General features: G+C 40.6%; 3 protein-coding genes and 1 long non-coding RNA gene across 21 annotated transcripts; 3 read left to right on the top strand and 1 right to left on the bottom strand.

The window, feature by feature from the left end:
* The first annotated feature begins 1,753 nt into the window (after positions 1-1,753).
* EIF1AX (eukaryotic translation initiation factor 1A X-linked) lies at positions 1,754-16,071 on the top strand. The gene is made up of 7 exons (XM_083502146.1): positions 1,754-2,178; positions 4,137-4,220; positions 5,610-5,713; positions 7,171-7,221; positions 9,051-9,132; positions 9,243-9,334; positions 11,025-16,071. The coding sequence occupies exons 1-7, from the start codon at positions 2,163-2,165 to the stop codon at positions 11,028-11,030; spliced, it is 435 nt and encodes a 144-aa protein (XP_083358272.1). The 5' UTR covers positions 1,754-2,162; the 3' UTR covers positions 11,031-16,071.
* Positions 13,248-19,721, bottom strand: LOC310706423. Its single transcript, XR_014525866.1, has 2 exons — positions 19,643-19,721; positions 13,248-17,470 (listed from the first exon to the last, which is right to left on the bottom strand). It is a non-coding gene; the product is annotated as an uncharacterized lncRNA (long non-coding RNA).
* On the top strand, positions 19,651-66,915 carry MAP7D2 (MAP7 domain containing 2). 11 transcript variants are annotated; one of them, XR_014525795.1, is made up of 18 exons: positions 19,664-20,187; positions 42,323-42,400; positions 43,265-43,428; positions 46,134-46,248; positions 47,045-47,140; positions 48,918-49,028; positions 51,387-51,509; positions 52,296-52,444; positions 54,329-54,456; positions 57,221-57,465; positions 58,486-58,612; positions 58,918-59,122; positions 60,093-60,197; positions 61,003-61,056; positions 62,292-62,370; positions 63,413-63,599; positions 63,930-64,012; positions 64,182-64,320. XR_014525795.1 is itself a non-coding variant. In XM_083501885.1 (18 exons), the coding sequence occupies exons 1-17, from the start codon at positions 20,136-20,138 to the stop codon at positions 64,429-64,431; spliced, it is 2,244 nt and encodes a 747-aa protein (XP_083358011.1). In that variant the 5' UTR covers positions 19,664-20,135; the 3' UTR covers positions 64,432-64,457; positions 65,328-66,915. The 11 variants fall into 11 exon arrangements, 10 of the variants coding, with proteins under 10 accessions (XP_083358016.1, XP_083358011.1, XP_083358008.1 ...); XM_083501885.1 differs by lacking the exon at positions 63,930-64,012 and adding an exon at positions 65,328-66,915 and having other exon boundaries at positions 52,320-52,444; positions 64,182-64,457; XM_083501882.1 differs by lacking the exon at positions 63,930-64,012 and adding an exon at positions 65,328-66,915 and having other exon boundaries at positions 64,182-64,457.
* A 2,544-nt stretch (positions 66,916-69,459) lies between these two features.
* On the top strand, positions 69,460-104,182 carry BCLAF3 (BCLAF1 and THRAP3 family member 3). 8 transcript variants are annotated; one of them, XM_083501911.1, is made up of 12 exons: positions 69,460-69,746; positions 82,611-82,678; positions 83,279-83,854; positions 84,202-84,855; positions 88,059-88,237; positions 89,966-90,071; positions 91,056-91,119; positions 91,755-91,873; positions 95,252-95,366; positions 100,600-100,695; positions 101,761-101,910; positions 103,765-104,182. In XM_083501911.1, the coding sequence occupies exons 2-12, from the start codon at positions 82,638-82,640 to the stop codon at positions 103,777-103,779; spliced, it is 2,115 nt and encodes a 704-aa protein (XP_083358037.1). In that variant the 5' UTR covers positions 69,460-69,746; positions 82,611-82,637; the 3' UTR covers positions 103,780-104,182. The 8 variants fall into 8 exon arrangements, with proteins under 8 accessions (XP_083358037.1, XP_083358033.1, XP_083358031.1 ...); XM_083501907.1 differs by having other exon boundaries at positions 89,963-90,071; XM_083501905.1 differs by having other exon boundaries at positions 69,646-69,987; positions 89,963-90,071.
* The last annotated feature ends 818 nt before the right edge of the window (positions 104,183-105,000 follow it).

The raw sequence follows: 105,000 nt of genomic DNA, 5'->3' as shown, positions 1-105,000 counted from the left end.
GGTTGAAGAAATATAATTGCATTTAATAGAGCACAGAAGATAGAGTTAGGACCAGATTTTACTGTATTTACTTGCATTTAATGTTCACCTTTTTTGGCCAAATTACGTTGCGAAAATTAAGGTACACATAAGATATGATGGTGCATTAGACTTGAGTGAATACGGTATATTTGCTCTGTATCTGTGTCCTTCAGGGCACAGTGGAGTACAGTGGTACCTCGCAAGACGAATGCCTCGCAAGACAAAAAACTCGCTAGACGAAAGGGTTTTTTGAGCTGCTTCGCAAGACGATTTTCCCTATGGGCTTGCTTCGCAAGACGGAAACGTCTTGCAAGTTTGTTTCCTTTTTCTTAACACCGTTAATACAGTTGCGACTTGACTTTGAGGAGCAACTCATAGAACGCAGTGTGGTAGCCTTTTTTGAGGTTTTTAAAGACTTTGGTGATTTTTGAAGATTTTCCAAAACTTTCCCGACACCGTGCTTTGCAAGACGACAAAACTCGCGGAACGAATTAATTTCGTCTTGCGAGGCACCACTGTATCATTTGCCACTGCTGGATCCCTATCTGCAATGGCACACTAGCAGGCAGGTGGAAGCTCCCATTGAAGTGAATGGGATATTTCCCCCTTTATACTAATTTCTTGTAGGTGCTGTGGTCTAACCACTGAGCCTCTTGAGCTTGCCGATCAGGTCGGAGGTTTGAATCCCCACGATGGGGTGAGCTCCCGTTGCTCGGTCCCAGCTCTTGCCAAACTAGCAGTTTGAAAGCACGCTAAAAAGTGCAAGTAGATAAATAGGTAGGAAGGTAAACGGCGTTTCTGTGCGCTGCTCTGGTTTGTGTTCTGTTGCGCCAGAAGCAGCTTAGTCATGCTGGCCACATGACCCAGAAAAACTGTCTGCGGACAAATGCCAGCTCCCTCAGCCTGTAAAGTGAGATGAGCACCGCAACCCCAGAGTCATCTGAGCCTGGACTTAACTGTCAGGGTTTTTTTTACCTTTTTTACTAATTTCTAGCATAGGGCCCTGATCCTTATTGGGAGCATAGTGGAAGACAAGATTAAAGTACCCCTACTCAGTATGCAAGATTAATTAAGATTAAACCCCTTTGGCAAATTGATCTTAGAAACACCTGTGGGCACAGATGTGGAGCTAATAAACCAAAACCAATTGGTGCTTAATTGGATTAGCTTTGACTCAAGGCAGTAAAGTCCTATATTCAGATGGTAAAAATGATTTACCATCTGATTATAGGACTTAACAAGTTTCTTCCAGCCATTATGTATTTGGCTTTTTGGCTTTTTCTCTCATCCTATTGTTTCATAGAATCCTAGAACTGTAGAGTTGGAAGGGACCCTGAGGGTCATCTAGTCCAACCCCCTGCAATGCAGAAATCTCAAATAAATCATAACAGAATCATAGAATTGTACATCACTTAAAATTAAACCCCTTCTTCACTGATTTAAGCCCCACTACATTTCTCTTTAATCTTAAAAAGTCATGGCTGGTGAGTGACGCGGGGCCGGATCAATATGGCACAGGAGCCTCAGAAAAACTGAAAAGAAGTACAGCCATTAATTAAAGAGAGAAAGATGTTCCTTAAGCGACTAGGCCGGGGCGCCCTCCCCTGAGGAGGCAGAGGCTGCCTCTGAATGCTTGCCAGCTGCTGCGGAAAGAGAGGGCTGCGTTGGCGGCCAGGGTGGCCTTTGGCCAATGAGCAGGCACCGTTCCTCACGCGCCAATGACGCACGGGACTTCCCTGTCCGTAATCACGCAGCGAGGGAATGAACCGCCCCCGCCGTGCAGCAAAACAACATTAGTCCGTCAGCTTGTTCCTCCCACCAAAAGGGAGCGCTAGAGAGACGGCCGCGAGCGGTTGGCGGAACTTGCGCGAGCGAAGTGCATTCTGGGGCCGACGGAGAAGAGACGACGCTTGCTTCTCCCTCGTCTTCCTTCTCTCGCAGGGATTCGGCGGAGCCCGCGCGGCACTCTCGCCTCCCTTCTCCCGCTGTCGCGAGACGCGCGTCACCGCCTCGCACGGTCTTCTGCTTACCTCAGCCAGGAGCTCAAAGAAGGCGGAGGGCGACCCCGCTCGCGCTTCCTTCCTTCCCGCCTCTGCCGACGCTGCGCCCGCTAAGCAGCACCTGACGCCGCCGCCGCCGCCATGCCGAAGAATAAAGGTGAGGCCTGGCCAGACCTCCGCCTCCACGCGGCGCCTCTGGCCGCCCCTCTCCCCTTCGAGGCTCAGTCCCGCCCCGGGATAAGGCGCTGCCTTCGGCGCCCCTGGGCCTGGCCCTCGCCTTCCTCTTTCGGAAGAGAGGCGAGGGTCTAGTGGCCACCCTTCCTTCTCGCGTCTTTTTTCCTCTTCCCTTCTTTCTCCCCTCGCAACCTTACAGTCTCCCCCACCAGAGTACTTATATTCGGATTTAAGGCCCGCCTAGTTCAGTGGGCTCACTCCCAAGTGTGTGTCTTGGAAGAGAACCGTCCTGTATTTATTGCGTATATTCAATACTACACGTGTGTGTAGGATCACACAGCCTTTTTAGGCCATCTGGGTGGGTGGGACCTGTGCGGGAATTGGTGATTTAAGACTGTGACACCTCTCACACACACACTTTAGGCCTGTTTCCTCACCTTTGCTTACCTTTCATTTGCTGTGTCTTATGATTATTGGGTTGGTTTTGATTATTTGGTTTATGTTTGTTTTCCTGGGGCATCAGAGCCCCTGAAAGACATTGGTCACTTGATTCTTCTTAGGTCCTGTTGGCCTTTTTTTGTTTTTCTGTACTCAGATGGACAAAAATATACTCTTCAAAAAGACAGAATGGAAAATAAAGAGTGCTTGGTGTTTCTCTTAGACCCAGCTTCCTTGCTGAACAACTGCTTATTTGAAATGGTTAAGTGTTTAGTGGCTGTCACATCCTGTTTGGTTGTTGCCTGGTCAAGCCTTCTGGATGGAAATTGTTAAACAGCTAACTATACACATCCAGTTAAAAGTATTTTTACCTCAATTTCCAGCTAAATATGATTCCCAGAATCATTAACAGAGATCAAGGTAACATCGGCCTTCAGATTTGCAGTCTAAACAGCTGATGAATTTGAGTTTTGATCTTGAACTTCAACGTATACATTCTCCTACAGTTCAGGATAAACTGTCAGCATGAATGTTTTCCAAAGTGTTATACAAGTCTTTTCAGTGCAAGAAGTTCTACGTCAGGCATAGGCAAACTCTGGCCTTCCAGATTTTGGGACTACAATTCCTATCATCCCTAGCTAACAGGACTAGTGGTCAGGGATGATGGGAATTGTAGTCCCAAACATCTGGAGGGCCGGAGTTTGCCTATGCCTGTTCTACATCACTGTTTACTTACATACACATAGATATATGTGCAAAATAGTTACATCCATTGCCTTTGGAAGAGGACAAATTATTTTTGCACTATAAATTCCATTAAATTACTAATTTGATATTCATTAGTAGCTACTACACACACTGAAAATGTGGGGAGATTATGTGTTTGTTCTGTGATTTATTATTAATGGCTTTATAATTAGGTGTTAATCCATATTTTCTACATGGTGTTAGTGTTGTAGATGATGTGTATTCTGCCTGGTATAAACCTGCCTTTGGTTTCCACGGTTATTTAAGTTTCTGGTGTAATATACTTGAATATGCACTAAATTTGGATGATTAACGTACTACTTTTCCTCTTAGAACTTACTAAACTAGAAAATTGTATTAGTATAGCTAATTCTGTTAGCTAACTACAATATATGCGTTTGAGGAAGGGAAACTGTAGATGTTTACTGGAAACAAAACACAAGTAGTTGTGTATATTTTGTACCTTTATTGGAGAATTTGTATACTTTGTATCTGAATTTTACTGAATTAGCTCATAGGAGCCATTACTATTAGTTGTAGCACTGAGAGCGCCTTCCAAGTCTTAAAAATTAACTGCCTTAGAGCAAGGAACATAGAGTGGGTTAGATGAAAATCTGCTATTTCAGAAAAAAATCAAATTCTCTTATTAAAAAAAAAAGAAGCTTTTGGGGAGGCCTGATATGCCACTAATTTATTCAACACAATTTTTCATGCAGGATTTCAAATTGTGGTTCTCCATTGTTTCTTGCAATTTAGGTAAGGGAGGTAAAAACAGAAGACGAGGTAAGAATGAGAATGAATCAGAAAAAAGAGAACTGGTGTTCAAAGAAGATGGACAAGGTGAGGCACACAGTTTTGTTATCCCCTATGAATGCAGTAACATTTTATGGTTAATGTCATTGGATTGCCGTGGTTTTCTGGACATGAAACTTTTGGAGGAGGCATATTTGTAGCTCTCTTTAATTGGGAAAGGGAGAAAACACAGAACTTGCATGTTTAATTCAAACAAGAAGTACAAAGATACATGTTCTTACCTTTGCATGTTCTCCTCCCCAAAAGAAAACAGCTTATATGCAAAATTAAAAGAAACAATGAGCAAAGCTGAAAGAACAGATTGAAACGTGTGATACAGGATATAAGGAGAGGTGGAAGGGGGTGGAGAAGGGTTTAGAAAAATATAATATTTTTGTACAAATCTGGGTGTCTCCAGAGATATTTGCTTTAGTTTTAAATGCCAGATGGTGCTTAAATTAGCCTTGTGGAAAATTTAAGAAGATTGAAATGAGTGAAAATCTGATAAACAAGATTTCTCTTTTAACGTTTTGTGAAAGAATTCAGGAAATGTAACCAAATAATTAGCACACAAGCATGGTGAACTAGGGGAATAGTTTGTGGAAAGGATTTCTAGTTCCATTAGCCATATTTACTTTTTGAAAAACACCTTAATTTTTTTAACTGATTGATCAAAATTTTTAATGTATATTTTATTTTATGTTGACCACTTAGGAGTTTTATGATACAAGGGTACTGGTAGTACTGAATGTAGTCATATATTTTTGGAGGCTGGATTCATTTTTTTGTTGAGACATTTTAAACTCAAGCTGCTGGGAAAAATCTGACATTTTGCTTCTGGTTTATTAAATAGCACATAAGTTTTCATAGAGTCATAGACTCTTAGAGTTGGAAGGGACCCAAGGGTCATCTAGTCCAATGCCCTGCAATGCAGGAATCTCAGCTAAAGCTTCCATGACAGATGACCTCTGCTTAAAAACCTCCAAGGGTGCATGACCTCTCATGGGAGTCTGTTCCACTGCTGAACAGCTGTTAGAAAGTTTTTTCGAATGTTCAGTCAGAATCTCCTTTCCTGTACAGTGGTACCTCTGGTTAAGAACTTAATTCGTTCTGGAGGTCTGTTCTTAACCTGAAACTGTTCTTAACCTGAGGTACCACTTTAGCTAATGGGGCCTCCTGCTGCTGCTGCACTGCCAGAGCATGATTTCTGTTCTCATCCTGAAGCAAAGTTCTTAACCCGAGGTACTATTTCTGGGTTAGCAGAGTCTGTAACCTGAAGCGTCTGTAACCTGAAGTGTTTGTAACCCAAGGTACCACTGTAACTTGAAGCCACTGGTGTTCGAGTCCTACCCTCCAGAGCAGGAGAAAACAAGCTTGCTCCCTCTTTTGGTTATGCATACAACTGTCAAGGTTCAGCTGCCGTTTCATGTCTTTCAGAGTATGCCCAGGTTATCAAAATGTTGGGAAATGGCAGACTGGAGGCATTATGTTTTGATGGTGTAAAGAGGTTATGTCACATCAGAGGAAAGTTAAGAAAAAAGGTACGTATTTTCAACCAATGTTTCCAAAGACTTGCTAGAATGGACTCTGTGATTGAAGTTAACTAATGAATTTCAGAGTAAACAACAAATATTTGTAGTGATTCCTCTATAACATGTTACACTAGTTTGCTGACAGAATATGGGTCTTGACATCATTAGTTTGGATACTATTGCTCTACTCTCCTTGCCTTCTGTCAGGTCTGTCAGAACATGATTGATACCACCACTATTTGTCCTCTTAATCCTGGTCTGTTGAGTGTGTACAGAAAAATATTAAAGCCGCACTTAATTTTAACAGATCTGCCCTACTTTTTTCTTTACTAAACAATTTCACTGCAGCTTCCTCCATTTGACTGTCACTCAGAATGTCTTGTTGCTCTTCAATTTTTTCCCCCTTTCCTGCTCTTTACAGCTAAAGTTTTTGCCATCTTCAAGAAGGTTTTGGAGATCTGGTGTGAATTTTCACAGATTGCTCCCTTGCTTTCCCTCATAATGTTCCCAGTTTGTGACTCCAAACTTGTTCTCCTACTTTAAGTCCAGGATGGAGTTTCTAAATACCATTACATTCCCTCCATATTATTCCCTCCCCACCTCCCGGCCATGCTATCCTATGGATCTGTTTTCCAGCATACTAAACTCTTACTTCCACCCACTCCTTAATTCATCAGCTTCTGTACAGGTAACTCGCAACTTACGCACATTTAACTTCTGCGATTCGGCTTTATATGCTTGGGGGGGGATCGTTTTTAATGGAAAGGGGCAGGTGTCTGGGGGAAAAGACTTTGGGAATCCCACCTGCTATTGAACCCAATGTGTTTTGACTATATGTGGTTTTGGCTATACGCGCTATCCCCAGAACATAATTTCAGTGTAAGTTGAGAGTCACCTGTACTGCAGTTGCTCTCATCAATGTTTAAATTGGCTTTCTTGAGACAAAACCTAGAAGTTCTTTCTTAATCCATCATTGTTCTTGATGTGAAAGGTTCATTTTTCTATTAGCATATTTGTTGGATTCTTCTCATTCCTTGCCTTCCTAAATAATTTCCGTTTTTGATTCTCCTATTTACCGTACTGGCCCAAATATAAGTCGCACCTGCAAATAAGCCGCACGTTTAAAATTCAAGACTTATTTATGGGTGCTGCCCGCCTCCTGGCACTACCGCCCTGAACTAGGTGGGCCTTAAATTCTCCCGGCACTCCCTCCCCAAGCTGGCTCCAGAAGAGGCTTGGGAGCAGTGGGTGGGCTGTGCATCCTGGGCTGCTCTTCGGGGGGGGGAGCCGTGTCACTTTGCTAGCGGCCTTCCCCCTTCTTTCTGGCAGCTGGTGGAGGCTTGGGAGCAGTGGGCAACTTTTTTAAAAAATTATTTTGAAGTTGAAAAAATCCAATGATACTGTTGTTAGATTGTTAATGAGGAAGACTCTTGTAGGTTTTCCTTAATTATTTGTTTGAATTTTAGGTTTGGATAAATACATCAGATATCATACTGGTGGGTTTAAGAGATTACCAGGTAAATATTTTTGTTTTTCTTTCTTTTCTTGTTTTTTGTAACTGTAAATGAGGAGTCCCAAAAACCTGAGTTGCTGATGTAAACATTAAAAGCCCAAACACCTTGATCCCCTGTATGGGCCATATTTTATAAACCTACTCACACCCGCTGGCATTTTATTCTTATTATTTATTAAATTTGTATACAGCCCTTCATCTATAGATCTCAGGGCGGTTCACAAGGTAAAAACACAAAATACATGATGAAAACAAAAACAAACCAATAACTTCCCCTTAGCAAGAAGGGAAAGGGATAACTAAAATGTATGGAATATGTGCTAAAGCATGCTTTGTACAAAGCCCAAGTTCCCCAGCTTTGATAACTTTGTATTTCAAAAAAACTAATAAATGCTGAATCTCGGACATAGCTGGTAAGAGAAGACATCTCTTCTCTCATTTCTGTGGAATTAATCCATTCAGCTTCTGTCTAGGCTAAGTGTTTTGGGCAAGGATCGTCTCAATAGGTTATAGCCCCACTGCCCACATATTGGAAAATGTGACTACAGTAAAGGTGTGGGGAGAACCCCACATTGTAGCACTGCTTATGCAGTAGTGAACCATTGCCCCTTCATTCATCATTCCTGTCCTTTGTTCATTTGGTAAAGCTTCAAGTCATGCACTGGTCTGTGTGTGTGTTTTTGAGCTGCGCCTGTAGTTCCAGTAAGACTAATGTGTAGTGTAGTATGGCCTAGCTGTGTCATATACCTACCTGTCTCTGCAGAGGTGAGGTGAGAAGGAGAGATTTCTAGCACAACTAGAAAGGCAGGAGCGCTACCACAGACCATCAATCTACTGTATATACTTGGATATAAGCTGACTTTTTCAGCATATTTTTTATGCTGAAAAGGCCTCCCTCAGCTTATACTCGAGTGAGGCTGGCAGTGGCGAAGGGATGAGCCCTTTCTCACTGCTCGTCCCGCCGCCCGCCTCTCGCAAGGGCAGGCACAGGAGCCGCGGCTGGGAGAGGCGCTGCGCTGTGCCTCTCCCAACCGGGCTCCTATGCCTGCTCTTGCGAGCGGCAGAGGTGGCGGTGGAGGAACGAGCAGCCCAAAAGGAGCCCTTTCAGGCTGCTCCTTCCTCCTCCTCTGCCTTTGTCCCTGTCGGCAGCGGCAGAGGAGGAATGAGCAACCCAAAAGCAGCCCTTTTGGGCTGCTTACTCTTCCTCCTCCGCTGCCGCCACCACCAGGTTTGTGGTGTGGTGAACCGGCTTATACTCAAATCAATAGGTTTTCCCAGTTTTCCCCCCTAAAATAAGGTGCCTCGGCTTATATTCGGGTCACCTTATACTCGAGTATATACGGTATCCAGTTCCTATAGTAGGCTCAATATAAATGAGAAAGGCAGTGGGGTAGAATAAAGCAATAACAAAGTTAGTAAATTACCAATTTCAGACACACTTTAGATCATAAATACAATTAATTTTGAGCTTCTTAAGAGTCAAAAGTAGCAGAGATGATGTGGCTGAAAAAGTGTAGCTTGACTTGTAGCACCTAAAAGTGAGTTGAGCTTTATAGTACATAGCTCATTTTCTTCTCCTCTCACTTCCAGGTCTTCTAATAATAATTTTTAGTACTGAAACTTTTTTTAGTATATAAACTTGAAAAGTACATGCCTCTGCTGAAATAAGCTCTGCCAGCAAAAATTGGTCTATAACGGGGCTAGGAAGTTGTCTTCTTCAATATATAGGGCTTGCTAAGAAATAACAATTTAAATGTCCAGTTAAAGTAAGTTTTGAGCTAAATTACCCCCCCCCCCTGAAATACTACTTACTAGTAACTTTATATTATTTAGGATAACAAGGCTGACGTCATTCTAAAGTACAATGCAGATGAAGCCAGAAGTCTGAAGGCATATGGAGAACTTCCAGAGCATGGTAAGAATTTCCTTGGTCATTTCAGAAGCTGTTACCAATAATGGGGGTGGGGGGACTCACAGTAAAACAGCTGCTAAAATGTGTTTCTATTTTGTTTTAATTTCTACTAGCCAAAATTAATGAAACTGATACCTTTGGGCCTGGTGATGATGATGAAATCCAATTTGATGATATTGGAGATGATGATGAAGATATTGATGATGTAAGTACATGGAAAGTATTAAGATGGTTGTTCAAGGGTAGAGTATGCGAACACTTTGTATTGTTCAACTCAAGTTATATTGCTTGGCCAGGGGTCTGCAAATTGTAACTGAGCCTGGTAAGCAGAAATGTAGAATAATGGTTTGGCGTAAATGTAGAGAGCCTTTCCTTTTCCACTGAGCAAGAATGCCTTGCCCTCCACAGAATTAAGGAGAAAGAATGACTTATAGTGCAGATGGCATTGCTCCCCCACAAATTTGAGTTCCCTTCGTGTCTCTTTTTAAGTTAAAACACTACCTTCACTTCTCTAACAGGTAAATTGTACATAAGTAGACGATGTAGATTCTCAAAAATAGTCCTGGTTTGTTGTTTTCCAGCTTCCATTCAGCAGCATATACATAAACCATTTTATTTGCATGCTGCCTTTCCATAGTTAAAACCATGCTCAAGGCTGAAATTTAACATACAAGTGGCAACCATTTTAGGTGCATTGAATTGACATGCAATCACCAAGGCAGAATGGGTGCAAACAGGGCAGGAAGTGCTTTCATGCGCTCCAGCAACACGTGGGATCCGGGATCCGAACCTCCGCGTGAAATGGTTACCACCTATAATCACAAATATAACAAAAGTTGTCATAAGCAATACATAAAACACATCCAAAAATACACAATCAAATTAATCAATTTCCACATTAATCATAATAAGATATAAAAGATTAATATCAATAATAGCCTCAACCCTCCCTTCCCCCTCAAAAAAACCAGTGTCCCAACCTGAAAGTCTGTTCAGCAGCCTCAGCTTTTGTAACTCGGGTCAGTTTGGTCTGCACCCTCCCAGGCCAGGGGAGAAAAGGACCGCAAGGAGCAGGTCTTCCAGAATTCACAGCCATGATGGTCCCCACTAATCCCCACTATGCTAAGAGGTAATCATGAGAATAATTAGGGGCGCCCAAGCCCACTGATTTCTTTTGTGTCAGGGCAGTTTAGTCAAAATACGTTTTGAGCATATCCACTCCCAAGTTTTTCTGCCGGCCTTTATTATAAACTGCAAAAACAAAACAATTTGGCACGGGTTTGGATAGAAGTTTTCACAACAATGCTGGGGCCTGCTTCACTTCTAAAGGAAGAGAATTCCAGAGAACTCACTTCCCAGAACTTGGTTAACCTCTTAATGTAGCAAAAGGGACAAGCAAGATTGTAGAGTGCTGGTCATCAAGCCTCTGGGCATTATTACCTGCCAGAATAAACACCCTTTCCTCAAGCATGTCAGTAAGTGGTTTCATGAAAGACGAAGCTTAACTATGTGTTTCAAAGCTTATCTAGTGGTGTTTTAGTACTCAACCAATTGATCAGTGATCCATTTCTGTTCATGAACATATGCGCCTTTATACTTCAGATCTAAGCGTTTTGGATATGAATAACTGGAAATTAACATTGTTACATTAGCTAGCCATACAGAGATGGAAAGTTATCCAAAGGTCTTTGGCTATAGTCAATTTGAAGCCAAAAGCTTTTTGATCCATGATGTCAGTGGAATAAAATTATGCCTGTCATGCCTAGTCATGATAAAAGGGCAACCAAGAACAGCAACTCAAGCGACACAAGATACTAAGCTTATCATAGATTATATTTTACATGCTATAGTGAAATTGTAATTTGTGACTTTTCATACTTTTCTTTCACTTGCAGATCTAAATGGAACTGAGGAATACATTCCAACTCCACCTCAATAATTATTTTGTTTTCAAGTCCATACCTTAAAGAAGACAGAAACTGCATAACATTTGTAGTTACACCAAACCAATATGTTGCTCAATGTTGAAGTATTTATATTTCTTTTAAAAACAGATGATGTTGGACTCTGAAAAGTTAAATGAAATATTACAACTATTTTTGCCTCTTTACCAATTAGACCTTTACATCTGTGTGTAAATACACTTCCTTAAACTCCCTCATTTGCTTCATCTTTTTTCACCACTAAACTTCACTCAATCTGTTTTGAAATAATAATAAAAAATATTGCCCTATAATTATCATGGAATTTTGATTGAATGTGCAGGCTAGTGCCCAGTCTGCCAGTGCAGTGTTTTTTTCCTAATACCCCTTGAAGTCAAATTGTAACATTTTGAAAATAGAAAAGGCAGAGATTGTCTATAAAATTCATAATGCCTAAATCTGCTTTTTAAGTTTTAGCTGCATGTTATTTTTATACTGGTTTTGATATTGAATTTCCTCTTTCACAGATAAATTTGCCATAGTGAGGGGAGAGAATTTTTTATTTTGAAAAATTAAGTATGTTTGAATAGCTGTTCCCTATGTGGAAGTGGTAATGCAGAAGTTAAAATAGTAGCCACACCAAATTTAAGTTGTTAATTAAACTGAATGGCTTGCAATGTTATATTGTAACTTAACATTTTAACAGGTGCTTTTGCCCTTACCTTAAAAGTTCAACATTTATTATATTATACATATTTAGGTTAGATCCTGAGTTCCCAAGAGCAGAACTCTAGTCACAGTATGGCTTATGCTGATTCCTCCATCTTTGACTCCTGCTGCCTCCTGAAAAGGTGTTCTGGACAGTTGGAGAAACTTTTGAAACAGCATATGAGGTGGTGCTGAGGTCTATTGGGGAGGGATTCCCTCTGAAGTCCAGTCCCTTCGGAAAATGGATTTCAATTCATTTAGAACATTTGTTCCCAAGAATGGTCCATGGACCCCAGGGGGTCTGTGTAATCCACCCAGGAGATCTCTGGCACCATTCACATAACAAAAACTACTATAGAGATATCAGTATTTTCAAAAGTACGGGGTCCATGGTTTGGCTTTTGAAAAATGGGGTCTGCGGTACTTAGCTAATTGGGAACTACTGATTTAGAACATTCTTACACTACAGTAATAAAGAGGAAAAATGCTCAGTTGTATCCAACACTGCACAAGCGGATTTCTGTGTGTAAAGCAGAACTTTCTCTCCCCCCCCCTTTGCACCCCCGCTCGCAACTGCTCTGGAGAGTCTGCCTATCTCTGGAGCAGATTTTGATAGTGCACTGGGGGGGGGTAGGCAACTGGGGAGAAAGTTCCATTGTGCATGCTGAAGTCTGTTGTGTGAATGGAACTGCAGTGTTTGATCAAACCCATTATGTTTAAAGAAGGTTTTCACTTTCAATTCCATCAATTATGAGGTACAACTGAATAAAGGTTTTTGAATTTGAGATTATAAATGAGATGAATGTTAAGTTCTGAAAATTTCTATCTGAAATTAACCAGTTGAGAAACAAATTGAATGATCATTTTCAGTTTGAGTGGGAGTAGCACACCTAAAAAGTTCAATAAAGACTAACATAGTCCTAATAATATTTAAAAGTGCTAGATTGGTTTGTGTTTCCTTAGTGCTGTATCTCGATTTTAATCAAGGATAATTAATTCCTGTTAACTAACTGATTTGTCTACAACAGTTTTCATAGAACACTCAAGTTCTTAAATTTTGTTATGCAGCTAAAGTTTCTTAACTGAGAAAACAAGAATTTCAGAAGTGGAACTGCATTCAACCACACTTGTGTCTAACCACACATATACAGTACTGTTGAATTGGCCTCTGCTCACTGAGTTTTGAAGTTGGTGGGGTGGAGGTTCTGCTCAAAGTTACTGAAGTTCATATATTGCTTGCCTTGTGAGTATTTGATATCAGATGAAGTAAATGTTTTGGTGTTAGTGTGTATTTTATTCTTTGTAAACGAGGGATGAAAGAGGTGTGGGGGTTAAAATTCACAAAACCTATATACCTGTGTGTACAATGTGTTGCACACATTGTATATTTTATGTGTGGGATAGATTGGCTACTTGGTCTTAGACTGATTTAAGACAACAGTTTAAGCATGCTTTTTAATAGCATTACAATGTACATGCTTGGTTAGAAGAAGCATTTAATGGACATGAGATCGTGGAAGTCTTGCCACTGACAATGTTTCTGATAATGCTAGAATAAGAATATATGCTAGATCAGGACTTGTCTCGTGCAGCATCCTGCTTCCCACAGCAACCAATCAGGTGCCTATGGGAAGCCTACAAGCAGGATGTAAGAAAAGAAACCCTCTCCCTGCTGTTGCTTCTCTACATCTACTTTCTTCACACAATGCATAATATACACCTCTGTTGTGTGTTTGTTGCCTGCTTGCCCATTTTCCAAACTAAAAAACCCCATATGTAATCTTTCTTCATAGTGCAGTTGATCCATCCCCATGGATGATTTTGGCTGCCCTCCCCTTTTTTGTACCATATCAAGTTGTAAAATATTATTGAGATGCACTGACCAGAACTGTGCAAGGTATTCCAAATGTGGTTGCACCATAGATTTGTATAAATACATTATTTTTTATCCCTTTCCTAATGATCCTTAACACAGAATTCACCATTTTCACAGCTATTTCACATTGGGTTGACATTTTCATTGAACTATCCACTATGTCGCAAGATTTCTTTCCTGGTCAGGCTATGCCAGTTCAGACGCCATTCATGTATGTGAAGTGAGGAGATATATTTACATATATTTGCCATAGTATGCATAATCTTACAGTTCTTTTCATTGAACTACATTTGCCATTTTAGTGCCTATTTCCCCAGTCTGAAGAGTTTCTTTTGGAGTCTCAATATCTGACTTGGTTTGCAGCGCTAAATATTTTGGTGTCTCGGTAAATTTGGCTACCTTGCTGCTCACCCCTAACTCTAGATCAGTAATGCACAAGCTAAAAAGCACAGGTCCCAATACAAATTTCTTCAGGAAATCCCCACTACTTATGTTTCTCCATTATGAGACACAGGGATCTACAACTTGGCAGTGAAAACAGATGCAAAGGATTGGTTTAGGTTCCCTGCAATCTCCCTCTCCTCTTTTAGCACACCTTGGACTCGTTTGTTGTGCGAAGGTCCAACTGTCTCCCTAGAATGTCTCTTAATGTATTTATAAAATGTTTTATTGTTGGTCTTAAAGTTTCTAGCAATACAGTCCTCATAATCCTTTTAATTCCTTTTTGTCAGCTTGTATTTTTTTTGCCAAAGTTTGTGTTCCTTTTTGTTATCCTCATTTAGGCAACTTCTGTTTTCTGACGAGTGTCTTTTTGCCTCTTGTCTCTGCTTGTTAACCCTTTGGCATCCTCATAGCTTTGGTCATAATTTTGCAGATCTGTGTTATGTATTTTAGCTGAGCTTCTGTGTATTGTGTTTTAATAGCTCCCAAGCCACTTATAGAGATTTGACCCTCTTGGCCAGGCTTCCTCAAACTCAGCCCTCCAGATGTTTTGAGACTACAATTCCCATCATCCCTGACCACTGGTCCTGCTTCCTAGGGATCATGGGAGTTGTAGGCTAAAAACACCTGGAGGGCCAAGTTTGAGGAAGCCCGCTCTTAACTATCCTTTTCAAACTTTTTTTTTCACCAATCCCTCAACAAAATTCTACAGTGTTCCTTTTAGAAGTCAAATAATGCTTTTGTTGGACTTTCTTGGCAATTGTCTGCTTCAATATGTAATGAATTTGATAGAGCTGTAGTACTGTAGTTTCCAAATGGTTTAACACTTGCATCTCACAACAGGTTCTGGGTGCCACTTAAGATTAAGTTCTGTGTCACTTCCCATGTGGTCAGTTTTAGGACCAAGTAGCTAGGGCCCAGATCACCCTGGGCCTTTTGCTCAGGGGAATGTTAGTGCATTTTCAGTACTAAATAACTTTGGAGGCTTGCTATTATCACTCACACACAATGGTTCTGGGAAGTTGTATCCCCTTTTTAATTTTCTGACCATATTCCATAGCAACACCTTTCCCTTCCTATTGGATTTAAATAAAGATGGAACTCTATTCCACTCATTCTTTCAATACGTAGGGTCCCTCTCCAAATGTCTGTCATGTGGATTTTTCCTTTATGGCTATGGACTTCTGGCTGGCTATCATCCCACTGCACTGCCATTGACGATTTCTACCCTGTTCCAATTTGGACATTTACACATTCTTATCCTCATTTCATCATAAACCAGATGCTCTCCAGTTCCTGTCAGATTTCTCCCAGGGAAAGATATAAGGGTTTTTAACAAATAAATATTTTCTTAACAATAAAAATTTAAATCCTAAAAAAATAATATGTTAGATAACGGGTATTTCTCTGTCCTAATTCTGACTCAAATTCTTTTTTTAAAACTGGAGATATCAGGGGTTGGACCTTGGGTTTTATATGTTAAAATTAGGGAACCAGTGGTCCTCAACATGTTGTTGGACTACAACTGGAAGACCACAGGCTTCCCACTCCTGCTTTACATATTTGCCACTGAGTTCTACCACATCTTCTAACTTAAGCTCCCACTTCTGGTTATGATCCAATCACTAGCTATGATCCAGCAAGTAATTTCTAGCATCAGGGCAGCTGTGTGATGTTGATGACTCATTTATCCCACTTTTCCTTCAAGGAACTTAATTCAGGGCAGTATGTGAATTAACCCATTTGATCATCACAGCAACATAAGATTGGTTGGTTTGATGTAAATTGACTTTTCCTCCTCTTTACAAGTTTGTGCATGTATTCAGTTCTAACAGTAGTTTGATTTTTAAGGGCATGAATATAACCTGTTTCCTTGTTGAGAAGGAAAAAGCTTAATGCCAAGGAATAATGCAGTATGCTGGTAATGTATAGTTGAGACTATGTACCTAAGTTCATTATGGTGGTTTAATTAAAAAGACATGAAACCCTGTTAAATAGCAGTGTTGTCTGAAATGACGTAACCACTTAGTAGTGCATCCAAATTGTCTAACCCAGGAGTAGTTCTTACAGCAATGCTATTTCTCAACATGTAGCTCTTATAACGGGTTTTCAGATGTGAGTTGTGTCTTCTCATGAACAATCTAAAGTGTATAATATTAGCTCATACATATAGTTCCTACAATCTCCAGTGTTGTGAAATATATATGGATCATATAAGTTGTTACTGCGGCTTAGGTTTGAGGATTACTGGAACACAAAATGATTTCTATGAATGAAAAAACAGACCTAATTTCAATTGCTAACAGGTCTAACACTAGTCAGTCTATAGTTCTAAAAAAACCAAACAGACCTAGAACTGTATTAGTATGAATTATTAACTTTTGGGTATAGCAGAAGTTTAGCTGTCCCTTTTGGTGGCTTCCCCTACTCAATAATCACAATTACTCTCTTTTCCAGTTGCTTATCTGCTCTCAGATCCCCTTCCCCTTCAAACATACTGCATTCACAGTGAGAGTGGATTAAGGATGATTTTTTTATTTTTTATTGGCAATTATGTGGAATGGTGCTGACTTGAACCGAAACCTCCCAGCTGTCACTTGTAGCCATTACATAATACCTACTCTAATTGGTTCTTTCTGTCCATTGTGATACAAATAAATATATTCTATTGGGAGGCTGAATTAATGAACTCCAGTATTTATTAATTGAAAATATTAGGAAATGGTAGATGAATTTATAGAATGACTACAACTGTAGGTGGGAGTGGTTGTGGAGAGTTTATGAATTTGTAGTATAAAACTAGAAAGGGACGGTCCAGGTAATTTGATCTTCCTTCCTCTGCAGTAGGCTCATTTATCAAAGAACAAACACTTAGGGTGTATCCAACAGTTGTCTCATTGGTTCAAGGTCTTCCACCTGTGCAACAGAACTTTCTTCCCATCTTCGACCCCTAATCTGCTCCAGAGGTTTGGAGGAGCTCTCAGAACAGATTTGGGGATGGGCATGGAGGGAGAAGGAAGTCTTTTTGTACAGGCAGAAATCTTTGTGCTAATGTGGTGACTTTACTACAGCCCTTAATCTTGTTTGGGGTAAGCAATTTTACTCCTTGACATACTGTAGAGAGTTGCTATGCAATGCTGGTAATCCATATGCTGAACAGCTATACACGTTATAACCACTGCATGGAGAAGCTGCATGGAACTTGTTCAAGATTGTAGAACTACTGCCAATAAGCGCAGGACTATACTGTGAAAACATTTTGGGTTGTATCCAGCATGATCTGTACATGAGCAGAACACATCTGTTCACACAGAACTTCATATTTTCCCACTTCAGCGCTCTCAAAATCTGTTCCAAAAGGTTGTGGGACTCTCTAGAACAATTTTTGGGGGCTCTAAGGAGTCTGCAGGATAGAGAAGAGGATTGTAAAGTTCCATTGTGCCAGCAAACTTAAACTTGTACAACACTGGATTACGTTCCTTGGTTAAAATTGGTAAACTCTCATAAGAAAACACAACTATGAAACTAATCCAGCAAAGACACACAGTGGTCTAATTTCTTTTGTAGGAAGTGAATCTATCTTGGTAATAATTTAGGTTACTGACCTTTTAAGCCTAGGCATTTGTACAGACCTGTGTTACTTAGATTTTTTCAGGCTTAGGGTTTTTATTATAAAAAAATTAAAATTATGTCTATACTTCTGAGCTTGCAAAGGTCCGCTATAAATTAGGAACATACTTTTGCAATGATGGGGAGAAGGTGATATTTTCCTGTGTGAACTTCCCGTCATTTCCCAATAAACACTCCCATTTTAAGATCAGCATGAGTGCAAGATAAATCTACCGTTTTTGCCACACTTTTGCATCGTTTTGTTGACAAGCAAAAGGTTTACAGTACTTACAGTACTTAATTCTAGCAAGGAATGTTTCAATTAATCCTAACTACTTGGTGGAAAGCAATAGTTTTCTCTCAGCTACGCACAAAAATCTATGGAAAAGCTTGATCATGTAAATCAATTAACAAATGGATTGTTACATGTAGTAGAATGGCCTAAGGCTGAAAAATTAATAGGAAAAAATATGGTAACGCTCATCCCATGGGGCTCATTTAGGAGACCTTGAGCCACATTAGAAGATTAATGTATAGCGAGTTCCCAATATCTGCACAAAGAATCTTCAATAATTCATTATATTTTGGCTAGGATTCAAATTGCTCCATCTACAAATAGAAGCCAGTTCTGCTCACAAGGAAAAGGGTTACTTGTCTTCCTTTCCAATTTCAGCTCTGTATCCAATCCAACTCAGTTGAGGGGATCCCTTATGAAGTTGAAAGTGGCTCCCCATTCCTTCTTCAAAGTAGGTGCATAAGCAACCTGAATTAGGAATTGAAGTTTTCACATCACACTTGAAATAAGCTTTGAACGTTTGTAAATCCCTGCCCAGGAGAGGCTGTCCCTTATAAAATGCTTCAGAATTGTTAATGCCCCAAAGCTGTGCAATGTGTTTTAGTATTAAGTCAAGTGCCATCCATGTACAGTAGATGGCATTTAATAAAGAATGAGAGGTCACTCCCTAGTACAAGAGGGTTACAATTTAAAACACAAGTGAAACCAGAAGAGGAAAATGAGGCAGAAAGGTAAGGTAGGATTGTCATCATTCCAGTTATACATAGGGTTAGTTAACATTAAGGAATGGGCTTTTGCTCCAAAATCTTACGGTATGTACACATTACTGGCTTAAAATGCAGTGAGGTAATTTCTTGTGCTGCCTTTCAAGTAAATCCAGCAATTAGTTTTTCTGGCACGAGGTGACTGCCTTTTGTGGGGTGGGGAGCGTTTTTTGGCAAGAGGCATTGCGGGAAGGAGCTACTTGTGCTTTCTGGGCTCCGATTCCTTCACTTTGTTTGGCTCCTGCATGGAGATAGTTCATAGCTATGTTTCCCCTGGTGTTGGCACTTTAAATAACCAAAGTGGATGAGATCCTCTCCTCCTTGTTCGCAGAGACTCAGTCCTCACCCACTTACTAGGGAGTAAGGCCTATTGAATCAGATGGGACTTCTGAGTAGACATGGTTAAAATTTGCAGCCTCAGTTCTGAGTCAACAGGAAAAGGCAGCAGGCAATGGGATGCTTCTCCGAGGTCAGACATGTAAGACTATCCTCAGGAAATGTTCCCATTGTGTACACCTGGGATTCACCATACATTGTACAGTTCGTGGCTTGAGGGAAATCCTACCAAAACTCAGTTATTCAGAAGTAAATCTTGTGGGCAGTGCCATAATAACTAACCATAACCGTGTGCGAAGCACAATAAACCTTGTTTTTTTGGAAGACTCCAAACCCGAGAGGGAAGCGCTCCTGCCCCAACACGTCTCCTGGCTTAGGACGCGCCGCTTCCCATCTCTCCTCGCCTGCCTGTTTTGTTTTAAACTTCCCATTGAGCGGAAAGAAGGCACGTGCTTCTTCCAGACCAGGTTGCGCGGCGGCCCTTCAAGGAAACAGCCCACTAGCCCGCAGGGAAGAAGCTGCGCCTCCCTCCCTCCCTCCGCGGCCACCCTGGGCGTTAAACGCACTCGCCTTGTCCCAGGAGGAGCAGCTCCATCTCCCAGGGTTGGAGAGGGGCGCGCGCGCGCGGCTTTCCTTGGGCGCGACCTCGACGAGCCCGTGGAACAGGCGCGGCTGCCTGCTCGCCTCGGGCAGGGAAAGGAGGGATAGGAGCACGAGAGCAGGTTGCCACACGTTCGCCAGAGCGCGAGCGAGAAAGAGGCAACGAGCACCTGGGAGGCGCCGGGAGCGGCGTGGTCGCCCCGCTTTATTTTTTTCCACACAAGCCGTCGTAGCAAGCGGCAAACGGCCCTTCCCGCCTCTCTCCTCAGCCCCGGCACTCCTTCGCCTTTTCCCGCCTCCCCAGCGCCACAAGGCAGCGTCAGGTGTCGTGCCGAAGCGGGCAGTGCGCCTGTGCGGCAAAGCATTATTCTCTCCAGCTCCCGTGCCCAGCCGCGGAGGAAAGTAAACCGCAGCTAGCGCGCCGGAGGAGGAGGAGGAGGAGGAGGAGGAGGAAGATGGCGGAGCCGGGGCCAACGCGGACGTCTCCCTCGTACACACGGGCGTCAGGTAGGGCATAAGTGTGTGTGTGTGTGTGTGTGTGTGTGTGTGACCCGGGAGGTGTGGTTTGTGGGAAGGTGCTGTGCTTGCTTTTTTATTTTTGTATTTTTTACTTTGCAGGGAAGACACTTTGCTGCGTCCCCCCCCCCAGCCACCCACCTCAGTGGAGGGCGGGTGAAAGCTGCGAGGGGGCCGGGCAGGTGCCCTTCCGTGCTCCTTGCCCTCCATGCTGCAACGTGGTGTTGCCGCGGCCGCCGCCAGTCTCCGTGTGGCAGCGTGATTTATTTGCAAGGGGTGGGTGTGTGCGGTGACATTTGGCAAGCGGGCGCGCTGGGAATCGTAGCATAGCCGGAGCCGGGAAGGCGCCACAACCAAGCCTTTTTTTGGGGGGGGTCGTTGTACTGGAGAGGCTATTGTAATGATGATGGGAGGCCTCACCCCAGGCGAGGAAGAGGATGGCCTGGAAGATGTAGGGTGTTGGTTTTTTTGCAGGAGAGCTTTGTTGCTGGGAATTGGGGAAGGTGAAGGATAGCACATCAAATCGGAGGGAGAAACTAGACGAAAATCATCGTTTGGGCGGTGGGTCTTCTTTACCCAGGCATCAATAACGCTCCTTTGCTGACTCGCTGTCATAGGAAACACGAGGCGGGCAGTAAAACGACAGGAAAGGATCGCTGTGCTGTTAGGGCTTTTGTATTCTCTTTTACCAGCAGACGAAACCTTTTAGTGCTTTAATGGTGTATGGTCTCCTTGGTTGTAAAACGAGGCTGTCTTTGGTGTTCACTGGAAAGGGGAGTGTAAAATGGTAATGTCTCCTGCGAGGCTAATGTTACTTGGTTAAATATGCAGAAGTGCATATTTTGATTCCAAAATAATGCTTTTTTTGTGTGTGGCGTCTTTACATGTCTCTTTATGTCGTTTAAACCTGTTGGATTGGTGCTGCGAGGCGGATCCAAGCACAAGAGACAAATTACACAATCATGGAGCGTGTTGCCGGATACTTGAGGTTCTGCTTTTAACCAGGGGACTTGGGACTCAGGCCAGTTCCACCAATGCTTTGGACTGTCCTGTGTGGGCAGAGAAACAAAACAAACAAACAAACAAACAAATAACAGGCTCCTTTCTAAAACTTGGCTACCTCTTCAAAGATCTAGCATGCTTTGAATTTAGCAGATAGTCCTGTAAAAGCTGGTGATAAGAAGTCTAATCTTTTCAATCAGTTAAGTTTTCATCAGTCAGTCGCTGCAGCTCAGAAGGCTGCCCAGCAAAATGGTGCTCCACTTTGGTTTCTTAAATTCTGACATGGATCTTGTATTATTACATTTATATCTCACATTTCTTCTATTGTGGAATTCAAGGTGGCCTGGTGTCCATGTGGCTTCTATGCAGGAACCCATCCAGGCACTGACCAGACTTAACTGCTTACCTAGGTTTTGAACGTGACTCTATGGGAGACCCACAAGTCCAAATTTCCTTAGTATGGCAATCCGTCAATTTATTATCACAATAATTTTGGACTTTGTGTCTTTGGTGACAGTTACTTTGGGGCATTTTAATTATAAGATTACCTATTTTATCACCATTGCTTGAGGCAAAATTTACACAACGCACCCCTATTAATTGAAATTTGTTGAAATGTTTAGAGAACCTAAATTCCCACAACAAAACCGAATAACTTTTTAAGAACACTAACCATCTGCTTTGAAGATATTCCTGTGCATCAAAGGAGAGCTGTAATAGCCACTCAAACAAACTCCCTTTATTGAGTACCTTCTCGTGAACTATCACAGCATCTGCCCCCAGCCAGCAGTTCCCAAATGTTAGAATGTAAGACTCGCACACTTGCAGTATTTGGGTGCAAGTTGTCAGAGACACAGTTGTAAGTAGTATTCATCATGCTTGTTAAGGATTAAAAGCAATTATTTTGGGTTTACCTGTGTCCGTGACCCACTTGCACCGGCTTTGTGACCCATTTGTGGGTCATGACCCACAGGTTGGGAAACACTGCCCTAAAGGATGACTAGCTTCATGCAAATTTTAGGAAAGTTTCAGTGCTACAGTAGTGTGATAGCATTTTCGTGACTTCTTGTGACACAAGCTTTCGTAGGTAGTGACCTACATTGATTCATTATGGGTATCGAATACAAATTCCAGAATAGTCACTACATTAATTGTTTTACTTTAAATTCATTTTCTTCACTTCAAGCCCATTGCACAGTAAACCAGTTAGTTAAAGATGGCAGCAAAAGCCCTATCACTTTCAAATGTATATGTGTGTTCAAGTTCTTGACTTTAAAAACCCTACCCTATACAATAAGCCAATCTTGATGGCAGAAAGTGAGGAGGAATTAAAGAACCTTTTAATGAGGGTGAAAGAGGAGAGCACAAAATATGGTCTGAAGCTCAACATCAAAAAAACTAAGATCATGGCCACTGGGCCCATCACCTCCTGGCAAATAGAAGGGGAAGAAATGGAGGCAGTGAGAGATTTTACTTTCTTGGGCTCCATGATCACCGCAGATGGTGACAGCAGTCACGAAATTAAAAGACGCCTGCTTCTTGGGAGAAAAGCAATGACAAACCTAGACAGCATCTTAAAAAGTAGAGACATCACCTTGCCAACAAAGGTCCGTATAGTAAAAGCTATGGTTTTCCCAGTGGTGATGTATGGAAGTGAGAGCTGGACCATAAAGAAGGCTGATTGCAGAAGAATAGATGCTTTTGAATTATGGGGCTGGAGGAGACTCTTGAGAGTCCAGTGGGCTGCAAGAAGATCAGATCTATCCATTCTTAATGAAATCAGCCCTGAGTGCTCACTGGAAGGACAGATCCTGAAGCTGAGACTCCAATACTTTGGCCACCTCATGAGAAGAGAAGACTCTCTGGAAAAGACCCTGATGTTGGGAAAGATGGAGGGCACAAGGAAAAGGGGACGACAGAGGACGAGATGGTTGGACAGTATTCTCGAAGCTACCAGCATGAGTTTGACCAAACTGCAGGAGGCAGTGGAAGACAGGAGTGCCTGGCGTGCTCTGGTCCATGGGGTCATGAAGAGTCGGACACGACTAAATGACTAAAAAACTACAATAAGCAATAACTAACTACTGTACTATCAATTGACCAAAATATTGTTTAAAGAAAAGTAGTTCAGCATCTCTCTGAAGAGGAAGTCACAGAGATATTTTGTGTCATACATATTTTATTTTCTATAAACAGATTCCAACAAATCTATTGGTTCCTATGTTCCTTCATCCTCTGAGCACTGATTAGCCTATGAGCTGAGGAAAAACCAAAATATGTATATATGCCTGTAGCATTGGATAAATTGAAAAAGTATGTGAGACGTTTGGGTTTAAAAGCTGACCTTTGAATCCAGCCTTAGTTGAGTTAGTTAGGCACACCATTTCACTGTAAACTATTATTTTCACAAGTAGCCATTAAATACAACAGCCTGAAGCGAATGGTGTGCGTCTCTCCTGGTCCACCCTGTAAATCCAGGCTTACGATGAACTTTTAGACAGGTACATTTGTGTTGTATGAGCTATTTTAGGAACACAAACCACAATTTTTTATTTAAACTGTTACTCTGGGATTCCTATTTCACATGTTCTATGGAAAGTACAAGCAGTAGTTGTATACAAAACCATGCCTTCTTGGTTGCATTATTTGCTTTACTATGAATTCTGGCTTTGTCAGAAGCAAATGTAAAGTCAGAAATCTTACTGAAAATTAAGAGTGCAATCTTATGCATGATTACTCAGATGAAAGTTTCACGGTGTTCAGCAGGGTCTTTGTGCATAGGATTTCAGCCTTAGTTTTCTCGATTTCATTTAGTTCAGTGTGATTTGCGGATCAGCTTGTGGGAATTCCCTACTGAATACAACATTCAGCTGGTAATGCAGGATCATCAGTATGAAAGATGTTCAGGAAGTTGCTCAGCTCATCTGTATTTGAAATAAAGAATTACAGTACATTATTAAAATGCTAACCTGTGTAGTTGATCAGCACTAATGTGTTGCCTGAAAGAAAGCGTGCTTCCATTTTTATATCATTGCGAGAGACCCCAAGCCCCTGTAATATATTAGGAAGAATGACCAGATTTCTTTGTTTTAGCTGAAAATGTGTGTGCACCTTCCTCAGCTACTCACTGACTTCTTCACTGGGTAGCTCAGCTGAATTCACTAACACCATACAGGTTTAAGGAGTTAGAGCTTCCCTTGAAGGTGGTTTTATAGGTTACTGAGCAGTTTACCAAACTTAACATTTTTATATAATGTAAGCCTGTTTATGTAGGGAATACACATCACACATTTTTTTCATCCATTCAGTGTGTATTAAAGGGTTGCGCTGTAAAAAAACCATTTCTTTAATATTTAGTGTGGAACAAATTGAAAAAGCAAAACCTTTGTCTTCACTGGAATATTTACGTTACAGAAATATTTGGGAATGTTAATGAAATAGTACAGTCCTTTTACTATGTGAGAATTACTTGTAAATGGCACTTTAGGGTATGCTTCACTCCTACAATTTTAAAAATTATTAAAATTATAAAGTAGGTCAGGAGCTGTATAGAACATTGTGATATGACTCTTAGAGGAATTGCAGTCCATTAAGACTATGTTTTTATCACGGCTGTATTGGCTGCCGTGATTTGGTAATTGTTCCAGTTTTAGTATGTTATACTATTGTTCAATTGGTTTGTGTGTATAGTTAGGTTTTTGGTCTATTGTAAGATGGATGAAGGATGGTATATAAATGGAATAAATAACAGTGATACAGGATGGGGCAAATGTAGAGAATGGACAAATAGGGATGGGGCTAGAGTCAAATTGCAAGAGGTGGCAGCCAGGTTCTCTGATGTTAGGATGGTTAGCAAAAGCTTTGCTGAAAAAGCAGGCAAGCCTCATTCAGTCAGGTATGAATTCAGGTATCATTGATATATGTGTGTGCGCACGCACACTTAAAAAAATAAATAACTTGGCTGGGATTCAGAATACTACTTTTGGTGCAGCTCAAGGACTTGAGCATGGCCAGTGGAATTGTGGCTTTTTCTCTTTGAACAGTAGACATTCATTCCATATTGCTCTCATTAATGAGAAAATCTTTTTCTAACTTTGATGGGGTGTTGTATTTCATCTCAGGCTTTGCCATATTTTCAATTAATGTAATGACATTTGCAAACTTTAGAGCCTTGCTATAGCTATAAGTGGTTGCTAGGCTTCTCCCCACCTTTTTCTGCCCCTTGTATTTTGCCAGGAGTATGCAATTTTGTTAGTTTGAGATGGTAATTGAAGCTTTTCATTATGCAGGGCAGCTGTCACTAACATGCATGGTTTTAGATGCCCATGTGTAATAATATTTACATCTCATTTTCAAAACTAGCTGATCATTATGTTTCACCGTACTGTGAAAGGATTGCTCTCAAATGCAGAAAACTTGAGTCTTTTTTGAAAAACAACTACAATTGTGTTTAGGACGTATTCTATGCATTGCTTCTGAAATGTTAGAATATATACTGTCTTTGAAAGAGAGAGGACATGCAATCCTTAATACTAATTAACTCTAAATGCTAATATTGGTATGAGTCAAGATTATAATACAGAAATATTGTCTGTGCCATATCAGAGCTGGAAAGCCACCAAGGATATAGTTTCAACCTGCCAGAACTAACTGACTCTTGCTTCCCTTTGTATGTATTATATTGATTTCAAACGTATACAGTTCTTCTGAGGAGCCCAACTGTTCCTGATGAGTGGTAATCAATTCCGGCTCGGCAACTGCCTTCTTCTATTCATCATAACAAAATCAATTTGGTTTGGAGCTGAAACAATCCATTTGATCATGGCTGCAGTTTGTAACGTGGAGCAGCATCTTCCTCCTTTAAAAAGAAGGGTGTTTGCTGGTGAAACACAGAAAATTCAAGGAATGCCCATTGGGATTACCTTCCCATAGACTGTGTAGCAGGTTTGGTTTTACCCTTTAGACCTTGAAAATTTGTCAGTAACCTTAACTGTTTCCTGTAAAGGTTTTCCACCTTCCTTATTAAAAAACATCTCTCCAAGTAAGAATGCAGTTGGGTTTATCAAGGAGACCTGCTCCTGCATCATAAAGAGCTTTTTCACAATAGTGCTGGACATTAACAGGAGCACGTAGCACTAATATGGATGGATAGATAGATAGATAGATAGATAGATAGATAGATAGATATGTTGTGAACGCTTTTTTCCAGGAGAAAATTTTAAAAGCCCTGAATGTTTTTAAATTAAAAAAAGGAAAAAAGATTGCACATTAGAATTCCAGGCAAACTCCCACATGCTCCAGTGAATTTATTTGACAGCTGTGCCCATGCATGATTAGTTCTAAGGAAAATGCACTTGCAGCATTTTAAGGCAAGAAGATACGGGTTAAAAGCTGGCCTGCACCGTCTACTATGTTGCACTGATAAAAACTGTTCCTATGGGCAACTCGGTCACATTACAGTATTTTGTTTGAAGTTGACCTTGCTTGAGCTGAATAGCTACAAAGGGAACATCAGGATCTTTACACTGTCTGGCCACCAATACCTTTGGCTTCTTTTCTTTTGCCTAGTGAGCAGTTAAGTTCTGTTAAACACCTTACACAAATCCAGAGTGGAGCCCCTAAGACAGTTGGATGGCGCCTTATACGCCTCCTTCCGGCAACTCCTGCTGCCAAGTTGTTGCCAAACGTATTGCTCTGTTTTCCTTTGGACCAGACCGGCGAGGCCAGGAGGGAAGTCTTGTCGTCTAGGAAGACCAGGATTTCCGTACTCGCTACCCAGGCTTGTGCCCAAAGGAAATCACTTTGGTGCTGCTAACACAGCCACTTCAGCCCATAGGCACACTCCATTGTCTCTCAAGACAAACAGATGCCAACAACTCTGGGACCTTATGATGAATGGCAGTTAATAACTCAAATTGATGATGATCATATAAATATTCTGAAGAAGGTAGAATCTACAGTTCTGTGTACAGTCATACCTCGTGTTGCGTTTGCTTCATGATGCGTTTTTTCAGGTTGCGTCCCACGGCAACCCGGAAGTACCGGAAAGCATTACTTCTGGATTTCTCCGCATGCGCAGATGCGCAAAATGACGTAATGCGCAGATGCGGCGCGTGCAGGTGCAGGTTGCATTCTGCTCATGTTGCGAACGGGACTCCGGAACGGATCCCGTTTGCAACCAGAAGTACCACTGTAGAAGCATAAGGATCTATGGACGATGTATGCAACCTAGATTATCTAGGTTATAAGAGGTTTTTCTAATGGGGTTTTATAAACAAGGATCATAGGACTCATACATAATACAAATAAATAGACCAAGTCTTCTTATCTCATTTGTATGTCACAAAAATAGCATAATAAATTTGCAGTAATATCTGCACCATATGGTTCATAGTCCGTGTATAAGTTATTGGTAAGGTTATTAGAGTTTTAAGTCTGTGTCTCTGTTTCAGCTTTTTATTAACGTTTTGTTAGCTCCTGTTTCTAAAGCCACTCTCAATGTTTGCCATTTGGGACTGGCTGAAACTTAATACTTGATAATTTAATTGCTGTTTGAACTGGTAGCTTGCACGTGACATCACAATTTTTCCTGAAGTAGCATAGGCTTGAAAACATTCTGTTGGTGCTCTTGGCAGAAGACATGCATGTTAATGTTGGTAGATCATGTCTCTCTCATTCCCATTGCTCCTTAGTATTAAAATATTCAGTTGTTTACATAGCTTGTGATTCTGGACGTAGAAAGATCCATGGATAAGAACGGATTATCTAGTTTCTCTTATCTGAAAATACAACAAATGAACACACATTCTTGGTGAGGTGACATGTGTTATCTTCATTTTCCATGGTATCATTTATTAATCTGCTTTTTATCCCAACATTAATACATATTTTTACAGAAGAAATGTGCAATTAAAGTACAGTCATACCTCAGGTTGCTTCAGGTTGAGCGCTTTCAGGTTGCACTCCGCAGCAACCCAGAAGTAACGGAACGCGTTACTTCCGGGTTTCGCCGCTTGCGCATGCACAGATGGTCAAAATGGTGGCATGCACGAAAGCGGCAAATCACGACTCACGCACACGCAGTTGCAGGTTGCATTCACTTCAGGATGCGAACGGGGTTCCGGAACGGATCTCATTCGCATCCTGAGGTACCACTGTACAGCGCATACAATAAATTAACACCATGTAAAATAGCATTGAAATTCATCCATGGCAATGCATGCCCAAAGCAGCTGATAATGTTAGAAAATAATAATATAATAAATACATACAATAAAATTTAACTACTTACATATGCATACTTACACCTCCTCCCTTCCATCACTTGAAATTTTAAACCTTGCTTTGTTTAAACAAGTTTTACAGTAGTACCTCGAGCGACAAACACCTCAGGTTACAAATGCTTCAGGTTGCAAACTCTGCTAACCTGGAAGAGTTACCTTGAGTGGAGAACTTTGCCCCAGGATGAGAATGGAAATTGTGTGCTGGCGGTGCAGCAGCAGCAGGAGGCCCCATTAGCTAAAGTGGTGCTTCAGGTTAAGAACAGTTTCAGGTTAAGAACGGACCTCTGGAATGAATTAAGTTCATAACTAGAGGTACCACTGTATTCTCTTTTTACTCAAGGGGCATATAACACCAAGCTGACCACAGTTTTCAGCTGGTGAGGAGGGTTCTGGTTCATGAAAACTTAAGCCACAATAAATTTACTAGTATTTAAGGTGCCACAAGAGTTTTTGTGTGTGCCGCAGTAGAACATCTACCACAGCATGTGATGGTCAAGGCTACTCCTTTAGATCATCTGCCTCCTTTTTCACAGGGTGAATTTGTTCAGTTGTTATAAAAGCAAGTGTGTAAAACTGCCAGAAATTTAACTGACAAACTGTGAAGGAAGGTTCAGGCTCGTGCAGTCATTCTGCCACAAGGCTTCTCATCAAAGGGAAAGTAGGGAGTTACATGAGGTGAAATCATTGCTTTTAATGAAGGCTTAATTGAAGCTTGATGTGGAAGGAGTGCCTGTAGCAAAGTACCTACTATGCAGACACTGAATTTGAATAACTCTGATGGAAGCTTAGTTCTTCGACAGAAATACCCAAGGGGAATTGACCTCTATAAAAAGTCAACTTTTTGTTTCAATTTTTTTTTTTTTTAAAGTTCTATAGGGCAAAACTGCTAATCCTACCACAGCCACTGCAATACAAGTAAATGGCAACTCTTGGATGTTTTTAATTTAGTACACAGGCAATCCCCGTTTACGGGCACTGTGCGCATCAGTGGGATGTGCATAAACCTATCTGGTTCTGACTCCATCCATCCCCCGCCCCTTTGGGGTGCTGAAAAGGACTATCGCATATCCGTGGTCGGACACATGCCAATCATGCACAAATGGGGAGTTCGCTGTAGTGTACTTGTCCTTTTCTCATGATAAGTATATTATAAAAACCATAGTGATCTGAGTGTAACAAAGATGCAAAACAAAACAAAATTACATCAGCAAGAAAATAAGTTCTTGATTCTGAAATAAGATGCTGCCTGCTAAAAGTGCTTTCAACAGATTTTTAAAGGGGGAAGTTGTCCAACATGCATGGATAGCTATCTGATTCAGTGAGCTTGAACAATTTGTCAAATAGAAGCAAGGGTTTTATATAACGTTATACCTTATGTATACCTTATGTGATTGCATACTTCAAAGGTGACATTATATGCCATGTAACACATCAGAAATATTTGTCAGTGTTTTTACATGTTGGATTATCCAGGTTGTTTTGTTTTTTATTCTGTTTTTTTGTCTTGGTTTGAAATCTAGTCACTTTTGCAGTTATGCTGTTGATTGTTTAATGAGTGGTTCTAATCTCTGTTTGAGACTTGAGGCAGAGAAGGAGGCTGGCACGTGGAGCATTGAGTATACCGCTCTACCTGCATTTCATAATAAAAACAGCTAGCTTAAAATGCCTAAGGACTGCTGGCTTGCCACTAGAAATTGAATCACTATATTCACCCTGCTCCAGTAGCAAGGGCTGCCCCAAAGGAAGACCTCACAAGTTTGCAGTTCTTGCCTCTGTGAATTAGGGTTTTGGTGGAAGAATATATGATTTAAAGAAGCATTCCCAAGTCACATTGGTCTTATCTGCATAGTGTACCATAATAAACCATATTTAATGGTTTCCTGTGAACATGCTGATCTCATCTTCCTTGCTCATCCACATTAATGCACCAGAGAAACAAACCACCATCCCTGACTTAGCATTGTGTCAGAGCTGGGGATCATGGCTGTTTCATGCCAAGTAAACCATAGGAAGTCAAGGTTTTGTTCCATTAACTATGGTTTGCTAAGCCATATAGATTGTTCCATTAAACAGTGGTTGGGTCCTGCAAGGTACATGAACCTCAAATAAATCAAAAGTGGTCATTCTTTAATGTACTGAATACCTTGGAGGAAGACAGGTGCAAGACAGAATGGCTTGCAGAATAAATGGCTCTAGATCAGGGTGGTCCTACATGCTGGCTGCAGGTGGCCTGTAAGGCCTTTTTGGGTGGCCCTTGGTGGACAAGGGAAGGGGTGGCTGCAGGCCATGCTGTTCTGTAGTGTCCTTGCAGGGTACCTGCACAGCTGGCTCCAAGAGATGGAGTCCGCGCCATGCTGCTTTGGTCACCCACTGGTGACATTGGCAGTATGGCTTCTCTGGAGCCACCTCCATTGCACCCTTTGCCGCAGCAGCCTATTGCTCACTCACTGTCCCGCTAACCTGGCAGAGAAGCTGAGCAGCACCTGTTTTGGCAGCATTGTTAACGAAAGCACATACATCTGTTTGTGTATTCAATTTTCTTTACTAAGTGAATATATTAAATATATTCATTTTATTATAGATATTCAATTAAACATACTAATTGTGCATATTAAATAATACTAAATAAATAATACTATATTGCGGAAACTTTAATTTCTGATATGGAAATTTAATTCAGCGGCTGGTTCTGTGTCAAAGTACTCTTTCGGACCACTTGGTCTGAGAGGGTGGACTGCCCTGCTGTAGATATGGAAGAATGAGAATGCCACACTCAGAGCACCTCTGAAGCTCACCTTGCACATGTTTTATGATGGCTAACGAACATTTTGGGAAATCCTGCTAAGAAAATAATTAGTCAGCCAATTAAGAAAACAAATTAGAACCAAAAGTGTTCAAGCAAGGTTGTATTTTAACTGCTACCTGTTCATACACTTTGGGGTTTTTTGTGAATTTGTGTTTAATAGTCATAATTTCTTAGATTGTTGTAACAGAGTTAGCACTTCATAAACTTTCAGTTTGTTTCAGTTCACATGTTTAAAATAACAAAGCAACAACATCAAAGAAATGGGTGACTTGTTTCACACTAATTATATAGCAAGAAGTGAGGGAGAAAGCGTATTGCTTTATTTAGTAATGTATGATGACGCCTGAACTAATAAATGTGGGTGTTGGTTAGTACTTGGTTATATAAAAGAGGGAAATGATATTGAGTAAGAACCTAACACATTGTTCTAGTCCAAACTCAGCTGTCTCCCTTTACATATTAGTAGTGCATCCGTATACATGCCAAGATGAATAATTATTTTAGTAGAGGATACAATAAAGAAGTAAATAAAACCCTATGTTGAATATGCCCTTAACTGTTTGTGTCAGCCTGGTTGTTGTTTTTTGTCATTGATGGTATATTAAATTGCCAAGGTGGGTGTTTGGGTAACACTCACTTCAGAGACACTTTTTCATGGTGATTGAAATAGAAGTCTTAAATTTCAAAACACACTGCCCATGTTGTGATATGTTTCATTTATTTATATTTATTTAAGAACATCAGTTAAGTACATTTGGCCTTCCATTAGTCTCTGAAGTCTTCTCAAGGTTAGTCCTTATCTTGCACCCTGTAAGAGATGTCAATTCAGCATTGCTGAGTAAATGCTGTGCCAGCAGATTATGAGCTTGAAAGTGTGTTTTTGAAAGCAATACAGTGGTTTGTTCTGTAGCACAGCATTATTGAGGGTAACTAAACAGTCATGGTTTTAATTAGAGCTTTGTTTGCTTTTTGTAAGGAAAAAAACACCTCTATCTGTGAAGAGATCTTCATTGTAGGATGCATCTGGTTTTCCAAGTACAGAACCATGAATCAAGCATTTTACCGGGTTTTAGCCATTTAGCCACCCCTGTTCAGAGTAATATGGATATAATGGATATTGGGGGGGGGGAACCCTCTCTCATTTTAATCACCAATAATTGTTGTAATGTCAGCAAGTATTGATATTGATTCTTCATTCTGCTGAATGTGCAATTTATTAAATAAATACTTTTGTATCCCACATTTCGGAAAATTTCTCACAAGGCAACACTTTTCTAGTGTCTTCATCATGGAAGTTATATATCATGACTTATGAAAATTGTCAAGAACCTTGCTGGTGTCATTCATGACCTGGTGACCTCCAAATTGGGCTACTGCAATGTACTCTTATGTGGGTCGTCCTTTTGAGAATAGCCTGGAAGCTTCAGCTGGTACAGAAATCTACTGCTTTTTATGATCAGACTTGAACATGTTGCAGAATTCCGAAACATCTCCATTGCTCATCTTGTAAGTTTTTCTGAAAGTGCGGTTTATAGCCTTTAAAGTTCAAATCATCATGATTGTGTTGAAGAATGCCTCTTGTCTCTTCCTCACACCCCCATTCTAAGATCTACTGACAATTCTCAGCTCTTTCTGGGAGCTGAGATGACATGCTAGAACAAGGATGGAGAACCTGCAGTCCAGGAACATCTGCTAGGCCATAGGTTCTCTGTCCCTGTGCTACAAGGATCAAAGCCTTTTCGGTGGTGGCTCTGCAACTATGGATTACAGTCCTTCAGCATATCTGTGTTCTTCCTTGGTCTTGTTTTAGAGAAAAGCAAAAACATGTTTTTCCAGACATCTGGGATTTAACTGGAAATGTGTGCTTTTCTGTGTGTGTTGTTCAAAATATTTTATAACTTTGTATACGTAATGTTTTCCTGAATTGTATATAAACTGCTTTGGGAACATTTGTGTTAAAAGGTAATATAGAACTGCAATAAAAATATACTTAAACCTGTGCAGATTAATATAATCAGCAGAATTCAAAGAGATGTGTTTAGCTAATCATCCAAAACAGATAATTTAATTACTCAAATATCAAGTTTTGTAAATCTGTTTTCACCATCCATTAAGGATGTGGGCTTTGATAAATGGAAGCTTCCTGGTTTTGCCTTGTAAATAAGGCAAAAGACTGGTCTGGTAGCTAGAAATTTTGTGAAAATGGTTATGTGGTGAGGACAAAGGGTCCTGTGAGGGCCACCAAGTGGCCATGTGGTGAAGCAAAATTGTAATAGTTAATGTTCTAAAGTTTTTGAATTTATTAAATACACTTGATAAAATGAACATTAATGGTAAAGGATTTAAAATAGCTTGATCTACCATACTTCCAAGTAAATAAAAGGGACAATTAAACTACCTGAGGATTATTTATGTTATGTTATGTTATGTTATGTTATGTTATGTTATGTTATATTATATTATATTATATTATATTATATTATATTATATTATATTATATTATATTATATTATATTATATTATATTATAAAATTGTAAGACTGTTATCATGCTGCAGTATACGTGGCTGGCAACAAGCAGCCATGACAACTCCTTAGCGACTCATACTTAGGCCGCTTCTTCACCAGGAAGCTAGCCAGGTTATTCCAGGAATTGTCTATCTTTGTTTAGATTTTAACACTTGCTGAATCTAGGAATTGGAATGGTCTCAGCATGCAGCCAGAACCCCTTATCCCAAACTCATAACATTATTTTAATTGGTGTAGGGAAAACTGTTTTTTTTCTAACTTCATTGCAGTTTTGAGATGGAATGATTTCCTTGTAGAGAAATTTTCACTGAAAACCTCGTTGGGGTAGTGGTGATTTGGCCATATCAGACCAGCCTGTTATAGGCTGCTTTTGGATGATTTTAGGCACATGAGTGAGATACAAGTTTAGAAAAAGAATAGTACAGGTATGTATGAAAGAATATATATTGCATTAACAACTCTGATTTTCCTATAGTTAACAGATGGGAATGATAGAAGAGGGAATTCAGATGTTAAAGTTAGCATCACTGGTCCACAGAAAACAGTTGTAGGTACCTCCTGTGCTGTGAAAAACAACTTTTCCTATGATAGAAATGAATGATGAAGTTATCTTCTATTTCTAGCACTCAGATCTTATACAGCCCTCATTCTGTAGTTGCTTTGCTTAGCTCTAGTTTACTCTCACTAGTGTGATCCAGCCTACAGCAAATTGCTTTTGATTCTTACCACAGTTTCATTAGGAGTTATAAGAGGTCTGACTTCGTATAACTCTTTGGGTGCAGATCTTGGACTAGTAACTATTTTGCAGTGTATAAAAATGAAGATTTAAATAATACAAATGGAATGTTCCATTCCATTAACAGCTTCAAGAAAATATACATGACTTGGTCAAAATGTACATTTATTGATTTTTCAATTGGATATTTTAATTCTTAAACCTGTATGATCCTCTGATGTAGCAAGACTATTGTATTGGCTTTTTGTGTTCATATATTATGGAAATTCAAGAATGAGAAAGTTTGATAGTAACACATAATTTGCTTAAACAAAAATATATATACAGGGGGATTTATTTATTTTTAAACTGAGTAGCTTGTCACAACAGATGCAACAGAGCATTGTGAACTCTGCATTTGAAAGCTCTTGTAGTTAAATTTAATAACTACTTTAGGGGTGTGTTTTTTTAGTTTCTGTGAACACATATTACTTATCTTGAATTTCCAGAAAAATAAGTACACTCAAATTGCCATCTCTACCATGACAACCATTGTGCCTGTTATTATGTTCATTAACAGGGTTAACATAGTGTGAGTTGCCCACAGTGTAATTTTATTTTGCTGCTATCGCAAGTGGCCAAAAATAATACCATTGCATATGATAGTAATAGTACCCAAATGGACCAGAATCTACAAATATGGGCAAGAGCATTTTTAAAATCTAATCTGATGAAAAACCCCATTCTGTAAAAATATGAGGCTCTCAAAAATCCAGCACAGCCAGTCCTAACACCCTCCACTGCTTCTGAGCTGAGAGCTGAGGAGGAAGCCAGAGGTTTCCCTCCACAGTTTTACTGGATCTTGAAAACACCTGAAGCACTTTCAAAGCTGTGCAACTTCACAATGCCTTCAGGCAGTCAAGATGTGCAGACCTCTGAATATGGCGCTTTGGCATATTTGTGGTAGTTGGATAAGTGGCTTGGCACAATATATACCAAAGGAGTTTCAGAAATTCAGTATTGTAGAAACCCCAAACATAAGTAATTGCCACATAGTCCTATGAATACAATTCTATGATTCTATGTTTTCTTAGAAAAACCCAAGTGTGTTCAGTGGACCTAGTAAGTGGGACTTAGAATTATAATCTTAAACTGACAGAAGGTATGTTTGTTTGTATGTAAGTACAGTGGTACCTTGGGTTACAGACGCTTCAGGTTACAGACTCCACTAACCCAGAAATAGTGCTTCAGGTTAAGAACTTTACTTCAGGATGAGAACAGAAATCGTGCTCCGGCGGCGCGGCAGCAGCAGGAGGCCCCATTAGCTAAAGTGGTGCTTCAGGTTAAGAACAGTTTCAGGTTAAGAACACCCCTCCGGAACGAATTAAGTACTTAACCTGAGGTACCACTGTATTTTTAGTCACTGTTTATGTATTTATTTGCTCAGCATTCAAAATTAGCCAGGCACCAGTCACATTTTGCAGCAGGCAGCCGGCCTTTTGCAACTGGATGGAGATGTCCAGATGCCACCCTTGATATCTAGAATCTCCATTTGCCTGGCTGCAGTCGCCTTGTCTGCTGGGCACTGCAGCAGCAAAAGACACACATCTGTTGCTGCCACACTACCCTGCAAACCACCAGATTTGCCTGGCAGCAATCAATCAATCAATCAATCAATCAATCAATAGCTGCTGATGAATCAGGTTTCTGCAGGGTAGCACGATAGGAAAAGACGTGTCTTTTGCTGCAGCGCTACCCTGCCAACCACCTGATAAGCCTGGCAGCATGTGTGTATGTGTATATATTATTGCTGCTGGGCTGCTAGCGTGGCAGCAATAATAATAATAATAATGGCGCCTAGGCATTTTGTTTTGGCACCCACAACCTAGGTCCCAGGAGCCACAGGGCTCCTAGCTTTCCTATCCCAGTTTCGAAAAATATTTGCTTGGTATTATTTGCTGATGTTCTCTCTCTCTCTATATATATATAATATATAATATATATGTATGTGTGTATTTTGTACATTTTTTGGGGGGGGTACATGTTTTGTGTTAACTAACCGGAGAGCTTTGTGTACTGAAAGTACAATAACAAATTAAATAATTGTCACGTTAAATTTCACTACTCTACTGCATGGTAACCCTTGAGAAGGAGGTAAGATATGAGGACCTATTGTATAGAATACTACCAGCTTGCCTGCATTCATTTTTAGCTCCCCTTATTGTCTTCATGGATCTATTTTGTTAAAGTCTTTGCTTGTTTTTGTTCTCAGTTGGACAATAATTTCCTTTTCTAAAGGGAGCTTTCTTGCATCCCACTAATAGCGTCTTACTCCTGGGCTGTAGCACACACACACATAAACCATAGTGGTAACCTTAAAGCCATTTTTAGTGGACTCTTCCTTGACAATATTTGCCAGGAAGAAGCAGGAGAGAGATGGATAACAAATTTACATTCATTTCTGCCTAATGTAAACCTTTACTGTAATTATTCCACTAATTTTACAAAAGGGTGTTCAATACTAAATTTTCTGTTAGTGCTAATGATACCAAGGTCAGAATGATTATGTTATATCGTGTCCTTCTTAGCTCACTTAGTGTAATAAGACTTCCTCATTAGTTCTGTTCAGCCAACCTTTAGTATTGATAGTATGACACTTATTTCCTAAGGCTTTGCCTCCAAGTATTTGATTTCTCATGTGACCATTCTCACTAGTATTCAAAGTACTTCTACCTAAGTTTCCATATATTTATTATGCTTCACCCTGCCCCATAATTGAATGTTTCTCCCCGTCACCCCAAAACTTAGATGTCACCCTATCAGGGTTAGGAGTAACCTGGTGGAAGAAAATGCCAGTTTTTCACTTATTCTAGTTCACTGACATTTAATTCCTCCTTCTAGTATTGACAGTGAGCTTAAATGCAGCCTGTGGGGAAGAGCAGGGAGAAAAGGGGAAAATATATATGGTGCAAAAGGAACTATTGGAGTGTAATAAGCTAAGTGCTGAAGACACATCGGGCAAGGCATGGCCAACAGGTTTTAACGTATTTGGAGCAACTGTACTGTATATTAAATCTACAACTTTGTGTTCCCCATAGGCCTAGAGCAGGCTTCCTCAACTTGGCCCTCCGGACGTTTTTGGCCTACAACTCCCATGACCCCTAGCTAGCAGGACCAGTGGTCAGGGATGATGGGAATTGTAGTTTCAAAACATCTGGAGGGCTGAGGCTGAGGAAGCCTGGCCTAGAGGAAGGTGGAGCATAAAGTTTTAGATTTAATACTGTTGCTCTAGTCTAAATGCTTATGAGAGGAAGAGAGTGAAAGCTTCCACTTTATTTCTCCAAGAATAACTTAAGTTTGAAGATGTATTATCTCTAGTTAGCTAATGCTGATGCTTCGTCATCCCAAATGTTCCCAATGGTCCTGCAGAAGAGAGCTGGGGGACCTTGGTCCCTTCAGATGTTATTGGGACTCCAGTTCTCATTAGTCCCAGCCAACACAGCCAATGGTTAGTTATGACGGGAGCTGTGGTCCAGAAACTTCTGAAGGACCAAAGGTCCCCCAGCATTGGTTTAGAATGTTAAAGGATAAAAGCAGCATCCTAAATTGAGCCCAGAAATGAATAGGCAGCTAGCATAAATGGCACAGAATAAGTGTTACATGATCCAAACACCTAGTGTTCTGGCTGCTGCATTCAGCACCAGTTGTAATATCCAAACTGTCTTCAAGGGCAGCCCCATATAAGGTGTATTACAGTTATCAAACCTGGACATAACAAGCCCATGTGTTAACCGAGGCAAAGTTGAGCAAGCTGGTAACAGGCACACAGTATGGATGAATAAAATAGTATGGATGTTGCATAGTATTTTAAAGTGGATGATCCATCTGTATGGAATTAGTGTACTAAAAGAGTAGTGCTGGTTAAGCAAGCAAAAAAATTGCATCTATTCATTTATTTGATATACTCTTGACTTGTGCGGTTTGTAAATTAGTGACTGAAAGAAAATGGTTCTCCTCAGTCTTTTCACTTGTAGTAGTCTCCTATGTCTTGTTGCAGTTATTCAGCAGCTGAAAGTGTTTTATATATATCTTGACAATCTAGAGCAGACTGTCATAGCTCTGTATTTAACACAACTTCTAAAATTTGAAAGCTTAGTGACCCACAGTGATTTAATTGGTTCTTAATATAGTATGACATCGAATAAGCCAAAATCTGACAGTGGGTTTCGTATGTAGTCTTAGATACATGAAGCCTAACCTCCTAGCAGGGACTCCTGAAATGAATTGAAGTTTCAGAATATCATCTTGCTTGATTTCACCATTTGTTCGTTCATTAAGCAGACCATTCTCAGATTCTGCTAATCTGCAGTTTATATTTTCATTCATTACATTTATCCTTCATCTTTCTCCTAGTAGCCCAAGGTAGCATGTCTGTTTCTTCCCCTCCCCATCCTACCCCATTTTATCCTCACAACATCTCTAAGAACACAAAGTTTGACCGCTCCAAAATTGCAAGCAGACAATAAGGAATGCTACTAAAGAATTTGAGGAGCACATTGCTGACAACATTAAGACCAGCAGCAATAAGTTCTTTAAATATATAGCCGTTGCCCGTCTAGGGATGCAGTTGGACTGTTTGAGTGAGTTTTGTGAGTGTTATTCGGCATTCCCCTCCCAAAAAAGGTCAACAACTCTGGGCAATCCTCCCCAAAAGCTGAACAACTCTGGGCCATCTCACTCTTTTCTTAAATTGGAGTCCCTAAAAGTAGGGATCATCTTATACACGGGAGCCTGTTATACACAGAAAGCTACAGTATTAATTAACTACAGTATTTAGTGTTAATTCTGGAAATGTATACTCAATTCTGACCGAACTAAGCCTAATGTATATTATGCTATAGGAGGCTTAGTTCGGTCAGAATCGAGGATACACTTTCAGAGTTAACACTGAATACAGTGGTACCTTGGTTTACAACCATAATCTGTTCCGGAGGTCCGTTTGTAAACCAAAACAGGTTGTAACTCAAGGCACACTGTCACCAATGGGGCCTCCAAAATAATAATAATAAAATTGTCTGTAATCCAAAAAAATTGGGTTGTAATCCAAAAAAAGGTTGCAAACCGGGACACAAACTTCTGGGTTTGACGTGTTTGTAATCCAAAACGTATGCAAACCAAGGTACCACTGTACATGACTTCTGGTAAATGAGCCACCTTAGACATTAGGGGGCCATGAAAATTTATGCCCTAGACTTTCTAGTACTCATGTACTATCTGAAAGCCAAGGGGCACATCAGTTGCCGGATGTGAATTCACCCCCCCCAGCTCTCCCTCCTCCCACTAAGAGTGCTCTTGTGCACAGGTCCTGCTTATGAGCTTCACCCAGGCACCTGGCTGGACTCTGTGAGAAGAGGAGTCTTGACTAGATGGGCCATTGGCCTGATCCAGCAGATTCTTCTTATGTTGATAATATTCTTTTAAAAGTGCAGGTTTAAACTTTATGTAATTCTTTAGACTAGTATTACAGTAGCTAAATTATGATTATGTTAAAAAAAAAATCACCCGATGCCAATATTAAGCACCAATTTTTTTCCTGGAGTAGATTAGTATGCTGATTGTTGTAATACTTCTGGATGACACACTCACAGTGGTACCTCGGGTTACATACGCTTCAGGTTACATACGCTTCAGGTTACAGACTCCGCTAACCCAGAAATATTGCTTCAGGTTAAGAACTTTGCTTCAGGATGAGAACAGAAATCGTGCTCCGGTGGCGCGGCAGCAGCAGGAGGCCCCATTAGCTAAAGTGGTGCTTCAGTTAAGAACAGTTTCAGGTTAAGTACGGACCTCCAGAACGAATTAAATACTTAACCCGAGGTACCACTGTATAAGCATTTCCATGTGATTTGTCCCTGTAAAAATAAAGCAGATTCCTAAGTTACTGCATTGACTGAATTTCTGGTCCCAGCCCCAAAGGAAATGATGAGGTGCAAGTCTCTGCTATGGCCACATGGGGTCATCCTGAGACTACTAAATGCAAGGAACGTAGGGTTTCTACCAAGTTCCTTCATTGTTTATAATATTCAGTAACCCAAGGATTATGGAAGAACAATTTGCAATCAACAGTATGTTTATATAAATGATATTATGGATACAATTTTCTGTCTGTTTGCTTACAAGAAATTAAATTTACATCATAACAATTAAAAACAAAACACATAGTAAGTTAATAGTATCTTAGTGGGCTTTGGAATTTTGGAGGAAGAAATGTCCAAGCTTTTAATCTTTTCCTATTTGATCCATTGTATCATGTAACTAGACTCCAGAATTTTTAAGTTGACTGTGTTTATTATGTTGAGTAAACTAGGCACACCGAAATTGAACCCTTATCTTGGTGACTTGGCTGCAGTCCTGTATGCTGTTATGTAACAGTAACCCCCATTAAATTAAGTGGGATTTACATCTGAGCAGACAAATGTAAGATATGGGCTGTTGGTAAAGCAATAACACATTCCTGTTTGCTCGTGTAAAGTAATGTTCAGTTATAGAAAAATTACAATTAATTGCCAAGATGCAATTCATGTTGATTTTTAAAAAATGAGGTGGCTGAAAAAGAATGTGCATAAGGGAGGGAGATGTATTTCCTTTCATTGGATGTTGTATGTTAAGAAATCTTTTATGCCTTGTCCTTAAAGAATGAGAGGAATGGGAAGGACACGTACAAATATTTTTAGTATTGTATATTGAGGCAATCCTTGTTTAATTCAAACACTCTCTGATCGGAGGGGAAAGTGTAAGACCACAAATAGTAAAGTCAGCATTAAAATCAGAAAGCAGTGCAGATAACAGACACAAACATACAAGTGTTGAACAAAATGCATTAAATGAAATGTCTGCACATAAGACTCTTGGTCTTTTCAAAGAAGACTGCTAGGCTGTTAAGAAAATCGAATGCACTTTACAGTCTGGAAAACGTGTGGAGGATCTCACCACAGTTGGAAAGATATTTTCAGGTGTGTAGGTATCATTGCTAAGCAATATGTACTTGAACTTTATTATAAGGATTAGCAAACCAGTGTTGATCTCATCCTGTTTGGTATTGCTACACACACAGACATATTGCCCTCAGGCAAGAGGTTGGAAGCTTTACTAATAGTTGCTTTCAGAGTCTTCCGACTGAAAGGTGGGGTTTTTAATGTGTTCTGCATCTTTATACACGTAATATCTAGGTTGGATGACTGTAACATGCTTTATATCATGGGTGGGCAAACTAAGACCCAGGGGCCAGATCCGGCCCAATCACCTTCCAAATCCGGCCCCGCGGACGGTCCGGGAATCAGTGTGCTTTTATATGAGTAGAATGTGTGCTTTTATTTAAAATGCATCTCTGGTTTATTTGTGGGGCATAGGAATTCGTTCATCCCCCCCCCCCCAAATAGTCTGGCCCCCCACAAGGTCTGAGAGACAGTGGACCGGCCCCCTGCTGAAAATGTTTGCTGACCCCTGCTTTATATGATGCTATTCTAAAACCGACCTTACAGGAGATAAGTGAAACTAGACAAAAATTGTAACACTAAGTGTGTTTGATTTTTTTGCTGACTGGTTTGTCCTGTAAATACTGATTAGGCTACTCTTGTGTTGTTAAATTTTAGCAAAAATATTTTGCAAAAATGTGACAGTTGGAATCCCTATAAAAACAAGATAATAAAAAATTAAGTATTTAACTACCGTAGTTTTTAGGTACTTGCTGTGATTTTCTAAAATGGGTTTTTCCTCCTTTGATGTTTATTAGCTGTAGATGGATTTCTGAAAACTGACGAAAGACAAAGACTAGCCAGGGAAAGGAGAGAAGAAAGGGAAAAGTATCTTGGTAAGTTGACACTTTTCTTCCTTGGATGTAGCTGGACAGCCCACTCTGGGAAGGCATCCTTGAGGATCGAGGTGGCAGGCCTTAAGCCTAATTTTCCAGAGGTTGGGGGGGGGGCATGTTCCCTAGTCTTTCCTGCACTGACAATGGCTCTGGCCTGTTTTCTCAGTTTAGAACCAGAGGCATTTATTCTTTGAAAAAATAAAACAGAGACTTCTAAGCATCAACTGCATAGACCTCCTCCTCTGGCTGTGCCCTGCTAGGCCAGGCTATTTAGGATAGTTTGGCTTGGGAAGGTTCTTGGCAAGAACAAAAGTTCTTAGGTACTTTTCCATACAACATCCCCCCCCCCCAACCTCAGCCTCTCACCTTCCAGTCTGTTGGTGGTATCAGCTCTAATATTTCTGAAGCATGAGGGCTCATGCCAATGGCTGTAGTGGCAATTCGGGTACCAGCACATGGGAAGTAAGCAGCAGCAATCCATGAGCAGAAGGGGAAGTATAGATCTGGTTTTATTATTTCTGCCTCTTTGGACTTGGTGCTACATGTTTCAGCCCTTGTAGGGTGGTGGACTTCTTCAGTTAGCTGCTTACGTGTTTGAGGGAAGCTTTACTTTCATTTATGTCCAAGGTTATCAATTGTTACTGAATTTTCCACTTAACGATTTAGAAAAGTTGAACCATTTGACTGCTTCAGTGTGTGTGAGAGACATAGAATGTACATTTGCACTTTAAAAAAACCCAAGCCATGCTAGTGGACGAAGACTTCCTTTTTTTTTGTATGCTTCGTCATTCTCTTTCAATATGTATGGCACTTCATAGATTTGTATTCTACATCAGAATAGGAGAATTTCTCTCTTTATTGAAGCTGCTAGGGAACAGCAAATCTTGGAAAAAGAAAGGAGAGCAAAGCTTCAGTATGAAAAGCAAATAGAAGAACGATGGAGGAAGCTGGAGGAGCAGAGGCAGAGGGAGGAGCAGAAAAGGGCGGCTGTTGAAGAAAAGAGAAGACAGAAGCTCAGAGAAGAAGAGGTACGCAGTGCTTTAGCATCCTGTACTGGAGGTGGGGACCTGTTTCAGCTGGTTTGGAGCATGCCCAACCTTCTGGGAGCCACATTACTATAGGAGGTGGGGCAAAACAAAATACCTCATCAAACTGAAAAAAAAATCACCTCTGCCACCCCTTGTCACAAATGCACATGCCCCATCCCTCTTTCCCTCTCTTGCTCTTTTTGTACACATACGTGCTTACAAGTATTCACACACTCATACACACACCTCTCTCAGTAGTGGGCAGCTTGGTGGGGTAGGGTGCTGACCTGACCTTCAATAAGCTGCTTCACAGCTACTTACCGACAGGTAGAGGAGGAGGTGGAAGTGAGGTTAGTGCAGTGCAAGCATACCAAAAAAGTCAATCCATTGCTTCCTGGATTGCAGATAGATGCATGTCCATAGGACTCACATAGAGGCAAGTGTGTATGGGTTAACCTAAGGAAGATGCTGAGCAACAGAAGGCCAAGCTGTAGATGTAGAGATCAGTAGTAAGAACCAGCTAGCAATTCAGCTGCACGTATGAGGTGTGTTTTTTTAAAACAGCTGTGGCTCTTTTTGCTGAAGTGGGAGGGAGTGGTGTGCAGAGAGATGCCACCTGGTGACATTAAACTGTCTGGTGCCATTAAGATGCTAGACAGGCCTCTGTGACACAGGGTACCAAATGCGGCAGGCAGGAACGAGGTGTAGGTAGACAAGCTGCTGCAGCATGTCTGGATCTGGAAGTTGAGTGTCACTGAGAGATGGACATAGGAGTTGTTGCTCTGGATAATAATGGATCAATGACTTCATGGGCACAGTAGGGGCTTGAAGAGACTTGAGTTCATGGTGGATGGCTGCTCTAACTTGGGAGCAGTGGGAAGATGAACCTCTGTCATCTTTCCTTTGACTCCCAAAATTGTAGGTTAAGGTTGGTTGTCTAGAGCTGTTTCTGTGAACATTGATACATTGAGGAAGGTGGGGGGACAAGTCATTTTTGAATTTTTTAGAAAAGCATGCTGTGGCTCTTCCTCGTTGTATAAGTTTTTTGGTAATAGTGAGAGTTGACTGGGTTACCTTCTGAACCAATAAGTGCTTGGCCTTTGAGGTGCAGTTTAGTCTTTGGGTTTGGCTTATGAACGTCCTAAATGACTACCAGTTTCTCTAAGTTACAAAAGGCTTAACCTGGACAGCATATTGATAAGTGACCCTTTTGTCCTTTATCATGAGGATTTATTATTCAGGCCCATGACTAATATGTGCTAGGTTTTGTACAAAAGTAACAAAGTACAAGTCATTGTTTACCAGCTTTGCAGTTGATGTGTAAGTTATTGGTGAGAACCCACAGATCACTAGTTTGGTTCCCAGAAGTGGGTCTACGTTATTCCTTGAAAGCCTTTCTAAGCAAACTGACAACTTCACTTTGCCAGTAGGAGTATCGTTTGTTATAAAGCCACCTGATGTTAGTGTTCCCCCTGTATGTAGAAAGCTAACCAGTTAGTGATCAAACACTTCTCTGTGATGAATAGGTTTGCCATGTGCAGTGCTCTTAAAACGAGCTGTCCATCTCATTGCATTCTTGGGTTTTATGGGTCCATGAAGGGGACTACACCATATACCCTGGCTGGATGCTTGAATCACTTACTCTCCATCCCATATCGGTGAAACGTAGAATTCATTTACCATGTGAGAAGTTACTGTATTTTTATTTTGCCCTTCCTCCTGTCAAGTCACTCTATTTTATCCTCAAAACAACCCTGTAAGGTATATTATCCAGAGAGATTGTGACTGTGAGCTTTGTGACTCAGCAAAGATTTGAATGATTGTTTCCCTGTTCCAAATGCAACACTTCCGTTGGACAAGGATAAACAAATATTACCCATGGAATATAAAAGCCTGGTCTGAGAGTTCAGTATCATATTCCAGGGTTGCCATCTGCTGTGTGACAAAGGAATGTTACTTGGGAAACAGGTCAGGGGGTGGAGTGGGGGTGGGGGTGGGAAGACAATTTATAGGGATCACCCTTGGAAGGAGAAATTATGAGGGGAGAAAAATTGAGCTTCTTTTCTTTCCCCCACCCATAAAAAAACTTGACACGATTTTAGCTAATGGAAAAAATAATGAAAACACCTAGCTATAGTAAATAAAAAAACATTAATTCTTAAGTTGCTTAGCAGGTTTTCAGGTTGTTGTTGCCTTTTTTTGAAAAAAATAAAAATAAAACGCCACCACACTGGTGATTGCATACATTAAAGGAAGGTTTCTGTGTGATTGGAAGGAATCATTGCAGCAACTGAGCTTCACCACTGAGGCAGAAGACATAGCTCTGCTGAGATGACAGAGTTAATGCTTTCTCATGCATTATTCTTAAACAAATTAAGCCCAGACAGAGCCACAGCAGCAATCTTGCCAGCAGGAGCAGATGCTTGGAGGTGATGTAACTTGTGTTGCTAACTTCAGCCTCTGTACTGACCTCAGTAGTGACTGCAGACAAAGGATACATATATTTTGAGGTGAGTGGACATGGCAGTGCCTTCTTTGCTCACTTCTCTTTACAGTATTGGTAAAAGGACCATTTTGAGCACTGCTTGTATGTATAGCTGGGATAAAGATTGAGTCTTTTTCTCCCCCCTCTCCCTGTGACAAGGGCTCTTTAAGAAAGTCAGACCTGGGTTTAGTTGTTGTTGCTTTCTGCAATAATTGCTTAGGAACGATTAGAGGCTATGATGCGGCGATCCATGGAAAGAAGTCAGCAGCTGGAGCAGAAACAGAAGAGATGGTCGTGGGGAGGAGCACTGGCTGCAGGCTCAGGCGACAGAGATGGTGAGTGAAGCAGGCTGGCTGCATTGCAGATTCCAAACTGCAAAGGCTCGGGATTAAAAAAAGAAAGCTGCAAAATCTGTTGTGACAGTAGACTGGGATGTGTGCGGGAGAGGTTGTCGAGGTGCATCATTTAAAAAAGGATTTTGAGACTGCTTACTGTATTTCATGCCCTGGTATCTTCTTGGAAATGGGCCAACGCTGAAGTTTCTCTACGCAGATTATATACCGGGCGTGGGGTAGGGGGAATTAAGACACCATGGAAAATAAACCACTGCATTGTCAATGGCTATAGGCTCTGTGTGACATTGCAGAACGCAATTTATTTTTAGCTCAGGCACTCCTAAAATCTCAGGGGAGACTTCTCCATGATTGTGCAGTATTTACTGCTGGAAATGAATTGTTATCTTTACCCTTTTTCCTCTAGCTGCTCTCTTTTCGGTTCCGTTTCAAAGCAAGCTTCCTTTTTTTTAACCACCAACCATGTATTAGCTTTTATGTTGATCAGAAATCATTTAAATTTGTTGTGAATTCACCAGCTTTTCCCAATAGGTTTTGTTCATGTGAAATATCTCCCAAGTGATAATACAGCTGCCCAGAAAGTATAAGCATCCCTATTTAAGCTGAAGTCTTTAGTATGATTCCCCCCCCCCCAAGACAGTACAGAAAAAGGAGAAGGATAATCTCTTAACATTTCCAGAAACAGGCTTATTAAAATACCTCCTGTATTGTTTGGGATTTTAATGTTATTGATGTGATCTATCACCTCTTTGCTCTGATTTTTTCTGTTGTTGTGTAGGTGAATCAGAAAATACCCCACCCCCTCTAGGTTTAGCTGCCAACACCCTCCTTCCAGACTCTGTGGCCTCAACTGCTGCTGCTGATTCCGCCAATGGTATTTGAGAGTCTCACAGTGCCATAGTGTCGTTTATCACTTTTAACGCATCCACCAATTTTGTCCTCCCCCTAACTTCCTGTGTGTTCTTTGTTGTTTCAGTTCAATCCTTGACAGCATTGTTACCAGAAATTCTGGATTCAGTTCCCCCAAGCATCACTGCCGCCCCTTCTTTGGGGAGAGGAACCTGTGGCCATGTAGATGCCGCTGGACTACAAGTTCCATCATCCCTTACCATTGGCTGGGCTGGCTAGGGCTGGTGGGAGTTGGAGTCCTGCAACATTTGGAGGGCTACAGGTTCCCCTCCCCTGGCTTAGAGTTTGTGCAACACAAATCCTGTTGCAATGGAGGCTTTGTGGCAAGAGGGCTTGGTGGATTGCACCCATGAACTTCACTGTCTGGTTGTTGTTGTTTTGTTATAAACGAAGCAATGCATGCTTGGCATTCCAACGTCATAATGGTGATTTGAATCCTGTTCCTACTAGATGTTGTCAAGTTCATTTCCTTTTTTCCTAGTGTGGGACATACACGTGTCATGTGTACTGTGTGCCTTTTGAATAGCTTCTCTAGGTGGGGACAGGACCAGTTTAAAACATTTCAGTTACAATGAAGAAGTTACAATATGAACAAGTATAATTAATTCCCAGTTACCTTTAGGAGCCATGCACCTATCACCTAATAATAGAATGGATCATTATTTGAACCCTTATTTTGAATTAGGTCCAATAAGACTGTTCTGGGGGTTCTCCTGGCCCTCCCATAGTGAAGTGCAGGGGGGCATTGACATGGAATGGAAGGAGAACCAACCAACTGAGCAGAAGGGGGTAGCTTCATCCCTATCATTGGTCTGTTTCCACTAGGCAGAAGGGATAGGGCAGTGCAATGTGACTGTGAAACAACACGACCCTCTCCTGCACAGTACATCTGACCAAGCAGAAGTAAGCAAGGGGAGTGCAATCCACTGCCTTCTCCCAAGTTCTACAGGTGTGCACCTAGAACCTAGAGATGGGGATTGCATGTCTTCTGAGTTGCACATAACACAATTGCAGACCACCCCCCATGAAGCTCTTAATCTCAGGGTCGTGGGTTCAAGCCCCACATTGGGCAAAATATTCCGCTTGTGGGTCCTTTCCAACACTACAAACTCTATGATTCTGTGACTTCCTTAGTCAGGTGGCCCTATGGGTCATTGTGTCTGGCTGTTAACCAGAAGTTGGTGGTTTGAGCCCACTCTCTGACTTCTGTGTCCTGATGTTCTTAACATCTAGAGTTTCACACCTTCCTTTAGTCCCATCCAGGGTGACCAGTGGTCAAGGATGATGGGAGTTTTAGTGCAGCATAACTGGAGGGCCACAGGTTCCCCAACACTGTTCTAGAGCCCTGAATTGTTTGGAAACTGTGGGAAGTCTTCCAGCGTCAACACGGTGTAGGCAAAAAGCAGGATATGTTTGTCGCATCACTGTTGCTTAAAGAAAAGTAGAGTTAATTTTTATTCATTTTTGCTGTTCTTTAGTACTATCCCCCAGCCCCTCAGTCACTATAAGATAATCTTACACCATACTGTAACACTGAAATGTTTGTAAGCCAAAAGTCTGCCTTGAATTATAGCTCACAGACAGACAGGGCGAGCACCACCAGCCTGTGGATTTTATCAGATGTGCTTTATTCTTTGTGCTGATTCATTCACAAGGTCCACAGTAACAAAATTAAAGGTTAGCTGTGGGAGCATTTGGCACTGTGGAATGAATATAAATGTCTTCAATGCATCTCTCTGCAGCATGTGACAAACTTTCAGCTTCTACAATGAATCTGCCAAAGCAAATGGAGTCGCCTATCAATAAGCGCCTCTCCCACTCCACAGCAACAATAACATGTTCCCCTGACAGAGGCAAGTGAATGTGCTGCTCATTGTCGCACCAGAAATGATCTCTCTCCTTTTGTGTTTAAAGTGCACCTCTCTTTTTCTCTCCTCTCCATCCCCAGCCCCCCAGCCCCTTCCTTTCTCAATTGGTTAATCCTCTGAAGGCAGTAATGTTTACCAGAAATCAGTGCAGAAATCACTTCAGTTTTCTTTTTTTGGTTAAGTATATTAAGGAAACTTTTCCTTTGAAAACTAAGAGTCCTGTTTTCAGACATTTCAGTATTGCTTAGGTAGGAACTTGAAATTTTAAAACAGGCATCAAAGCCGCTTTTTTCTCTCTCTTCAGCATCAACCTCGTCCATTTCAGTAGTTTTAAGGAGTATAGCCTAAGGTTACCAGATTTTTTTCAATGAATCCGGGGACACTTTTCAACTTCAGTAGGAATGAATGGATTTTGTCAGGGAACTGATTTGTAAATCCGGGGACTGTCCCCAGGAAACAAAGACGTCTGGTAGCCTTAGTATAGCCTACAACCTTAGTGGTTTGATTTTTAATTTTGACATCTTTCATTACCAGATATGCCAAGGAACAAGTATTTCCCTTAGGGGAAAACTTGGATGACTAATAGATGGGCTCCATTGTACACCTGTGGCACTCAAGCTGTAGGACAGGTCACTCCCAGAGGATGTGGAGTACCTCGTCGCAGTGGATGCGCAGGTGGATTTCTAGGCAATTGTAGAACTTGTAGGAAAGGGTTGTCCCGTGCCTATTGAATCTCACTGATCCACACAGTATTTGTGGAGCTAGCTGCATGTAGGAGAAGAGCAGCTGCTTTGTTCTCATGACAGTTGCCTGTGTGTTATTTTAAGACTAGAAATCAGGGCAATCCAGCTCTGTTTGTCTTCTAATGCCAGCGTTGGGATTCATATACTAGGGCACAGCAGCCTGTCTGCAAAACTCTGTGCATGCTCATTGTGCTAGGTTGGGGCATGGCAGAACAAAACGGGACATGTTTTGAAGAGAGGGTCCATATTGAAGAAGCCTGAGAGAGACTGCTGTAGACAGAAGAAAGCAAGAGCAAGCTCCTTGGGCATGTTTTGTGTGGGGAGAAATAGGCCTCTATAGTGGAGTGGATCGATATAACCTATGTCTGAGGGTAGATTTACTGGGCTTCGGCAATCCATGTCATGTCAGCAATAATACCCAGCAGGAAAATATTTAATTACAGTACAGTGGTACCTCTGGTTACGTACATAATTCGTTCTGGAGGTCCATTCTTAACCTGAAACTGTTCTTAACCTGAAGCACCACTTTAGCTAATGCGGCCTCCTGCTGCTGTCGCGCTACAATTTCTGTTCTCATCCTGAAGCAAAGTTCTTAACCCGAGGTACTATTTCTGGGTTAGCAGAGTCTGTAACCTGAAGCGTTTGTAACCTGAAGCATATGTAACCCGAGGTACCATTGTAAAATAGTTATTCCCCCTCATCCTCATTTTTCACTGCTTACAGGAAGTTTTTGCTTTTTTCTGTTGTAAACTTAATTTGAGCCCGGAGTTGTGAACATTTCTTTGGTGCTTTTTTTGGTGCAACAATGGTATTCTATTAATTTTCTGTGGAACTTAATTCCGTTCATGTGTGTTTTGGATCACAGCCTACCTACCACCTGATCCTGTTAAGCAGTTTTCACTATAATGATAGAAGTGATGGATCTAAATAGGGTATAACATCCAGTCCTGTGCCTCACGTTCAATGCAGAGCTAGCTGATTCTGCTCCCATTTGCTAGGAAATCTTTCTCTTAACTGCTAACTATGGCCAGTGTACATTTGTCCTGGACTCCACAGCTCTTATGACCCGGAAGCTTATTAGCTAGCAGGCAAAAAGGGGCTGGAAGATTAGTTTAACCCTCTGTATAGCATGGAGTAGGGCAAACTGCCAGGGTGCTAATATTGCCGACTTCAACACTGGAAGGAATGGCTTAGAATTAATAGTCTAGCACTTGTTGCTCTGAAACTGCTGCCTCGGTGCAGCACTTCATAAATCAAGGCATTCATTAATAGTTCTAGCATTATCTAACCTACAACATCGTTGCATATAATATACCATACCCTTCGACACAAATGTGTCTCGTATATTAATGAAGAAGTGTGGTAAATCATAAGGGAGGCTAATACGTTAATGTCCATTCTGCTTGTTACTCTGCTTAAAACACTGAAAATCGAAGCCCTCCTAAGAAGAATTAAATCCAAGGATGTGTAGTTCTCAAAGATGCCCAGTTATTTGTTCTTCTCCCCTTCGTTCATTTTTGTTTGGCCATTCATTATGTTTGTTTGCAATTTTTTGAAGTGGCTTTTTTCTTAATGTTTTTCGTTTGTTTCCATTCTTCAGCTCATCGCATGCACCTTAGTCCTATGGAAAACTTTATTATTTCTCGACTATTGACTCCCACACAAGCTTCTTTAGCCAGAAGCAGAAGTACATTAATGCTTTCTGAGCAGTACAGTGATTCAGGTAAACCTAATGTTTTAAGGAATGTATTAGGCTCATAGAAAAAAAATAATTCAAGATTCCCACCCCCACCCCCGGTAATTTATTAATCTTATTCCACATGTAATAATAATCCTTCAAAAACAAGGAAAGCTGCAGAGTTCTATCCAGGAACTTTATTGCTTGGTTGCCTTAGCAATTATGTTGAAGAATGTAACATTTTGGTTGGCTGGAAAATAAACAAATAACAAAACAAATTTAAAAATTGTCTAAATAGCGATTTATAGTTAAGCTTAACTCAAATTTCTAGGAGTCTAAGTAGTAGGACTTTAAAAGCAGTTTTACTAACACTAAACAAGACAGTATGATTTCCTAGCCAGTGAACTACTCTGATTCAAAGTTAGTTATCAAACTAGTAATATGTTTACCATGTATCACTTTTAGAGCTGATTTCTCCAGTCCTTAGGATACTACTTTAGACATGTTTCTGAATCTAAAGTGGTCATGAAAAATTGACACAAATAATTCTCAACAAGATATTTTAATCTGTTAGGAGTGGCCAGATCTTAAAAACCTGTCAATAGAAGAACTATTTATTCCTATGGCCTAAAGTTTTTAAGCTTAGTGAAGACACTTCAGTAAATGTGTGGTGGTTGTATAAAGAGAGAAAATATGGTTTATTAATGTGTTTGAACAGTTTGTGTTTTTCTGTTTCTAATAAAGATTGCTGTTCCTCCCCCCTTTTTTTCCACCCTCGCTTTCTTTGTCTATGTTCCCTATTGCTCTGGCTATTGTACTATAACTCTTTAGTATTCCATATCTGTCCTCGTGTAGCGCCAGCTAGCCCTCTTAAATCTCCTTACAAGCCTTCGCCCACTCGAAGTATGGAGAGAAAGAAGGCAGCATCTGCGTCAACATCCGATGCAATGAAAGGAGCAACTGCAGTAGAAGTGCCACAGGTGGGCTTGAAACTTGGCTGGACCCAAGATAGATGCTCTTTTTATTTTTTAAGTATATTTATAAGATGGTTGGGTATTCTGTGGGTCAATGTTTAAAGAGTAAATGGCCTCTCTGTTTCTCCTGCTTCCAGCCGCTCTGTTGCAACCATTCCTCTGCTCTCTAGACATTCATAAGCAGTGATGCTTGCACTAAGTTCTGTTATGTTCAGCTGAAGAGTCAAGTATTTAGGGAGTCTGTGTGTCTGGTGTGATATTATATTTCCCAGATGGGAAGAGTTTTTTGAAACTTGAAATTAGATTATAAGAATCTGCGACTTAAAAGGATATAATCGTCAGTGCATTGTACCTTTTAAAGTGCTGACTTCAGTGCTTTTAAAGGTTTTTTTTTAAAAAAAATCTGAGTGCATCACTACAAATAATTTGTTTTGAAATTTGAACTTTCTTTCTTGCGTCCTAACTCAGCAGAAAAATAGTTTAGCTTGTAAGAGCTAAAGTATGCTAATGCTTAATTGGGGTAGGTTTTGACAGTTTCCCTTGCTGCTAGAGGATTTGTTTTGTGTTTGTTTCAGCTCCGTGTGGCGCTGCAAATAAGAAGGGAAATGTTTCAATGCATTCATGTAGAGTTCTAATTTTATAATATTTGTGGACACTAGGGTGCGCTCTTAGAATTCTATCTGATAACTAACCAAATACCACAAGGGTAAAACAATAAGAGTAACACTCTGTGGTATTGTTCTTCTTCAATAATACTCAAGTATGTGTATTGAGAAGAATAAAATAATAATTAGAGCAGGTGGCTAGGGGTTAGTGCTAGACATAGTCAAATGCCAGAGATATGTTTCTGTATAGTGCAAACTGCTTGATCATGGTTGTGCCGACCTACATTTTGCACTAGTTATAACTTGATTCTTGCTTGATTCTTCTTCATCAAGAGTAATTCATGCAATAGTAAGGTACCATGTTTTAAAAATGGTTGCATGTATAGGACTCAGGTTGGTTTGAATTCACCTAATTTTATTGTACTGTTATTTTTAGTTGAAGTTTGGAAATAAAAGTCACATTGAAAGTTTAAAATGGAAATATAGGATACAAGTAATTTAAATAAACATTGCTTTCTTCTGTAGAATTTTGGGCATCAGTGGATATCACTTGACCATTCGAAAGTTCTTACGTAATGGAATAAGTTGCTTTCACTTGTAAAACACTAAAATAATAATATGAGGTGCTAAGTCTCTGACCCACCCTTCAGATCCCCCAGAACTTAAGCTTCCCTCAAAAATTCTGCAGAAGTATTACTAATAGTCACAAGTTGATACTTCCTCCCAAACCTTGTTATAACTCCAGTTTGTTTTGTTGACCAAGAAACACAGCAGCAGTTGGGAGGGTGGGATTTATATATTTTATTAAGGTCCCTCTGCATCTTCTCTTGTATTTCAGAGCACTGCGGCTACACCAGTAGCATGTTTTAACTTCTGCACCCTCAACATTTCACAAATAGCAAACAGCTTTTAAAAATTCTGCTCAATTTCAAAAGCAGGTTGCCCTGCTTGGGTTTCTATATGATACTTTGGAACTTGACCACTGCTTGTAAAATACCCTGAGAGAACTCTATGCAAGGGCACTTAACTGAACTACTTTGCCACTGCAGTATTTTGATTATCTAATATATATATTGTATATTATATTTGTGTGTATATATAAAGATTTAGTGGAGCTTTGATGGCCATGGGGGGGGGGGGAATGTTGCAAGCTTTCACAATACTTGTTTAAAAAAATTAAAATACAATTTTGGTTTGTACATACAAGTCTGTTTGTGGGTATCTGTGCTAAATCTGTTTCATCAGATGCCAAAAGTACCTGTCTTTCGTCGTCTTCTTTTTTAAGAATGAGAAGAAAAAGAAAGAGAAGCGGCCCACAACCCCTGGCACATCATCTGGTTTGGGATCTCCTCTTAGAAGATCTGATTCACCAGCAGCCATGTCCAAGCGATCAGGTTCACCTGCAACTCCTAAGTAAGACAATTCAGCAAAATCTGATTGGCCCCCCTTTTCCCCATCCTCCCTCACAGTCGCTTCAAGGATCAACCCGTCTCCTTCAGCTTTCCCCTTGTCCCTAAAGCAGCCAGTGGGAGAATTAGGGTTGGAATTCATCAGAATGCAGTTTCCCCTCTGCCTCAATGAGCAGTCTGATGCAGGGGAAAGAAAGGAGGGCATAGGCAGTTTTCAAGAGAAAAATGCCAGTCTTAAAGTCATCAGTTTCATTATCATAATATATCTGAAGAGGAAACCAGCAATTTCCTGAACACAGGATTCTAATCGTGCTGAATCACTTTTTTTCTTTTTCTTTTGTTCTGCAGCATGTTGAACATCTGTTGCTACGGAATATTTCCCAAGTCAATCCTGGCCCAAATTCTTTAGAGATGCCTAGGTTGCCAATAAAGTGTCTTATTATATTTTGAGGGCATAGATGAGTAAGCAAGATTCGTCACTTAGCTTGATTACATTTGTCTGTTAGCAATAGAACTGACACTTTTCTGGGAACAGCCACTCACTTCCAATGGCTCAGAACACTTTGGACAGTTACTCATGGCGCCACTCCTTCATCAGTATGCCTGGTGGCAGTCCATCACAGGCCACTGCCACCACTGGGTAAACCTGCTTATGCATGAGATGAGGAGGCTGTCAGCCGCCCCATCCTGCTCACATGGGCTTGGTTGCAGGTGTACCTGGCAAAGTTGTGTCATGGCCTGGCGCCTGTGAGCAGAAAATGAGTGCTGCTCCATCCTCTCCTTGCATTCATGTGACTTGTAATGAACCAGCCACTGCTATGTAAACTTGTGAGCAAATGCACTGCCAGGCAAGAGAGGACAAGTAGTGGTGGGTTGGTTGACACTGGGTGAGGGGGTGGGTGAGTTGCTGAGCGTGGCCTGTCTAGGACCTACAAACTTTTGGAGTCTGGCCTGGGTTAAAAAAATGTTCGCTGAGGAGGACTGTTAAAATCTACAACAAATTTATTTTTCTGATTGTACCCTTAATTGGTTGTAAAACCACTGATTTAATGCACCCAGTCCAACTATATCACAGAAAATAATGGTAGCTGAAGTTATTACAGTGGTACCTCAGGTTAAGAATTTAATTCGTTCTGGAGGTCTGTTCTTAACCTGAAACTGTTCTTAGCCTGAAGCACCACTTTAGCTAATGGGGCCTCCTGCCGCCGCCGGAGCACGATTCCTGTTCTCATCCTGAAGCAAAGTTCTTAACCCGAGGTAATATTTCTGGGTTAGTGGAGTCTGTAACCTGAAGCGTCTGTAACCTGAAGCGTATGTAACCCAAGGTACCACTGTACTAGCTTAGGATCATCACCTACATCAGATGGAGGGGAAGAGCATAAAAGCAGCAGAAGTAAGGAATAGCCAATTCTATGGATGTGGAACCAGTTAGAGGGTGGTCATGTAAGGGTTTAAAGTGGCCAACCACTGGAATGTTGCCCCTGAGGGCATATAGGCAGAGCTTGCTTCGATGTCCTCTCAAAAGTGCCTATCAAAACTAACTGGCAAGAGAGCATTGGATACGTTGAACTGGCAGTGCAGTACTTTAGATCCTCACAAAATTTGTAAAGGTTATTTTAAAAGGCAATTTTTTTTGGAAAAGAAAGAGAGAGAGAGAAATAACTCATACATAAGCAAGGTGAACAAGCTATTATGTTACTTCCTGCAAGAAGCGCTTTGATAAAGCGAATAGCATAGTAAAGAAAAAAGTAAAATGGAGGGGAAAATGTATATGGCCAAAAGGTTCATAAACAGAAAATAAAGGGTTAATCGGAAACCAAGAAATGCTGACTAGAGGACAAAAGGGACAAAGAAGTTTATCTGCCTGAAATTAGAGCTGAGTCAGAAAGTGGTATAAATATTTAGTAATAGGGTGGTGTCTACAAAAATCTATAGAAACAGCTGACTGAGCCAAAAAAAAAAAAGTAGATACTGGTTACTTTAAAATAGTAAATATCCCAAACTGTGTTCCCAGTCAAAAACAGATAATATAAATTCAGAAGTTCTTTAAATATATTCTGCAGTGTCTCCCTCTTTAAATTATTTTTACTGAAGTTTTCAACAGAAAGATAACAACAGCAAAACAAGCACAAAATGTAATACTGCAGTACAACAGTTCATTGATCAGTCTGCATCACTGGACAGAATTGACCTGCAAAATACTAAACTCAATATAGACTACAGAAAATGTGCAGTAGTGTCTTTGCTTAATTGTTAGGGCATATTCTCACACAAAAAAGATGAGATAAACTTGTGTATTGATGCAAGCCCAGGGTATGTTTGTCATAGACTCAGTTTTCCCCCTGGAGTAATGCTTCAAGTATTTTCATGTTTTGTGAACCTACCACATTGCCTCATGACAGTGTAATTTGTGTGAACAAGTATGAAATGGATTTGCTGTTAATCCCAGTTGGCACAATTTCTCTCTCCCTGTTTTTTTAACAGACTAATTTGCTGCCTGGCGCATGAGTTGTTTCTTCCGAATGTTTTTGGTCACAGTCCTGTTTTGCCTAAGAACAGACAGTTTGCAAACTTAATCCTCATATTCTATTATGTTTGCAGCTTTAAAATAAAATAAAAATAAAATAATGTTTTATTTGATGTAAAAGGGCAAAGAGTGGGGAAGTGGGAGAAATCAACCAAGGTTAAGATCGGTTAACAATTGACCTGTCCTTCCTGGGATCTGTTGGTAATACAGTATTGAATTATTTATTTGAATTTATTTTTAGAACACTTACAAAGACTTACCCACAGTCTCCCAAAACTACTAAACAGTATCCGGCTTCTCCTGTGAAACACCGTGCCACTTCAAATCTCAACCAAGAAACGCCTAAGAAAAGGGCAGAAAAGCATAAAGACCAGCAAAGGGAGACTGCTGGTCAGAAAAACCAAGGGTCCCCTGGTGAAGAGGCTGTAAGCCAACATCTAGCTGAAAAATCTCTGCCTTCTGCAGGAAAGGCCGAAAGCAGTGAAGGTGTGCCTTTTTTGCTTTTGTTTTGTTTTTGCTTCTGCTATAATACCTCTTAACTCCTTATATATCAAATAACTAGTTCTATCATTTCCATCTTTGTGGCAAAGGAAATTTGGCACTGATCCAGAGGATGCCATAAATGCCTTTATCTTAGGAAGTCTTCATAGAATATTCAGTTAGGTCTAGTAGTAGGTATAATGTCAAGAATAAACTACTGGGCCATTGGTAAGCAAAACATATTGAGAAGCCAGAAGTCGATTCCTGGATATTTATTGTGCTTTTTCTTGCTGTGGTGTCAACCTCTCACAGTACAATAACATGCCCTGCTTTACTGAAGATAACATGAATTGTAGGTGCAATTAGAAATACTATATGAACGTTTTCTTTTAAACAGTGAAACAAAGGATTAATTTATACAACTAATTGAGGTAGTTTCCTGGGGGAAAGAGCTGTTGTTCATTTCACTTTGATACAACTACCTTGATATACTTTCTAGATATTCTTCTCGGCTTACTAATTTTGAGCCACTTATTAGTACAACCTTAACTATGTCCATCAAATCCTGTGCTTTACACACATTAAATTAACACATGTAATGACATTATATTAGTTGGCATCCATCTGTCTTGGGAGACAGTGGACGAGTGTGTGTGCCTTCAAGTGTGAAGTCAAACCATTTGAAAGTCACAGTGCCTGCTGTGGCTGTAGAGACCAATATAGGAGAGACATGTTTTGTTACAGCTGGGACAGATGAAGGCATCTGGTTCTGCTGATCCAGCTGCACCATGGCGTTTCTTCTTTCAACACTCCTCCCAGCACTCGTTCCTCTTCTGGTCACTGCTGTGGATACAAGACCTGATTGTCTCCTGATTGTTTTGAGTGTTTTTCCCCCCCTGAATACGAAGCGGTTTATAAATGCTTTAAAGAAATGAAGTGATGTGAAATGCCACTGAATGTTTAGGTTGCCCAGTGTTTCCTGGGCTGCAGTCTATAATGTTTTAACCGGAACAACAAATTGTTTAGGGAAACTTGCAGCAGGAACTACTGATGCCGAAGAAGCTACAAGGATTTTAGCAGAGAAGAGGCGCCAAGCTCGTCTCCAGAAAGAACAAGAGGAAAAAGAAAAGCAGGAGAGAGAAGAACGTGAAAGGTATTTTCCCTACCCCATCCCTACTTCTTCATTAATAACAGCACACACTTGGACAGCTTCTCATTGCTGCTGTTAAGAGACCTTTTAATTAGTTTCAATTTCAGAGAGAAGTTAACAGGGAATGAATTAGTTAACTTATCTAAACTATAGTGAGTCCATATCCATGATTTCCCAAAATTTAGGGCACATCTCCCATTTTCCAAGGAAACATGACAAAAGTACAGAATTCTGTGCAATATGTAAGTGTTATGCAAGGTATAGCTCCCTCTGCCAGGCCTAAAATAAGTATTTCTGTGGCTTTGCAGGCTAGAGAGAGAAGAGCTGAAAAGAAAGGAAGAGGAAGAGAGGGTTCGCCGGGAGGAAGAGGCTCGCAAGAGAGAGGAGGAAAGAAGGCGTGAAGAGGAAGAAGCTAGGAGAGCAGCGGAGGAGGAAGCTAGGAGGAGAGCGGAAGAAGAAATCCTGCTAAGGGAAAAACAAGAAAAGGAATTGCAAGCTATGATTGAGATGCAGGTATGGCCTTTTGGAGGTAGAAGACCATACGTATTATTTAAGAAGTGTTTTGACTATGCAGCCTTTTCAAGATAGAGCCTAATATTTCAGAATAATTATGTTTTGTAAAAAGCAGAAATGCAGTACATAATGCTTCTGTAGGTTTATAATAGATGAACATACATTGTTACTTTTTATTCAGAGTCAGACCACTGGCATATCTCTAAACCGCTCTTGGTTTCCTGGAAGTCTCATGTACAGATCTTTCCATTATCCATCTCCCGTGATCCATTATCATTTCAATACTTTGGGGTTTAAAATGCAGACATCTGTATGCAAGACATGTCCTCTGCCATTGATCTAAGTCCAGCATTATTAAGCATGTCGTACATTATGTAGAACGTATTAAACCTCAGGTGCCTATAGTTACTGCCCTTTAAAATGACATACATGCTAAATGCTAACTATATGTCCTGACTTAGATCTGTTAGCTCTTTGACTTTTAACTACAATTCCATCAGTATGGATGGGCTTTGTACTGCTTAGAGCATGTTTAAATCCCTTTTCCAGGTGGGTTTGCAGGGCCACCTGGGAATTGTCATAGCTCAGTAGTTGAGCATGTGCTTTGCATGTCAAATTTCTCAGATTCAATCACAGCCACCTCTAGGTCAGTATAGACAATACTGAAGTAATTCGACTAGCGCTCTAAATTGCTAGAAGGCAGCTCCCTGTGTTCTTATACCTTTCTGGGAACTGGTGGCACTAGCTAGTCTACGTCCACTACAGTCCAGCAGATCCACATGGGAAGATGAGTGGAACCACAACCATTCAGGAAAAAATATCTCTCACAGACACAAAACCCTAGCAGAAAGCTTTGGTGCTACATTTTAGGGAAATACTGTCCACTCACATTTTCTGGAGTCTGGAAAGTTGTCTGTGAAGGAATGAATAAGGTGGTTTATTTTTTGGTGGCTTATGTGTGTTTAATTAGAAAGAAGCAGCAGAAGCGAAGGCCCGGGAGGCGGCTGAGCATCTGCGTCTGGAAAGGGAACAAATCATGCAGCAGATAGAGCAAGAAAGACTGGAGCGAAAGAAGGTAGAGAATTTGTCCATATCACGGGTGACAGCATTGTTACTTTTGTCCTCATAAGGTTTATCCAATGCATCTCTAAATTAAAGGTGTCCTAGACAAGAGAAAAGCTTGGTGATGTAGTTGAGCTCCTAATGTCAAATGTAATTGTTCATTATAAATTCTGTTCAAAATTATTATCCTCTTCATATTTAACCCTTAAGATTTGGGAGCAGCCAGTTGGTATGCATGGGATCCGCCTACCAGTTGCAACCTTTCTGTATAGAATCATGGTTAGTAAGGCTGTAATAATCCTACACAGTCTCTAACACATCCTTTTCCAACTTGGGTCCCCATATGTTGCTGGACTACAACTCCCCTCATCTCTGACTACTGGCTTGCTAGCTAGGGATGATGGGAATTGTAGTCCAACACCATCTGGGGACCCAAAATTGGTTGGGAAAGGCTACTCTAACAAAAGCAGAGTTAAAAGATATTTACTCTGTTACATGTATGGCAATTGTGTTTAATCAGATGGTATGAAATTGCTGGCACTGGTGACTTGCCATTGCATTTTCATTGCATAGATGAACCATATTAAAGAGATCCATATTGGAAGATTCTAACAGCAGTGATTCATAAATATGACTTGGTGACATTGCCTTATGTGGCCAGCCCAAGATTTATTACCTTATTTGAGCCTCACATGTCTGTAGAATGGGGAGATATTTCTTCTGTGCTATATATTGATGCAATCTCAGTTAGCTTAGCACTTTCAGTTTTGGAAGGCAAAGGATAATAAACAACATGATCATTTCCTTTTTCTTTTCAGAGAATAGATGAAATAATGAAAAGGACAAGAAAAAGTGAAACACCAGAAATCAAGGTGTGGAACAGAATTTCCTTCCTTTCCTTGGAAGTGTAGAATTATGTAGTTCAACACACAATAAATGCCATTGCCCCAGAAATCTGAAGATTAATCTTAATTTGTAATATAATTGGCCACTTTGGGCCCTCTTAGAAGGGTCACAATTGTTTCTCTCTCATATAAACAGCAGAAGAAACTAAATATGTGCAAACATGGGGCAACATAATGGCAAATACTACCTTTCTTAATGCCTCTAAGGGGGAGAGATGAAAACAAGTGTATTGTGCCTTCTATCTTAGTTCCAAAGTACACAGTTCATGCAGCATTTACCTCCGCTGCTACATGGAGGAAAGCAACTTAGAGAGGGCATTTTGGGAAGGTAAACAGAAGGAACAGAAGTATTTGAGCTGTCCCCTCCTCCCTCCCATTCTGCTTTTTCTCAGCTGCAGCCACTTGTGGCTACTTTTCAGTAACACAGACAGAACAGGGTAGGAAGAAACACATAACTGGACGTAGCATGTAGTTTGACTCTTAATCGCTTAATGCTCCTACTTTATTCTACATACTTGGTTAAATGATAGGCTCTTCAAGAGTAATGGTCAAAGACCAAAGCAATTAGTACTACTGTACAAATAACTGAAGAGCTGGCTGGGGTACATTTTGCTTGTTATCCTCGCAAGCCTGATTAGTGAAGGGAGGAACTACCTGGATCAAATGGCTGCTGCTTCTGCAGTTATTAGTCCAAGTGACATAAGAGAGAGAAAACAGGGCCTGTAGCTATTTTAAACCCTTGTCACCTCCTCCTTTCCCACAGAGCACCTTGATTGAGCTTTGCTTAAAAAAATTTTTAAAAAATTGTCAGAGAATCTGGCCCGTGGGCAGGGCATCTCTGATCTGCATAGATACCAACCTGCAGTGCCCATAGTAAAGATCTAAGGTTCCCAGGGAACTAGTGTTGGTACAAGGGCTTAGAGACTGCTTACCTTTCCCACCCTGGAGCAGATAATACAGACATGATATAAGGATCTTGCTGGAAGTTCTCACCCATCTCCTTCTGCAGCCATTGTTTTCCCTATGTCTGCTTCCTTTATGTTTATAGAGAATGCTACAATAAGAGATTAAGACTGTTTTGTTACAAGCTTTGTGGGGGTATATATAAAACATTTTGAGCAAAGTATAGCTGGTAAGATATAAATGTTCAGCTGCGCCTTTGGAAAGGTCTGCAGTTAGTGAATTTTACATGTTTGATACAGAAGGAAGATATTCAGCTGGATCTGCCATCATCTTTAAATCTGGACAAACAGCCAAAGCCACCTGCTATCAATCAAGCAGGTAAAAAACAACACTGTATTGGTATTAAATTATGTATTGATTGCCTTCCAAAATCTATGCTTCAGTGAAACGTGCTAGATTGTTCCTATTTTTGGCAATACTTCCTGAAAGTGCAAGCGTTTGGCCTGCCCATAGTATTATTCTGGCAGACACATAGTCATTTTGGCCTGCTTCTCATGTGTGTTTGCTAGTTTTGCTATTTACATTGTTTTACTTCTTCTTAATATTAAACCTCATAAGTTAGCTTGAGTGGGCATGCCACTCACACTGTAAAGAGCTCATAACCCACCCACTCTCAGTAGCCAGAAACATCATACCCAGACACTGGAGGGACTTGTCAGGAATAAACATGGAACACTGGTATCAAGTGGTATGGGAGACAGCCTTACTAGAAAAGCTAACCAATAGACTGAAACTGACGTGGGGTGGAATAGAAGAGAATGCCTTCACTCTGGTATGGCTCCGCTTTATCACATGCACACCCCAAAAAAACAATACAGCGGATAAAAATAACACACAACTGCTCTCTATCCTTTTCCAACCATTGATTGTTTCCCCCACTTTTATTCTTAGTGACTATTTTTCTACAAGTTCCCCCGTTGAAAAGGGGGGGGGGGATGGGAAAATAAGCTACTAGACATGGCAGATAGCCAGCAAAGTTGTACCTGGAGTAGACCCATTGGAATTATTGGACTTAATTCCATTGATTTCAGTGGGTTTACTCTGAGTATCTTAGTTGTCTATAACCCAATAATGAGGAGAGCAGCTGGCTGCCACCTTTACTAAATGTGATTTCCTCTTTTCCCCTGCCTATTGGTGGAGAACCTTCAGAGCTCTCACATACTGAATGTAACATCTCAGGCTTCCCATGTGAAACTTCAAGCTTGCATATTTTCATCTTTCAGGCAGTAATATTTAATTACATTCGCTAGAGAACAAATCCTGCATTAAGGGTAGGAATAAATATGTGGCTCGCTTTCACCAATGACTTCTTATCTTGTTGCTTTTACAATCACATTTCCTCATGACATCCTTTTCATAGAAATGAATGGACTAACAAGCTGCAAAGATGATAAAGGCCTGGGATGTGCTGTGTCTGACTCTTTCCCTCATGATGTATTTTCTAATGGACTTAAGCCACTTATGGGCCTTATTCAGCTGAACCCAATGGATGGGAAATCAAATAGCATTGATGATTCAACAGATGAAGTTCAGTCTATGGATGTGAGGTACATAACCATTTAAAAATAATCTTAGTCAGGATCCAAAGAACCACACAATTTGTTACATGTGCCTGATGCTGCTTTAGATTTGTGTTTTTGTATGATATGGTTCAGGGATATGCTTCTCAAAAAAATACTATTATTTTAAATCTTGCTGAATTTGCACAAATAAATCCCTAAAGTAATTTGTATCCTGGCCCTAATAATTTGAACGTTTCATTTATCCTTTAATGAAACATGCTGTGTTCTATGTTTCTTCCAATTTTTTTGTCATTCCTTCCCTTCCACGGGCATCTGTGAACCAATATTTGATGCTCTTAACTATGGTGTACAAAGGAGCAAAATGCATTCTGCAGCCTGATCCTATGCATGTTTACTCAGAAGCAATTCCTACTGTGTCAAATAGTGCTTTCTTCAAGGTAAGTTGTCTAGGGTTGCAACCTTGAGTTATTTGCCATTCATTATCTACCTTCTGTAAAATAGATGAGCTGAAATCACTCTTTTATCATCTGAGGTGATTTGCATTGTCATGAATTTCATGCAACATACATGTTAGTAACCTGGTTTTCACTCTCTTTTTTTCAACAGTCCTGCTTCAAAAGAAGAGCTTATATCTATTCCTGAGTTTTCACCATTGAATGAAATTATGCCTGGTGTTTCTTTGGACCAAAATGGCTCAAATAATGGGAAGGCTCTTCAAGATCTACTAGATTTTACTGGCCAGGCCACTTACCCAAAATTATCAAGTGAAAGTGTCAGCATAGATGATTGTAATAAAAACTTGATTGACGGATTTAATAGTCCAGGACAGGAAACAACTCTCAACACCTTGTGTTGACAAACACACTACTACTTAGCAATAAGGTACTATATTCTTGTAATAAGTATAATTGTTTAGCTACCTGTTGCAGGCAGTGTTTGTGTTGCCTTCTGACTGCCACACAACTGAAAAGAAAACCAGGACTCATGAGCCCTCTTCAGAAGTATTGTTTGTGCTTTTAGTGAGCATGTAAGTGGGGAGCAGGGCTGAATTGGATAATATTGGCCTGTCCCTCTATATCAGGGTTTCCCAAACTTGGCTGTCCAGCTGTTTTTGGACTACAACTCCCACCATCCCTAGCTATCAGGACCAGTAATCAGGGATGATGGGAACTGTAGTCCAAAAACAGCTGGAGACCAAAGTTTGGGAAACCCTTCTCTATATGCACAGTGTCCCTTTTACCGGTATTTGTTCGGCCGAACACATTGGTATCATGGGCTGTGGCCAGAGGGAGATGTCAGGAGTGTTGCTAGATAGGACAGCCTCATTCATGGCTTCACTGAACATGTGAACAGTACTTTGGAAGAGGGCAGTGGGCGTGTGTGTGTGTGTGTGTGTGTGTGTGTGTGTGTGTGTGTGTGTTTAAAACCATCTAATGTGCTCAGAGCTGTTGGGCATTGGATGATGGATTGTTTACTGTCCCATTCCTGAATTTTGTTTAGTAGATAGCCTTCTGGATGTGGCCTCCAAATTATACTCATGCTAACGGGTCTATAATTATGAGGGTCTGAGGGGTCTCCTTTCTTGAAGATTGGCACAATGTTATGCATTTAAGCCTTGAGAGGTTGAAAGTGAAGATCAGAACAATTAAATGCGGTATAATAATTTGGAAATCTGAACAATTTAACATAATAATCTGCAAATAAAACATTGGATTTACGTAAACTCACTCAGTCTGTTTTTCTGATTGACAGATGGCGTTATTTGGGAGAATATAGACACTTCCAACGCTGCTGTTGGTCAAACAAGAGCTCATCATTTTAAGAAGCTGCTGCAGTCCTCAACATTGGATATCATGTTCCTCTGCACTGAATTTACTGTCTTCCCATGTGCATTGATGAGCAAGTAGTCATTTTGGTCAGGAGTGGAAACTTCAGTTTGAGTGGTTTCAGGGAATATTTGTGGGAGCTTTTTTATAATTGAGCTTTTAGCTGCTAAGAAAACATGGTTATTAAACATATACATATATATATATAAATAAATATATTATCAGTGGGCTCCCAAGTGAGTCAGTAAAATTTATTTTAAACCATTCTTTTAATTTTGTCATTGAGCTATCAGGATTGTGTGTGTGTGTACGTAAAAATGCACATTAAAATGAAATGGCTGTTCCTGTGTTTGCCTTTCAGTTTGTTTGTGTTTTTTCCCCTTGGGAAAAAGTCATTTTTTAAATGCCATTTATTATAGGTGTCTTATTGCAAATCAATAACTGAGAAGGCTTGGAAAAAATATGCAACTGCTGGAATCCAATAGATTTTCTTGCAGACAGTGGAACATTTGAATTACCACTCATTAAAATATGGCACATAATTTTATTTGTAGTACTTTTTGATCTGTCAGTAACTGAGTTGGCACTGAATTGGAGCTACCACTAATAATATAGTGCTAAAAAGAAATTAGCAAAAGTATCACACTGTATTTAATTTTAACTGTCTGTGGGGGAAGGTTTTATCATTACATGTATTATATTATTGTAGAAGTAACTGTATCATGGGGTCCAGGATGATGATATGTTAATGTTCAAGATTCAGTGTCTGTTATCAATACCAGGTGGTTTTCATTCATGGGATTCTCTAATATCCAACAACTCAGCTTCATATAATCAACAGCAAACAGTATATATACATGGGCAACAAGATATTATAAGGTACATAACCACAAGTGCTGAAAGTTGTATTCCTGCAACACTATAGTCTTATCAGCCTCTCTCACTCTGCAATTGTATATGAAGAAAGCTCTTGTTGAGAATGCATAGACGTTCTGTATAATGTATGAAGGGCATAATTCAGCCTAGTTAAGCATTTTGAGATCCGTCTGTTCCAAAGGGCAAGTCAAGCACTTAAATTTCTCTTGAATTTGAAATCGATCAACCTTAAGAGTGTTTAGTTTAGCCTGGATTGTGCACAAGGAATTTCAACTTTTGGTGAACTCTTCTTACCTTTTATGCTGTATTCTATGCTGCCTAGAGGACAACTCTGTCCCGTTCTTTACAACAACAAAAAAGACAATTCTGTTGGAGCTAAAGAAATGGGAAACTTTTATATGTTGGGGGTGTTGAAATGTAATGTAGCTTTGTTCTCGTGACTCTAAAAATGGGCACGTATTGAGAAATTAGTTATTGAAGCTATGTGATAATATACCCAAATGCTTACAATATTTATGTTGATGTCATTCAGCAAAAAATACTTCCTTGGTGACTGTGCAGTATGTGGTAGCATGGTATGGTGTTCTTCCAAGTTAATTCTGCAGTTTTCCTCATAAACAATAAAGAACTTAATCATATTGTGGTGGTGGTTGATGTATTTAGTTATGACAGATTAATGACACAGCATTTTCTGCAGGTAAAATGTATTTGTATTCAGGTGTTGAAACACTTAATAAACAGTTTCTCCAAAGATGCAAGTGAAAAGGTTTGACATAAAACCCTTTTACATGAAATACCAAGAACTCAAGGTTTGCTACAAGAAAAATTGATAGCTTCTATAAATCAAAAGCAACTTAACATATGAAAGCCAAATGCAAGCACAATTAATTCTTAAATAGACTACATTGTCCGAGTCTATAGCAGATTTTTAAAAGCACAAAATATTTTTAATTCAGAAAGTTACAAAAATTGCTTGTGGCAGCAGACATCATTTTTTAGAAAGGTATTTCTCAAACTTTTACACACAAGGAGGAATCCTAAGATAAGGCCTGCTGTGATTCATGCATTTTTATAAAAAATACTCGATTGTTCAGACAGTTTCATTATTGGATAACTTTTTGCTCCCTTAAAAAAGTTTTATAGAGACACAACAGGGTGCATGTGGTGGTTCTGATCTTGCACAACAGCCTTGGATATGACCTTCTGAAGCAACATTATACTCAGTCAGACCACAGTATTGGCCCATTTATTTCAGTCCGTATTGTCTACACACTAACTGGTAGTAGCTTTCCAGGGTTCCAGGCAGGGTTCCATTACTTACTCTACAGACACATTAATGAAGGATAAAGCTATCAATAGGTATGAGTTCTGATGCACACAGTTGTGCAACAGCTTAGATTTTGGAGTCCTTAAGTCTGCCAATTCTCCCAAGTCTTCTCAGACAAGTTATTCTCAAAGTGATTTAGGTAACTCCACAGTTCTGCAGCGATCCACCCTTTTCTGATAACAACTGATCCCAAACCAACACTGATAAGTAAGTCATGAGATTCAACAAGGTGCATCTCAGGAGTAAGTCAGCTCCTTCCTCGCTAGTGGATTTAACCCATTAACTGCATTCCTTAATACACCTTCCATTTTGCATTCAGAGGATATATAACTACCACACTTACTACATGTATTGAAGTGGGCTCCAGCCCGTGAAGACTTATGCCACATCTAATTTGCTAATCTTTAAGGTGCCACAAGTCTTTGCTGTGTTTGCTCCCTGGGTCTCATAATTTAGGATGTTGTACCAACTGTGTATATGTTGAATGACACACATGTAATATTTTGAACAGTTATTTAGCCACAAAAAATCTAAACGTACAAATCCAAAAGGACGTGAACAGGAGAAGTAAATACATGAGAATTAGCTCAGAGAATTAGCTCAGAGATTAGCCTATTAAAGGAAAAAGAAAAACTAAATTTAGAACAGCATTGTGGACATAAATTGCATTATCTTGTGTAGGTGAAACCTTAGAGCACTTGTTTGGTATGTAGAACGTCCTATTTTCAATTCCCAGCACCTCCAAGTGAGCTGGGAATGTCCCACCTGAAACCGTGTTTCAGGTTTACCACTCAGTGTGCTCGGGCTGAGCCACGTAGACTCGGTATAAGGCGGCTTTCTGTCTTCCTATGCAATACCTTTGCACTGCCCAGATATTTTCCAAGCTTAACTACTATACTTTTCTTGTATCTATCTTATGACTTGTTCCAATTCCTAAGTAGTTGAACACTTGTGAATTTGTGGTTCCTAGCCCACATGCTAGCTATTGGATATATAGGTTATAGATAATACAATGATTTTGCAGTCCCATTTGTACATTAGGGAAAGTGAGATTTATTATTCCCATGTGAACAATTTTAGGGAAACTAATTGAAATTACAGTTCAATGTATTTTGGATAAAAGTCCTATTGGGTTTTGTGGGATTCATTCCCATGCAAGTATGCATAGCATTAAACTCTAATATTATTTTTAAAAAGATACAGTGAAAGTTCTGAAATCCATAGTAGGCCAGTACCCTTTTGATGTTGCTAAAGGGAAATGTCTCAGAACATTTTTAGTTCTCCAAGTCTCCTTATCGATACAGCTGTGAAAGAGTACTTTATTTTTGCTTCCTAAATTAAGCAAGGATGAGAATGGGAGATTCCTGCTAAGCAAGGGAAGGGCTGCTTCATCAGTCAAGGCTCAGCTGTGGAGCAGAATCTGAACGCCAAGCCTGCCTTGGGCTATGTGACTGGAGTACCTTTTCGGCATGTATAAAAAGCGCATTTTCTCTCCTCAGAGTAACCAGGCAGCGTTTCCCCAATTTGGGTCTCCAGCTGTTTTTTGGATTACAATTCCCATCATCCCTGGGCACTGTTACTGCTAGCTAGGGATGATGGGAGCTGTAGTCCAAAAACAGCTGAGGGGGGAAAAGACCCAGATTTGGGGAAAAACAGCCTACCTCCACACACCTGCAATTAACCTACAGTCAGCCTCAGTAGTGCGCCATGTGGAGTTTAACGCCCTTTTTATGTTTATGTCTGTTTTACCGTCAAGTATTTCTAGGCCACCTTTCCTGGTAAATACAATTTCGAGGCATTAAAAAAAATAAAAATTACAAAGGCTGTCCTGAGTCCCACACCCAAAAGGCAGTCAGAAGAAACAATACTAAGGGAAGAAAGAAATGCACTGCTTCGTGTGTGTGTGTGTGTGTGTGTGTGTGTGTGTGTGTGTAAAGAATGCCAGAATGTACGGCTGCGTCTCTTTTATTTTAACGAAGCGGGGAAGGAGGAGGCGCGCATGGCAGGGCAAGGGAGCAGCAGCGAGGGTTTCCTCCGGGCCCCGCGAGGGTCGCCAGGGAAGCGTCGGCATTCGCTCCTTCCCCGCCCCTTTACTTCCGGGGCACTTGGCCCGGCCCTTACGCCTGGGCCGGGGTGGGCGAGGTAGGTAGGCCTGGCCGGTGGAGAAGGGCGCTTCCTCCTCTCTGTTTCTCGCTCTCTCCTCCTCCTCCTCCCGCCGCGGGGCCTGGGCGAAGCCTCGAGGTGGGCGCTCCGAGGAGGAAGGAGGGCGGAGGCAGGTCCTGTCGGAGAAGCGGCAGCTGCAGTGGCTGGGCGAGCGAGCGAGCGGGCGGGCGGGCGAGGAGGCTGAGAGACGCCGCGACCTGGAAGAGGCAAGTGTGGTGAGGCAAGTGTTTCGGGACACCGCCCCCTCCTTCCCGGGCCTGCCGCGGCCGAGACTCCCCCCAGGGCTGAGGTGGGAAGGTCGAGGGCGGGCGGGCGGGGGGCTGTCCGTCCCCCCAGGGGATTCTGCTGAGGGAAAGTGAGCTGCACCTTCCCCTCCACCTTTTCTGGGTCTGGAGCCGAATTCCCCCCCCCCCCGCCCCGTTTAGCCGCCCTGTCCCGAGAAGCGACATCCCGCCTTCTCTACCACGCTTAAAACTACCCGCAGTTATTATACTGTCACACACAAGAGATACTTCGGTTTCGTCTTTGGGGGTGGGTTGGGGTGCTGCCCCCACCCTGGTCATCCTTTCCTTGGTCCGTGCTTACCTACCGCGAACGGTTTTTTAAAGTGTAGAGAGCCACGATATCGGTCATTCGGTGGATTCAGGGTGTTCTTTATAGGGTTTTAGTTATTTGCTGTGGCATGAGATAAAAGGCTGATTAGAGTATATTAGCCTTGGGTTTAACCTCCCCCTCCCCAAAAAAAACTTACCTAGATGTCCAAATTGTGAGGGTGATAGTTTGGCAATAGTGTGAGAAATTGTAAGGAAAACTGTATTCTTAATAACATATTAAATCAGAATCATTGCCATTCTGTAGCACTATGCTCAAAATCGTTGCAATGGATTTAATCTCTTCTTTGGGTGCCTCCTCCGCAAGCGGTCCATAGGGTGACAACAGGGCCTTTTCTGCACTGGCTCCCCATTTGTGGAATGCTCTCCCAAGGGAGGTTTGGCTGGCACTTTCATTATACATCTTTAGGTGCCAAGCAAAAGCATTCCTCTTCAACAAGGCCTTTGGCTGACTAACATACCACAGTCTTTTAAATGTGGGGAGATGTTATAGGTTTGGTTTGTTGTTTTTATTATGTATTTTGTGCTTTTATCTTGCATTTTTATTCAATGAACTGCCTTGGCAGTAGTATACAAATGTTAATAAAATAAATTCACATGTAAACATGTAAGAATCTTTAGCCACCATGACTTGGAGCACAAAAAGAGGGATTAATATCTGTTAGGTTAGGGCTGTAAAAATAACAGCTGATCACCTGGTTTCTAAAAAAAATTGGCTGGTTTCTAAAAATGTAATACGAGCACCTGAGTGATCTGAAATATATAGGCTGGTACAAAAGCAAGGAACCAGCTTGGACTGTTACGGAGCAAATCAGATGTTTGAGTGTCTACCTGCTTTCCTGCATTTGTGGTGCAACTTTCAAAGGAGAAACCTGTTTAACTACAATATGGTGAGATATGTAAGTTTGTATTTGTATATCGAACTCTCTCTTTTTCCATCTGCCAGAATACCGCTTTGGATACCAGAAACCTGAAGCAGAGTTACAATAGTGGCCAACCAGATGTGTCTGAGAAGCCTGCAAACAGACATGAAGGCAATAGCCATCTCCTATTGATGCTTCAGATAAACTGGTACTTGGGAGAAGTGATAAAGACAGACAGAAACATATGTTGAGAAGATAACAAGTGGGAACTGTTTTCATTACCGCTTTTCTTATCTCTTACCTAGGTAGCAACTATGGGTGTGGGTTGTTGCCTTGCTTGTGGAGTACCCAGACACATCTGATTGCCCACTTTGAGAACAGGATACTGGACTAGACAGACCTTTGGTCAGATCCAGTGGGTTGCTCTTATCTTTGTATTTGCACATGAGAGAACTCTTAAATAACTCTTTCATAAATGTCTGAAGTTTTGCTTTCCATTTCATTGGGTTCGTTGAGCGTTGTGATTTTTCATGGGGTGAAGAGAGGAGTGGTTGACAGTGCCTGGAATTGTTGGGTATCGCTCAGCAAAGTGCTATACTTTTTAGCTTGTCTGTAGGGCTGTGAACCTTTGGCAAGTTAATTTTCTTCAGATCTTAGACTTGCTCAGCAGAGTCTTATATGAATTCAGTTAGTTATAAATAATATAGTACATCTCCTTCTTACACTAAGTGTATAATTACAAATTCATTTTTGTTCAGTTGCCTTAGGGTGATTGTGCACATCTGCTCATACTTCCCTAGGTTTTTATTTATATGCCCCAAAATTATAAAATGGAACTGATTGTCAGTTGTTCTTGGGCACTACAGTTTTGAAAGTTTCTATTTTAACAGTTTGGGTTATAGAATAAATTGCTATTTTTCTTTCACCTTGTACGCACATACATTGTACGCACCTGCTTTTTCCATAAGCTTAGGTGACTAGTGTCACTCTTCTTTTGGATTCTATTTGCTTCAGAGTAGATGGAGCTGTGTTTGGTTGGAAACCACATTAATCATACTTTGAATAGACCCATTGAAATTGATTGACTTGTAATCTGTTTATTTCAGTAGATGTACTCTTGGAGTGTGACAAACATTGATTTAAATCCAATAGATTTAAATCAAATTTCCAATTTGGTGATATAATATATATTGCCTAAACAAAAGTGTTTATGTTGAAACATACTGGTTTGCAAAGAAACAGAGTTTTTCTAATACATAGGAGTATAATCTAAAACCTCTAGTCATGGTTCCCACAAATCTTTGCACCACACAATTATATTTGCTGAAAGACAAGAGGAAGGCATAACTCTGAAATTTCATGAATTTCCATTTTGCTCTTTCTGCAAGCATGCAAGGACACTTAAGCAAAACCAATTGCTTGAAAACAAGGTTTTGTCTGAAGGTAGTTAAATGTGTTTGTGAGTTTGGCATTTGGAATATGATTTTCAAAGCATCCATAGCAGTGAAAAAACTAATCAATTTGTGACTTTGATTTTTTTTGTCACCTCTAATAGAATTGGCATCAGTTTGTTTGGCATAAGCATATGCTGTTGTGTTCTTTTTTGAAGTTTCTTTATAGTTGATTTGTCAGCTTGCTGTTGGCATCCATCTCAAGAGTGATTCCAGCTCCAGGGTGAAGTCAAACCACTGCGTTAGCAGCACTGAAAAAACCGCCCCGGGGTGCATGTCTGGGCAGGGTGTATGGAGGTCCTGGCTCACCCAGAAGACAATACCTCCTTCTCAGCCTTGCTGATGTGGTCTAAAGGAAAGCAGAGCAATATGTTTGGCACGGGCACCAGCTTGGCTGCAGAGTTGCCAGGAGGAAATATACAAGGTGTCATCAGCTGTCTTAGGGTCTCCGCTGTGAATTTATTGTCATCATTAAATTATCAATTTAAATACTTAAATTGAGTGCAGATATTTTGAAATGAATAAATATTAAATTTCAGTCATAGAAGTATGGTCACAAGACAATTTTCACTTTCTACCAGATTGTTTTTCAAAGCTAAATGCATTCTCCAGATGTAGTAGTCTGTTTAGACTGACATCCTGGTTTCCACTGCCCTAGGGCAGGGCTGTGGAAAAAATCATTCAAAACCATCTAATACAAATCTTAATAATCTTGTGGCAAAATTGAACTGTGCTTGTTGTGGCAGCAAGTTTTATAAGAAAGAACTTTAAACTCTTGGATAAATACCTTGTTTCAGGCACTGTTCTTTCTATAAAAATGATGGAGGGAGGAACTACATTATGTAAACTTTCTTTGAAGACCTTAGGTATGCAGGCAAATTTGTGTGAGATATATAGCTTGTTGCCTGGCTTCCTATGGCAAGTATCACCTCCAGGCCACTATATAATGAACCTTTGCTAAACTGGAAGAGCTGATTATTATTTTTCTTTCAAACCTCAGATGTTCTACAAATGACTAATAAGAGTGTGTGTCAACACAAGGACTGGTAACTTACAGACTTCTTTTTCAAAGCTGATATGTGCTCAAACATGCATAATGCAAAGTAGTTAAAGGAGTAGTTAAAGTGTTGTATGTTGAAGAGAACATCTCAAGTTGTACAATATTATGTTCATGCTCTGCTTTCTAGCACCTACTGCGTGAATACCATAGTAAGTACACAATGTAAACATTTTAAGTATTGTGAGATAGGACTACAATGGTACCTTGGCTCTCGAACTTAATCCATTCCAGGAGTCTGTTTGACTCTCGAAACCATTCAGAAACCAAGGTGCGGCTTCCAGTTGACTGCAGGAGCTTCCTGCACGCAAGCGGAAGCCGTGTCGGACGTTTGGCTTCCAAAAAACATTTGCAAACTGGAACACTTACTTCCGGGTTTGCGGCGTTCGGGAGCTGATTTGTTCAGGAGCCAAGCCGTTTGAGTACTAAGGCACCACTGTATCTTCAGTAAATATTAGAAACAAAAAGGAATTAAGCATAACATGAGGAAAAACCTCAATAGTACAGTTAAAAATGCAAAAAACAATTCTGTGTAACTGTTATTTGTAGAGCATAATCACAGACCCCTTTCTCCTTTTTATAACAGTTTCAGCAAGAATGGCACCAACATCCATCTGACTCAGGGATCATTTAGAATTAATAATAATTTATAATAATATATATTTTTTTATACCCCGGACATCTGGCTGGGTTTCCCCAGCCCCTGTTTCCGTCAAATGTAGTTTTACAGTAGCTTTACAGCTTAGTGTTCTGGTTCTTATTGCATTAACAAAAACCTTAACAAAATATGCAAGGGGTTTCTTATACAGACTCCAAGAAAATTGATACTGCTAAAAAAAGTAAAGTATGTTGTTCATGCTACCATCACTTGGCTCATAGTAACTCCAGGAGGCCTTGAGCAGATTTGCAACATACTGTTGCCAATTTCCTTTCTTCCTTGTTCCTGTGTGGTTACCAACTAAACTACTGTACCATGCACTCCATTAACCTGCTCACCTAAAAATCTCTCATAGTGAGGAGAGACGGATGAGAAGTTGATCATCAAGCCAAAGCCTCTGGGTTTCTCGCATCTAGCATATATACTTTTGTGGAGGGCTTCAGGCCAAACAGTAGTGTTTTCCTTTAATCATGACTTTTATTCTGGAAGCACCAGTGCCTAATTCTATCCATATGCATTTGTAGCTGCCAGATCTTTGGCTTCTAGCATTGTAGTCCATTTTGGAATACTTTAATGCATTCTTGGAAAAAGCTAGCCTTCCTTGGTTTGTGTGTAACACTGGTGTTTATTGTGCTAGGTTATGCAATGTTCCCTCTGCAGTATGCTAAATTAACTGAAGCAAAAGCAGCAATACCCATGGATGCAGAAGAATTTTAGCTGTTGTCAAGGTGGCGGCCACAGTTTTCCAGTATAAAAAAATGTTTTAAAAATCCCTGAGTATCTACAGCCAAGCTAGTTTTGATTTCTCCCCTAATTTCATAGGGGGAGCAGGGTAGAAACCCTGTTGTGCAAGTGAAAGCCCTTAAACAGGGGTTTGCACTGGTGGCATTTGTTAGGTGAATTCTACCCACAGAATTTTTAGACTATATCAATATGTAAGCCTTTGACTGTTTCATAAATTGCAGTGTAAAGGATAAAATAGGGCAATTGATGAAGCCCATGTAAAGTTTTGAATAGTAACGGTTTGAGGGTTTTACCTGAGGTAACCTGAAAAAGGTGAAACTTTCCATGTGATGACAGTGTCCTACACTGCCATGATTCTCAGTGTGGAGCACTTTGGTTCTCTTAACTAGTTGGCTGGTACAGGATGAGGTGAAAGCTTTATCCAGCCTAACAGCAAAGCACCCCTTCCTAGTCATGGGGTGATCCATTGCCACCAGATAACAGGGACAGTGGTAGAGTTCTTCTACTCACCCCCAAGAGAGAAATGCTGCTTTTGCCTTGTGGCAGAAGGTCGTGTACCTTTTGCCTTACCAAATCTTCCTGTATTAGACACATAGTTATTAATAATGACAGAAACAGATTTGTGTTTCTTGTCAATGTAACAGTAAAGGTAAAGGGAACCCTGACCATTAGGTCCAGTCGTAGCCAACTCTGGGGCTGCGGCGCTCATCTTGCTTTATCGGCCGAGGGAGCCGGCGTACAGCTTCCGGGTCATGTGGCCAGCATGACTAAGCCGCTTCTGGTGAACCAGAGCAGCGCACGGAAATGCCATTTACCTTCCCCCCGGAGCGGTACCTATTTATCTACTTGCACTTTGATGTGCTTTCAAACTGCTGGGTTGGCAGGAGCAGGGACTGAGCAACGGGAGCTCACCCCGTCGTGGGGATTCGAACCGCCGACCTTCTGATCGGCAAGTCCTAGGCTCTGTGGTTTAACCCACAGCGCCACCCGCGTCCCTACAATGTAAGAGTAGGGCTATATAAATTCACCCTGGCTGTTGAATACCCCATTATCAGAATGTGAGGCCTAGTCCCAGGATGCTCTTGAGGGCTGCTGTTCACCTGAGAGCCCAAAGTGTGTGTGTGTGTGTGTGTGTGTGTGTGTGTGTGTGTGTGGTGCAATCCTAACCATGTCTACTCAGAAGTAATTCTTGTTGGATTCAGTGGGGTTTACAGGTATGTGGGGTTAGGATTGTAGTCTGAACCTCATATTTTGTTCTAGTCATGACTGCCTAAGATGAGACATAATCAGGGGTCCTGTGGGGTTGGGATTCTGTAAACAGTTTCCTCAGTGCAGCTGGGAAAAGGAAGGGACCTGTGAGTCAATTCCTGGATCTGTGATTCTGAGTGAAGCGACTGAAGCAACAGCAAGGTTAGAGTAGGTGCTGTAGAAATGAACCAGGCATAAAGGGGGACAGGCAGCATGCAGAGCCCCCAAATGTCATTTTGGGGGTTCTAAACTTCTACGTGTTGCATTGTCAAGGTGGAAGAAATAAAAACGTTTCCTATTTCTCAGGGATATGGTTTATATAACAAGTCATATGACAACCTTTGTGCTTTTCAAACTGATTAGAACTTGCCATTTTCATTTCTGTTGTGGTTTGACTCTGTGGAACATCTGGAGCATGGTGATGAGGTTGAGATGAGGGGCAGAATATAACCTTTGAAAATAATTTTATGTAATCGTTAGGGACTCACAGAACCAAGATTGCTTATTGTTGCTTTGATTTGGATGGGTGTGAGGGGTGGGAAGGAGAGGAGAAGTCAAACACATATCTTCAATTTTCATTCCTGCATGATGAATCCTATAACCTTCCTCATTTTATAGATCTTTATTTTCTATCACTTTTAAATATCTTACCTTTCCATTAGGCAAAGTCAAATGCCATTCAGGCTATTAGTTACATAGATGTTTCAGAAACAGATGACAATACAAGAAAGCAATTGTCAGTCTGAAAGTATCCTCTGTTGAAAACTGGATAGAAGCCAGTGACCATGACAAAGGTTGTGTTCTTGCATATCTCTCTGTGTAAGGACATTTCCTCAAAAAAAGAAATTACTGCTCTGGTGACTGAGACTTTATCTTAAATTATTTTTAGTGAGTCTTATTGTGAAGCATGTGAAGCCTTGGCATGTTGTGCTGATATCTTTACAAAGGAATTCCAAGTGTTTGCCCCAAATGTCAACATTTTCTAAACGTTGTCTTGTGGATTTCAAAATGGTTTGTTGATGCCTTCCAGTCCCCATAGAAAAAGGGACCTTACCTTACTTCTGACTAAAATGTGAATTTGTATTGCACCTGAGCTACTGACAACAGGTTTTACTTACTTACAGAAATGTAAAGGCATGCCACAATATCCACCCATTTGCCTAAAGCAGTTACATCCTAGGCTTGGCAGCTGCCATCCACCCACAAAGGTTGAAGTCACAGGGAATAGAGTAAGCCTTTGGAATAACTTTTTAAATTATGTCTCTTCATCTAAAGGAGTGTCATATGTGCATCTGTTTATCATCCAGAGCTATTTCCCAAAACATTTTGTTTCCTGTAGTTTAATTTTGGTAGCCAGCAGAAGGAAGGATGAGCTGATTCAAGTTGTATTAAAAGGATGTAAGGATTTGGGTAAATATATAAATCATTGTTCACATTTCTTTGAAGAGTAGCAAAACAAATTGAGTAACTTTTGTAGTAATTTTTTTTTATCCTCTAAATGGATTAAACATCCCTGTCAAGATGTTAAATGACTTGACTTTGGGGTGAATTTTAAAGACTCTTATGTGAACGGTTTCTTTCCACAAGGTGAAAGGAGTGTCTGTCCTGTAAATTATGCTAGTACTCTTTATCCCGAAGCAAGATCCTATGCATGATGTCAGTCTTTCCCACGCTACCAATGTGATTGCATTGCTGTTTGGATGACAAGTCCTTTTTCTTGGCTGTGATTTCTGTCACACATATCCAACTTTGGGATTGGTAGGGCTGTGATTTTTATGGTATTTATCTTGGCTTTGTGTAGTCATTTGGGACATGGATAGGACTGTTATTCTATTCGTAAGTGAGCACTGTGTAGAAACAGTTCTGATATTAGAACATATTTCATGTTGCTGCTCCATTAATGAGTAAAAAAATGAATATGTAATACAGTAGGCAAGAGAAGATGTTCATTTTACAATACTCTGTGCAAAAGGTAAAGGGACCCCTGACCGTTAGGTCCAGTCACAGATGACTCTGGGGTTGTGGCACTCATCTTGCTTTACTGGCCGAGTACAGCTTCCGGGTCATGTGACCAGCATGACTAAGCCACTTCTGGCGAACCAGAGTCTTCCTGCCGGAGTGGTACCTATTTATCTACTTGCACTTTGACATGCTTTTGAACTGCTAGGTTGGCAGGAGCAGGGACTGAGCAACGGGAGCTCACCCCGTCACAGGGTTTCGGACCGCCGGCCTTCTGATCGGCAGGTCCTAGGCCAGGGGTCTGCAATCTTTAAGACAAAAAGAGCCACTTGGACCCGTTTCCGAAAAAACAACAACAACTGGGAGCCGCAAAAACATTGCAACATTTAAAACAAATATAACACTGCATATATTGTTTCTGGCCTTAATGCTATATATACAGGATCGTGCAGTCAGCTGTCAATCTCAAGAAAAAAGGACAAATTAATAGCTAATTAAAATATATAATTTACAACCAGGTAACCAGGTTAATGGGACTTTTGCTCCTGAACCTCAGTGCTCAGTGTCTGCACATCAGGGCTGTAAGACGTCACCTTCATTTTCACACAGGCTTGCAAGCTGTCATCTGTGAGGCGTGATCGGTGTTTGTTTTTAATATAGTTCATGTTGGAGAAGACCTGCTCACGTACCTATGTGGAAGAGACCACAAGGGCCATCGAGTCCAACCCCCTGCCAAGCAGGAAACACCATCAGAGCACTCCTGAGATATGGTTGTCAAGCCTCTGCTTAAAGACCTCCAAAGAAGGAGACTCCACCACACTCCTTGGCAGCAATTCACCAAACTTTCACCAAACTTTCCCCTGCTTAAGTTTAAAAAGGGGCTTCACTTAAAAAGGGGCTTCAGGCAACTAACTCCACGTGGAATTCCACGCGACCGCGACTGCATAATCAATGCCACAAAATGCCAAAGAAAATTAACCAGGGCCCCAGTGAACCATAAATCATAATCAGTGCCTGATGTAAATAATAATTAATAATGAGGGCCCAATGTCATCCTCGTCATTATAAAAATAATCCCTCTCTTCGCGCCGCCCAGCCTCCCAAGAAAAAAACCCCACTTCAAACGGTCACAAAGCACAAATTCCACGCGACCGCAGCTTGCTATGCCCAATAACCAATGCCCCAAAATGCCATAGAAAATTAATCAGGGCCCCAGTGTACCATAAATCATAATCAGTGCCTGATGTAAATAATATATAATAATGAGGCATTCGCCATTATAAAAATACATTTTTTGACACTTTTTATTATTTCTTTGTTTGACCCCTCAGAATTACTCCTCCTCATAGAAATAAACATTAAATTAACAAGTTACCTTTTTTTGAGTGTGTGTTCTTCACTCCCCTTCAAAACAGTGACCAGTGTATATGCCCCCTTTCAATGCAGCCTGCTTACAAAGGCGGGACGACAAAGACCAGCAATAAGCTGTTGCATAACGTTCCCCAAGGAAAGTGTTAGCTATTCACCAAACTTTCCCCTGCTTAAGTTTAAAAAGGGGCTTCAGGCAACTAACTCCCACGTGGAATTTCCTATAGTAAGATGGCGGCTGCCTCAGAAGACCACATGGGCAGATAAGATGGCTGCTGGGACGATCCGGTTACCCAGCAACAGCACAGCTGATTCCGACGCTTTTGAAAGCAGCCGGCAAAGCAAGTGTTGGAGCTCCGAAGCCACAATGCTGCGCATGTGACCAAATAGCGAGGACTTACTTTGCTAGAGACAAGCCCCGACGCTACCACAAGCCTCCCTCTCTTCGCGCCGCCCAGCCTCCCAAGAAAAAAACCCCACCTCAAACAGTCACAAAGCACAAATCAGTAAACATAATAAACATTAAATTAACAAGTTACCTTTTTTTGAGTGTGTGTTCTTCACTCCCCTTCAAAACAGTGACCAGTTTTGAACAGTGGCTTCAGGCAACTAACTCCTCCGCCTCCTTCCCTCGCGCCCTCCCCTCGCCCCTCGCCCCTCGCCTCCTTCCCTCGCGCCCGCCCCTCGCCTCCTTCCCTCGTGCCTCCGCCCCGGAGCCGCAGCAAAGGCTTTAAAGAGCCGCATGCGGCTCTGGAGCCGCAGGTTGCCGACCCCCGTCCTAGGCTCTGTGGTTTAACCCACAGCGCCACCCGCGTCCCAGCAAAAGGTAGGACTCTGTTAAAACAAACAAAGAAAGGGATATGTTTGCAAATACGGTGCATGGAAAAAGGACCTGTTTGGTTGGTTCACCCCACAACATATGAATATTATCTTCTAAGCAGTAGCAGGGTTGGTATGTTGAAGAAAACAACAACAAAGACTCTTATGTTTCCTTAATGGGAGCAGATTTGTTGTAATGCATCTGGTGAAGTAGACTGGCTTGTGTTACTATATTCATTGGCCTTTAATAAATTATTTGAAATATTTTTGTTGAATAGACAGAGAATTGTTATACTGTAGTTTGATAATAACATTAAAACAGTGCCTGGCTGAAAAATCCTTGCCTATTTGAAAAGGTTTAAATAGCACATACTTTACTTCCATCATTTTCTTCACATGTGGAGAAAGTGACTCTGCAGCCACTGAAGATGCCATGCCTCTCAGGTTTTTACTGAACAGTTTTTGCTGTGCAGATTTCACATATGGATGGCACTACCAGACTGACCATAGAAGTACTATGGAGTATTGTAAAAGAGGCCACAAAAGTGGGCAGTATTGTGTAGCAATCCCAGATTGCAGTATACTTGGATGCCTCTATGTTAGTTGCTACCACTTCCCTGAATGTAGTTGTTCAGGTAGCAGATATAATAAGCAAACACCACACCCCTATGTACAGAGACAATGACTAGGTCTCAGTTGGGATTCAGAAATAGAATTTATCAAACTATGAGTAATCCTGACATAAATATATTACATACTCTGCAGCTAATTTTTTATTGTCCAGGGAGCCTTTGAACTTGTGCTTTTAAAGTTGCCTTATACACCTCGGGTTACATACGCTTCAGATTACATGCGCTTAAGGTTACAGTCTCCGCTAACCCAGAAATAGTGCTTCAGGTTAAGAACTTTGCTTCAGGATAAGAACAGAAATCGTGCTCCGGCGGCGCGGCAGCAGCGGGAGGCCCCATTAGCTAAAGTGGTGCTTCAGGTTAAGAACAGTTTCAGGTTAAGTACGGACCTCTGGAACAAATTAAGTACTTAACCCGAGGAACCACTGTACATGCCTTATACAAGCTGCTTATGAATGTAAAGGTTATATCAAATACTTCCACTTTTTATAAGTAGGTGTTCTGAAAACCTGGGATTCCCGCATTGGTTTACTAGCTTCTTAACAGAGCTAGTTTATACCAATTAAATTCCCACTAATCCAACTTATCCAGAAGTGCCATAGCTGAAGCTTCTGAGCAGTATTTGAGTCGCGGGCTCATTTTTGTCCACGGGGTAAAAGGAGCATTCGGCTCTGCCCCTCCCTCTTTCCTTTATCTGCACACGATTTCAAGACTGGAAGATGGAGTTTCCGCTAGCAGGATGACTTTCTGTTTATAGTTTTATGTTGTTGTAGCCTCCCCAGCGGCCAAAGTATTTGCTGTGGCCCTCTAAAAAAAGCTCATCCACCTTGACCCACACCCCCCTCCCAAATGGGTAGATCACTTCCACTTTCATATTCTGTGAATAGATCACAGTCTCTTGGGAGTTGGACATCCCTGATATAGATGAAGTGGATTAGGCTCATCTCCCATTGTTTTTGTATATGATGTTCTTTGGTGATCCTTCAGCCTCTACATCTCACACGCTGTTCTAAAACATCCTCCAAAAAATCCTCCTACAAAACAGATTTTATTTGTGTGGTATAGAAGGGGATTGTAGATGTGAAGGAGAACTGAGATGGCCAGGATTCCTGTTCCTGCTCTGATCCAATAGAAGGTTCTATTGGATCAAAGAGCCTCTTTCATCAGCAGGAAGGCACCAGTTGGATGCAATCTATCAGCACTAACTTGCAGAAATGAAGTCAGCAAATTGCTACTACTTTGCTTTAAAGGAATAGCTTATACAAATGTTCTATTTCGTTTTTCATTTCCACAATGTGGCTGTTCATTTAAACATTAAAAAAAGCCTAAACTAAAGTACTCTGATATTGTGTAAACATTTTAAAATTGTTATCTATTTTAATTGTAACAGATCCCAATTATTAATAAGTAGTCATTTGTTTATATTTTCTTTATAGATTCAATAAATTAATTGATAGGAAAAGATGGTTAGATCACGATCAAGATCACCAAGATGGAAACGAAGGTAAATGTCCATATTTTTCTACGGATCATAAAGGTTTCTCTTAACTTACTAGAAGAGAGCCTTAAATGATGTTGTCAGAAGGGACTTTTTCAGGGTTTGAATGAGGCTGAGTCCTAATAATGTAGAACAGTAAATATGTTCAGGACTCCACATGTGAAAGAGATTCTGATAATAGAAATGCAAGTTTAGTGTTTTCTCCTTTCTTCACATTAGCGTTCTAATGCCTATTTGAATGGAGTTGGAATGACTGCATATAAGGAGAGGCTTACTAAGTGTGATTCATTAGATCAGAGCAAGCTTTGTGTGCACAACTCCTGAGAGATTCCTGTTTGTATAATGGAGAAGATCTGCTTACAGGAACCTGTTATTTGTGTTTATTGTCCTTTTAAGTATCAGGACATGCATTTTAATTTACTTTATAATGGGAGAGACTACAAGTTGCAACTGCAAAGCCCCCATGTGCTAGTTAAAATGGGATACTCAGGGTAATTTCAGCCGGAGACTTTTGGACTCGGTTTGTGATAAGAGCCTAAGATTCACAAAAAGAAGCTGTATTACAGTAGTTAAAATAGAATTGTGTTTTTGTGTGTTTATATGTAGGTCTTTATCGCCTGCCTTCAGGAGTCAGGAACACAACAGACAAAGGCACAATCATAGCAATTATGACTGTGAATACAAAGGTTTCCGGAAAGATGCAAAGAAGCCTATGCCGTGGAGAGTGGAAGATGGGAAATATGGACAAGCCAGTACTAGATATGCACCACATGACACTAACCACCACCGACTTTATGAATGTAGGTCATATTCACCAACTCTGAAAAGAATCCCTTCGGAAGATATGTACAGTCACAAACCTTGTAGGACACATTCACCAGAAAGGAATGCTGATATCGGAAGATGCCACTTTCCTTCCAGATATCCAGAAATGTCTCGCAAAGAACACAACCATTCTTTTTATCCGTCCAAAACACGTGACAGAGAGATGCATGAAGACCCCCGAGCTGCTGCTGGAAATACAAAAGGGATGAAGACTTTCCATGAGCCATTAGGAACTAACTTTGAAAGGAAGTGGAATGAAAATGACTTGAGGCACCACCAGTTACAAGAAGACAAGTATACTCAATCACCTCGAAGATGTTCTAGTGAATTTATGCCAAGGAGCTCTTTGCAGAAGAGGTAGAGAAATTGCCCAGTTTTAATGGTTTTTTTAAATGGTGTAAAGCTTCAAGTGAAAGTCGATTGTCCTTATAGTTGAAGATTCTACCCTGAAAACCATTTTTTTTGCTAACAGAATAAAACATAGTTTAATTGTGGGCTGCTGGTGGTAGAGCAGTATTGTATCTTTTAAATTAATCCTGTTGGTGGCTAGCATATAAAAGGATCATAATTTCCCCTCTCTTTAGTGGCTTGAGGGATCATGGGGTGACACATTCTACATAAAGCCTGTGTTTTCCAGCATTCTGCATACGTAAGTTCTCATTTTCTTCCTTACTGCAAGTATAAACTACTTTATGTCAACACAGGTATCCTGAAGATCGTGATAACAGAGAATATGGGCACACGTCTAAAAGGGCTAAAGAATTGGAGAGGTATGATGATAGAGAAGTAGCAAGTAATTCCAAGTGGAAGCAAGATCATTCTTCACTCAACCAAGAAAAGGGAGAGCCAAGAAACCCTGGTCTTCAAACCCATCGGCCTGTTGTAAAGGAGTACAGTGATAGCTGTCAAACAAAGATTACATATGACTATAGTCAGAAACGTCATAGACATCCAGATGGAGGGAAATATATATCTGATGAAAGAGCAGAGAAATATACGAAGGTGGAAGAGAAGAAATATAATTCTCCTAAAGAGGCTTGGAATAGCAAATATTCAAATTACTATAACAGTGAAAGAGTCAGGCACACAGAAGACCCTCATACAGAAGCATCAGTTAAATATATTTCGGGAAAAGGCTGCAATTCATATGTTAAATCTCACAAAAGTGATGCTGATCTTTTACCCTTTGATCAAAAAGAGAAGGAAAGACTGAGGAAAGAAATGGATTTTAGGGGAAGGAGAGACCAGCATGACACTCACCACAAAATCTCAGATGTAAAAGTGTCTGATGTCCACCACACAAGAAAGGAAAAACTCACAGTCAAAGTGGATATGAAGAAAACCATAAATAAATACAGGTATTGCCTTTTGGATTTTTAAAAACAACATTCATGTTTATGAATGTATTAAAGATGTCAAGTTGCTTGATCATTATAGTATGGTAGCATTGAGCTCAATTAACAGAACATAAGTGGCTGTGTACCATGTGTGCTTTTGTGTGGTTGTGTGTGTATGTTGTATACATGTATGTATAGATATATATGATATAAAACAGCAGTCCATTGTAGGTCAAGGAAGAGAGTGGAACTTGAGACCAAGGAATACTAACTTGAGTGTTTGGGCAGTCTAAAGAAGAGTAGGGGTGTCCTGAAGTGCAGCTACTGCTTTCCAAAAGCAAAAAATGTAATTTGGCTTCTGACCAGTTCTGTACTAGGCCTCTGTACAGTGGTACCTTGGTTCTCAAACTTAATCCGTTCTGGGAGTCTGTTCGACTCCCGAAACCATTCGAAAACCAAGGCACGGCTTCCGATTGACTGCAGGAGCTTTCTGCACTCAAGCGGAAGTTGCATCAGACCTTTGGCTTCTGAAGAACGTTCGCAAACCAGAACACTTCTGGATTTGCGGCTTTCAGGAGCCAATTTATTCAACAACTAAGCCGTTCGAGAACCAAGGTACTACTGTATTCAGAAAACTGAAGGGAGTGGCACAGTCCAGCTGAGCAGCATAACATCTATCCCCTTTGAGAGTCGGGTTGCAATTCCATATGGATAAGTGAAGTTTGAGGTCCCCTCCCTGTGCTGAAAAATTTCAGCATCTCATGGGATAGTCATGTTAGTGAATAGAGATTTAGATAAGGGCAGTGTTCAAATTCTGTTTAAGTTGGCCTTGAGAAAGCCAGCAGCAGTCAAAACAAATATGATATGTTATCTATTTTTGTAAATTTTTCTTACTTCTTTACAAATGTTTTTCGTTTCAAGTCCCTAAGCTCTTTATTTGGAAAGTTTTAGATACCTAATTACTCATCTCATGGTGCATTTTGTTAATAAGCATGCACTTACTGTTCAGTTTAAAATGTATGTGGTAAGTTGGAATTCAAATAATTTTATGTGGCCTTCTGCAAGCCCTCCAAAACATTGTTTGTGGGCACCCCCACCCCACCCCCGAGAAACTGCTCCAGAAGATTAGCAAAACTGGGTTCTGCCCCAGTATACTCTGCTGTCTGAGTCTAAGATAAAGGGCAGATTCTCCCACAATTTCTGCCTTCATTCATCCCTCTCTTGGGTGGTGCATCTCAAGTAGGTAGCAGGATGGGATGGGGAAATTGACACAGTTCTTATGCACCCAATTGCTCTAGGTATCTGCATAGGCATTTTTGGATCCTGACCTATAAGCAGTGTGGTAAGAATTTTCTTCTACACCACCTCGTTGTCACCCAGGCGAGGGACCACCTTTAAATAAAACATGGAACCAAGGAAGAAAATCAAGTCCGGCACCCAGTTAGGGATCCAGAGTTTATTAGATACTATTGCAGTAAGACAGAGCCCAACTTAATGTGGTTGTTCTAGCCGAACTGCCACTTAAGAAGAAGATTTGCCCAGAGGAAAATCAGAACATAGCTTATATAGTAACTCAAACACAGCACACAAAGAGTCAGAAAACATCAAAGCATTCCTAAACATACTTCTGCATACATCAAAGAAGGTTACAAGTAAAACATGCATGGCTCCATACTAGTAACTTCATGCCACAACTACCTTGGGGTGCCCCTAAGTGCCCAGGCCATTTGGGTCTCAAATGTCCTGCTTTATCACTGTTTCCTTAGCAGCCAGGCCTTGGACAGGGCTGTTGACATTCCTGCCCTGTCTTGCTTCCCTTCATCCCCGAGCCATCTCAGGAAGCTTCAAAGATATGTTTGGATTCCCTCCCCAGTCCTAACTAGAACAACATCTTTAATGACCATTTGTGCCACCTTCAGGGTTAGATAGGGTTTATTGCTTATGGCCTAGAGAGCACAGGGGTTATAAAATATAGGCACACAGGAGCCATGCATAAAAACTTTTCAGTGCTGCATTCTATCTAAATGCCATTAATATTTGAAACATAATTAAATGAAAATATACACCCTGGGTCTCTGATTCTTATATCAGCAGTAGTCAAGAGCAAAACCTAGGGCAAAACGTTCAACATCTTCTCTAGTGTGAGAATCTGTGTTGTAACTTCTTGTGATGCATTATGCTGTAGATTTGTCAAATGGGAGAAAGAAGGGCTTTTCTGCGGGAGGACCCTAAAAGCTCCACGCAGGGACACCAGAGAATGAGAATGCAGTGTAGCCATTTGAAATACCATGGAATTCCATGCATCCAAGGCAAGGATATAAGGGAAGCACCTTCTTCCTTGGATAGGCTACTCACCAGAGCAGAAAGAGTAGAGGATTACAAACTGGAGATGGGAGAGAATCTTGTATGTACCATGTTCAAAAGAGGAGATAAGGCTTCTTCCTAAGATACTGATTTCTAATAGTGCTGAGCCAAATGTTTGGGGTCAGCATTTTTAGCACAAAACGGTTTTCAGAGAATCCAGAATGATTTTTTAAAATTTGGCCCAGTGATGTCACTATTAACAGCAGAATAAGAAAGCAAACAAAAATGGCATTTAAGCAAAAGCTGTCTCCAGCATTTCTGTCCAGACTTAATTTTTGAGTTGTCTTCAGGACGTTATAGGTTGAACTCTTTGTGTTTGCTTTAATACTTGTGTGTGTATTGGTTGTGAAAAAGGGTAAGTACTTAAAGTGTTCCTAATATAAAAGTAATATGTACAGTGGTGCCCCGCAAGACGAATGCCTCGCAAGACGGAAAACTCGCTAGACGAAAGAGTTTTCCATTTTGGAGGTGCTTCGCAAAACGAATTTCCTATGGGCTTGCTTCGCAAGACGACAATCTCTTGTGAGTTACTGCTGGTTTTTTTTCCTCCCCCCCCCCTTTTCTAAGGCGCTAAGCCGCTTATCAGCTTATCCGATCAGCAGATAAGCCGCTAATAGCGCTAATCCGTCAATGGGCTTGCTTCGCAAGACGAAAAAACCGCTAGACGAAGAGAATCACAGAACGGATTCTTTTCGTCTTGTGAGGCACCACTGTATTACATTATGAAAATCACAAACCTTTCCTTCTTTTGTGGAATGCTTAGTTTTACTTTCCTTTGAAATAACCTTTTAAAATGTATTGTTACTGTTATGTTAAATATTTGAGGGAATATTTTCTAAACATGTCTAAATTTATTCCAGGAGTGCGTCTAGTCATATCATGGAGAGGCAGACATCATGTGATCTAGTAGCTGTGGGTAGAAAAACTGAAAAATTCCATCCAGTGTTTGAGCATATAAAATCTGTGACGCAGAAGGTAGAACAAAACCCATCAAAAGAATTTGCTCAGGAAATCATCACAATTATCCATCAAGTTAAAGGTGGTTACAGAGTGTTAGACATGCACATTATCTGTGGTGTAGTCTGCATCTTTGTGTTATCAAATTATTATGAATGTCATTAATCCAAGTAGCTCAGGATGTGTGAAACATCATATAGACTTCACAGAGTTGTGCAAGAATAATCCCTATTTAATGGCGGTACAATATTTTGCAGATTTCAGAGCAAGAAATTAGTAGTTTACCATAATAAATCCAGGAAATACTGCTTTCTACTCCTTAAATTACAAATTTCATGTAGGACCTGTAACAAATTGTGTGCAGTGTGGAGTGCTCCTATTCAGGATACTCAGTTGAATTCTGCTACATAGTTTTCCATCCCCCTCCAATGGACAGTCACCATTCTGTGGAATGCTCAGTTTTCATTGGGTTTTTTGGGAGGAGGGAGTTCCCCACTAGGATTTTCTCCCTGAGCCTGAAAACACCTCGCTCCTGTATATGGATGGTGTGATTTTGGCTACATAAGAGACTAGTAGAATTGCAATCACTATTAGTATATATGATTATTAGATTTATCATAAGATTGGCTCTCTGAGCTCTCACAATCTTTGTAAGAAGAAAGGAGAGACGTATTAGTGCTTTTTGGACTGTGAAACAGAGCCCTAGAAAACATTGAGCAATAATAAGAGGCAGTCTCCCTTTCTATGTCATAACTCACGTGTAAGGTCAGTTTTAAATTAAAAAGACTGAACAAAAATATACTGTATTTTTCGCCCTATAGGACGCACTTTTTCCACTCCAAAAATGAAGGGGAAATGTGTGTGCGTCCTATGGGGCGAATGCAGGCTTTCGCTGAAGCCTGGAGAGCGAGAGTGGTCGGTGCGCACCGACCCCTCACGCTCTCTAGTCTTCGCACACCTCTCCGCAAGCAGCGGGAGCGCTCCCGCTGCTAGCGGAGACTTGCCTTCATGCTGAAGCCTGCGCGCGCTCAGCTCAGCGTGTCCAGGCTTTGCGGACCTTTCCGCAAGCAGCGGGAGCGCTCCCACGGCTTGCAGAGAGCTGCCTGTTTGGGGGCTGGGGTCGGGGGAAGCTCAAGCTTCCCCCGCCCCAGCCCTGTGCCGGGGGGGGAATAATTCCCCCCCCCAAAAAAACAAACTAGGTGCGCCTTATGGGACGGTGCGTCCTATAGGGCGAAAAATATGGTAGTTGCATTTAACAAGTTATGGTCTCTTCAAGTTATATGAGGTTACCTAAACAGAAGTACACTTGAATTCAGGAGAAAATGAATTATGTACACATATTCTAGATCTTTTGTCTTGTTGCCCATTTTGAACTTTTTATAAAAAGTAAGTATTGCTTTTATCTTTTGCATTTTGAGGTGTAAGTAATGTTGTTCACATCTTTAGAGGGGCATGTCTTTAGGACCTCAGAGAGTTATTGAGGGGCTGCCGAAGGCTAAATCTGTGGGTGGGATTCACCTAACGAGCTAATCAGTGAAAGCCCTCCTCAAGGATGTTCGTTTGTGCAATTAGGCTTCCCCCTCTCTTGCACAGATAGAGCCATTGGAAGAGAGTAACATGGAATTCCACTCATTATCATTAGAGATAATGTAGAGAGAGAGATATGGCTTTAGAGATACAAAGCCATGAGGACATAAATAACTTCATAGCTTCATTGTCTCCAGCGTGTTAGTTTCAGCACCACTTTTAATGCTGAAATTGCAATGAAAAGGATTAACTTATTTTTCCCTATTTATCCTCTTCACAGCAGATTACTTTAAATCTCCTGATCTAACGTTACATGAGCGTTTCTCAAAAATAGAAGATAAGCCATTGGCAAATGAAGTTAAAAGACATTCAAATCCAGAAATTCACAGGTAAAATAAACGTACATTGGTCCAGTAAAAATCTTGCTCAGTAGTTGACAGACCATTTCTTTGCTACCTGGCATGCCTCTCACCATGGTTCAAAGTTCATTTCCATATCCTGGCTTGTTTGGAAGCCGTTAACCATAGCTCCATGTACAGATGTAATGAGAACTGCTTAGCCACAGCTTGCTTGCACAAAGGGAGCAAAGAAGTGGGAGCAAAGGGACTGCATGTGCATGCATGTTCATTCATATCTTCACTTCTATGCTAAGATTTGATCATCAGAGTGCAGTTGTGGAAACTTAGCACACAGAGTACAGCATACATAGGCCTGACCTATAATGGCTTTTTGTTGGTTAATGACTTTCGTTTATGTCTCCGGGATTTCAATCCTAATAGACATAAATTGCATGACTAGGAATGTATACCGAACATGGTGTTAAAACACAGCATTATCTTGAATATGAATGTGACCAAGCAGACATGTCTTTCCCACGTGTATCAATTCCTGGCCTCTGATTTTTGGACCTACTCCCATAGTCCATGTCAATATTTCCCAATCTGGTGCCTTACCATCAGCACCAGTAAAACTCCTAGTAGCTCAATGGTTGTAAAGATGCATTATGCAAGTATTTTTGTACTGCCACCCATACTTGCGTTGCTCACTAACCACACCTACCCCCTGCCAAACTTCCTTTGCTAACCTCCCACCCCTTCCTTTTACACGTCACCCAATCATCTCACAGCTCCTTCAACCTCCTGGGCCACCCACTTGCCCTCTGTGCCACCCTCCTCACTTGTTTGGTTGACCAGGTTAGCTTGCTTGCTCTGCCTGCTGTTACCATCCTACAGTTCACATGCCACATAAACTGCAACATGACTTTTTTCTTACACAATATTATATAGTAAGATAATTCAGTTCCTATTGAAGTTAACTTTCTTGCTTCCATTTGACCCTCTTACTGATGCTGAATGATATGCTCATTACACCAGGAGAATCGACATGTCTTTGGCTGAACTTCAGAAAAAAAGAGCTGTTCCATGCAAGTCTGAGCAGGTATGTCTATTTTATTTTGGAATGTAAGGAAATTGTATTTTCAGTGACAGTATTGTAATTCTATAATGTCTTCATATTTTAAAGTGGTATAGACTAACTTAAATAATTTGTACCGGATGGATATATATATCTAATTTACTTACATTTATATCCCATCCTTTCTTCAAAGATACCAAGGAAGGGTTTGTGATTCTCCACACACACATAGGTGCTCCCCCACCCACCCAAACAACCCTGTGAAGTATGTTTGTTGAGAGAGAATGCCTGGGTCAACATCAAGTGAGCTTAATGGCTGAATGAGGATTTGGACCTGGGTCTTCAAAGCCCTCCCCCAACACTTAAATCAGTGGGGGCCAGTGTGATGCCCTCCAGATGTTAATGGAAACAAGTCTCACAATTGCTGCCTGGGACTGATGCGTATTGAGTTCCAGCACCATCTGCAGGGCACCCTGCTCTAAACAACTATACCGCATTAGAATCTTACGTCAACATAATCTGTGACACTGATCTCAAAAATTTGAAGCTCTTTGTTTTGTTGGTTTATTTCTTCTAATACTAATCTTGTTCATAAGAAAAAAATGAAGAAAAATAAAAGTGAACTGTATCATTCTGTAAGCCATTTATTGTTTCTTTAGAGCGTGATGAGAGTTCTAGAAGATCCAAATGATCTAAGATATGACATTGAGAGAAGAAGAAAAGAAAGATTGCGGAATGAAGATGAGAACAACTTTTATATCGATGGTGCATCACATAGGTAATTGTGTTCAAATAACATGTTGCACTTTTAAGTTCTGTTGCATTATATGAACTTTAAAACATATTTCATTTTAGAGTATTTTTTTTCCCTTTCCCCTCATCATTTTCAATGTAGTATTCAAAGACACTTCAGAAATCCCATGGTTTTAATTTTCTATAATGTATTTAAAGGATAAATTAAAGTTAGCTTTGCTTTTGGCAATAATCTTTAGGTCCTCCTTTCCCTGATGCAGTATATTTTATATGTTAGTCCCAATAATAATAGAGATGAGGATGAGAAGTCAAACTAGTTTAGACGCTAAACTGTCACCATGCTATGTTAGGCTGTGTGACAGTAATGATGGACAGAGGGTGTAGAAAAGTCTACTCATTTTTTCCTTCCTTTCATCTCTAGCTTGAGCTCAAGTAGGACTACACAGAAGGTTTTTGCTTTCTAGCCGCACTGCCCATTAGAGATGTCTCTTGCCTTTGGTGGTATGGTTAAACTTTGAGTCAGAAGTCCGAGGGTGGAGCTCTCATTATGCTTGCTTCGATTTGTCTGGCTGTCAAAGCCAGATGATGCCCACTCTGCCTGTAATCCCATTCTGCCAAGCAGCATCTTCTGGATCTCATCTCCCTCCGAACTAGTCACAGTTTTCCATGAGCATTTTCTCTCCCCATTCATGTATTCTGGAGGACAGCTGTTACTCTTTGGTCATCTCTACCACATGGGAATTACAACAAGAAGAATGATGATGTGCATGATGCATAGAGACAGGAGCGAGACACTGACTCTTATTGTCTGTCTTCAACACCCTTTTCATCAGTTTACCAAAAAAATATGAATCATGCTATTTTGCAGTACCTAAAAGATAATGTAGCTAATTGGCTTTATGGAGTGAAGTCCTAATTACATTGCTAACTGTGTATATATAGGGATGCTGGTATTGAATATGGTAATTGCAAGTGTGCAGTCTCTTCTATGACGAATAATTCAATATTCTGGGATGCTTTAGTTTTTTAAAAAAGTTTTGTAACCCATATTGATTTGAGGATAATTTGGAAAATGTATGGCTGATTTTTCTGAGAGTTTGTGATGCTTGAGGTCGAATGAACAAGTGGACCTGGTATGCATGTAACCAATCTTGTCTGTCTTTAGATTCCCTGTACCCATTCTCTTGGTCCCATCCTGTTGCTATTATTTCTTGGTCTCTTTCTCTGCAAACGTTCTGTCTGTGCTTTTCGCCTTTCCCTCATCCTTATAAATTTTCAAATAGTTAAAACGCTGGATTTTGGAAGTCTTATTTAATTAAGTTGTTTACTGAAAAAATCTGATCAGTGAAATTTGGTTTAGATGGTATAGGATTTTAAAATTTCACAGTCCACATAGCCTTGACCAACTGTGACAGCAGCGCAAAGCAATATATCTCTTCAGTCATAGTGTTTGCAAAGTGCTGTCTGGCAAAGCTGTTCTGGGTGATGTATGGCCTGGTGAACTCTGGATGTCTCCGCTGGAAGATGAGTCATTCTTGGCTCTCTTTACTGAATTTGTCACCTATTTTGTAGACCAGATTACTCAATATTTAAATAAAGTTAGATCTTCTAATTGAATACAGAGTGTGAATTCACAGTGTCAGGAATTTAGCCTGGCTTTATTCGTTGAGATAATTTTAAGTCATTGTTACATCCAGTGAGCATATAGTGCTCAGGGGTACGTGACTGACTCAGAATAGTTCTGGCTCACAAAGGCCATTCGGAAGAAACTGAATTCTTTTATCAACTCCAGCCATTTGCCACTTTGTCTGCAATGCTTCTCTGCACTTGGATACTCTCTCCTTTTTAAACCACTAGTTTTTCTGGCTTTCAGCTTGCATATGGTACTGAGAATCTAATGCTCCTATTTTATAATTTCTGCCTAGCATAATTGGAATAATTGTATCCTGTTGACCCTCTTGCATCTTTCATTCCTTTAAAACCTCTAGAGAAGATTACTGTAATGTAAGTGGCTGCCCACAGAGACGGCTGGGATGCTTCAGCAAGCATAAAAGTAGTGGCCCATTTTCTGCCCAGATGAATTGCCAAGATCCCAGCTCCTTCTACCTGCTTTCCATTGTGCTCTCTTTTGATCTACTGAGAAAGCCCTGTGGAAATTGCTATCCATGTGGTACATCCACTCCCATGAAAGGATTCTCAGTGGCTACCTCACTATTTAAGTGTCCTTCCTCACAACATTCCCAAATAGGAGGAACATCAGTAAGTGCTTTAAAACCTTATAGAAACTGGCTTTCAGTTGCCAGCATTATTTTGGTGGGTACTACGGTTTACATTTGATATTTTCTAGAAATATCTTTTTGTTTGTTCAGTATCTGGCCAATTGTGTTTACAGATTTAAGACATATCACGTAAATATTTGGTAATTCCCCAATTTTATGCATTTGAAGCAAAATACAGCTTCTCATTCTTGACACTTAGGGGACTTCATATAGAACTCTGTAAAACTGATGCATCCAAACTTGATGGAAATAATGCAGAGAAAAAAAGGATTTCAACCTAGGTTTTTGCATAAATACTGTTGTGATTTTTCACAACTTGCAGTTTGCAATCATGCAGAAACATTTAATTTCGGCATAAAGAATGTGGCACAGGCAAGGATGCTTTGTATATATGATATTTGTTGTGGAAACCTATGGCTTTCCATGAGACTCTTCCCTCTTGATTGCTTGTTTGTGTCTGAAAAAGTGTCTGTTTATGAGAAATGTCTTCAGCTCTCAAAAATGTAAGTTACCCATAGTAACAAGAATACACATTAATTTTTTTAATGGGTATTGACTGTTACTGATTCATCCAACAGAGAACCTGCATTGTTTTTATATTTCTCCCCAGTCAGGTTATGAAGGCTTCATAGCAACACACTCAAGAGTATCCTTGGGTTTATTTTAGTGACCTTTACATTCAGTACTCTGCATTTTTGTCTGCATGGATATTTTGTTTCATTTCATTTTATCCTGTTTAGTCATAAAAACCTAAATGGATAAGGTAAAACATGCATTAATATTACTGATAAAATCAGATATTTAAAACAAGCTAGCTTCATTTTCTTCAAAACCAACCATTTTAAAAATACACATTTAAAAATTGCATATTAAAATACATGCCAAATTTGCATGTCAAGGTAGACCTGCTTAAACAAAAAACTTTAGCAGGGATTGAAAACAGTGCACTGAATGTGCCTGCTTGATATCAATGCGTAGGGAGGATTAGCCTGGCTGGCTGGTGAGCTTATGATCATGGATTAAAATATATATATATTGGTTATTTGATCCTAATTTTAAAATGCTGTGCTGTTTGACATGGCATCATTTTAGTTTTCACAGCTTTTAATATTGTGTCTGTTTAGGGATGAGCAGAGTTGTAGCTTTCCAAAATTACGAAACACTCAAACGTATGGATTCCAAAAACCTGCGAGATTTCTAAGACCGCCTTTCAGGAAGTTTATTAGGAAGCCTCACATGGTAAGTTGAAATTATTATTACTTGAACACAGTGTCTGACTATTAAATTGGTTCTTTATCAGGTAGTCAGGGATGCATTTTTGTAGCCCATTAAAAGCTGCAAACACTAACAAGGCTTATCTTGTGCCCTGTATATAATTTTTTTGAGGAAACCCCCAGTTTAAGTTATTTTCAGGCTGTTCCGTATAAAAAACTATATAATGAATGACTGAGTCACTGGATACTTTTTACAACTTCTTTGTTTTCAGGTTGTACAGTTCAATAGTAGACAAACTGTGGCATGATAACCAATGGAAGTTTCTACTCTCCAGCAGAAATATACTAAAAGTTCCTCTGAAAATGGGCTAAGAACTTTCCTCTTTCCACAGAGCCAGCACAGCCTTAACCTACTCACTTTCACATTCATATATAAACCCAGCTTGAAAGGGAAAAGCATATAAGGCAGAGCAGCAAGACTCTATCTCCCCACATCTCATTTTCTGCATGATTTTTCTTCGAAATTAAACTTTGTCACCAACTCCCTTGCAAATGTATTGTGCACAATTGAGAACACAGTCTCTCACCCACACACTTCCTCAAAAAACAAAAAAACAAAATTAGTCCTGGTTTCTCCTAATTCTACCCTAGCAGTTCTTGAAAAAATAATTTTCTGCTCAACTCTCCAACTTGCTTGCTTATTTGTTTAGGTATTTTGGGGTCATCTGCGAATATCTGCATAGGAGATTTCTAAAATACATTGTACAACATCTATCTCAGGTCGGCTCTATTCTTGGCACCCGTCTCTACATAGGGCATAAGTTGTCCCTCAGCAGGAATCTTTTCAAGACCAGGACAGAAGACCAATAAACCATTGTTTTGTTGACAGAAATCTGCTCCCAGCCCCCCCCCCTTCCTTGCAGCAGCAGCTCTTGGCTTTTGTTTGCTTGTTTTCAATTTGCCCAAAGCCATTATAGAGTCGCTGAGGTGAGCTAGGGATGAGCCACAGCTGCTTTTTTCCTCCATGATAATCATGAGAGGGTGTGGAAGAGAAGAAGCCAAAAATGGAGGCAGCTCTTACTCTGTAGCTGAGGGATTTGTAGAGAGCCAGCATGGGGAAAGGAGATGGAACCTGCTGAGGCTACGATGAGCAACAGAAAAGCTTGTACAGAAAAGGAATTTAAGAAATGGTCTGGCTGACTCCCTTTTAGTTAGCCAGTTAGGAGGCTGGCAGAAATAATGACTCAGAAGCAGCAGTTGGTCTGGCAGTTGAGTTTGCTGACTTAGTTGAGGAAATGCCAGCAGATGTTTCAAAAGAGCAAAATACCACAACTGCTTCTTGCTGGAGGTTGGTCATCAGATTTAAATCATGGTTGGTATGGGGAGAGTGGCAACAATATTCAGTGATGGCTGAGACACCCCCTTTCTAGTACTTAAGTACTAATCTCCCTGCTTTGTAGAGCAACAAATATTACTGCCCTTCTCCACTGCAACAGGGCTCTTCTCTTCTAGCCCTGCTTTGTTTGTTTATTTGTATGCCACCCTATATCCGGAGGTCTCAGGGCAGTTCACAGGATAAAATCATAACATAGAAACATGAAATACACAATCTATATAAAAACAAAAACAACCCAATAACCCCCACGTTCATTGCAGATGAATTACAGTATTACCTTTGAATGAGGTTCAGGGTTATACTGTAAATGCCCAAATGTTGTTGGTTCACTAATTGATTATCTAGGTAGGCAAAAAATGTTTGTAAACTCACTTGCAATGGACACCTAAACAAAGAAACATCTGATTCTGGAGTATACCCTCTCCTGTGTTTCTGTGCAACTATTGAAGAAAAAAGTTGTAAATATGCCAGAACAAGTCACATGGGCAGATAGATAGATAAATGAAGGAAGATAATCGTACTGGCAGATGGAAGAGTTGTGAAATAGAAAAAGGGAGAGGCCATGTTGTCCCATAGCACATTGCACAATTACACCTACACACAGTTGTATGTCACTGTTTTAAGGGGTGTCAGTATTGCAAAATAGTTGCACGGGCTAAAAAAAAGAAAAACTTGCATCTCTGGTCATAACCACACAAAAGAGAGTATTTTATTTCAAAATATATATTTATATGGCTGCCACTAACTTATATTTCTTGAGCAAATATAACCTAGACTTCTTCACACATCATGATAAGCCAGTATTCATGGCATAACTGTGAACAAGCAGATCTGCTGCTGCACACTTCTGAATTTTCCCCATTTTGTTCCACCCTGCCCAGAGCCCAGGAGCAACATGTCACAAGCTTTGCTTTAGCATTTTGTATGAACCAGCACTAGTAGTGCACTAGTTTCTCTGCAAATAAGCCACAAGTGGAAGCAAGAGATTTTGGGGAAGAACAAAATGCAAGCACTGGTTCAGAAGCCAAGGCTCATGGTTTGTTGTTCCCCGATCCAGGCAGGGTGGAGCGAAATGGAATAGATTCAGCACTGTGTACTAGTGCAGTCCTTGCTCATGGTAAGTCATTGCCATGTAATGCAACCCCCTACATTAAAGAGCAAGCTAATAATGAAAAGCATTAATAAAAGCAGTAAAACATGGCATAAAACTTTTTAATACAGAAAATAGCTCAATAGCATATTATCACAAACCTTGGCTCTTCGGTTGTTTCTCGTATCCCATATCAGAATCTACATAATGGACAGAAATACTGAAATGTTAATTGTAGTTAACATTAGCTACTATGCAGTGTGACTAGCCAAAGGATATCAGTTGGATAATCCTTGGTCGACGAAAATAATTTCTTTACCAATCCAGTAGTGGACTTAAATGTATGCCAAGAAAGGCATGGAAATTATGAAGCATAGCACCATTTAAAAGTTTGCTTTCCCTGTGAAACAGTTTAAGTAGTACATTCTACACAGACGTCATTGGAGTCAGCAGTACTGAACCATGTAAAGTTTAAAACCTACATAAATCCACAGCTTTTGTGACATTTAAAATATTTTGCCAATAATTTATGTATAACATAACAGTTGCACAAATATAACAGTACAATAATAGTGAGTGGGGAATTGCCAGTAACAATAACAGCAAATCTCACAATGTATCATGTGCTGCTTTAGGAACACAGGTCAGTCACTACATGTTTGGTGGAGTTAGGGTATGGTTGCTTGAAAATATTTGCAGATGCATCAGGGGTCTCAGTGACCCCAAAAGCCAGATGTGCAAGTTTTATGCAGAATGATAGCTATGATTGGGGGAAAGAAAGGGGTTTTTTTATTCATGGTTTCCTTGGAAAATATCTGAGTCCATTACTAGATTGGTACAATCCATCTTCTGAGTCACAAGGAAGTGGGTTAAATGGTTTTTAAAATTCAGATTAAAATGCAGATTTTGTGAACCTGTGGAACACTATTGATCCCTGCTGGCTTTTGTGGTGGTGTTATGGTAAGTGGGTAATTAAAATTCAGATTAAAATGCAGATTTTGTGAACCTGTGGAACACTATTGATCCCTGCTGGCTTTTGTGGTGGTGTTATGGTAAGTGGGTAATTGACCTATAATAAAAAAATATAAATATATATAAATATATTATTTCTACCCCACCCATCTGGCTGTGTTTCCCCAGCTACTCTGGGCAACTCCCAACAGAATTAAAAGTACAATAAAACATCAAACATTAAAAACTTCCCTAAACAGGGCTGTCTTCGGATGTCTTCTAAAAGTCAGATAGTTGTTTATTTCCTTGACATTTGATGGGAGGGTGTTCCACAGGGAGGGTGCCACTACCTACTCTGAAAATGGACAGATACTGTGTGTTTACCCTCTACAATGCTTTTTCACACAAAATAGACAGAACAGGTTTTGAACTAAATATGTGTAGACATGATTAGCAGCTAAACCGATCACAATTCAAAGTGTTGGTGCTGACCTTTAAAGCCCTAAACGGCCTCGGTCCAGTATACCTGAAGGAGCGTCTCCACCTCCATCGTTCTACCCGGACACTGAGGTCCAGCACCAAGGGCCTTCTGGCGGTTCCCTCACTGCGAGAAGCCAAGTTACAGGGAACCAGGCAGAGGGCCTTCTTGGTAGTGGCGCCCTCCCTGTGGAACGCCCTCCCACCAGATGTCAAAGAGAACAACAACTACCAGACTTTTAGAAGACATCTGAAGGCAGCCCTGTTTAGGGAAGCTTTTAATGTTTGATGTATCATAGTATTTTAATATTCTTTTGGAAGCCGCCCAGAGTGGCTGGGGAAACCCAGCCAGATGGGCGGGGTATAAATAATAAATTATTATTATTATTATTATTATTATTATTATTATTATTATACATTTAAACAGCATTTGGTGGGTCATTTTTAATCCTAGGACCTTTATTTGGCTGGTTTCTTTGGTTTTCTCATTCATCCTTGTTCAATAATTGGGGGGGAAATTCAATTAGCAATAACCGCGCCTCAGATTAACCTCATTGACTACGATACTGACACTGCGCAAAGTTACATTCATCCTTAAAGAGGTTGAACTGACCCCTCCGCCCCAAAAAAATGCTGTAAGAGCAAAAGCTCACTAAATTAAAACACCACATGGCAGTTTGCACCTCATTGTTTAGGTATACCAGGAACATCGAGAGTTGTGGAAGACTGACACAAATGTTTTATGAATATTTTGGGGAGTGCATTAGACCCCAGCTGTTGATAGAAGGTTAAACTGTTAGGAATAATTATTCTTCATAGTTATTTCACATTTTGGTAGAGTCATGGAGAAGATAATGTAGCTGGAGCTTGAGTATCAAAAAAGGAAAGCTATTTGCAGCTAGGAGTGGGGGTAAGGTGGTCTTGAAGAAGGCCTTTCAAAAGTAATCAGGGAAAATAAGGATAATTCTAGATGCTACATTCACCATGGAGATTATTTGTTCAGAATATCTGCTCAAATGTGCATTCATAGCACTATTTAATAAACATTGGCCACACACTTGGTCCTCTTTTACAAATGCTGCAAGGATTATGTGTCATCTAAGACACATAGAACAAAAACTGCCATGACAAACCCCTCCAAAGAGTATCAGTAAGTCATTTAGGCTGCTTCAGAAACAAAAAATGGTATTATTGTCACTTAACGTAAACCATTAAATCCACAGAGAGGGTGTGTGTGTGTGCAATACCTGTTTCAGTTATAATTGACAAATTACAGTATAATTCATAAAAAAATTGTAAGAGTTTAAGTGTGTAGATGTTTAGTGTAATTTTCTTTTAATGCAGAATCATTATTATACTTCAAAATCACATGGTGATATTGCACATGATCGGTTTGAAGACAATACTGAACATCATGAAACATTTCGAAGACCCTTCAAGGTATGAATTCTAATTTTGCTGAATTCTAATGGAGTAGCAGAATTCATTTCTCTCTCTTCCACACCCCCTTTCCAGGTTGCAGTATCTGTTTAACCACATTTGAAAGATTGCCCGGCAGTAGAAAGAGCATCATTGTCTTATGAAAAGCCATTGTTTATGCCAGTTGCAGAAACAATTGCATTATAAACAAAGATGCCACGTATCTCTTCCTACCTGCTGAAGGCATCAAGCTGTACATGGATGAATTAGTTTCTACTAATAGTAGAAAATAAAGTAATTAATTTAATCTAGAACAACTTGCTTCTCTTTTATTGCATTTGGGCACTGTTAATTAAGATAGAGTTATTGTTTCATTTGCAAAATGTTGCTTTTACACTATTTGGCATCCTCTTCATTTGTTATACAAGATGCACAAAATTGTTGATTAGTTCTGAGAAGGTGTTGTGCTGCACATTATCTCTTGGCTACACTGCCTGTTTTCAAAACTTGCTGTGAAAATAGATTGTTTTTGTAAGGCTAATCTTATTCTCCACCCCCACACCTCTACCTTCACCCCCGAAAAAGGAAAGAAAAATATGGATTTGAAAGTATGAGATAGATGAGAGAAGAAATTGGCACAGTCAATCCCCTTTTGCTTCATTTAATCATCAGAAGCAGCTTTGATAAAGGAGCAGTGTATTCTCAGTTTTTTGCCTTTATCCAAAAGAAAATATCCAGATTTATTGACATTTGATGAATGGGCATATCCAGTATATGGATGTATCACTGGGCATCTTTTCTACTGTTTGTAATGTGTTGAATTATAAGAGACTTAGAGATGCATTTTGTAGAGAATTAATTGCATTTAAAATTCCTAAACATGGCATGTTTTGAAAGTTGTTTCCACTGTAACATGTGAAGATGGTTTATGGTGCTGTATTGAGTCTTAAAGGAGAAAAGATCAGTATCTTAAAAAAAAAAATACATTATACAGTAATATGTACACGTTAAAATTATTGACTATCAGATTAAAGGGTCAGAATTCTGAAAATTGTTATAATGGCCATTCCTTTTCTTCTCTAACAGCCCCACTTTAGTGATGGTCGGCCCCACTTTAAATCAAACTTAGTACAGAAGGGTTTATACATACAGGCTAAATACCAACGATTACGTTATGCTGGGACAAGGGGATTTACCACTAACAAATTTAGAGGAGGATTTTTGAGGAAAGATAAGGTGAGTGGATTTTTACGTCGATCCCGGAATATGCTGCTTTTATCTTTAAACGTTTTGTATGCAAGTGTTCACACTGTACCTCCTTCTGATTACTGAATGCATTCATTTTGTGACGGTTGTAGCCTGTCCTTTCTCTAAGAAGGTCAGAGTGGCGTTTTAGTTTCACTGCACTGTGAGGCAAGTTAACCTGAAAGATGATGATCCCAGGCTCCCTTGTTTGCTTCATGGCAGCTAGCTGCTCACTGCTTAAAGTAGTATGTGGGAATAGAAAGACCTTGTCCTGACCCAGGAAGGCAATTATATTTTTGTTGCAGAATGAGTATTTAAACCTGAGTATCCCATGCCCAATCTGCCACTGGATATAATGTTAAGGGTCTCCTCTTCACTCCAGGAGCAGAGGAAGTCAACTTCTAATGCACTCCCTGCCACATTGCTTTCTCCAATAGGGTCAGGAAGGTCAGCTACCATTAACACAGTTGCACAGCACAGCAACGAAAGGTATCTATCATTTCCTCCCTGTCAGGCTTGAAGCTACATGCTTTAACTAATGAGAACAGTGCAGGCGTCTATCCTCTGGGAATCTGTCCCTGAAAAAGGAAGCAAAATAGGCAGCCCACACTGCCCAACTGATGAATTCAGTGGGACTGGTGGAGCACACATCCTTTTTCTGTTTCCTCCCCTGTTTAACAGCAGGGCGAGATGCAGAAAGAAACCGGGGGGGAGGGGGGGAACGGGACGACGAATCTGCATTCAGCTCTTCATTTGCCCATGTGCATAAACACAGTGCAACTAGGGTGACTTGTACTCTCTCTCCTCCCTGAGGCAGATAGCTTCCTTGCCAGAAAATGGTCTGATTTCTCTGTGTCTCTTAGCTATGCTTAGAGAGACAGAGGTAATGTGTGTCCACTTAACCAGAGCACACCTTTCCTCATGGAACAGAACTCAATTCCAGATGAAAGAGGCTGTTTCCCTGTTTCCATCCCCACCTCCTTTTCGTTCCCAGAAGTAGAAAGCAGTCTGTCTGTCTTGCATGCTCCAGAGCAGAGCAGCTCCTTTCTCGAAGCAGCTTCCGTAGCCATTTTCTCCCTCCCTTGCCCAGGAGCAAAGAGAAAGAAAATCAATTGAGTATGAGTTTTCTTTACTGGGGGCAAAAAGAAAAAAAACCAGAGCCTTTTAACACAGAGAGATTGCATCAAGAGCCATAGCTTGATGCTAGATCATCTGGCTTAAATACAGAAGGTCCCATGTTCAGTTTCCAAGTACAGTGGTACCTCAGGTTACATACGCTTCAGGTTACAGACTCCGCTAACCCAGAAATAGTGCTTCAGGTTAAGAACTTTGCTTCAGGATGAGAACAGAAATTGTGCTCCGGCAGCATGGCAGCAGCGGGAGGCCCCATTAGCTAAAGTGGTGCTTCAGGTTAAGAACAGTTTCAGGTTAAGAACGGACCTCTGGAACGAATTAAGTACTTAACCCGAGGTACCACTGTATAGGCTGGTAATGTTGCCTGCCTGAAACCCTGGAGAGCAGCTGCCAGCAAGTGTAGACAGTACTGAGAGGGACCAGTGGGTTGACTCTGTTAAAACAAGTTCCTGTGATAAGTGTTGTTTTCTGACAAATGTTTAGATCAGTTGGCATATGGTATGTTCCTCTCATGACGTGTGGTGGAGTGGCGGAGTTCTCTCAGTCCAAATGCAGCCACCTGGCGAGCTCGCCTTCCCCCTTTCCTGTCCCATGGAACTTGGAGCTTCAGAAGCAGCATTCTCTTGAAACGCTGGATAAATTAAAATGTGGATTAACTCTTTGTTACAAAAACTTACTTCCGCATAATAACATATATTTCTCCTTAAATAGGGCCTGGAAATCTGAGCTGCAGTACTGAAGGCGATATCTCTGATTATGATGATCATTGCAAGGGAGCATCCAATTGCATTTGTCAAGAACTGAAATGGGAAAAGCAAAACTAATACTTTAATTTTTCTTGATAAAGATAATTTTATTTTTCATTAGTGGGATGTTGCAGAACTTTTTTACAGTTTTAATAATGGCTTTTCAAATACAGTATTCAGCTGACCATTGTAGGGTTGCTCCTTTTACTTCCTCTTGCCGGCAAGTCAGAGAAAAAAAACCCTGAAGGGAGTCTTTATTTATTGAATATTTCCCCCTCACTCTAAGCATGGTTTTATTACTAGACATTGAGTTGTTATACACAGAAGTTTATATGTTTAAAGTTTATTTGCTTATATAATAAAAATGAAAAAGTGCCTATTGCCACGAGTATCTTATGATTTCTCTAAGCAATTACTTTTGAATTGCTATAGCTCTGCTCACCTGGAGATTTTCTTAATACTGAATACAGGAATAGCCAATGTGGTGCCCTCCAAAGGTTGTGGGACTCATCTCCCATGAGCCCTAGCCAGCATGTCCAGCAGTAAGGGATGTTAAGAGTTGGAGTCCAACAATATCAGTATGTTTAATAAATTTGGTTACATTCTGTTACGCAAAACTGAAATTTGCCGGAGCTGTTAAAAAACCAGTAGAAAATGTGGATCATGGAGTGTGTGTGGATGACACCCAACATTTTGCAAATGGTCTTTCGCTTGTGCAACAGTACCTTTTTTTTTTTTTTTTTTGCACCCTTCCTCCAAATCTGTTCTGTAGTATCCCCAACCTTAGATCAGATATGTGGAAGGTAGAGGGGCTTTAGTGGGAAGATGGAATCGATTCCACCAGTGGTGTCCATTCTGCAGACGGATGAATAATTGTATTTCAAACCTTGTTGCAATGGAGTAAGTTTGTAACTTGGATCACGGAAGCTGCATGATGTATGCAGCTTTATCTCTGGGTCCACTTTTGTAATAGTGAATGGTGTCTCCAGGTTCCCAAAGTGCTACACTGAGTACAACTGTCTAATAATGCTTTCATAGAATTATGAACTGTGGCATGTCACAGCACTGAAAGCTGCAGGCATCCCCATAAGCTCCAACCCTTCATTCACAGCCTTTTGCTTAAACTCAAACCAAGGCCATTCGAAAAAAACAAGATGTTGGGAATAAGAAGAGCTGCATGTGGTTACTACATTGCAATGCA

This window comes from Podarcis liolepis (genome assembly GCF_965112155.1).
Source record: "Podarcis liolepis genome assembly, chromosome: 4".
Classification (NCBI taxonomy): domain Eukaryota; kingdom Metazoa; phylum Chordata; class Lepidosauria; order Squamata; family Lacertidae; genus Podarcis; species Podarcis liolepis.
The sequence above is the reverse complement of the archived record's forward strand: the minus strand, read 5'-3'. Positions and strand labels throughout refer to the sequence as shown.

Coding starts and splice junctions, on each gene's coding strand:
- BCLAF3 (XM_083501907.1), top strand. CDS start 82,638: ATGGTTAGATCACGATCAAGATCACCAAGATGGAAACGAAG. Junction 84,856..88,058: donor AAAACCATAAATAAATACAG/GTATTGCCTTTT, acceptor AATTTATTCCAG/GAGTGCGTCTAGTCATATCA. Junction 90,072..91,055: donor TCAAATCCAGAAATTCACAG/GTAAAATAAACG, acceptor TCATTACACCAG/GAGAATCGACATGTCTTTGG.
- EIF1AX (XM_083502146.1), top strand. Junction 7,222..9,050: donor TGGGTTTAAGAGATTACCAG/GTAAATATTTTT, acceptor TATATTATTTAG/GATAACAAGGCTGACGTCAT. Junction 9,133..9,242: donor TGGAGAACTTCCAGAGCATG/GTAAGAATTTCC, acceptor AATTTCTACTAG/CCAAAATTAATGAAACTGAT.
- MAP7D2 (XM_083501882.1), top strand. CDS start 20,136: ATGGCGGAGCCGGGGCCAACGCGGACGTCTCCCTCGTACACACGGGCG. Junction 43,429..46,133: donor AGAAGCTCAGAGAAGAAGAG/GTACGCAGTGCT, acceptor ATAATTGCTTAG/GAACGATTAGAGGCTATGAT. Junction 52,445..54,328: donor CTGCAGTAGAAGTGCCACAG/GTGGGCTTGAAA, acceptor TTCTTTTTTAAG/AATGAGAAGAAAAAGAAAGA.